The 102,591-nt window shown below is 39.4% G+C and overlaps 1 protein-coding gene across 2 annotated transcripts; it reads left to right on the top strand.

The window, feature by feature from the left end:
* The first annotated feature begins 3,113 nt into the window (after positions 1–3,113).
* Positions 3,114–97,759, top strand: b3glctb (beta 3-glucosyltransferase b). Of its 2 annotated transcripts, XR_011977643.1 has the most exons (16): positions 3,114–3,294; positions 3,541–3,587; positions 3,749–3,788; positions 12,405–12,514; positions 43,133–43,209; positions 43,609–43,720; positions 54,563–54,699; positions 61,415–61,478; positions 64,092–64,223; positions 72,394–72,463; positions 77,468–77,581; positions 86,739–86,838; positions 91,405–91,524; positions 94,685–94,829; positions 94,987–95,940; positions 97,713–97,759. XR_011977643.1 is itself a non-coding variant. In XM_072659381.1 (15 exons), the coding sequence occupies exons 1-15, from the start codon at positions 3,234–3,236 to the stop codon at positions 95,155–95,157; spliced, it is 1,500 nt and encodes a 499-aa protein (XP_072515482.1). In that variant the 5' UTR covers positions 3,114–3,233; the 3' UTR covers positions 95,158–97,235. The 2 variants fall into 2 exon arrangements, 1 of the variants encoding a protein (XP_072515482.1); XM_072659381.1 differs by lacking the exon at positions 97,713–97,759 and having other exon boundaries at positions 94,987–97,235.
* Positions 97,760–102,591: the final 4,832 nt, after the last annotated feature.

The raw sequence follows: 102,591 nt of genomic DNA, 5'->3' as shown, positions 1-102,591 counted from the left end.
GTAAGTTTCTTCTTACAGACCAAAAATGTTTGAAAGCACTGAGTGACTTACTTATGCTGCTTGACTTCACTAAGGGACTCTGTACTCCCTATGTAGTGAACTTTGTAGGTCCTGAACAGTCTCAAAATTCCCAATTCACTCAAGGCCCCAGAACACAACACTGCTTTCAGGGTGGTTTGGCGTGAAATGCTCCCACTCTTTTGTTTACAGTGGTGGTATCAGATGTCTGAAGAGCCTCTCAAAGCCACCTTATAGAAAGTATTACATGAAATTATCATGTTTTCTTATGATGATAGTTTTGAGAAGGGGTTTGGCCTAAAACACATGGTGGAGAGGTACATACAGGGCAAGATCTCCACATTTTTCCCCACAGTACTTGTACTTGGGGGACATCATGATCTCTGGTATCTATCACCACCATTATAAAAACAATTGGGTTGGTAAGTATCTCAACAATGAACCATTTCACACCAGACCACTGTCAAGGACTGTGTTTGTATTGCATTGACAGAAATATATCAAAAGAAAATGCAGTATTTTGTATTATGAAATGCAATAATACATTTTCAAGGGATCGCCTGTTCTCCCTTTCTTCAATTAATGGCATCTTTACCAAAGGATGGGAAGGGAAATGAGAAGTAAAATGAGTAAAGCTACAGAAAGACAGACGACAGACAGTGTATGTAGAACACTGGACACCTATTTTGTTGAATGTCTTAGTGAAAATGCTCTACGGGAAAAAAACGAAAGAAATGTAAGTATGGCATATTCAGATTTAAAGATTTTACAGTGTTTTAAAAACATTATTTGATCAGAGGTGCTCAAACGGCCATAAGACTGTAGAAACACAGTTGAACAAAAAGCACTTGATAGACAGGCTATATTCCCATTCATATTATTCATTTATTTACACAGTGATGGTGTTCTTTGTGTGTCTTTAACATACTGGGGTATAGATATGTGACTTTTCAAACACTTTTATACACTCTTTTAGTCATTTATCAACCTGGAGAAGATCATCTAAAGATGGCATTTACTCTTCAGAATTTGAAAGAGATGTATTCTCTTCCCTGTACTTTGTATTTCATGTTCCTCAGAATTGGCTTCGAGGAAAAAAATCATCCTTTAGTTGAGAGGATCACTGTAGATGCCAAAATGTGGGGTCTTGGGTCTCTTACAGTATATTTATGGCTGCTTTGGGCATTACAGTTATATGGGACTAAGAGCTTTCCCAGCTAGTTTCGGTTAATTTATTTACATCCTCAAAAAATTAATGTCATCATTAAATTCATTACATGACTGCAAACAAGTCTTGCGTAACTTTGTACCTTCCAGATGAAACTGAGTCCTGACCTGAACTGAACTGTAGCAGATGCCATCACGGACATGACTTGGAAGGCATCCCAGAGATCGATTTGATACAGAAAGAGTTGCAGTCATGCAATAAAGAAACTAATCCCTATTGTGAAGTGGAGCGATGGATCTGTGATGTTAAATGGCTATTCTTCTCCCAAAGGAATCTTATGGGTCATGGACTTCATTAAATATTTAAGATTTGATTAAAAACCTCTACCAGGAGGCTAAGACTAGGCTGCGGTTGGATCTGTCAGCAGAATAATGATCTAAACCATGCCTCCAAAATGATTTCTAATAGATAGGCATTTACACACACAGGTTGCATAATCTCCATCAAAAGGAACTGCCAAAAGAATGAGATGCTCTGGAGCAGCTGCACATAAGCTAAATGTCACCATGAGCAATGTCAGATAGAAGAGTCATAAAGCACCCGGCATCCCAAGTTCGAGACGGGGTCCAAACTTGAAGGGGTCTTGCATTGAGGAGTGGTCTTACCGTTAACCCAGCCATGAATGACTGTGGCATCACTGGGGATCCTACCAGCAACCTCCTGATGACAGGACCGACACTTTGAAGAATACATCACTCAGGAACCTGCAAGAACATTTTTTTAAAAAAGAGTGTCCTGTACATTTACACTCATTGGCCACTTTAGCAGAAACATGTACCCTTATAAGTACACAGTTCTTGACTATAGCCCATTTGTTGCTCTACGACTGATCAGCTTCCCTTGGCCCACCACCGACTAGATATGATTTGGTCCCACCATTCCTCTTTACATCTATATATATATATATATATATATATATATATATATATATATGCATATATCGTTTTATATATTATTATTATTACTATTGTTATTATTATGTGACAGTTAATACTCCATATATATATATATATATATATATATATATATGAGGTGGGAATGTGGTGGATGGAGTAGTAACTGTCTTGTCACATAATAATAATATAGATGATAATAATATGGATGATAATACAGATATCTAAATCTAAAAATCTGGACCTAATAAATCAGAGGTCCAGGTTTTGCCAGGCTTAAAACAGCAAATCCAGTATATGCTGTGTTTTGAACACTGGTTTGCTAGTCGTACCAGTGACAGATCTATTTCATTCAAGTGTTGTTGTTATTATTATGGTTCTTTTTGGGGTTTTTTTTTTTTTTTTTTTTTTTTTGCCCCCCTGCTAATTATCAGTTAAATATGAATTAGTCTTCTGGGTTTATTTTAGCTACCGTCCTTGCCTATAAGACCAGGAGTCTTACAGAACTAGCTAGCTAAATACACTGTAGATCAATTAAGCATTAGCGCCAATAAAGTGCATCAACTTTACTTCTTGGACAGACACACAGTAGAATACAAATAAGTTGTATTCTATAAAAAACGATAGGTTGTATTCTAGGTGGGATCAGGCTCTACACCCCACCATGCTGTCCTAATGTCATTGTTCTTCTCAGGTTCAAGTAAATGGCTCTGGTCACGTGACCAATCAGACCCCCCTCCCCACACACACACACACACACAGACATACAAACAAACCTTCAGAAGAAACCCAGACCACCTGTGAGTGACTTCATTTCATAATTCATCTTTAGGCAGGTTTATTAAAAATCCTCGCGCCCCGCTGTGAATCAGTCTCTAATCAATGCAGAGAGAGGACCTGAAGGAGCCTTTGTGTGCTGCTGCGCTGGGTCGCCAGCTCGCCGCCAGGGGCCGCTGCTCGCTCACAGGTCTGCTCAGCATCATGGACGCCTCAGTGATGTTATTTCACAAAGCGCGTCTTTTCGCGGCGGTGTAGACTTACGATAAACCAGAACGACGAGAAGCTGCCTCGTTACAGCAGGTGACACGCGTGCTATGACTAAGCGAGGGGGCTGGAGTGTCACTTTGCTGCCCTGGTTTCTGCTGCTCTCCTGTGGTGAGTAGTAAGTTAGCTAGGCTAGCCTAACTCTAAGCCTATGGCCCAAAACAACGACGACATCTATGGCATCGTTTAGACTGTGCCCTGTCCTGTGCTCTGATTTCTGAGCTGACTTTCATTCATTATTGTGTCCTGAGGTCGTCTGTTATGCTGAGGCTCCAGGGCTGATCATTCATAGTCTCTCTCTCTCTCTCTCTCTCTCTCTCTCTCTCTCTCTCTCTCTCTCTCTCTCTCTCTCCACAGTTCCTCTTCACAGCTCCACCCATGATGTGACAGCAGGTGGCCCTCAAGTGAGAAGAAACTCTTCTGTTCTTTCAGCTGCTTTTCACAGTGATTTTAGACATTAAACACGACTTTATCGTGAATTATCGCTGGTACTATTGCTGTGATTTAAGGGTATAAATGTTTTGACATTAGCAATGCATTTTAATTCTTCATTCTTTTCCCACAGAGAACAGTGGACACACAAGTGTCTGTAAACCAGTTCATCGGTGAGTTAAATGTGCCAAAGAAGGCATTTACTGAGTATTTCATTAGTTTTTAATTTTTTTTTATGTATAAAAGGAGTGTGACTTTGACTGGGGTGAAAAAAGATGCCCAGATGCAACGTTAGAGGCCTACTTACAACCCTGTTACTTTCCCTACGAATGAAACCTGTGATTTTCCTTCTACTGAGGGCTGGTGAGAACAAAACACAAGCAAACAAACAATAACATTACATTTCCACTGAAGTCCACATGCAACATTTAGTAGACGCTCTTATCAGGAGCGACTTACAAAAGTGCAGGCTAGAAAAAGTAAGTGGACTGATATTAATGAAATATTAAAAAAAGTGTTTGTTTGGCATGTTTAAAACTATGCCAAAATATGCTACTTTTAGTGCCGTAAACCAATGAAAGCAGAGCTTATCAGCTTATCGTCGATCTGCACCAAGAGCCCTTCAAGCTGCCCAGGCTTTTTTCTGTCCTGGCACCGAAGTGGTGAAACAAACTTTCCCTGGGAGTCGCTCGCTGACTTCAAACACTAACATGGTGGATCTAAACTCAAAGAACCGTTTAGGTGCGTAAATGTTTTTACATTTATACAAGGAAACCCTTGTATTCTTCTTTATAGAAGCTTTTATGAAATGGTTCTGTATAGCACCAGTAACGGTTCCAGTCTTGCTGTACTGAACACTTTTTATGCAAATATACCAAGGAAAATACAGTTTGACATTCTAGGGCCATTTATTCACTTTAAGACATTTAGCAGGCGTTCTAATGCGGAGCAACTTACAACTTACTGAGAAAATAGCCTTAGTTAGTTTGTACATGACTAGGAGCCAACAGATGCCTCTAAGCTTAGACGCTACTAAATGCAAAAGTCAGTATGGAGACCACAGTACTCACACTACACTTCGCCTAAGTACTGTGTTTGAAGACAGCGAGCGTGTGTGTTTCGGATACTCAGTGGAAGTTCGTTTTAACACTTTGGTGTTAGGACAGAAAAAAACTTGGATGCTTGTCTTCCGTGGATCTTAGAGAATGGCTGGTCAATAAGCTGATAAGCTCTGCTTTTATTGGCTGGTTTACGGCAATAGAATTAACACATTTTAGCATAGTTTTAAACACTACAACAAAAACACAGTAATTATTCCTTATTGTCGCCGGTTAGCTTTTAGCCTTGCCCAAATGCGCTTCCCTGTGATTGGCTTTTTTTTTTAGTCTTACCAGTAAAAATAAGCCACTGTGCTGATACTCAGCAGTACATAGTTCCAGCATGTCTAGATTTCACTCTAGGCCATGCCGGTAGTCTTTTCGGCCCTCTCCATATCAGATTTTTGATTCATAGTAATCTTATAAATACGTCTGTAAAAATGTATCAGATGTCTGTGATTTTGCTGATTTCAAATCAGTATGTAAATAAGGTGTATAAATGAGTACTGGCACTTATTTCCACTTCAAGCACTAGTTTACCTGCAGTTTGGTTCTCAGCTGAGGTAGTCCAGATATCGGTTTACTTGCTGTTCAAGGACGCATCAGTGCTTGAAAATCATTTACACAATACATTATAGAAATGTCTAAATGGTCCAAAATTCCTCCTTAATGTTGTGCCAATCTTACATGCAGGTACAGAAAATGTTTGGAGGTGGAGGTGATTACAGATTATGAATAAATATATTATTATTAGTTGACTTACTCTTTTTAGCCTGCACTTTGAAGATTTACTCAATGTGAACAATCCGGCCACATTTTATTAGTAATCAAGGCAGAAATCCAGGTCATTCCAAAGGGTTCACTTACCTTTTCTTGCAACTGTAGATGCTGCTCACATCACTATTATTGATATTGTTGGACTGGGTGCTTTCCCTCACTGGGTTCAGCTCTACAGTAGCTCTTCTGCTTTTGGTAACTGGAAAACGGGGTCTGTTTAGTGCTTGTAATGAGAGTAGAACCCTTTTTGGTGCTACTTAAAAAGGTTCTTCAAGGGTGCTTTATTAAAAAGTGGTTCTGAATATATAATCTCTCAAAGAGCCGTTAAGACTAGTGACTAGTATCTAGATTTTTGAATGAGTCTTGGAGAGACCGAGGAGTTTACACTGCTACAACGTGAACATGTGGCTCAAATGCATCTCAGACCACCTCACCTCACTAAAGTGGTTTGAGTGGGATTTGTATCTGCTTTAAATGAGCCCTGGGTGTGGCTTTGGCCTTATCCAGATCCAGATATAATCCTGATACTCATGATCCATGAAGTGACCAGGTGTAAACGGGGACTATATCAAGCTATGTGTGGCTCCGCATATATTTGGAGCCATAGATACAGAGAAATTTTAATAGTTGATGTCACGCAAAAACCTTGCTTCTCCAAAGTGGCAAACCTTCAATCATCCGTTTCGACATTTCGACAATATAAAAGACAACTGCCAAATTATGTCAGTTAAATTTGGGACATATTGGGACAATATGTTTTTAGATGTAAAGGACCTCTTGGGCACCTTTAGCATGCTCCCCACAAGGGGGCACTGTTAGTACTCAAATAGCTTTCAGTGGTATGCTTCAGTTGCACTGTAGCTGCATGGGTTCCTAAGCAGTGCTTTATATTCCGACACACTGAGCACAAAATGTAAGTGCAGGGAACTACAGTTGATTAAATGCCCATATTCTGAACATCCTGCAGTATCTTTAAACACGAAGCAACACCTGCTCTTCAGTAGACATGTAATAACTAATGACTAACCTTGCTGTTGTTCAAAACTCCCTACACAGTCTCTAAAGTTCTTCCAACTGAATGTTTTTACTCCCTGTTGTTTAAAACCACCCTTGAAATTGCTGGGAACTACTTTAGCGATTGGACTAGACTTTCTGTGTCCTTGTTACAATACTAATACATATAATTACATTAATTATATTAGTATCCCATTCAGTATATTTTTTTCTCTTTCTTTATATCAGCATGTGTCACAACAGTGCAGCACCAGTGCATATTTTGTCATAACTGAGAAACAATATAACACAACTCTGTGTGAAACAGACCACTGAGGTCATGCGTCATTTTGCAATTTGCACTTTTCTCCCAAATGCCACTGGATCATCTGAGTTAGGATGTCTTTAAGCACTCAAAATATGAATAATACCATACATGCTACAAGCAGGCTAACACTCCTGCACACGGTAGTGATACTGCATTAAAGTAAGTAGACTGATAGACTTTAAAGCTATTGTAGAAGAACTTCTGCTGATCAGACTGTACTCTACTACTGCCAGACGTTTAGCCACCACATTTGACAAATCTTGGTGGTTGGTTTTGGAGTATTTATTTTTTTAGTTTGTCTTACGATATCAGTTCAGTGTGCAGCAGGGTTAGCTCGCCTGTGGCAAAGTTCACATTTTGACTCTTATATAAGGTTCAGTCATAGCGAAATTCAGCTTAGACCCAGAGTTACTCATATGGGTATGATAACTCTGACCACAGAGGAGCCACACAACTTCATTAGTCTGCTTCTAGTAGTCTGCTGTCTAAAATGCTGCAAGAGCTAATGTTAGTTCACATTCATTTTATTTTTCATGTAACATTTATATATAATGGATAGTGGACCAGAAAACACACAAACATACAAGACTAAAAGCTGACCACAACACACACAAATATGCACACACGGTGGTCACTGTGGTTGCATTTGCTTGATGGTACCTGCCAGTGGCCATTTCTGCTGGCCATTGACGCAATCTTACTAAACTAATTATTCACAGACAGTTGTACTGTTCATGTTTTTTATTGAGTGCAGTGTTGTACACAGTGCAGGCTAGAAAAAGTAAGTGAATCTCTATGTTAATGACTTGTCTGGGAGCTGCGAAAGACGTTTAATTAAGGAAACGAGATTAGAAAAAATGTTCTGTGGACAGATGAGATAGAGGTGGAGCATTATGGTTTGGGGCTGCTTTGCTGCTTCAGGGCCTAGATGTCTGAACCTTAAGCTGAAGACATGTTGAGTGATGCAACAGGATAAAAACATGACCCAAAAGTAAAGCATCTAAAGAATGGTTAAAAATGAAAGACTTATGTTTTGGAATGCCTGAGTCAGAGTCCTGACCTTAACCCTATCGAGATGCTGTGGCATGACCTGAAAAGGGTTGTGCACGCAAGGCATTCCAGAAATGTTGATGAACTGAAACACCTTTGCAGGGAGGAATGCTCCAGATTTCCTTCTCAATGTTTTGTAAATCTTTTGGAAATGGTGTAGGTGATTGCTGCTAAAAAGGGATCTACCGGTTATCAATAACAATTTTCTAGCCTGCACTATGGAGATTTATGCAATTTGGACAATTGGAACACATTTTATTAGTAATAGATGCAGAACTCCAAGTAATTCCAAAGGGTTCACTTACTTTTTCTAGCCTGCACTTTGGAGATTTACTCAATGTGGACAATCGGGCCACATTTTATTAGTAATCAGGGCAGAAATCCAGATAATTCCAAAGGGTTCACTTACTTTTTCTAGCCTGCACTTCGGAGGTTTACTCAGTGTGGACAGTCAGACCACATTTTATTAGTAATCGATGCAGAAATCCAGGTCATTCCAGCCGTTTAAATACGTAAGTGTTTTTTTTTGTGCGGCTAAATGGATCTTCATGTACAAGAAAACCCTCTTGTATATTCTTCTTTATAGAAGCTTTTATAAAATGGTTCTGTATAGCTCCAGCAAGGGTTTCACTCTCGTTGCTACTCAAAGAAATCTCTGTTTAGTACTACATAGAACACTTAGTTTAGAGCGTAAAAGAGAAGATAACTAATTTTTTCCACTTTCCCAAAGATATTTGGCTGAGGCATACTGCCAGGCAACATTTATAAATGTACCAACAGCACCAAAAGAGCACTTGGAACACAGTTTGTTGGAACGAGTGGAGGGGAATAATATAAAATCTGAAGTGATTTGCAGTGAGTCAACTGGTGAGCGAAGTTTATGGAAGAGGTGAATATGTTCCTCCAGAGTAGAGTCCAGTCCAGTTTCCCATCAGCTGCTCACAGGTTGCAAAGGTTCTAAATTTTCTTTCACACCAGGCGAATGAGAAGCATTAGAAATGAATTTCGTTACACATGGCGGATACTAAACCATGGAAGGGGATTAAAAATACAAAGATATTATGTTTTTTATATTATGCTTTGTTTAGGACTTTTGATGGTAAAAAACAAGCGATTTTAACCGATTTAACAGTTAACATAACGGTATATTCTTAAAAGGGCTTTTAGTAAAGTCAGTGGTTCCATGTAGAGGAATCAATAAAAGGAACCAATAAAACTACTAATATGTCACTAGGCTTTATAAAGAGAGTGAGCTACAGGAGCAATAGTGTGTGCTTGTGTGTGTTAGAGAGAGATGGGTGAGGAAGGGGTAAGAGAACGAGAGGTAATTATGAATAATCCATATTTCATAAATTCATAAATAAAGTGTAATCTTTACGCTGTGTATACATCGCTCAATAAAAGCGCTAATGCGTTACTAGGCTCTGTAAAGAGAGTGACCTAGGGAGGTAGTTGGGGTCAAATTTGGTTTAAAGATGAATTTGCATTAAAAAGAAATAACACGTTAAAGTGTGTGTTGACATGTTAAATCTTTGGTCCATTAATTGGGAAATTTTGACACAGTGTAAAGTGCTGAGTTCAGATAGTTAAAAAGTAAAAAAAACAGCAAAAATAGACATGCGTTGTCTTTTTTCTTAATATAATATTTTATAAAATGATTTTATATAGCACTGTAAATGGTTCCTCTATCATTATGAGTCAGTACTATATAAAACTCTAGTGCATGTAGAACGCAGTGGGTGGCATTTATCATTTTATGACTGCATTTGGTTCTTATTGTGAACTTAATTTGAAAGGTGTTTGAAATTCCTGCTGAAGGCCCAGCAGATGTTTCTGATCCTCTGAATGTAGGCAAATCTTTAAAACTTTAATTCCCCCTTTTAAAGCCCTGTTGCCTGCGTGTGATCTGTTCTTGGCTGAAACTGGCATGAAGCTGGACATTACTGGACATCCCCTCTTTCTGTATCAAATATGAGTACGTGTATCAAAGTTCCGGTATCACAACAACAATTATATGTGCTGACATTAATGTTTCTGCTAATGTAAGCAGCAATTTAGTACTTTAGAACTTTATTTATCAGCGTAAATATTACAGGAATATTACAGTCTGTCTGTATTTATCTGATAATATCAACATGTCTGTGGTTCACTGCTGAAGACTTGCCATGGACCATGGACCATGGTGGTCCATCCATGTGATATCATTCTTCTGATTAAATAAATTTTACTCAAAGGAGTGAAAAGCAAAGGTGTCAAAAGTATTACCATTACTCTGGTAGAAGTGTAGTAGATACTAGGGTTTAAAAAGGCTTGTATAGAAGTTAAAGTATCAACTTAAGCTTTTTACTCAAGAAAAAGTGTACAAGTACTGGTTTCAAAACTACTTAAGGTAGAAAAGTAATATAAGGAAAACAAATGGCAAAAGCTTAGGCCGAGCCATAGGGGCCTATAGTGCACTATAGTGCAGAATAAAAAAAAATAGAAATGAAATAGGAGTAACGAGGCTATTTTTAAAATGTAAGGAATAGAAAGTACAGATAAAATGTGAGGAGTAGAAGTAAAAAATCTGCTGAAAAATAATTGCTCCTGAATTTTCTATGTAAGGTAAGTAAGGTAACGAAGTAATTGTACTTAGTTACTTGACACCTCTGGTAAAAAGCAAATCTTATACTTCAAGGGTGGCAGTATTGGATATAGTAAAGGTGCACGTATTTGTCACTGTACAGTGTGGACTGTACAGCGAAATGTGTCCTCCGCATTTAACCCATCTGGTAGTGAACACACACTCACACACACATGTGTTAGGGGCAGTGAGCACACACACACACCCAGAGCGGTGGGCAGCCAACTCCAGCGCCCGGGGAGCAGAGAGGGTAAAGGGCCTTGCTCAAGGACCCAACAGTGGCAGCTTGCCGAGCCCGGGAATCGAACCCACAACCCTGTTATCGATATCCCGGCGCTCTAACCGCTGAGCCACCACTGCCCCACACATAGTAGCAAGTATACGCTGCGTTTATATACATATGTAGGGTGTATGACAGTGAAACTTCCTTTGATCAACTTGTGCTGTTTGCAAATAACTTATTTTAATTTGAATCAATGGTTTTAGTTTCCAAATAAAACTATTGACATTAAAAGGTCTTTTTTCCCACAATATTACATGCACAGAATAGAGCTATTGTCCAGTGCTGAAGCATGATGCACACAAAACATCCTGAATCTGTCCTCAGTTGCTGGAAGCAGCATCAGTACTAGACCTGTTTTATCATTAGCTTCATTAATGGGGTGTTACTGGCTGTACAAAAGCCTCACATCACAGCATGCAGTGCCAAGTGTTGGCTGGAGTGGAGTACAACACACCTCCATTGGACTCTGGAGCATCTGAAACACATTCTCTGGAGTAATAGTAATGAATTGCGCTTCACCATCTGGCAATCTGCTGGATAAATGGCTGGCATCACGCAGAGTGATGGACCGTCCTTGTCAACCGGAGAGAGTAGGGCCAGTTATGCTCTCTGGGACTCCTGGCAACGGATGGCTGTGGCATCACCAGCAATCAAACCTGCGATCGCACGATGTTAGCTGTGTCTTAATTGGTAAAGAAAGTGTGCTGTATGACTCTGCATACAGTTTTAAATGAGAGTCTATGCTCTATTTTCTGTGGTGGAGCGATGCGTTAAAATCAGGCTGACCAATCAGTTCTGTATTCATGGTTGCAGAACAAACGAATGAGTGTCAAGACGGCAGCCGAACCGCTAATCTTGTTCGCAGTTGAACAGAAAAGCTTATATGACCAGCAGCAGCATGCTGATTATAAAAATGCAGAGGTTATAGAAAATGTGCGGTGGAGCAGAGCTAAAGCTGACGAGAACTTTATGTGCCACCATCTAGGCCAATTGTGCTCTCTCGGGGCCTCGGATACCGACGATACCGACGGCATTTAGCAGTAGTTTATTAACTTTTTAAAATGGGTCTAGGAGCATCTTAGTCTGTTCAGGGCCACAAAGAACCGTGAACTATAGTTTCCCTCGCTAATTGTGTGGAGGAGAGAAATTAAAGAGAGGACAATCGGACAGGGAGCGAGAAAAATAATGGTTAGGCATTTATGAGAGCTATGAAGTTTCTAGCCTCATTTACAGAGCACAGAAGTCTCTTCTCTCCGGGCCTGGTGTGAATAGGCCTTTAGCCCGGACTGCTTTTGGAATGATGCACGATACAGGACAGCCAATCAGAGCAAAGATCATTTACATGCATCAAGCTTAAAGGTACAGTATTAAAACAACCTGTTCATTTTTAAGGTTGAAAAATGTAATACAGTTGTTTTTGGTTTGTAAACCAATACAAATAGCATAAGTGGACATGAGGGGAAAGAATAATAATAATAATAATAATAATAATAAAAAAGAAAAATAGAGAAAATGTAAGATATGGGCCCTTTAAAATGTCCCCTCCAGTTGCCAAATCACTGCTACATCCTTGAGCGAAAGATCTCTCTCTCTCCCTCCCTCTCTCTCACCCATTCTCTCCCACTTTCTCTCTCTCAGCACTCCGAGAGGTTGTGTTTGTGATTCAGAGCCAGAAGAACTCCTACCACACCCAGAGGGCAGAACAAAGGAGAGCACATCTTTTCCATCAAGCCCAGAGCCTCAAACAGGTACCTGCCCAAGTTGTCATTGCCCTGGTTGCTTCTCCTAAAACTCCACTGTTTGAGCGTTGTTCCTCTGTTAGGAACCCTTTAGCATAAAGGCCTCCTTCATGCTCCGTTTCGGTTCACATCTCGAAGATTTAGATGTAGATTTTCAGCATGAATTTAAAACCGTGCCAATGCAAAACAACTGCTTGCATCACGTCCTGTATTTGTGATCTCCTGTGGAGGCTGTGACAAGAATAAAGCGCTCGCAGCCGTATTTACATACAGGCTCCATCTGCTGTAGTCATGAGAGCAGTCCCTGAACAGAGCGATTGTTTTATTCAAAGCTCTTACTCAAATGCAGCTCGCCGCTGCGTCTCGGATCAGGGACTTTCATGCTTTTGTGTTGTCTGACGCAGAACACAACATTCCCACTAGGGGGCGCACTTACCTTGATTACTCAGCAAGGCCTGTGTGGATGTGTTGAGGAAAAAGTGCAAACAGGTTAGTCACTACTCATGCGGTTCATTCGATCTTCATGCAACACGTGTGTGTGTGTGTGTATACAAATTTTGGAGCCTTCTGCCTTGCTGATTGGAAAGTGATGGACGTCATTGTTGGCTCCTCATTCTTGCTAGGTGTTCCTGATTGCTGAACAAAAAGAGAGTTGACCTCTGTGGAAGTCTTTGTCTTCTTGTTTTCTGTTCCGGCAGTGATTTGCACAGTCTGCCTCTACCTTCAGAAGTTGAAAACAACAGTATCTCCAGCCAGCATATCTTTGCATGTTGATGGTCTGGTAAATTGTGGAAATTATAGACTCTTTATACCCCTCTAGCCCATGCCTGGCATTAGGCATGGTGCCTATATATTCATGTTCATCTGCTCCAGAGAGTCCTGTTCAATTGGCGGTACTTCTCTACAGGGACTAGACAAGCTGTGTGTGTGCGCATTTGCTTGCTTTCTGTGTCCAGAAAAGTTAGCAAAAATGCACATTTGTTTCAGGGCTGATAACCACTTCAAAAAGTGTTTTATTAAAAAAAAAAAAATACATTAAGCATTATTTCTCCATGGCAAACAGAAATACTCCTTTAAATCATCTAAATCATATTTACTGAACAACATCACACAGTTAGCTAGGGCATTGCAATAAAAATATTAATGTTATTTTAATCAGTCCTGAACTCAAGTCCTGAAGTGCAACATTACAACAGCACTGAACACTAGGATGAACAAGGTCATGGAAATGTTGTGGAAATGGCCTCCAAACAACAAGATCCATTTTCATTTATAGTATGAAAAATGCATCCAATAATCCTGGGTAACACTACAGAAGATTACACAAGTCACAGATGTCTTAATAAGGTATGCACTGATCCGATACTAAGTATCGGTGTCCGATATCAGGTATCAGAGTGATTAGGCTGAATCACAGGACCCATCCATTCACTGAACCCTGATTCCCGCACCACCGGTATTCTAGGCATAGAGTAACCTACAGACATGATACACATCATAGCAAACTGCTTGACTTACCCTGTCTAACCAGCACAGTGAACTTGTGACTGGCTCTCAGCGAGTAATCCAGCTTTATTCAAGAACAGTGCAGGGAGGAGAAGCGAGTGGGGAATCTCTTACACACACACACACACACACACACACACACAGTCACACATGCACACACTTTTTCGAGTCCCAAAAGTGTCCAAATTCCATTTATTCCAGATTTCAATCCCCCTGTCGCTGTTTTTGTAAAAGCCACAGCTTTGTTTTTTTGCGCAAAGCCTTGCACCTGTAATGGAGGACAGCCCAGGTCTGGGGCTGCTAGCTCCTTTTTGGTCTTACAGACTTCGAATTTCAGAGGAAAAGTCCTGAACACTGTGCTGGTCCAGCACAATTATTAATATAAGTGATTGAGTATATTTATATCTGTGTTTATTTGTTATAGTTTGTTAGTAATGTTTAAATCAATCCTGATGCCTCAAGTCCCAGAATTGATTAATCCAACAGTTGTATCATAAAAGGAAAAGTTATATCATCATTAGTCTTGACAAACATAAAGGAAAAAACAGCATGGTCTCAACACATGACAATTAACATTTCCTGTAAAAAGGAACAACCCTATTTACTAAGTAAATGTAAACTATATGTCTGAAGTATAATCAGTGCATTCTTAGCAGCGGTTATATACATTTGTAGCAAAGATTGTTAATGTGATGAAAATGGGTTAGAACTAGGGCTGGAGTAGAACATTTTTAATGTCTCTGAAGCAGCAGTCTGTATGTTTTGGGGATTTGGTGATTTAGAGACCTCTCTGGTAAGAATGTGTAATTGCATACGGAAGAGTACTTTTAAAACGTGTGTTGTGGCGCAGTCTCCTTTCAGAGCGGCTACATCTAATGATTGCAAATTTACATTCAGTCAGTCAGTGGAGTAGTTGAGAGTGGAGTATTTAGAGAGAGCTCAGTCAGTACTTGCACTTTTTAGTTGAAGGTTAATGCAAGTAAATGTCAATTAATTGCTACGTGAGTTTAGAGTTTTCTGTAGTCAAAAGGGGGCAAGTAGTTCTCGCTGAAAGGTTTCAGAGGCATTTAGCAGATACTCTTATTCAGAGCGACTTACAAAAGTGCCTCACTGTTTACTTAGAAAATAACCTTAGCTAGTTTGGATCAGCTAGTATTCAAATAATACCTCTATGCCTAGACGTTACTAAATACAAAATCAGTATGGAGGCCACAATACTTGGCACTACACTTCGCCCAAGTACTCTTGGAGGAGGTGGGTCTTCAGTCTGAGTTTAAAGCACCTTACAGGCACCTTTTAAACGTTCGAACACCCAGGGAACGTTCGTTCCACCACTTCGGTGCCAGGACGTAAAAAAGCCTGGATTCTTGTCATCCGTGGATCTTAAAGGATGGCGGGTCAAGCCGAGCCATACTTAGTTCTTGATTTTCCTGCCTGTTAATTTCTTAATTACATTACAAACTAACTGAAAATGCTTTGCTATCTGTTTAGAGCCTTCTCCTGCTTTGTGGGCAAATGATTGTGTGCAGCGCTATGGCTCAACTCCTCCAACAGCTTCTTCCATCTCTGCACAGTACTTTTGGAGCATTTTTAGAGTGGCAATTGGGCTTTTATTTTTTTACCTTCTTGACCAAGGCCTTTTTGCCCGCATGCCCAATTTGGCCAGTCAGTCAGTGCTAGGAAGGTTCAAGGTTGTGCCAGGGTTCTTTCAGTTTCAACATTAATAAGCCCATTGAGGTCCTGGGAACACTCAAAGCCATGGATGTGTGCTCTGCCACAGTCCGTGGAGATCCACAGACAGTTGTTTGGCCGTCATGGCTTCATTTGTTCCTATAACACAGTGTAAATTGTGAACCCAGGTGTGTGCCTTTCCAGTCAATTCTGATTGCAACAGGTGTACTCCAACTGAGTTTAGTCAAATCTCAAGGATAATTAAAGCAAACAGGATGCACCTGACCACAATTTGGTGTGCTACAGCAAAGAGTCTGTTTTTGTTTGTGAATAAGAGTTCAGTTTTTGATATCCAATTAATTTTCCAAACTCTCTAAAAGCATGTTTTCACTTTCACTTGTGTACAAATGGCACGTATTCCATTTCAAATCAAATCCACAGCACATTACAGTAAACAACAAGTAAAGAGGTTTGAATAGTTTCGGAATTCGCTTTGTAGATGTGTGTACATACCTGTCCCATATGTGTTTAAAAAAAACTGATACAGAGCCGAATTTGTAGCTAACGCCTTTTGTTGGTAGCATGCCCTTTAGGTCCTGATGCTGCAAAGAGTCCTTAAACCAACACACACTACCACCACCATGCTTGCACAGTTGGTATGAGATTACTTACTTGGAAAGTATAGCATAGTATTTTTGGGGGATGATTTTATTTTATTTTAATTTTTTCATTTATTATTATTTTTTTCATTTATATTTATATTTATTATTCATTTTTCATTATATAACTTAATTTATATTAAAGAAATATTTTTTTGCTCAAATGTTTTAAGTTTTTGGCCAAAATTAATTTCTCATTCCTGTTTTCAGATTTTATTGTTATTACTCATGTTACTGAAGGCATTGATAATGAAGATCATAATTTACCAGCAAATCAAGTTTTTTAGGCAGTACAGATCATTTATACCCAATAAAACAACCAGACTTACATTTTAGAGACACCGATACACAGTCAATTTCTGAATATGAAGATTGTTGGCCCCTTGACTAAATTTCTGAATTTGTGCACATTTCAAGCACTGACCACGGACTGCGCATCTTAGCCCCTGCTAGACCATTTTAATAAGGTTTAGGACTTTGACTAGGTCATTTATTATTGTCTCATTTTCAGCTGAGGAGGGTTTAGGACATGACTGAAAAAGGTGTGAGATTTCCTTTTGCTGAGATGTAGAAGAGAGCTTGATATTTTTTATCTACATTGGACACTACGACAGGCTACTTTAGTGCACTATAACTAAGCGCTTTAACATCGTCTGTGTATGTTTGTTTTCTGATGGATATTTAATATACGTCTGTAATGTTCACATAGCGTTTATGTTCCTGCTGCTGTAATGACTGTAGTTTCCTTCAAGATCGATATAGTTCTGTCTGTCAGTCCACTTATTATTATGTCATTGGTTGCCATAATAATAGTGCAGATATGTGAATACTGACTAGGGGGGTAGGCTAAATGTTGCTAACTGATGAGCGTAGATCTCAAGGTTTACAATTTCTGCTAGCTAACAGAGCAATCCTACAATATGTTTTGCTATAGATGTTTTATCAACTACAACATGGACAGAACTGGGCTTGTCAGGATAATTGTCATACAATATATGGACATTGTGTTTACTTGCATGTTTGTTTACATACGTCTGAATGTCACCAATATTTTAACCAGCCATGCTGTTCTGTTCCCTCTGTCAGAGACAGGACTAGAGCCTGTGAGCATTGACGTGTATCGTGCAGGAGAAGACCTGTTACTCGAGGCTAAAGGCTGTTTTTTCCAGTTTTGGAAAAGCAAGTCCAGATGCTGATTTCAGAGCAAAAAGCAAACACATCTCCCAAACTATTATTAATTAAAAGTCCATTGCTCGGGCCCCGGGTGGTCCAGCAGACTAAGGCGCTGTCACGATCACGCTGCTAGCCATCATACAGAACATGACTGACCTGGTCAGTAGATAACCTTTAACTAACTGGGTCTTCCAAACTCTTCCAGTAATACACAGCTTTTAAGTTTTGATCTTTATTAAGGCAGATCCTGTAAAACCTTGTCTCTCTCACTTTTTGCTATTGTTTGGATATACCAATTATGCCTTACATTCTGTCCAGAATTCCCAAAGAACATACCAATAGAAATGCTTCAGAATGACTGGGAATACTGACTTCCATTGAACTTGAAGGCTCAGACTAACTTGTTGGGCATTCTGACGTCAAGAACCGCCACATCATGAACGAAGAAAAACACCTGAAATTCCATCTGACTGAGTCTCATGTCCTGTGTACCACTTTGAAACAAAAGAGACTGGAATCCGATTAGATCTGGGAAGCTGTCTGTTTGCCACTCAAACTGCAGAACATCTGTCCTGCTGAAATGGGATGCGCTGGGAAAAAAACAAGGTTAGGGCTGTCCAAACAAAGCCTGAGAACACGAGGAAAGCTCACAGAGGGGAACTAAGACACAATAGAGAAGCCATCAGTGCACTCTCTGAATAGAGAATGCACTGATGAGACACGTTTGCAGGTTCCGGTGGCACTCGGATCCTACCAAGAAAGGCTCTGGAAGATAAATCAGAGAAGAAGATCTGGCGGTCTACAGATTATATCAGTATCAGACATATGCAGTCTGACTCATGAGTAGATATTACAGACCGGTCGGTAAGGAGGAGATCAGTATGAGTGGGAGACACAATAACTTCCAGATACAGGTAAGAAGGTTATGCAGGGATGGGCTGACAGCTCATTATAAGGAGATTTGAGAGGGATGTGATTATAGACTATTCATTAAAGTCTCTGGGGCATCCAGATGATTAATAAGATGAATAATTTTCTCTAAAAGCTCGTTAACCACGTTTGCCGTCTGCCTTTTACACCAGTTTCATGATGAGGGAAGTAGGCAATATAAAAACCCAATGAAGGGATTTGGTACGCCGTACGGATTTCGTCTGATGGAGAGAAAAGGAAGAAAAAACGGCAGCTAATACCACTTCATTTAAGCACTTGAATTTGACCCTAGAGTGCTTCCAGCATCTGATGATCTAAAGGGGGGATACTCCAGTGTTTTTCAACCTGCTACATCTGTAACATATGATTGCCTGTAATTTTCCTGTACATAGAAAAGAACAGAAAGCCTGTTAACTATTAAAAAAAACCCAAAAAACAGGCAAGCCTAGTTTTGCCGGCCCACCATTGGCTACATAAACTTGTCAGTGGGATTTCAACATGATATGACATTTGTTATGTTTCATGGAGCATTTCATGTGACCCTGCCTGGTACAGAATTCAAGCCTGGCCCTCGGAGCCTTAAGATGTAGGCTGCATATTTGCTAGTTTTTAGATGTGAAGGGCCCAGGACCTGATATACTGGCGTGGTAGCAAAGCTAATGCCGCGATAGCAATGTAACCACAGCGGTAGCGATGCTCAGTGAGGCCGACAGGCGCTGCTGTAGTGATACTAATGCTGCGGTAGCGTTGCTGGATGAGGTCGGCGGTCGACGCGGTACCATTAGGTAGGGATGCTCAGAAAAGTTGATGGTTGCCACAGTACCACTTCCCTTTACAGAAGTATTTCAAGCAAGGAGACACAAGTTTAGCTTACCTAAGATTCCATTTCTGGGAAGCACATATACTTGTTAGCTTTTTGGCAAAATGTTCTCTAAACAAACACAAGGCAGTCCTTGGGCATTTCAACAAAGTCTGTCAGTGGGTCAGGAAGCGAAATTGTCTTCTCTAGGCCAGCCCATTGGGCAGCCCTACTTAGTGCTTAGTGCTAGAGCTAGTTTAGTGTTCCTGACTGTGTTTACGAAACGAATAAACTAGTGTTAATCATGTATTATCTAATGATGTTATGCATAAGTGTACATCCAGTGGATATAGGTGTCTCAAATTGAGCGAAATGGCTATGGCTACTTTGATTAGACATGGAGATGGTAATGTGGATTAAATCATCTTTTCTATGCGTTTACAAGCAAACATTGTCTCACAGGTCAGTCTCAGCTGATAAACTCACATATTTAAAAGCTTATTCTTATCTGGTTGGATGGACTCGCGTGATGACCTTTGAACATCACAACTGTCAATGAGGCCAAGAAACTGCCTTTTTAATGGATCCTTTTTCCTTGTTGTTTTTGATTTGTCTTATTGAATATTTTTAATCATCCTTCACCCAAACAGCCAAACAGCGCTTCCTTTTCTTTTAATTAGAATCCTTGACTTTGATTCAAAGTCAATTTTAGACTTTAAACAGGCACTGGTCATTAATATTCATTAGCTTATTAGCATGTTGTTTTCGATTGGCTGTTACTGAGGTCAGAGGAGAAAATACCACAGCATTAAACACTGAGACATTAGACACAGTGACTTTATGAATCAGATTAAAATACTGTGCATTATGAATATTTTATGAATTTAACCTGCTGTGTCCAATAACAAAATGAACACTCATTACACAGAACAGTGAGGCCTTAGGCTGCTACCTAATGTGTATACAGCAGGTGCCAATCCTGAAAATGTCAAGGCAAGAGGGTACTGCAAGAGCAGGGTCATATACGGGGACACCTGCCAGGTACCCAGCTCTCATGAATTGGCTAGCACACGCCCTTGCCGGCTAGTGGATGCCTGTGCTGGCCAGCATCACCCTGAAGTGATATGGGGAAAGCAAGGCCAGTTGTGCTCTCTCAGACTCTGGCTACTGATGGCAGGCAGCATGCCTGAAGAAGTGTCAGGCATGCCAGGCATTAATGTTTAAAATGTAGGGATCTGATCCAGTGGATCGGGGTGGAGCCAGGCATTTTTAATGGGTTAGGTATCGGCTGTTTCTGCCTGATCCAGTTCCCAGCCTTAGTTTTGTCGTAGCAGAGCGACCTTTGGTGTCCTCTAGGTACTATTAGCAGACATGATTCTCAGCTGCCACAGGGATTAACCTTTCAGAAAGTAACCAAACAGTTTAGAGTCGGCAGTGTGGAACGCAATATATGTGGTTCTTTTGCTCTGACTGTGTTTAACAATTGCTTAGGGTCCCTGTGGAATTAAATGCAGCTTTGGTTTTTGTGTCATCCTTGGTTCTGACCTGTCTTTAACCTGCCCAGCTGTGTCTGGTCTGTAGCCCTGCCCTCTCATCAGTACTCCCAGGGGTTGTTTGTTCCCGTTAAGTGTTTCATACCCCTGTGTTTGCCTTTGCTCCCTGCCATGCATCGCCGTTTGTTACCTGTGACCTGTGTTCATGTCTTTTTGTCTTGAACAGAAATAGGCAGTTCCGGCCCTGGATTCCGGGCCCCAGATTCCTGCACAGTTTTGTGCTTTCCCTGCTCAAGCCCACCTGATTCATCTCACCTGTTAATTGCCTGGTTAAACAGGTCTGTTAGAGCAGGGAACTGCAAACTGTGCTGGACTCGGGACCATGTTGCCCACCCTGGTCTTGAAAGTCCTCTGTGTTTGTGTTTTCTAGAGCTAGGCTCTCCTGCGACCCGCCTTAGACCAAATGCTCTCCCTCTTGCTAGTACTGTTTGCCTACCGACTACAGTGAAGTTTACATGGACTCTATTTGCTGCTATTATTATTGCCACCATTAACCATCATCATTACTCTCATAATCTCATTCTATGATTGCATATTTGCTCTATGATATTATGATTATATTAGCACACCTGAGCAGTATATATGTAGTCTTATGTGGTGGTACAGTGAATTGTCATGATTATTTTATTAATAATTCTGACCAGAGGAGTCTTGGTTCCTCCCAGGGTTTCTTCCTCCAGCATTGGAGGGAGGTATTCCTTGCCGCTGTTGCCTTTGGCTTGCTCAGAGGGGGTATTTATGTTTAGGTTTAGTTGATCTCCTGTGCTATTACTGGATTCCTGTAAACTTGCTTTGTGGCAGTGACAGTTGTAGAAGGCGCTATACTAATAAATTTGATTTGATTAGATTAGAAATGTAACAAATGACTCCTAAAAAGATTCAATCATTCGGTTCAAATCATTGATGATTTGAACCGAATGATTGAATCTTTTTAGGAGTCATTTGTTACATTTCTAATCTAATCAAATCAAATTTATTAGAATAGCAAAAGGTTCAAATCATTGCACTGCAGTGACATCTGGTGGACAGTCAGAACAGGTGTAAGTGATATGATATGATCATGGTAGTGATATAAAAAATACTGCTATTTGCAAAACAGTAAGAAAATAGCAATTTTTCATTGTTGGTATTGTTGTCATGAGTCATGTTGACAACAGTCACAGTTCTAGGATCAGAGATAAAATTGTCCAGCTCTCATTTAGAAGCAGTTGAATCGATTCAGGTTCAAATCTTAGTTTCAAGGTTGACATCACTAGTTTGTAGTTCCCCTGTTTGTCTCCTACATCAGCTCCAATACCAGGAGGTATCGCCCTCAACTAGCATTGCTGCGTGCGTTGCGGTGGAAGATGTTGCCCTTCGTGCAGCTAGATTTGCTGCGCCTGACATGCCTCGACGTAAGGCCTGTCCTATCGTGAGGAAAAGCCATAGGAAACGCTGTGGTTGGGCCATTTCCCCTGCTACTGGGGAGGGCAATTCTTCTGCAGGGGAGGAAAACTTTGGTGGGGGGCCATCGGACTCCAGTCCCTGTGTTGTCAATCAGCAGCTGCGGTCTAGAAGTTTCCCAGGCCAGAGGTTTGTTCCCTGCCATGTTCTCTTTTTTTTATATATATACCTGACCTGTGATCCCAGCTTCATGTTTCTTTTGTTTTTGTAAGTCCTCTGTGCTTGCATTTCCTAGAGTTTATTGCTTTCTGGTTTTGCGTAGTTTATTTTGTAGTTATCCTGTTTTCATGGACATCTTAGCTTTGCTGGTTTTGGCAACCCACCCCACGGATTGTGTGTCTGGGTCCCAGTGTAGTTATCATGTCTAAATCCTTATGAATAAGGTGAAAGTTATTGTCTTTGATTGGCGAGAGCTGTGGAGTAGTGAGCCCTGTGATGCCTGCTAATGCTAGCTGTACCTGATGCATCTGCATCTCCCTCTCTCTCTCTTTCGATCTGTTTTAGAACGAAGATGATGATGATGGTGGTGGTGGTGGTGATAGAGATTGCATCACGCTGAACACTCTCCCTGCCGGTTAAGATGACCTCAACACTAAGAAGTTAATGGAAAACTGGTCCCTAATTGGACTGTGTTTGCGCGCATCGCAGATTGAATGCTGGCAGCGTACGCCATTTGGGCGGTGAAGAGCAGCATGTCTGGCAGAGTTCCATGTCGGATTCGTTTGTCTCCGTTTTAATTGGCCAGCCACAGAGGGCTACGCTACAGCCAGTCTGCAGCTTTTGGAAATGAGTTCCCCTGAACCCGCGTCAACTCGAAGATTGTGACGCATGGCCGTAGCTCACAGTGCTCATATCATCAGAGCCTCAGCAGTCCTTTCAGCCACGTTCATACCCTGCATACACACCCTCGTGACATTTCAGATTGTGAGTAGCAGCAATAGCCGGCCCCTTTTGTAATTTGCTACACCTTTTTGTGTTCTGTGTTTTTTGCCAGCTCATCTAATTCATGTCCTGCTTTTTCTCCTTTCACATTTCTCTCCGAGGCTTCTCTTTCTGACTCACCGCCTCCTTTTTGGCACTTCCTCTGTCAGCAGTCTCTATCTGTCCTACATGCTGCTCTTCTTTTCCATTCTTTCCACCCCTTGGTCCCACTGACTCTCTTTCTGTGATTCTTTTTCATTATTTCTTCCTCCCCTGGCCCCATTGTTAGCCCCTTGGCCTCTCTGGCGCAGCCTGGATGCTGTGGGTCCTTTGTATTACAGTATCCCGCCTATCTCTCTCTCTCTCTCTCTCTCTCTCTCTCTCTCTCTCTCTCTGGCAATGTGTCACAGCAATATGGGCTTTCAGTGATTTCTTTCAGTGCTGTTCTTTTCTGGCACAAAAACTTTAATAGAAGAAAAAGCAGGAATTTGGTGTAAAGATATAGCATTTGTGTGTGTGTGTGTGTATATATATATATATATACACACACATACCTTTATTCTACGCACCCTCCACCACACCCAAACGAAAACTTCAACAAAACATAAAAGCCCAATCGGGGCTCTAACAGTCTCTACACACGAGTATTATCCAGCAGCTCAGTCCGTGCTCTCCCCGTGTTTGTCTTCCCTCCCGTGAATGACTGAGCATGCCCTTTTATGCCGTTAACCTGACTATCGTGCACAGCCACAGGTGAACGACACTAGGGCGTCACTCCCGCCTCCTCACCCCCACAATATATGTATGGCCAGAAAATCGATCTTAATGCACAGTTAGTCTGTTGCCAAGCTGTGCAAAGGCTCAAATTTATTTTGACAAGGTCTCAGACCTTAATTGCCGGCTGCCAAAAACCTGCATTGAAAGTTTAGCTGAGTAAAGAGGGGGGTGCATCATTCCAATGACTAGTGTTTCTTGCACAGACAACGGAAAAGTCATGAGAAAAAAAACCTTACCTGTGACTTCATCAGCAAAGTCTACATTTGAAGTATGCTACAGAACATTTAGGGAAATTTAGGCCAGATGAGGTCTGATGAAGTCAAAACACAACTTTTTAGCAGCAGTCTGCAAAAGGAACTGCCTTTCCCGAAAAGAACACTTTGCCAACTGTGAAACATGGGGTGGATCTATCGTGTTGTCAGGCTGTGTTGCTGCCAGGGGTGTTGGCAATATTGCAGAATTGCAGGGAAGAATGTACAGGGCCTTTAAAATGTGTTCACACCTTGAATGTTTCCCCTTTACTTCTTTTATAAATGGAATGAAAGTTAATATAATTTGGCTTTACTTAGAATTTGCAAAAACATTTAATGTCAAAGTGAAAATAGATTTCAACCAAGTAAAAGTTCAACCAGGTAGAGGGTGCTACAAGTCTCAGAATTATTGAAATGGAGATAACCTGAGTGCAGTAAATGTGTCTCAAGTGATTGTAGTGTGTATAGAAACCTGTCTGGAAGGCCCAGTAACTGGTCCATCAATATTCCTAGCTACGAATAAAATAGCTTATTAAAGAATCCAAGTTGCTGAACATCCCCTGGAGTTCAGTTAAGTCCATCATTAAGAAATAGAAGAAATATTGCACATGTTCCAAACTGAGTGACCGGGCAAGAAGGAGACTGGTAAGCGAGGCCACAGAGACGGGCACTGTAAGCAATGTATCTTAAAACCCTCCAGGGACTGCTTGAAAAGACACATAGAGTAGCTTTTGGAATGGCAGTCACAGAACTAAATATCATAGAACATTTGTGGATCAATATAATATATAATATATAATGTCCATGCAGACTCTGTGAGGTAAATCCATATACAGTGGCATGTAAAATATGGGCACCCCCCAGTGTCATTTTGAGGGGCCATGCATATCAGATTGCTTTACAATAGGGTAATTTAACTAAAAATCCATTTTAAATTTATAAATGCTTCTAAATTTGAAAGATTAATGACATTTAAACACACCCTCCCAGCTGCACTGCATTTTGTGTTAATAACTCATTACTGTTTTTTCTTTTTGAGTTTAATACTACCATCTGTCAATTTTACTGTGAAAGACGTGTACCTGTATTAAGGAAGCACTCTGAGAAATCAAAACAAACAAACAAACAAAAAAAACATATTCTATCTTCAAACAAGAATGGCCCTATTTCAGCAATCTTTTGGCAAGCCGCCAACTGTGCACCGAGCAGCTAGATTTAGGGCGTGTCGGTGGGTCTTTGCTATTGTAACTATGGGAAAAGTGTGCCTTGCGTGTTTCGAGTTATCCAAGGCATGTACTCAGTATACTGGGTGTGTTTTGGGCATGGCATGCAATAAACCAATCAGCGGGTCACTTACCATTCCCTTTAAGAGCCAGGTGCGGTCTGATTTTGGCGTATTGCTATATCAGTAGGTGTACGCGCGTTGGGCACGTGCCTGTGTTGACAATTCGCTGCCAAGATAGCAATGAACGTCTGACTGTTGACGTCTGCCTAGGTTGTTTTCAGTCAGTGGTGCACCTGTGTTTTCTGTTGTCAAACCAGCAATACGCCAGACATTTACCTGAACACACCTCATTTCGAGACCACCATGCCCCTCAGCGTAGATATATTCACAAGCACCGCTGCTATGTAAACGATACTTGGATGTTGGCGGGGTGTAAGATAGCAATGAGCATTGCAATGCACGTTTTGAATTGCATTATTAGAATGAGAATTAAGAATGTTATTGTCCACAACATTTTGGTTGGATCATGGTTGGATTACTATTTAAAACAATGAGTACCCTAATTATAGTCTTTCTGGTTCAACAATCATGTTGATTGTCCAGCTGAAATGTCAACATTCACCTCTTGCTGCCAAAAATGCAGTGACAACACTACACACTAATGTAGCCAGCTGAATTTTTATAAATTCATAGTTTTCATAGATTTATTTTCATAAATGAATTATGTAGGAAATGGTTGTTTGATTCCTATCAGTCATCTGCCGGCCTGTCGGTTGTGTGAGTCCAGTTTCACAAATTTGTGCTCCCCTTAGCCGCCTCCCTCACCTCTTTCTCTCCCTCTGTTGAAGTCTCTTCTTTTTAAAAGACATTGCATGTTCTCCTTTTTTCTTTTAACACTGCTGAGCCAGCCCTCCTGCAGGTCAAACTGTCAGAACTGTCAGTTCCAGATCCCATCCGCTGACCAACAGAAGGCAGCAGGTGCGGTAAGGAAAGCACATGTCAGACATCCGGACCCTCAGTACTGGAGCTACCACATGGCTGTGTACTCCTCACACCTTCTCTTCGGTCCTTACACCAATGACTGCATCTCCAAGGACCTATCTGTGAAGATCCTGAAGTTTGCGGACGACAGCACCATGGTGGGCTGGATCACCATAAGCACCCATGAGCACCTGGTGTCCCGGTGTAGCGTCAGCCACCTTCTGCTGAATGCACAATAGACTGTAGAGAGTGCTGAAGGACTTCAGATGCATCCCCTCCTTTTCTACCTCCCTTCCTCAACATTCATGGCTCTGTGGTTTCAGTTGTGGAATCACACTAGTTCCTGAGTACAGCATATCCAGAGACCTGAAGTGGGAGGGGAACACAGCCTCCATAACCAAGCCACCACAGAGGCAGCTTAAGAAATTCAACCTGCCACAGGCCCTGATGATCCAGCCCTACACAGTGGTCATCTTGTCCATCCTCACATCATCCATAATCACAGCAGACAGTATTGTTGCCAGCGCTTTAGGACATTTACAACAGCCGGGTCATGAAACACGCTGTCAAGATTACAGCTGACCTCTCACCCTGGACATCGTCTCCTCCAACCACTTCCATCTGGTAAAAGACTCTGGGGCTTTCAAAGCCAGCACAACTAGGCATGCTAACAGATTGTTCCCCAGAGCTGTGGCACATTGTACTTTAAGCAGAACTGCACCTACAGTCTGTACATAAACCCATTTCGACTTTATTTTTAACTTCTTTGAATCCTCCAATTCGAATACTTCAGAGTTTGTGTTTACTGCTTCTACTGGTGTAACATGTCATACCTGTGTGCCCTCACTATGACAAATATGCCTGTATCTGTAACATACATGAGGAAAAAGTAACTGTTCTGATTCTGATTACCCAAAATTTTAATTACATTAAACAAACCCAACATGCTTTACATTTTACCCAATCTGAACATTAAAGTTGCCGTGTCTTATCTACCCACATCTGATGTTCACAAGCTTCACAGCCAGAATCGAGTGTGTTCAAGAACATAGCTGTCCATTAATTTCCTCTAAAGAGATAGCAGCCCATGTCACAAGCTAGAAAGAAGCAAACGCCCATTTTAGCTTATTTCATATTGCAAGTTTTATTAGGGTTTTTTTTTAAGTGATATCTCAGAGGTTTTGTGGATTTAGAGAGTTTTTACTTTTTGATTTTTTAAAATATGTCAGCTCCATTTTGCTGTAAAAAGTTAAAACGTTCAACAGACTTTTTTACATTGACTTCCATTGAAAGTGAGACCTTTTTCTTCTGTTGTAAACATCTTGGAGAGACCAAGTTTTGCATGGCAACTACAATATTTGGAGGTTTTCATTCACAGAGATTTCCATTGGTTATACCCAGTGACGTCAGTAACACGTTTTCCCAATATTTCAATATTTTCAATTCAGTAATCAATTATTTATTTATTTATTTATTGCTTTCTTAATGCATCTCATGGAGTGACTTAAAGGTAAAGGTGCATGTATTTGTCACTGTACAGTGTACAGCAAAATGTGTCCTCCACATTTAACCCATCTGTGGTAGTGAACACACACACACACACACACTAGTGAACTAGGGACAGTGAGTACACACACACCCAGAGCGGTGGGCAGCCAACTCCAGCGCCCAGGGAGCCCGGGAATCGGTCACGTTTTCAGCATGAGGGCAACTTGTGTGTAATATCATGCAGCGACACAAGCAGAAACAATGAAGGCAGGAGAGAGATGCACGTTTTCTAGCTGAAAATACAGGCACTGTATTGAGTTTGTGTCAGCTAAAGATGACAATATCAAGGTTCGTTGTGCACTCTGTGCTGAAGACAAAGTGCTCTATAGCTTGGTGCTATCGAGGTTTGGTGCTCACGCCAAGAAAAAATAGACTTTCTGAGAAGAGGTTTGAGAAGCTTCTGTTAATGAGGTTCAACCACTGGTTTACTCGTCCCACTCCACCGTTTCACTCATAATATGCTATTGCAACATAAGATTTGGCCAAAGTAACAAAAGTAGACTTGATGTGGACATGTGGTGACGTTTTGTAACAACAGGTTCAGTGTTCAATGATGTCTAATGACATCAACACCCTATATAAGGTGTGCTTAATTATTAGGCAACTTCCTTTCCTTTGGCAAAATGGGTCAGAAGAGAGATTTGACGGACTCTGAAAAGTCAAAAATTGTGAGATGTCTTGCAGAGGGATGCAGCAGTCTTGAAATTGCCAAACTTTTGAAGCGTGATCACCGAACAATCAAGCGTTTCATGGCAAATAGCCAACAGGGTCGCAAGAAACGTGTTGGAAAAAAAAGGCGCAAAATAACTGCCCATAAATTGAGGAAAATCAAGCGTGAAGCTGCCAAGATGTCGTTTGCCACCAGTTTTGCCATATTTCAGAGCTGCAACGTTACTGGAGTATCAAAAAGCACAAGGTGTGCGATACTCAGGGACATGGCCAAGGTAAGGAAGGCTGAAAAACAACCACCTTTGAACAAGAAACATAAGATAAAACGTCAAGACTGATTTTTCTAAGGTTTTATGGACTGATGATTTTATGCTCCACTCCGACTCAGACGCCAGCAAGGTGGAGGTGGGGTACTGGTATGGGCTGGTATCATCAAAGATGAACTTGTGGGACCTTTTTGGATTGAGGATGGAGTGAAGCTCAACTCCCAGACCTACTGCCAGTTTCTGGAAGACATCTTCTTCAAGCAGTGGTACAGAAAGAAGTCGGTATCGTTCAAGAAAAACATGATTTTCATGCAGGACAATGCTCCATCACATGCATCCAAATACTCCACAGCGTGGCTGGCCAGTAAGGGTCTAAAAGAAGAAAAAATGATGACATGGCCCCCTTGTTCACCTGATCTGAACCCCATAGAGAACCTGTGGTCCCTCATGAAATGTGAGATCTACAGGGAGGGAGAACAGTACACCTCTCTGAACAGTGTCTGGGAGGCTGTGGTGTCTGCTGCACGCAATGATGCAACGATGATCGTAAACAGATCAAGCAACTGACAGAATCTATGGATGGAAGGCTTTTGAGTGACATGGTAAAGAAAGGTGGCTCTATTGGTCACTGATTTGTTTTTGGTTTTGTTTTTGAATGTCAGAAATGTTTATTTCTAAATGTTGTGTTGTTATATTGGTTTAGCTGGTGAAAATAAACAAGTGAGATGGGTATATATTTGTTTTTTATTAAGTTGCCTAATAATTCTGCACAGTAATAGTTACCTGCACAAACAGATATCCTCCTAAGATAGCCAAATCTAAAAAAACCCACTCCAACTTCCAAAAATATTAAGCTTTGATATTTATGAGTCTTTTGGGTTGATTGAGAACATAGTTGTTGTTCAATAATAAAAAGAATCCTCTCAAATACAACTTGCCTAATAATTCTGCACACAGTATTTTATATTTTTTAATATAAACAATTATTCATGTTAAGTTAATTCAGGAGAAACTGTCTTTATTTTATTTTTTATAAAAACATGGATTTTTTCAGGAAATTGTTTTTAAGTTTAACTTTAAATGTCAGGAGATACATGGTGCTGTTAAAAATGCACTTCCACTAAAGTGAATATTGGCAAAACTGGTTGACATTGTTCAGGCGATGTGACGTGTTGTCGGCAGCTGCTGAATGTAACTAATAAAGTAACTCGTAATCTAAATAATTTTCTTGATACGAAGAAAATCGATTACTTTTTTAAGGTAACTATGCCCTTGCTGGTCATACCATATGTTGTTAAAATCATACGTTTCCACAATTTCAGCATTTCTAATGCACTATTATTGTTTTGTACAATGTTAGAGTGAAAAAAGGAAAACAGCAGTCTGGTAGACCACGAATACCGCTTGTCGGAAGGCAGATCAAAATCCCTGTTTGACTGCAACTAGGCTTCAGGTAGATTTAGCAGACTCTGGTGTGGTGGTGCACTGATCAACTGTACGTTGAGACACCTACACAATATGACCTTAATGAAAAAGGAAGGCTTTTACTGCAGGATCATAATCTTAATAGCACCGCAATGTTCACAATGGATTTTCTCTTTTCAAGGGGCGTAAGTTGAAGGTCTTTGCCATGGCCTTCACAGTCCCTTAACCTATAATAGACCTCAGAAGAGCAGGATAGTGAGGCAGCCCAAGAATCTTAAAGAGCTAGAAGCCTTTTGCCAGATACCATGTTTTGCTTCTACAATATAACTACAATATTTGGCGATTTTTAATTACTGAGATTTCCCATTTATACCATTTGTCGTTAAAAGCTACCACAATTTCAGCATTTTTAATATATTATTATTGTTTTGAACAATTTTAGAGTGGGGAAAAAAGGAAAAGAGTACCACACCAGTTTGTACATCCCAAGATATTTGAGCTTTACCAAGATCTTACACCTTAATTTTCTTGTCATGACTGTGGCTTGTTCACGGTAAAGCAAATTTCAAAGCATTATAAATACAAAGAACATCCCTAAATAGGAATTACTCACCATGCATGGTTCCAAGACCTTTGCTTTTGGTCCTTTTTTGTTATTCTGAAACTGTAAAAGATGGTAAAAACATAAAATGTAATATATGTGTGTTGTTATGCTTTTTGGAAATCTTAGCTATTCCCAATACCTGATATTTTAATCAGGGGTGACCATACTTTTGCATGCCACTGTATCTACCCAGTGTCTTACAGCCCACCTCCTCTCTTTCTCTGCCTCCTCAATGTCTCTGTTTCACTTAATCTCATTTTCCTCACTTCCTCACCTCCCCCTCTTTCTTCGCTCACGTCTTCACTATCTTTAATTGTCTGTTTCTAAACTAACCTCTGTTTTTATTCACACCAACGCTAAGCAGCCTCGAGCTTCAGTGTTTTTTATTCATCACTAAAGAAATGTAAGATAAAGGGTTCTTTAAACCTCCCACAAAAACACGAGAACAATCTAGAGTCCCCAAAGGCATCTCCAAAGCGAAGTAACTGTGCAGTGTTCTCCTATGCCTGGCTGCGAGTTCCTGTGTTACGTTTGGGTGAGCCCCAGTTTCTCAGCAGGGAGGAGAGAGTGTTTAGTGGACATTTAGAATTATGTTCGATCGCTTCGGCTCCCTGAGGCAACATTATTAGAAGAATAAGGAGTCTCCAGGCATCATTTACAACACACACACGCACACACTCCATTTTTATTTTTTATCAGCTAGATCTGATGCTGGAAAGGCCAGTTTGTTGGGTAAAGTCTCCTAGATAATGAGGATGGACTGCTTTGACTCATTTTAGGTGTAAGAAAATAGTTGGAAAAGTTTAGTTTTTAGTTTTGCACTAATTTGGAAGCACATGGACAGAGTTTGGGACAGAGTCTGGTAACACTTGACTGTTGGGCAGCATTCTTAAAGCTATAATGTTAGCCACCAACAACAAGCTACAATTTTTGTCTGAAACCGATGTCGAATATGTTGATTGGGTTTGGACTGACATAAGCACTATCCGAGTTGAGCGTCCGTTTTCACATTACAGTTCATGTGGCAATCTTTGGGGTCCAAGCACAGCACAACATTATGGTAGGCCATGTTTTTAGAGTGGTCTCAAAAATTAGTTATATATGCAGGGGCTCAAAGAGATTTATAGACTTACCTTGAATTTACGTGCTTGTACAGTTTAAATCATTAAAATCATTTCACAAAAACTTTTTATTTCTTTTATTTCAGCCTCAGAGACCACCAGAATTTTAATGTGAGAATTACAAAATTGTTCTCCTAATAACAATACTGCCAGACACCATTACAGGGGTTCGAATTCTGAATATGACACTTTTTTCACTGCCCAGTTTTTAGGTCTGCTAATTTTCTCTCTAATTTAGTAAAGGGATTATTGGAGTCTTGTAAGTTTATTTTTTAACTTAATATTTAGTTGGCTTTTGCTTTTAAATAACAGATACATTTAATGTTACAGGGAGGGGGGGTACATACAGTTGGTTCCTTGGTTTCTAATATTCACATATTACATATTCAAACAGTCCCTTCATAAAGAAAAGTCTGTGTGCCTTTTCCTTTTGAACTTTAAAAAATTATAGTCATATGTTCCATTTGTTGGATTTCCTTAACCGTGTCTATCCAGTGAGTTATAGTTGCTGGAACACTCTAAGGTCATTTCCTTTTTTTTTACTGGCAGCTAACCGGATACTCAATACTCTGATCACTTCTCAGGAATGTGTCATAATTAATGTAATAAATTAAAGTGATAAAAAGGTTTTACAAATCCAAAGATTATAAAAGGTGCTTCTAACTTCTTTTCACGAATGAAGGCAGAACCAGAAGACGTGAATGATCAGCTATACTTTCACCAAGCTTTATCCAGCAAGGTTTGGATTACCTTCAATGCTTGTTTGCTGAAATAACAGACCTAGACAGTGTAGTTTTGGTTCTGGGCTTTATAGTAATTTAATGTATCTCACATTCAAATTCAATATCATTCAGATTATTTTAATCCATAATATCTATCCAGGTTCTGAAAGAGATATGGGCCCACTGACTCTACTGATATTATTTTTCAGACTACTCAAAACTGATCAGTGATTATTTTCCGAAATCTTCACATTTAGCCTAAAGGTTAGGGCTGGGCCTAAGTTGAGCTTTAATATTTAATACTTTAAATATTTCTTAAAAATTGACAGCTCCATTCCTCCTTTTGTTTGACAGATGGATTTTGGCATATTTGACCCTTGGCCTTTCAGCATTCAAGATAAATCTGGAATTGTCTAATTTCTCAACTGAGTTTCAGGCATTTGAACGGGAAGAGATTAAAATAATTAAAACATATTTAATATTTAATCATTAGTCTTGGTAAAACATATATTTTGCTGACTTCTGTTCTATTATAGCAAAGTCCAGGAGAAAAAAAACAAAACAAAACATCTGTTCAAGTTTAAGCAGAGACCTTCTATTAACATCCTGCTTGGTTTTCATATTAATTGTGAACAATTACAATTACACTTGTGGTTTGTGTGTGTGTTGAAAGTGTAACCAGAATAAGATTTAAATTACTCAGTAAAGCAGCAACTCAGTAAGGTTTGGTACACTCGTTTCTTGATCTTCTAAAAAATAAACATAAAAATGATCAGTGTTCTTTTCCTCCTAGGCATTGACCCTTATACCAGTGGGCTGCTATATCGCATGCGCCAGTGGTTCGGTATATGAGGCGCATAGTGTGAGAGACAAGACACAACCTTGTCTCGTGCCCTCTTTCCAATGTGACACCATCTGGCAAGTGACAATTTATCTTACTTGTTGCTGTTGGTAAGGAATGTAAAGCTTTGATGAATCGTCCACGTGTCATTAAATTCAAATCTCTCCCATGCCAGGTACAGATTTTCCCATTTTATGGAATCGAAAGCCTATTCAGCAATTTTAGGGCATGGATGAGAAAACATCTTCTTGACTTTCTTTTTTTATGGGGAGGCCTTTGGGGGGGGTGGGGGGGGGATGGTGCTGGATGGTTTATCGTATCGTATTTTTCTTTTATCATATTTTTTGTTTTTAAGGTATTTTCTTTAAATACTTCTAGCAATATTTAGATTAGACCTTCAGATTAGGCATTTGATTATTGGGATGTGGTAATTCTCGTTCACCTTGTTTTATGTATAAATCGATGTTTCCTATATACACCTTCTTTAGGTATTACAGATATTATTGCATCCTTCCACTAAGATGGGGTTTTCCTTTTATATGTTGTTGAAGCACTGAAGGAGTGAAGTAATATTTTTTTTTTATAATTCTGAGAAACAGCTTTCTGTACCTGGTGGAAAATGTTGCCTCGTAGATTGCTTACTGCCATGTTAACTTACTCTACAGTCATATTTAATTATATTTAAGGAACAAAATTTGATGGGAGGTCTAGTTTTGCTTTTAATGCCTCCCCTTCTCAGGATGAGTATACAGTTTTTAAAAATATTGTCATATTTTTTTATAAAAATATGTTATAGTATATATATATATATATATATATATATATATATATATCGTCATTGTCCAGTGAAAAACATGTATTTCCCAAATGGTGACTCTACAGGAAAAAACAAAAATGCTCCTTACTGGAAGTCAATGTAAAATTGTAGTTTATTCCCAATAATTTAGAGCATTTCTATTGGTCCATACATCCAGAATTATTTACACAGTAAACAGAGCTGTTACTGGGTTCAAACCATGGTGAAAGCGAAAAACAGACCCAAATGGAGATTTTTATTGGTTAGCAGCTTTTAATTATTATTTTTTTAATAACACAGCACCAGCACCAGCACCTCCCCTCATCAGTGAACTATTAAGTCTTTATTTATTTCTGAAGGCATCTCAACATGTTTCCAGCAACAAGCGGTACCATAGGACCCGGGGAGTGGTGAGGGCAAAAGAATAGGAGTGAAGACGGTCACAGCATGACAAAATGAAATCAGTAAGAACAAACATATTAGAACACAAACAATCAGACAAACAAACCCAAAAGCTTTTATTAGTCTTGCTTACATATATGATTTTCCATCGTTGGATTTTTATTATTATTTTAATTAATTAATTATTATTATTATTATTATTTTATTAAAATTGTATTTGTGTATGTGTGTGTATATGTGAATGCAGTGGCATGGTGGATTTGCTATGAAAGGTTATGTCTTGTGCTCAATTCTGATTCTTTCATCTTTAATTAGAGTTGCCCAAACAAGGTCTGAGGTAGTGTTCTTGTTTTTAAGGGGTCCTGAAAGTGTTTCCATTGAGATGTAGTCTGTTAGTAGATTTTTATACTGAGTGATGCTAATGTTATTTCTTGATTTCCAGTCCATGAGAATGTTTTTTTTGGGCAAGGATTAGCGCTATGAAAACTATTGTTATTTTCTTTTGTCACTGTGGTTGCTGAAATGTCTCATAGTAGGCAGAGTGATGGGTGGATAGGACTGGCGAGGGCGTGAGATAGGAGGGTGGTAATGTCTTGCCAAAATGCCTGCCACATAGCATGGTAGCATAGTAGTTTATAGTTTTTTGGGTGCAGTGTGTACAAATTACTGAACTTGTGAATCCCATTGTACGCATCCTGTGTGTGGTGTAGTTCACTGTATGGATGATTTTATACTGAATGACTTGTGGATTAGTACAGCTAGTCATGTGGTGATTGTTCTAATCTGGATCGGCCTCCCATTTTCTACATGGCGAGGGAATGATGAGGTTGACTATTGATTTATATATTAAAAATAACTGTTTAGCTGGTCGTGTTACAAGAACCGAGTGCTCCTATTGGCATATTTCTGCGTGAGTTGTGGAAGTGACGTAAGGGTGGTGTTATGTAATATGTGATTAAGATGTTGACGCCTTTTTCAATCCAACATGGAAAGTTTAATGCTTTTTTAAGTTGACGATAAAGTCTGGGTTTGTCCAAATGGGAGTGTGCATCGTTGGTGTGAGTATAGAGTGAGTTGTGAAATGTCTTTGAGATCTCGTCTGCCTGTTGCTGATGTCATTAAATCTATTGTTAACCTTTAATTTTCTGTATTTGTTCTCTTAAGTCAGATAAAAAAATTGGGGTCCTTCTTTATACTCTGCCTTTAACGCTACATTCAAGCAGCAGGTCAAAGTGGCCCAGATCCAATCTTTTGTCTATGTGGCCGTGTGAGCGGCAAAACCCACACGGAATCTGCCAGTTTCAATTCCAGTTTGGCCCACTTTCATATGTGGTACGCAGCATTGCAATTTAGTCTGAACAGCTAGATCAGAATTCATCCAACTCCACATTCACTGAAGAGATGAGAAAATGGACGACAGCAGTGAGGGAGGTTCTTTTTTTTAGTGGTGAGGTAGCGAGGTAACAGACTATTTGGGCTGATGTCTCTGTTCAAACCCAATTGGACAAACTGAAGAAATGGCCAAAAGTGGACAGAGAAGGGGGCAACAAGCCCAGCTGTCAGCCACTGGAACTTGATAGCCTGAAGATGAAGCCACAACCTCACGTGAAGCATTGCTCTTTTGCTCATGCCCATGGGTTTAGGAGCGTGAACTGTTTAGACATATGTAGAAAATAGGTCACATTAAAGAGTGCAAACAGCCTCTTTTAGTGAGAAAACTGGATTTGGGCCACTTTACCGGCTGTGTGAACGGTAAAGCTCTTCTTATGCTTTAAGTTTTTGCATTCCCAAGACATTCTTGAGGTAATTTTCCCTTAAAGCACAGCCTCTGCAGCATCCCAGACTACTGATGGGGACACCTTGTTATTGTAATACTGCTCTAGATATGTTCTCGACTCACCTGTCGTTAAGTGAGCCAGTTCTAAAACTTTGAAACGTTATACACTCGTACTTTTACACAAAATGATCGCTTCACAAACACCAGCCTAGACATTTGAAGTCAGAGCGCAGGGTCAGCCTCGCTGCCGGAGTGCCCCTGGACCTGGCAGTATTAAGTGCCTCGCTCGAAGGTCCAGCGGTTAGCAGACCTAATATTGAACTCACACGCCTGTGATCCATAACGCAGCACTCTAACCAAGAGGTCACAGTAGAGGATCCTCTGGGGGTAGGGTCGAAAAAAAAGTCAAAGTAAATGTGCTGGCCGTTGTAGCAGACCGGCTTCTTCCAGGCAGCCCTCAGTCCTTTTTCCTTTAACGAAGACTAAAGGAATCCCTCTACTATAGATCTCAGATGTGTGCCTGGAGGTGGCTTCAGAGCTAAAGCTTGATGAGCTTTAAGATTACCGAGGGAATGCTGTCCTCCTCGAGTGGTGGCTTCATGAGTTCCTTGAAATTCCGGACTGAAGTCCCCTCAGGCCCCTCCAGAACTTTGCAAATCCCAATGTTATTTCTTCGTGAGAAAACCTTCCAGTTCTGTCAGCTGTTTTGCAGGGTTCTCTGTTCTTTAAAAAAATGTGCACCAGGGCTTCCGCGTGGTTCAATTATTTAGACTCAACAATTTGTTGTTCTGCCTGAGAGACCTGACGCTCTTCAGTAGTTCCTTTCAATTTCTGACTGATTTTTTAAATTTTTCTTTATCTTAGATGGTTCAGCACAAGCATCTTGTTTGAGCTTGTCCCACAAATGTAGAGGGCTGTGCAAAGTTTGATGCTTATCTCCTCCTTTATCTGACTCATTTGTTAGTTGCACTAGGCTAGTCCCTATTCCCATGCTAGCAGGAGCGTCCAAGGGGTGGGAGTGGAGGTTTGAGACGATTCTAAGGGCCTGTGACCGACAGGGGCCCTATAAATGTTATTAATATTTTGGTAGAATGTGTAATATCTTTTCATGGGGCCCAACCTTCCTGGCAGCACCCCTGAATGCTAGCATCAGCCTGTCTGTCACCCTCTTCATTTGTTGCTTTTAGCCTTTCATTCCCTTCTCAGCTGATCGGCTACATTGTCTAAATTTGCTTCTTCGCCTGACTAATGATTTCATGAAGTTCTTATTTCACTGTATAATTTACATTTTATACAGAGAAATAAAGCAAAGACTGGTTCTTGGATGTGGTACGCTGCAGTTTGACACTGGTGGGCTGTGGGTTCTGTTCTGTTTTATTGTGTATTGGGGCCTATAATTCATAAGGCTGCCTCTCTGTGCAGATGTGGTTTCATTATATTCTTCTTTGCTCTCTTTGCTTTGCTGCTTGAGTGTCTGTTTGAATCCAGTGTCTGGTGAATGTCAATGACTGTGGTTCAGTTGAGGTGGACTTGTGCCAGTGAGCATTCTGAGCACATGGATTACAGTGTTAAAAGCTCAGAACGTCACAGGTTTGAGCTGTGTGAGCCGTGTCTGGGTGTGGTTCTGATCACAGCTGTTATGAACCAGAAGTGTTTGATTTCTTTCAGTGTTTGAGAGAGAAGCTTGCCCAGAGTGGTGGGGCACAGTTAATGTTCATTAATATGTTTTTCTCATGAATTAGGGTAATCCTGCTCTTGTGGGCACAAAGTATGCCCTATAAATAATGTTCCAATTACCAGTAAATCGCCAATATGCATTTTCTTGTGCCTCTAAAATTTCGTTTTCAGAGATTCGTCTTTAATCACACAACACACATGCACTACAAATTCCACCTGGTATAGCGGGGATGGTTGGCCAAAGCAGGCCTCAAACATCTGTGTCAAAGGGCTTTGATGGTCTTAGCATTTTACTAAGACCATGAAAATTAACAAAATGAAAAATCTGCTCCTAACTATTTGCTTCTGTGAGAATTGTCCATTTACAGATTTACACCATTAACGCATCTGTAAAGTTGCTAATTCCGCATCCAACTCCCAGTGCAGTCTTTTGGGAGATTCTCTCCATTTTGGAAAAGCACTGGCCAGCTTCAGCTGAGTCATTTAACCAAACAGGCGGAGATGGTGTGAAGTAACGGGGCGCTGAAGAGTGTTTCATACAGACTAAGGTGTAGAGGTAGTGGTGTAACAGACAATGGATAACAATTAATCCATACGGATCGCCACCCACAGTTTAGGATGAACATGAACCGTGGATTAATATCAGAGTTCTATTAGTGTGAGGCTTGGGAGTCTCATGTGGACCCAGGTTGGGGGTAAGTGTCAGTGTGTCTTTGCTATCGTAGCGACGGGAAACAGATGATGGCTCAATATGCACAAAAGGCATGTGCTAAGTCTTTTAATTAATCATGGGTGTGCATCATGACGCGCCTTGCGCAGGGTGTAAGAAAGGGCCCAGGATAAAATAATAGTGTGCAGGAGGTAAGAAAGTAGAAGAGAGGCAAAATAAAAGTCAGTAAGTACTGTCTCACGTTTCTCTTCCTTTTTTCCGTTTTTGCTGATATGAGAAATGATCCGATCCATGAGTCAAAAACCATGATCTGACCCGAACGTAGAGTTTTGTGATCGTCACACCACTACTGACTACTGAAATCGGTGTAAACATAGACATGGCTCTGGTCCTGTTTTTTTATTTTTTATGCAGGTTTTACTGACACTAAGCGATCTGTACCATGCCTGAGCATGTTTCCCCAGCAAAGCCTGGTTCGTTTGAATAGTATGATTGCTTTGAACCGTGCTGGAGAATGGTACAGGGAACCATGCCCTGGCCCGCTCGAAGAAGTGGAAGCAATACATCTATAAGGCATGTGAGAGGGCAGAGGATCAGCGCAACCAAAACCACTCCAAATAAACCACTCAGTAAATACGATCTGGACTGCGCCTGGGAATTCACTCTTTTTTGTAATAAACTCCAGAAAAGAGAGAAAAACAATAAGTAAGTATGGAATGCAGGGAGAATTCCAGGATTGGGAATCTTGATGTTTTAATACACAGTACAGAGCTTTGCAAATACTTTGTGGTGTTTGTCCATTAATACTTTAACCCGGGTTAATGAATTAGGGAATATCTATTATTATTATTAATAATAATAATAATAATTATTATTATTGTATATATTTATTATTTATTATAATTAATATGCTTTTTGGAAAATGCTGTATCTGTTTAAAATTGTTGTTTTAGCAGTTGTTTTTATTCTTGGAAAAAGAAATTAATTAAATAAATCATTCAGTATACATAATCATAATTTAATTAAATCATTCAGTTTACATTATCAGATATTTTCAGGCAATGCAGATCGGATACTGACAGGGAATATCTGTTATTTTGAATATAATAATAATAATAATATAATAATAATAAAAATATGCTTTTTGGAAAAGGCTGTATCTGTTTAAAATTGTGATTGTTGTTTTAGCAGCGTTTTTATTCTTGGAAAAATAAATAAATTAAACATGAAATCTGTCATCATTCAGGATACATTAACTTTGCATATCGGTTGATACCCAATACCAGTCCTATACCATTGCTGAATTAATAAACCGTACACCTCACCATGTGGGAGAGACTTAAGGCATCAGTATTGACTTAAACATTACTTTATATAATATAACATTCACACACAGATATAAATGTACTAAATTGCCATTTGCCATTTATTTATTTATAAGTCTCAGGTTCCATGGATCGGCCTAATTATCCGATACCCGATCCAGCTAATTTTGTTAATACCGAGACTGATACCCGCTCCTAATATCGATTCGGTGCATCCCTACTCGCTAGATAATTTAAAATCCTGTATCAGCAGTGGGACCCGAGGTACAGAGGTCTTCTTCACTAGGGAAGTGTGTCTCCTTCCTTCAAACAATACAGTATGCATCCTGATGGAGTTTACACTAAATAAACTATACAGTTAAAGAATTGATCTATATGATAAACAGTATTTTCAGCTACTACTTATCCAATGTGATTTGGTTTAGCTTCAACACAATTATTTTCGGGAATGCTCTGGTTTTTCATGCTTCCCACATTATGCCGTATACTACAGTTCTCAAAATTGGCCAATACAGAATAGGCTAGATACCAGAATTTGAAGATCTTGATCCAGTGTGCATTTTTATACGGTCAAAATCTATTCTCCATAAGATTTTACATATTACTGTTAACTGTTAATAGTCAACTGGTGCAAAATACTACTATGGGTTTAACTATGCCAGTGGATGCTGTAGTTCTGATATAAATGTACACATATGTATACATTTACTATATATCCATACTTTGACCTTCAGCTTTCAAGCTTTTCAAGGAGTTTAATACAAAAAAATGCTGCATTAAACGTTTATGAATTACAGCCATTTTTAACAGAGTCCCTCCATTTTCACAGGCTCAAAAGTAATAGTACAATTAAGTGATAAGCAGTTTCATAGCCAGGTGTGGTCTGTTCCCTCATTATCTCATGACAAATTAAGAAGATAAGCGGTCCGGAGTTGATTGAAGTGTTGAATTTGCATTTGGTAGCCATTCATGAAAACTTATTATGCGGACCAGAGTGGTGCCGATGCAAGTGAAGGAGGCTCGTTAGGTCTTTAGGCTGATAAAAACAAAAACAAAAAATCAGAGCGATAGAGTGGCCAAATCAGCAATTTCAAATCAAATCAAATAAAATTTTATTTGTGACATACATAGTCATACACAGTATAACTTGCAGTGAAATGCTTTTTTGACAGTCTGCTCACATCAAGCTATACAATAAAAATCTACATTTAAACTTAACTAAACCTTAACTTAATGAAGTAAAGTGCAAAAGAAAAATAAAATAAAAATGAAGAAAATAAAAATAGAAAAAGTTACATTTAAGTTAAAGAATAGAATATAAAAAGGAAAATATAGAAATATAAGCAAAAAAAAGTACAGAATACAAATATACAAATATATATACAGAGATGAAATAGTGCATGTCTGTGTGTGTGTGTGTGTGTGTATATACATACATATACATATATACATATGTACATATTTATCTGTATGTGAGTGTATGTGTGAGTTAAAAGAAATATTTTCATTGTTGTCCGTAGTGTGTTTTCTGTGAGCTATGGTTGTGTATTGTAGTGAGTGAGGGTCCAGTTTGTGTATGTAGATACAATTTGGTGCATTTTCAGAAAGAATGATTGCACAGGTGAGCTCAGCAGCACCAACAACCCTGTATGTCCATGGTAGACAACTGTAGTGAATGATCACAGAATTCTTGAATCATAGAACATCACAGTCGAGGTAAGGATAATATTAGCAAAGTCCATCATCAAGACCATAATTTGTGAATGTAAATATAGAGTTTACTTCAAGATGCCACTGGGAACACTCATGAGCAGAAAGAAGAAATTGTATCACTATGATTGGAGGAGTAAAGGAAGACCATACTACGTCATCTGCCAAACATGTTGGATGCACTGTTATGACATGGGCATGTATGACTACCAGTGGAACTGGGTTACTGGTGTTTACTGATTATATGACTGCTGATAGAAATTGCAGGATGATTTCTGAACTGTATAGCTGGGCGATATGACAATTTTTGATCGTATCGTGATGAATTTTGATTTCGTGATACACAGTATACTTTTCTTATTATACCGAGGATATTGTTGGTGCTTAATGAACACTGATCAGCTGCACGTTTCACTACGAATAGTGCAATTAGACTGGTTTAATTAGATGAAGTGCAGCAGATGTTGAATAAAAAGCATGGTATTCAGTACAGGAAAGTATTTAACGAAGTAGTTCCTGTTGCTACTGATGTGTTTTGTTCGTGATTATGTGTAACGTGATAAATATTGTGAAATATTTTTACCATATTGTTCAGCCCTACTTCACAGTGTATATGGATAATGACACAAAGCATACCATGAATGCCACAAATGTTCTTATAAGGCCTTATCACCTTATCTCAGCTTGGTTGACCATACTTTTACTTTTCACTTCCTTACTAATACCTGATTAATGGAACTTAGGGACTGTAAAAGGCAGCGATACAATTTTTTCCCTCTGGTTCCTTCTTGAAAAGGTTATTTTACACGAATGTAAATTAAATTCCTTCATAAAAATGTAGCGTTACTATTTTGCGAGAAACTGAATAGTGTATATATCGAGCATTGTGGTGTATATATCCAGCATTTTGCGAGATTACAAATTCCTCAAGTCTGTTTTGCAAAAGAATGCAAACTCCTTCAGACTATGCAACTACCTGACTCTCAGAGGGTCTTGTAGTATAATAACTTGCCCTTTTATCATCATCGATGGTGGGTGTTTGTCAGAAAACCTGCACATTACTTGTGTGAAAACTGGAGGAATGGTAAATGCTTGTAAAATGCCTGTCGTCCAGGGAAATCAAAGGCTTCAGCAGGTCTCTCTTTCTCTCTCTATGTGTGTGTGTGTGTGTGTGGTGTCTCGCAGGGCTCACCAGATGTCGTGTTCCTCCACGAGCTGTCAGAATACGGCGGGAACTGGGGGATTCTTCCAGCACTGCCTCGGTAAGCTCAGCTTTTTATTAAGTTAAGAGGCCTACACATACAAATGCTCAACACGCACCAGGCATTTTCATAAACAGAGCTGTGTCTTAACCCAGATGACAAACTCTGGGCCCAGAACAAGAAGTACTACATGATTATTCTTGCAGACTTGTGGATCTTTCATAGAAAGCCTTTCACCAGAAATGCAGTTTATTTGTCTAGATAAATTCATGTACAAAAGCTGACAGACACAGGCGTGCCCGTTGTGTTGGTGAAAACAATTTGTTTTTGATTACTGGAAAGATTGATTTATTTGTCTTGTCAGTTCTATCTCTGGAAATTCTGGAGAACTAGGCACTAAACACGGTAAGTTAGGGTTTATTTAACCGGCATAAAAAGGGCTGTGTAATTGTTTTTCAGTCTGGCCGAAGGCTACTGCCGGAGTTCTTCATGGATCTTCTTCTTGGAGGAAGAGACTATTGTGGATTTGGCCAGACTCCTGCAGGTGCTCAGCAGATTCACCTCAGGGAGGGTGAGTTTAGAGCTCGCACCGATCTCTTATCTCACTTGTGCATTTGACAATTTGGGCTTGGGCCCCATAGCTAAACCAAACAGTCCCTCACAGCCACCCCCCCCCCTCCTATATCCCAAATCCAGCCTTACAGATTTCACAGCATTGCGCACTTGAGTGACATTTGTGCCCCAGCGCAGGTGGCTCAGTACCTGAAGGATTTAATGATTAGCAGATTAGATTAATCTAATGTGTTAGGGGAAAGAAAGCACTGGTATGTGACTCTTCATGCCTCCACAGCTATGCCTCTCAAACGATTAATAGAATATAGGTTTCAGTTTTATTTCTCCAAGTATATTGCACATATGGCATAAATGTCTTATGTGTTTAAGGTATACTAAATACACTAGGGCACATGTACTATACAGATATTCCAAATTGCACAATTCAATTAAAAAAGCCCAGTTTCTTTATATTTGATCAATTGATCAATTGATAAAATAATGAGAATTGTAAATGTGGAATGAAAAAGTCTCCTATTAGGTCTTAATCAATTTTGGTAGGCAAAGAATTGTAGTTAGGAGCCACTAATGCAAATTCCTGTGTGTAGTAAATTCTCTGACTTTTCAGAGAACGTTGTGTTAACACTCAGGAACCATTCACTTTTTTCTGCAGCTGGCTCGAAATCTAAAATAAATTAAGCTAATTGATGCCTACAAAACAAGGAAGGCCTTAACACCCTTATAGAAAACCCCTAAATGACAGCAGAAGACCAGTTTAGTTTAGGCAAGAGTGATGCTGCACCGTTCTGCTGTGCAGCAATGTGACACAGATATGAAAGCCTGGAAGAGTCTGAGAGTTAGTGTACCAGGGGGTCCAGGATCCTTTTTTTTTTTAAACATTCTGGTGTCCTTAAAAATATACTTTAAATACACTTCAAATATGGTATGAAGTTAGATATTCATCTATTTATCTGACAGACTCATGAAGTCAGAAATTATAATTATAGCTCTAGGCTGTTCTATCCTGCAAATGGTGCATTTTTGTCTTCAGGGTGGTGCTGCAGTGAGTCACCCAGTTAAACGCTGGCTTTGTAATCGTCGCTTAAACTGTAACTTGAGATTAAACTGTGTAGCAGATTGCATTACCCATCTCAGTTCATGAGACTGAGAAGCACCATGTAAAGACATACTGACATTTCACTCAATTCTAACCATTATGTTCCCCCTTTGGTGATTACTGTGAATGTTCTGTGGCCATTTGTTTGTGTTTTGCTTGGGTATTGTGACTATTTTGTGCCTGAACAATCATTTTTCTGATGCTCTGATATTAAGAATAAACAGATGAGTTGGAGATAGCTGTTCAAATAGCTGCCTCACTGTAAATCGAGAGAGGGGTTAAGTGTATACAGGAACTGTGACATTTTGTGTCTCAATGACGTGAATAGATATGCGCTGTCTTTGTGCTTTAGCGAGAAACTGAGAATTGTGGCACAGTCAGTTTATACAGTTTGCTAGTTATCTTAGACATTATAGACATTATAGACTAGACTAGACATTATCCTCAAAATACATATAATCAGACATTTCCATGACATTTCCATGAGATTATTTTTTCCTTTGTCCTTTTAGTGCTGTTATAGCAGCTCTTTAGCTCATCGATAAACCCTGATACACTTCTTGTGAATTTCTGTAAAATCAGCATCAAGAAACCAGCCTGTCACTTATCGTACAATATATGGATATGACCTCGATAATTTTTACTGACCTCAATATTGCCCATAGCGTGTACTTAAATTTTAGCAGAGACGTTGATTTTAGCCAGTCGCACAGTTCTGTTCTTCTGCCTGCTCTCTGTCGGAGGAAATAATGAGTTTGTGAGCAGACAGTGCCATCTATCATGTAGGCAAAGAGTGCAGTGCCCGCAATGACCAATGCAGGAATAAAGGCATTGCCCTGTAGGACAAGCGTAGGGGAGGCATCCGGAGGCTTCATGTGTAAAATGTTTAAAGACTTTTAACACCACTTACCTGATACACACTGTTAGAACCTCACTCAGCCCAGTGTAGTGAGGATCAGAGCACAGCAGAACTAGCAAACACCACTTAAGACCCGGTCACACTGCATTTTGGGTGTGGCCAGAAATCAGCGATGTAAACAGTCTTCCAGCTTGGTTCAGCAGTTTCACAAACCTGCTGACACGCTGTAAAACTACTAAAAAGAAAGAAACTACCCCAAAAGAAAAAGATAATTCCCACCTAATCACACCTCCTGACTGACTGTGTACCATGCCGCCTCTCGCTTGTGGTGTTTTCCGTAATCTGCATCTCCTGTTTGTTCCTCCATGTTGGCTCAGACCAGGCCAGAGCAGCAGCGCTATTGGGCAGGGATTCACCAAATTATGATTATGGCACAAATTCATAGTTCACGGGCTATATTTATACACCCGGAAATCCTGTATGCGAAATTGGCCTGCCGCTGTGAATCTCATGGAAATACATGGAAACACATGCAAATCACTTTTTGCCTCGGACAACTGTCGTTGACCCCTTTTTGGGGAAAAGTTTTGTAGCCAGTCCTGCATTGTACTGAGCCTGGTTGGAAAAGTCTGCATGGTAAACACACACATACAGGTTTTTGACTACTGCAATGCAAAAAAATCTTTATTCACTCAGCTCTTCTGTCATCTGAGGCTGGAGGGGGAGATGCTAGCAGATCCTGTGCTTTTTTAAAAAATGGCACCTTGAAGATACTCAGATGGCAGGTAATATAATTCTAAAGTGCCTGTGTGTAACGTAGGAATGAGATCCAAAACTTACTGGGTTGTCCTATTTCACAGTCTGTTGGCTGGTAGGCACTCCAGATACTCAAGCACACACACAAAAAAAAAAGTGAGTGTGTCATTATGCCCCCTTTAACCGAATGTTTTGGGAATGTTGAGACTGTCTGCACCATTTGGGCAGCCAGCCAACACAAGTACAGGGACTCTGCGATTGCCACAGGGTATTTCGCACACTGATTAGAAAGGAACCTTGCAGTCTCCTATTGTGTTTCGGGTCAAAATTGCCCCTTTTCAGCTTTTAGACTCTCTAAAATACTGTGATACTTTATCCTTTTTATGAAACTTGAATACTTGAATCTTAAATTCTCAACAGTGATTCTCAACAGTGATGAGAATATGCTGGTTTAGGCTTTTGTGGTGCTGATTGACCAGTAAAAAAGATTAACAATTTACAAATAAGGATTTTGCACATTTTGCCTCTAATCTCATTCATTTTGGACTTGCTCCAGATTGGGCTCCAGCATCTAGACATAGTCTAGGAAGTCCTTATCAAATGTTAATCCTCCACACTACATGTTCTCTGGGGCAACCGTGTGTGATTCAGTTTTTTGCTCACCCTGAGGACCCCCTGCCACACATACTTGTCACACATACTACATACAGATATGTACATGAAATACAGAAAGAAAGAATCAATTTAAAGCTGCATTATGGAATATTGGAATTTCTTGCTCGTGGGCTCCCTCTATAGTTGGGGAAGTGTAGTTCACACTTTGAACCACTACTAAAGGACACACTTTACACATGGAGGCTGATAGATGCACAACCGGCATCTGAAGTGTAGGAAGCATGTTGACAGAAGCAGTACTATTAATATTACAGGATTTGACATAAACATGTTTCCGGTTACACAGCGTTACCAGGTCTTGCTGGTGTTTTTCCTGCCCGCTTCACCGAAGTCACATAGTGCAGTTTCTGACGTGTCAAGCCAGGAGTAGCAATGATCGAGGTGCTACTCTCATTATCACAGGTCAGCGGAGCATCAGCATGATTCTAAAGCTGTTTTCATTTTTACTTAAACAGTTGGAAAGGTGGATTTCGGAAACAAAATAAAAGGGAAATGGGAGAGAAAGATGAGCGAGGAAGGAGCAGGCAGCAGTTACCCATCATCACTGGCTTTCTCAGTGCCTTTGTAGAAAGCAGATCCACTGGTGGGAACATGGCTGGAGGGGCTGGGGAGGCCCTGACCCATAAGAGCCAGACTGATCTTGGCCCAGAGAACGAGGACATGAGCCAGGCGGTGGGTAAGAGTCAGGGCAAGTGTCCAGAAGAACAGAGCCAAGGGCAGTGCCAGGTTGTGCAGGAAAGTATGAAGGAGACAAATGTAAGCTGAGGTCCTTCACAGCTACCACATCTACCTCATCTAAGACCATGCAGACCCGCATCTCTGTTGATAAAACACCTAACGTAAACTTTTTTGGCACATTATTCTGGACACACACACACACACACACACACACACACACTTACATTATATGTCCAGACAAAATGTTTGTGGACAGCCCTGCTAATGAATGCTTTCAGAACTTGCACTCATTGATGACAGAGATTTGCAAATGCACACACACAGCTTGTGTAGTCCCTGTAGAGAAGCATTGGCAATAAAATATGACTCTCTGGAGCACATAAACATGAACCTGTTGGCACCATGTCTTAATGCCACAGAGGGGTATAAAGCCCCCCAGCATTGAGCTGTGGACCAGTGGAGCAGGTGCTCCATATGATTCTTTTGGGATAAGTTGGGGAGTTGGGGATGAGGTTGGGGTGGTGATTATCCAACATCCCGACCTCATTATCACTCTTGTTGCTGAGTGCAATCAAATCCTCACAGCAATTCTCTGAAGTTGAAAGATTTCCCTGTATTCCCAGTTATTCCAACAAAAACAGCATAAACTTGTAAAATATTCTTGATTTTGGAAGAAACAATGAATGAGCAGGTGTCCCAAAACTGTTGTCCATATAGTGTCTGGATTTTCTAAGGACTATATATTGGTCATCAGCTTCATTTCATTTTTTTGTGAAGGAGATTTATGGGGCAGTGGTGGCTCAGCGGTTAGAGCGCCAGGCTATTGATAACAAGGTTGTGGGTTCAATTCCTGTGCTTGGCAAGCTGCCACTGCGGGGCCCTTGAGCAAGGACCTTTACCCTCTCTGCTCCCCGGGCGCTGGAGTTGGCTGCCCACCTGTGTGTGTGTGTGTGTGTGTGTGTGTGTGTGTGTGTGTGTTCACTACCATAGATGGGTTAAATGCAGAGGACACATTTTGCTGTACAGTGTACACTTTACAGTGACAAATATATGCACCTTTACCTTTTATTGCTCGTTTGTCCTTTATGGATCTTCAACCTGGTGGACATTTGGTCCGTGGACTTGTTGGATACATATTTCAGTTCCCCTGCCATACATGTACATGGTGTACATGCATAACATAGTGCAGGTGACCAGGCTGTAAGGAGGGCCTTGCAGTGTTTACATTACATTAACATTAGCGGGTGCTCGTAAGCTAGTAAGTGTATGATGGGGGGATATAATTCATGTCATGATGAGAATCATCCTTATTCATTGGGATAAAACAAATTATATGGCACATTTATTGTAATCACACTGATGATAAATGAGTGTTTTGGTGCCACCAGAGCGTTTAAACCATTTCCATTGTAATTTTCCATAAATATGACCTGAAATATAATCACATCTTCACACAATTTTTAACAGAAGATGAAGATGAATTATCCAGCATTATATATCTTGGTCAGATGTTATGTCAAAAGAATGGCAATCAGATGTTTAGAGCATTTTTAGCATGCCCTCCCATGTTTTAAGGACATAAACTTGGGTTAAAATCAGGTTTTCACCACTTAGTTGTGGGAAAATATGCCATGCTTTGATCAAACTCTTGAGAGCCTCAGAAAGAAAGTTACAGAGAGTTACTGAAGCTCACCAGGCTGGAGAAGATTACAAACCCATTTCTAAAGAGTTTAGCTTCCATCAATCTACTGTGAGGCAGATGACATAAAAATGGAGAAAATTGAGCACCACTGTTACTCTCCGTAGGATTGATCGCCTAGCAAAAATCCCTCCAAGGGCATGGTGAGAAATAGTATAGGAAGGCACAAAGAACCCCAGGGTATCTTCTGAGGGGGGTTCCAGTCCTCACTTGCATTTAGTAATGTCATTGTTCATTTACGGCATTTAGCAGTTTGCCCACCATCAAGCAAACACTGAACAAGAATGGAGGCTGGACAGAAAGGGCCAAGACGATACTCAAAAGTTTGCTAAAGACCACATGGATAAGCCAGAAGCCCTTTCAAATTATGTTATGTGGGCAGATTCATCTAAAATAGGAACCTCATCTCAACTATTAAGTTTTTGAATAGGGCCTTAAATTTTTTATTAGACCAATGAATTCTGAAGCTTAACCCTACACTGACCAGCCATACTGAGTAGGTTTCCCTTGTGCTGCCTTAGCAGATCTGACAACTTAAGGCATGGACTCCCAAAAGACCCTCCACAAAGTGCCCTGTGGTATCTGGCGTCACAATGATCTGTCCTGTAGGTTGTGAGGACCTCTGTGGATTGCATCAATGGGCTTTGGACACTGTCGCCGATTCACCTGTTGTCTTTTTCTTTTGGACCATAGGTACTGACCACTGCATTCCAGAAAAGAAAAAAAAACACTTCACAAGGCTGTCTGATGGTTTGGAGCTGTTCTGACCCAGTTGTCTAGTCATCACAGTTTGGCCCTCCCCATGCTTCTCATTTGGCCATTTTTCATACTGACTGCTTACTTGCTGCCTTAACAGATGCCACTGTAGATAGATAATCATCATGATAGATAATCATCATGGTGTTAATGTTATGGCTGATTGGTGTAAGAGGGTCATGTAGCTAATCAACTACCCTGAGCATACCTGTAACAGAGCAGAAAAGAGCAGTTAATGCAAAGAAGCTCCAGTTGAATTCTTTGTAAGGTTGAATGGGCCAAAATTCCTCCAACCCGCTGTGCAGAATTGATCACTATTTGCCAGAAACGTTTGGTTGAAGTCATTACTGCTCAAGGTCACACCAGTTATTGAAAGCATTCCTACATTTTTCCACAATGCAGATGAATGCCAAATGAAGCCATTTTTTGCATCATTTGTTTAATTGGCTTCTCTTTATTTCGTTTTAGGACTTGTGATGAAGATCTAATCATCAAACATCATTATTACAAGGAAAAAGACCATTGTGAACAGTTCATGACCTTTCTAGCAGCACTGCATATAAATAAGCAATAAGAAGTGGTTCCAAGTATGAGATTTTAGTTTTGCCTTCGTGTCAGCTTCTGCCACAAGTTGCCAGGGATCTGCACCCTCAGTGCAGGAGTAGGAAGCAAAGGACTCCCTCATACAAACTGCCTCCTATGACAAGTTGTTGCTGCATCACTCAGGACAACAACTGTACCCTCACTGACTGGTGATGTGGGTTTCCTCCTTGTTCTTGCAGACCGGTAATTATGGTTGGCACTGGTTTTCATGTTGACAGGGCTGATTCCACTGACGCATCGATACATGCACCACTGAGCTGTGAGAATACCAAAGGTATTCTCCACACTTAGCCTTTCTTGTTAAAGCCTGTAATTAACGACCATGTGCCTGCTGAAGAGCAATGGGATCCTGGGCAAGAGCCTCATAAGGTTTCTGTGCAAAGGAAAGGCTTTCTCGCTCACAAAGACATGTGGTTGAGGTCCCAGACCGGTATCTTAGAGCGTCTCTTAGGAGCATGACCAAAATCTCTCAGAATCAGAATCTCTCCATCGCTGGTTCCAATGAAACCACCAACCTCTACCACTTACTGAAACTACCAGCAGTACTGAAAAAAGTGCCCTTGTAGTTGTGGAAAACCATCACCACATGTTTCCCGTCAATGGAGATCCCACACAGTTAGAGAAAGTTCTACAATGGTAGAAGTCTGCTGCGATGGCTCACCAGTCATCTGCAATGGGTACTGGTATGCTGACATAGATCAGAGAGGAGTCTAGTCTGGAGGAGGATGGTAGAGGGAACAGAACAAAGGACTGCAGTGCTACAGTGAAAGCAAGCAAGGCCAACACTGTAGGCTAGCGGATATCGTCGCTGTTGGCCAAATGCTTTGTATCTTTTTATCCAATTATGTAATTTGTTTTTACATATTTAGAGTGTGACATTGACATTTTGGAGATACAAGGTTTTGTGTGACAGCAAGGATATTTTTCTCTCTACAGCATACAGGAACCAAAAAAACAATTTACTGCCTTACTACCATTGGTTTCAGGCTTATATGCTGCTATGTAAAAAAATGGCCATCATTACAGATTGTGTCTGGAATAGATGGAGGAGGAGTGGTGAGAGGTGTTTTGTCCCAGAGCTTATCATCAAAACGTAATTGCAAATCAGATTTCAAATGTTGTTTGATTGGAAGAAGAGGGCATCTAGAGATATTAGACCACTGTAAACACTCTTAAAAAATAATGGTGCTGCAAAGAATTCTTTGGGCCGAAGGCATGAAAGAGCTCATTTTGGTTCCCTAAAAAACTGTGAGAGATCTGTTTGTGTTAGAAGCCTTAAACTGGTGAAGAACTTTTACATTTGGAGTTTTTTAAACCTTTAAAAAATGTTAAAAACTCAAAAGACAATGTTCTTAGGGGCTTAAAAGTGGTTGGCGCTGCTTAAAGCACCCTTTGTAGCACCTTTTGTTTGTAAGTGTGGCTTACTAACTGCTCATGTCTCGTTAATGTTGACCTCGAACAGGTCATCCATGATCCATAAGGATCTTGGAGGAATGCTGATAATAATACGGCAGTTGTAAATTGTCGCTGTCCAGAGAAAAACATGTATCTCAGAAATGATGACTTTACAGGAAAAGGCAAAAACATGCTTAACTTTGAATGGAAGTCAATGTAAAATAAGAGCAATTTAGAGCACTTCTATTGGTCTATTGAGTCAAAACTATTTACACATTATACAGAGCAAACAGGCAAAAATGGAGATACATTGTTTTCATTGGACATCAGCAAAATAGAACCTTATTTGTTGGGGGCAGAGGGGGGGGGGGGTTGTCTGACGAGACCTTGCATACCTCTCCAACAAGAATGCCGTTTTTTTGGAGGCCAGAACTTTATTTAAGAATCAAATGCTACAGTATTGTCTGGCTTTCATTAACTTCCATAGAACTTTCATTAACAATTTAAAACTAGGCTTTTATAGTCGTTAATTGAAGTTTCCTAAGCATTTTAACCACAAAACTAACAATTAAAGAATAATGATCCCAGTCTAAAGTGAGAACCATCAGCCCCCAGCAATCCATGTTAGATGTATGGCTCTATGCATTTTTAGGCTAATATTTAGTGTTCCTATCACTGGGTCTTGGTAAATGCTTCCAGTGTTAGTAAAGCTAACTAGTAAACTGGGTGACACCCTTGTTCCATCCATTGCTCCCCAGAATTTAGGGCTCACATTGTGGTTTAATCCATTCTTAAAATCCATTGCGTTGCAATAACAAAGACATATTTTGTAAGTTTTATTTGCTTACTTAGCAAATGTTGCCACATAAGGTGGATTGTGAATGGGTTTAATAGATGATGTGATCTACCACACTGTTTAATCTCTGTTGTTTAGATGCATAAAAGAGGCCATTCACCATTTCAAGAGAAACCTTGAAATACAACACCATAACGGCAACATTTTCCTTTGTTTTAGAGTGTCTATTAAATGGAGAACTATATACATATAGTGTCATTGCATGTTTATAAAGTTCATTTTTGGGACATGTAATGTTTTGATGTTTTCAGAGGGATCCTGAGGATTAATTGAGTAGTATAGGAACCTCTGTATTTCAGAACTTTATTAATTGTTAAATAATTTCTTGAGTGTCAACATTAGCAAAAAATTTTTCTAATTATTTCATATATATTTTTGTGCAGAATCAGCACAATTAGACTTCCTCATTCAGCACTTTAGACTTCCTATCATTATTGCTGTAAACCTTATAGAACTTATAGAATTTTACATGAGCACAAATAAAAAAAAAAAAAACAAGCAGATGATTTCCTCCGAGAATATTATATTTTATGGAGTGTTATTGAGTGTATTTAGTGTAATATAAATGCTTTTCTGACTGTAAAAATCGCTGAAACTGTGCTGGCTCTATGCCTCAAAGAAATGGTTTGTTGAACAAATACATATACAAATGTTCAGTTTACCTAAAACACAGTTACAGATATACTGTATGTCCAGGTGTTTGTGGACACTCCTTCTAATGAATGTGTTTAACTTGTACCCATTGCTGACACAGAGCTTGTCTACTCCTTGTAGAGAAGTACTGTAAATGGAATAGGACTCTCTGGAGCATAAACATGAAGCTTTTGGCACCATGCCTAATTTCATGGGTGGCTAGAGGGCTATAAATCCCCCCAACATTGAGCTGTGCAGCAGTGGAACTGTGTTCTTGGGAATGATGATGCTCCATCCAACATCCTGGCCACACTAACGCTCTTGTTGCATTTAAATCCTCACAGCAGTGCTCCAGATTCTAGTGGGAAACCTTCCCTGGACAATAGAGACGAGACCTCTAACAAAAGCAGGATAAACTCTTTTTTTTTAATACCCTTGATTTTGAAAGAAACATTGAAAAAGCAGGTGTCCCAGTACTTTTGTCCTTATAGTGTATGTTTGGTGTCAATATAATGTATGTTTACTACTTCAGTTGCACTGGAGCTGCAAAGCTAATGTCGCTAAAAAGTAGTAGAAGTCGGTTCAGTTCAGCGTTCAGTTACATTAGCTTTTTGCCTCCAGTGCAAAACCAACGAAGCAAAGTTCAGACTCTAAAAGTCTTCTTGGCTGACTGCCTATGTTTAGGACAAAAACAAGGAGTGTAAAATGTGTTTTTTTTCATTGAACTATTCTCTTTGAAACCTCGCTCAGTGGACACAAATCTAAGGTCCACTGTGTGCTGATTCAGGTCAGTGCAAAATGCTAGTTTTTAACTCATGTGTCCTCTCCTGGCAGGAGTGGTTTCTGGGAAAGGCCCTGAATGATAAAGTCGCAACAATCATTCACCACTACGCTTTTTCAGAAGAGCCGACTGGCTTTGGCTACCCCGACTTTGCTGCTGGCTGGGCCCTCAGCTGCCCGCTGGTCAAGAGGTGAGATTGGTCATCATTACATGTCCTTATCATACAGTGGCTTGGCGATTAGCTGTAAGGGTCATCAATGGCCAATAAAAAACATGTATTGCCAAAATGGGAACTTTACAGGAGAAGTCAAAGCAGTTCAAAACTTTGAATGGAAGTAAAAGAAAAATAGGATACTTTTAATACACAGTGTACAGAGCAGCTACAGGACTCAAACAATGGAGAGAACTAAAAAACAGAAAACAGTGTTTTTTATTGGACGGTGGCAATATACACTATGATGCGTTTATATTTTGACCAGTATTATAATTGGTTATTATTTTAAATCCAAGCCACCAAATGTGTGTATATATATATATACGCTCTGTTCAACTGCTTTACTACTAATCTGTTTAACTCAGCAATATTTTTGGATAATTACTGCAGAATGGATGTTCTGGAATGGATTATAATGACTGTATTCATAGATTTCACACTTTATATTATAGTGTTGTTACAAATTAATTATCAGTGCATCTGCTGGTATTGGCATCCCTGGTACAGATAGATTACAGTAGTACATCTTTTGGAAGCTGGTAACATAGATATAAGGACATAAAAAAGATGATTAAATATACCATCTAAATATTACTGAAATGTATTAAGAAATATGTGATTGTTCTCTTGTTTTATTGCAATTAAGTACTTAAGTAATTAAGTAAAAACTGTAACTGTGAATTTTATCAGCCTATTTTTCTTCAATTTAAGTTGTTCCCATATACAATATTTGTACGATATCTCGGAACTCCACTGATGCTTAAAAATCCATATTTTCCAGTTAAAATTAAGTCAGGTTCAACTTTATTATCCGCATAGAAAATTTAGTTAGCATGAATAAATAAATACACAATCACACCAACAACCAAAATAGTTCAAACTACACACAACCGTACCTTCATGCACACATAAAAATCCCCCCAAAAAATGAAATGTCAAATTTTCAGTTTTAATCTCAACTGTGTAACTTTTCGAATTTGAACATTACGTCAGTCTGCAACATCCCACTTCTTTTCTGAAGGTGAGGAAGTTTAGAATCTCTAATGATAATCTGAGCTCAGTATATAGAGCTGAGTAAGTGGCAGCTGCTGCTGCTCAATCTGTACATTTTGTGAGTGTTTGTCATCAATCTCTATTCCGAGATATTTGCGCTGAGGCTCTCTCTATTGATCTACCATCAGTCTCTGTGAAGGGGACTTTAGTCTCGGTTTGTTTACAATCGATTTCTTTTGTTTCCTTTACATTTACATAAAGGTAATTATCTCTAAACCACTGAAGGAAACTAAAGATCTCTTTCAAAACACTGTGAAGAGTCAGCGTTTGATTTAAAAACCCCACTAGTGCTGTGTTATCTGCATATATTAAAACAAGGGTTAGCTGAGAAGCCTCACATTAGTTTTCTACAAAATATTTCTACAAAATATATATTGTAATCTGGAGGGCATTGTTTACTCTTCAGGCTTTTCTGTATACGCAGACTTAAAAGGGTCAGGTTTAAGGAGATATATGGGAAATAGGGAAACATGGGGATGTTTACGACAGGAGGCGAAATCCTCCAACTCTTTTCGTCTACTAGAACAGATGTTGGAGAGGGGCGGTGAGATGATCAGTACATCTTTTCAAAGCTAATCCCATCAGGGCCTCTAGATATCACTATCTTGATCGAACCATTGGGACCTGAAAAAAAACCTCCATCAGTTCATCAGTTGGTTTTCCTCTAAACTATTATTTATTGGATTATTGGAGTCAATACCTCGAACCATCCATAAAAAGCATGCAGTTCATTAAAAAATAGAAGTTGATCTTTGACATTTAAAACTTGTCATGGCCTTTTACCCCATTTAAAGCTGCAAGACCTGCCAAAGTCTTGATGTTCTTCCAAAAAACTGCTTCTCCTTCCCTGCTCTTATATTAAAAAGACACATTCATATTTGAAATAGTGCTGAGTTACCCAAGGTTGTGGTTTCGATAACCCTTTACCTATGCCCTTTTGGCTATAAACATGTCCTCACAGAAAAAATATGTAGCTTGAAATAATCTCAGTGGCCTCATTAATGTCCTCTGTACTGTCCATAATACACTCCAGTCTGTGCACTCCACTAACAGGCCTCCAGGGTCTCTGTTGCCTCTGCTCTCCATCGTTTAACCTCTGCCTTCTGTGCCTTTTCACATCAAAGCTTTGGTTGCAGGTAATAATACTTCATCAAGCTATGGTCTGAGCCACCAGGACAAGTAGTGCTCTTAAATAATAAGCATTCTGGATGTTACCATTGTCCAAGCAAGCTTCATCTTAGGTTGAGCAAGTAGCATACTGATGATAAGCTGGCAAATACTCAAGCCTACAAAGATTAAGATCCTCCCCTTTGAAATAAGCTGCTTCTGAGGCAGACTTTTAACCAGGCTATGCATCTGTTCCAGATGTTCATAAATGATGTTGATCCTAAACAGGAGTGCATCTTTTACCCCTCTAGCTATGGGGTCTATAGTCTTTTCTCATTCTTGTTGTAGGATTGGAAGGGCATTGCCCCTGCAACTTTAGTTTGGTCCCCTTTGTAGGTGTATATGAGCAGTAAGTACATCGAAACAGCTTTTGATGTTTGATGTTTGTGGACACCCCTTCCAATGAAAGCATTTAGGTACTTCACGTTGCACCTATTGCCCACAGAGAGAGGCAAATGTACACACACAGCTTGTCTAGTCCCTGTAGAGACGTACTGCCAATACACTAGAACTCTCTGGAGCAGATCAACATGAATCTATTGGTGCAGTGAAAGTGTGTTCCCTGGAATGGTGGTGCTCCATCAAATCCCTTTTGGATAAGTTGCAGAGTTGGGTATGAGGTGGGCCTCACTAATGCTCTTGTCGCTGAATGCAATCAGATTCTTACAGCAGTGCTCCAAAATCTAGTAGAACGTCTTTCCTGGACAGTAAAGGCTAACGCAAAACAAACGCAAGATAACCTCATTAATACCCTTGATTTCGGAGGAAACAACAAATCACTGAAGAGAAACATGACAATCACAAAGCTACACCCTAGTAGCCGCTAGAGATTCCAAGGCAACCATCAGTCATCCACTAGGAAGATCATTGTAACTGCCTAGCAACCACCTAGGATACCTTAGCAACTGCTTGACAACACTTTAAAACACCCTACCGATCACAAGAGATCCCATAGCAACTACCTATTAACCACTAGAAACCACTATGCAAATACATGTAAATACAGTTTTTTTAATACCCTTGATTTTAGAAGAAACAATGAATAAACCCAATACGTTTTTCCATATAGTGGATCAGGGAGGTAAATGAAATGATATTGAAAGATATTACACACACTATAAAATGTTTATTAAAAAAATAGGCAGAAAGACAAAACCATATATCACAGTGGGCTCTATCATACACCCTGCGCAAGGCTCATTGTGATACACCCTGCTTTTTTCAAACCATCTGCATCGTTTTGTGCCGATGGGCATGGTGGTCTCAAAATGAGGTGTGTTCAGGTAAAAACACAGGTGTGCCACTTACTGAAAACAACCTAGACAGACGTCAGTAGTCAGACATTCCTTGCTATCTTGGTAGTGAATTGCCAACAGAGGTGCATGCCCAACGTGCTTACACCCATGATTAATTAAGTACTTAGGATTTAGTACATGCCTTTTGCGTGTTTCAAGCCTTGACTTAAACATATCTGCATGTTAGGGTTGCGTTTATGTCCACATATAGTACTGAGCAAGAATTTTAGGCTCCTGTCAAAATTAAAATGAAAAGGCATTGGAGGCAGCTGGAGGCATCCAGGAAAAATCTAGAAACTCTAGTTCTTCAAACTAGTCTAGTCAAGTCAAGTCAAATGTATATGTCACAAAGCAGCTTTGCACAGTCAGTAATTAGTAAAAGAAAAAGAAATAACATAAAAAGACATGAAAAATCTAAGACCCCCAGTGAGCAAGCCAACGGCGACATTGGCAAGGAAACTCCCTCAAAGCTGGAGGAAGAAACCTTAGGAGGAGCCAAGACTGACAAGGGGTGGACCCATCCTCCTCTGGTCAGAACTATTTATAAATTATTGATAAAAGTTACCAAACCATCTATACTGTTGAACTGCCCTGATCATAATCATAATATAATAATCATGGTATAGTAGAACTTAATATAGTCATGGCAGTGATGGTCAGAGTAATGGGAGTAATGATAGTTAATAGTGGTGATATTAATAGTGGTAGATAGTTAAGAGTCCATTTAGGTTTGAACATGGTCATTAGGCAGGTAGCAGTGGTAGGAGGGTGTACCGCTGGTCTGGCATGGATGATAGAGGGGAACCCAGCGTTCAGTCTTTCAACAGGTCAGGCTGGATGAGTAGGTGACCAATTACTCTGAGAAGGTAAAGAGACAGGGTAAGTTCTGAATGGATTTATAGAGAGCAGAGAATGTTGAGCAGTATCAGAGTGTGTCTGACGACTCCGGCAGGTCTGACTACAACAGCATAATTAAAAGGAGAGAGTCAGAAGGTAACACAGACATATACATATAATACATTGAATTAAAATAATATAAAATTAGATTTTTAAATAAAATGTTGACTTAAAATTAGACTGAGCCTAACGAAAGCAGTTCAGTTTTAATAGTGTTTAAGAATCAATTACTGTACACAGCACTGTCTCATTTCACAAGTTAAAGACTGTCAGTATGTTATATATAGCAGGTTATGTTTAATAGTGCACCATTGATAAGACCATGAATCCCATCTGTAAAGACTGAGCTTTTTTGTTTTGAATGGTAAGTGGCAGGTTCTCCTTGAGGAAAAGAAGCACCTCTGCATGTTAAACTGTGAGCCTGTTTATGCTCTCAGTAAGAACGTGAGTCACTGAGCTAAAAAGCTTTCGCTTTCCACGCTTCTGCATGGAGCTGACAGGTATCTTCGTGACATTTTGTCCGGAGTGAGAAATCACACTTTATTAACTGCCCAGCAGTGGAGTTTTTCTGGTTTCTCTGAACGTGGCCTCCCCAAGGTTTGATTTCAACTCTGACAGCAGGCAATGCAGCACTGTTCAGTGATGCAGAGGCATGCCCGTGAGTGACATTGCTGCATAACTAGTCCCTCCTTGACCTTTTGACAGGTGGTTCATCATGCTGCTGTCGTTGGTTTCTCTGTTAGACGTTTCCTGCCGCTGTCATTCTCTGCAGTGTTAGAGATCTGATTCTCGTTTCTACACAGAAAACTTTTTTTGTTTTTGCTGATGTTAATTCTCAGCTTTGTGTCCAGGCAAAAAACATTTGTTCACCAGTGTGGGCAGATAACCAACATTCCAGAATCAGAATTGAAAAAGAAAAAAAGTCATATTGTGAAGTCTCTACTTCTGTTGGGCATAAGGAAATGCGGATGGTAAGTTTGATTTGCAGCAATACAGGCAGAACTAATAAATTAAACACAAAACAGACAACAAAAGCCTTTGAAAAGCATCCACCATTAGCATGAGCATGACATATTGTAACTTTACAACAATGTTCTTAGATGAGATTTGGATAAAACCTAGGAGCTAATTAACTAACTATAACTATATAATTAACTATGCAACTATAAACTACAGTCTTTAAAAAATGATGTGCTAGAAATGGTTTGAATGATGCCATAAAAAACCCTATTGGTTCCATATATATATATATATATATATATATATATATATATATATATATATATATATATATATATAAAGCTGGTAATGGAAATGTATGAGAACCAGGCTTGTAATGTCTGAAAAACCTAGTTTTTGGCATGTAGAGCCTTTAACTTAATGTAAAGGATCTTTACCAGTTTAAATGTTCTTGGCACTCGTGTTTTTACAAGCAGTTCTGCCTGAGAGTTTTCTAGGTCTTTTATTTCTTAATAACATTCCATTTTTGTTCCATAAAGAACCAGGCTTGTAATGGCTTTTAAAGGCTTAAAGTAAGGCTGCCTTGATAAAGGGAGGATCTCCAAAAAATGTATCATACCACTCTGTACTTAATGTAATAATATTGTTGGTTTTCTTTACTGTTGGAGTTTCTGGTAAACCTGTATGTAGACCAGTCGACCTATCGACCTTTCCGTGATCAAAATGCTGCAGTAAAAACTCTGTTTGACCTTACTGCCCTTATTGAATAGGAATTGAATGTGTAATGGGTGGCAAAAAAAGAATATCATTTAAAAAGAACAAGCTCTAAGTGTACTTGCATAAAGCAGCTCTTTAAAAAAGTAACTTCAAGCTACACAGAAAGTTGCCGTGGGTAAAAAACAAAAAAACTAATCACTGACCTTAACAACTGAATTTTTGTTGAATAGCACCCAGTTATGATAAACTAGGTAAACTTAATAGGTAAGTAGCTATAAACATTACATTTTACTCCAATACGTTCCTGGGGCTGTAATCGAAGAGATTGACATATTCATAATTAATTCTGTAAACTTTCTAGTTTTTTTTCCTTTCTTTTTGATGACAGTGACTGTTCTGTAGTACTTAGTTCAGGCCTAGAATTACCCGAGCTTGCATATCTGCTTCCTGCTGCTAAACAAAAAAAAAAATTCTGTAGATCCAGGAACACAATTTTATACATATATATTACATATATATTTTTTCGCAAATGTGTTTATTTGGTAATTAATCTAAACATTATGTATCAACATACAGCTTTTTTGGTCTATTGTTTCTTTCAGACTTGCTGACTACGTGAAGTATGAGCCACCCAAGTCGGATTTCACTATTGACCTTAAACATGAGGTACGTAGATCTTAAAATTCAGATTTGTATATGCTGTATACGGTATAAACTAAATCTTCTATGAGCTAGTGCAAAATGTTATGCGGCAGCTGCAAATGTAAAAGTGATGGCAGCCTATCAAAGTAAGTAAACCTCTAATTGTGTTTTTTTACACTTAGAAAATCAAAAATACACTTAATTTGACCAGGGGTGCCCAGTTTGCAGTTTGCTGAGTTTTTCCCCACTCTTCTGTGTAATAGGCCTTCAGCCCTGAGTTACTCTTTGCTTGTCTTGCATGCACAGCTTATTCAGTGTCTGTTCATAAATTCTTTATGATATTTAAACACTTGAACTTCATTTTCTCAGTATTAACAGATGGATATAATGTAACTAAACAAATACAATTGAAGAAATGTCTTTTATCATTTAAAAAAAAAATGGAAATTAATGGAAATGTAAACTTTATGTTCGCTCTTAATTGTTGAAGTGAGTGCTGTCACCATGACGAGATCCCAAAAGCTCTCTGAGGCCAGAAAGAAGGTTATAGGTAGATGTGTATTTCTAGAAACTGATTTTAAAAAAACTATAGCTAATTCAGCCCAAGAGTGGACCACAAGATGCGTAGAGTGGTCTCCAACAATCCTAAAATATCGTTATGGGTCCTACAGGTAGCTCTTGTCACAGTAGATGTCAAAGTACAGCGTCCACCATCAGAGACTGACTGGACATGTTTGATTTTGGGAGCAAGAAAACACCCATCCGGACAAGACTCAAGACTTGAGTCCCACATTGTTCCAGAAGTCCTGATCAAGGTCCAGGCCTTTTTTGGCATACTTTAGTCCTGCCTTGATGTTGTGACGTGGGCCCTTTAAGACGCTAATATTTCATTCGCTTAAACTTTAAAGATCTAAAGGAAAACTCTTGTGTTTGTGTATCTGCAGCACCTGCAGCATAGTCAATTACCACAGACCGTCTATTTAATGACTTGCACTGAACAATGAACAGAAAAGCCAGTAACTCAGAACTCTTCCTGTTCCTTTAAGTACAGTGAAATGATCATACTGTATATACGACAGATATGGTAGAAAGAGCCAGAGATCCACGTTCCTGCTTCTGTCAGGATGTTTTTCACCGAAAAAAAAGCTCTCTCCTCCCTTTTACCATCCTCATCCCATGCTTTCAGAATGACCCAGCTGCTGATAATGGCCCTTTCTCCTCAGTTCCTCTCTTCCCTTTCTCCTCAGCACCTTTATTCTCCTTCTCCTTAGCGCCTTAGCTATTTTTCTCCTTTATTACCCACCTTCCCCATTTTACCTTCTGCTGCACACTTGCATACAGTTATCTACACTGACACTGATATGAGAAAATGTCACCAGTGGGGAGTCTGCTAGTGATCAGGGACATTGCTGTCTGTTCCTCTCTCTCCCTCTCTCTCAAGAAGAATAAGATTATCTGTTCCTAAGAGGGTAGTCAGTGTGCTTCACTCCTTCTCATGTTCGTTTGCTCTATTGATGCTGAGGTTGTTCAAAACTCCCTGGTCCAGGGGTGGCGCTACACCTACAGAAATAATATGAAGAAAATTTGATAAAAAAAACCTTTCTGGGTTAAACTAACCTCTCTGGGTTAGTTTCTCCTCGTTCGTTTTGGCGAGATGTACTGTCTTGATAAAAACTGTAGCCCCTGAACGTCTAGACCAAGGTCCCAACCAAGGTTCATGCATTTGTTGTGTACATTGTGAAGATTTGATCTGATTAGTTTTGGTATCACACTGAATTTTAGCAAGCACACTAGAGAGCTTTTTTTATTAAGGCATTAGCGTTGCTCTCTCCGGGTGGGTAGATGGCTCTCTCGCTCTCTTTCTATCCCTGCATGACTTCAGTGTGATGCTGGCTGGCATAGGCATCTGCTAGCTGATGCACTAGAGCTGGTTACCTTTCCTCTGAGTGTGTTGGTTGGCCGATGACATTGCAAAAATGTAAAAATAGTAAATCTAAAATGGGAGGGGAAAAAAACACCTTATTAATTACATATGTCCTGTTATCATCAGCGCTTCTGCTGTTGGCATTCCTTTTATTTCTTTTTATAAAGAAGGCTTAATCTGCAGTTGGATACACTGTGGCTTTGTTACGCAAAAGAAACTGCTTTAGGGCAGCCTATAGACAGTGGAGCTGAGACATTCAACTTTATTAAAGATTATTATTATTACTGTGGGTGTATTTTATAACAGAAAAACAAGATTTTTATTTTTCCCATCACTTGAAAATAGTCCAGGTCTGAAAGTGTTAAGGACCTGGGGGAGTCTCTTACATGCAGGTTTCGCTGTTTAAGAAATGTCCTGCCCCAAGTGAAATAAAAAGTTTGAGTATTTCTGCATATTTGATCACCTGCTACATGCAGTTTAAAGAGAGTAGGATCTTTACCCAGTGTAAATGTCTTGTACCCAGTTAAAAGTGGTGTGGCACTGCCTTAATACTTTGAATAATAAGGGTCAAATGCCTGGCTCTCCCTCTGTGTGTTCTTTCAGATATATGCTCTGTTAACCAATGCATTCTTCTTTGCCAAGCACCTCACCGTGGGCCTTTTATTGATGGTTTTTATTGATCTAACCACAGGCCTCTCTGATTGTTCCTATAGATTGCTCTGTATATATGGGAAGAAGGAAGAGGTCCAGCTTTGACTGATGTCCGTGAGTTTTGCTCAAAACTGCACGGCTCTCCCAACACCAACCACTGCGCTTCCACTGTCAACACTTACTTCCCCAGCTGTGTAGGTACCGCTAATCCCCTGAGTGTGCACTTCACAGGCAGATCTGTCAAGCTTCTTACTATAGCTGATGTTGAAGAGCTTAAAAGCTGACATTAGTATTTAAATCTGAATTATATATATATTGGGATTATACTCACAAGACATTTAATTATATTTTTTGATAGTGTATTTTATAAGTCTGTGTTTTTAACAATGGCATTTCCATTCACTTCAATTTGCTGTTCAAACATTCTGCTTTTTAATATTACTGTCAGACACACACCCCTGGCCTCTGGTATGGTCCTGCGCTTTGTTTGCCAGTCTACTGATTGCTGGTCTTACCATGCTCTACCTGAACCCAAGTTTGAGCAGTCTCTGTTGTTTTAATTGTTTAATTGTGTCTCATGTAGGATCTCATTTAAATGTGACAATCCGTTGCTGTTGAACATAAACCTTGTGTCTTTAAAATGACAGTTACCTTATATATAAATAAACCTTCTTAACTTTCAATGGAAGTCAGTGAAAAAAGATTTTATTCCAAGTAGTTGGGATCATAATGGAAGCATGTTAATTGGTCCATTCATCAGGAAATGTTTAAATGGAAAGATCAATTGCCAGATTCAATACAGTGCAATTCAATTCAGTCCAACTTTGTTGTCATTATACTAATAAATGCTTGTACAGCTTGTAAGTCTCCAGTGCAGAATAGGTAAGGGCATGGTACAATAGTGTAAGGACAATAGACAAAACACGAGACAGAATGCATAGACAATAAATACAAAAATATACAAATATTTGCATGTGCAAATGTATGCGTAAAGGCTGGGTGATTAAGGTCCAAACTAATTTACTACACTAACAGTAAAAAAAATATATAAATGTAAAAAAAATAATAAAAATGTAGAACAGTGATGTATTGTGCGTGTAGAAGAGTAAAACGTGGAGTTTAGAAGTGTTTGCTGAGGTAGATTAATTATGTTAAAAAAAAGCAAAAAAGCAAAAAAAAATGGGGATTTAGCAAGACAGCAGCAAAGTATTTAAAAATTCATTCAGTTTTTTAAAATTCTTACCCATAGGTATACATCTATTCACAATTTACGCCAAAGGTAAGCTGCTTCACACACATTCAAGACCACAAATGAACTATAATCAGATGAGCACATCAATCATTTTTTATTATTTACATGGACAGCTGGTTATGTACAGTGGTTATGTACAGTGTTTGTAATAGGCACGTAAGAAAAACGTATCGCAAAATTATGTTTTTGTGGCAGACAGTGAAACATTCTATGTTTAACCTCACTTAAAATCCCACTGTTCTGATTACATAAAAAGTAAATTGTATACATATGATGTGACAGTTTCGCTAAAATGTTTGCAATATATCGCCCAAAAAAACGCAATATATCGTCATGTTTACTGTACCATAGTATATCACAATATATTGAACCGTAATCCTTGTATCGTGAGACGTATCATATTGCTAGGTTCTTGCCAATACACAGCCATAGTTAGTTAATGGTGTGATAAGTGGTCAGAGTGCATCACATAATGCACATTTTACACCAGAATGATGTTAGCTCTCTGGCACTGGTCTTCTCAGGGTTCTTTTTACCTACAAGCTACAGGTATCTTTGTACATGTTAAACATGTCCTAGTCATGTTGGTTGGGTGTTTGTATTTCCAACAAAATCTTACTGAGTTAGTCAGTTATTTAAACACAGACCAACTGATTTAACACGCAGAATCAAGTCTTTCTGCTAGATTGGAATGAAAAACTACAACCATTTTTGGATCCTGTGCTTTGTATGTCTTCCATTGTTTGCTGTCTCTCTTTCACACACCTAACCCTGCACATGAGGAACTAAATTAATTATGCTAGCTAAGAGACATCAAATGTGTGTAGGCTCTGTAGGACCTAGTCCTTTCAGAAGATCTTGCAATATTGTTTATTAAATAGGGCAGTGGTTTGCAATTCCAGCCTTGTGGATGCACTGCTCTGCAGAGAGCAAAATTTCTCCCAGTTCTCCTTCAAGTATTCCCAACACACCTAATCCACCTTCATGCAGGACAGTGGCCCCGGGGACTGGACCTTAAACCTGAGCAATCTGAATATACCAATCAGGTAATTGTGAGGTAAGCCGGTCAGTCTTATTCAGGACAGTGGCAGTTCTGTTATTGGTTATACGGCAGGTTTTCCAGACCTAGGGATTGAGCCTCATCTTGGACTAGACAGTATTCTGAATGGAGAATGAAGATTCTTCAATGAAAGTTAGATGTAGTTCACACCTAGCTGTCTGGGAAACTGGTCTATAGTGTAGTAGGGTAATCCTTTGTCGAGTTCTTGTGCTGGATGTTGTTTCAGATTCGAAACTGTTCAACTGGTCAAACTTGCATAGCTAGGCGTTGCAAGGTTGACACCTATGCAGATCTTTGCATGCTTTTTAATGGCCAAGCTTTCTAATTGTGCCTGTTGTCTCCAAACGTTTTAGCAAGGGACAGAGGAAAATATGATTTTACGACACTTTATTGTGAATATATCTCTGGCGATGGGCGTGGTGGTCTCGAAATCTGGTGTGTTCTGGTAAATTTCTGGCATATTGCTGTCTTGGCAACAGAAAACACAGGAGCGCCGCTGACTATCTTGGCAGGGACTTGTCAAAACAGGCATGTGCCCAACGCACGTACACCCCTACGCTTTGCACTATTGAAATCCGACAAAGTCAGACAGGGCCTAGTTTCCCAACAGCATTTTAGTGTTGAGATCATCTTTACTGTTTCTCTACCTCAATCCTAACAATTCTAATGTTTAGTGTGGTGCTCGCTTGACCATTTAAGAATCATCTTTGTGCTCAGATGCTTTTGGGGAAACCCAGCCCAGTTAAAAAACAGCCCTTCATGTTTTACCTCTTACCTCACCAATTGGTTCGGCCTCCTAAAGAAAGCAGCAGCCGTCTCTCGTTTGATTCATTTCCATTAACCGTTTGCAACAGTTCTGATCACAGACTACTTTCCATGTTTTATTACAGAAATGAATTTCAAAAAAATGCATTTCATAACCTCATAATAACAAAGATACCTCATAGCATATAACAAAGAAAATGATTGGAAAATATCAGGGGAAAGTTTATTTTATTACATTTATTACTACTGAAAATTAACCTTATGCCTAAAATGTATTCCATTACAATCAGGTGCAGCACATCATCTGCAGATAATTAGAGTATGGTTAGAGGGGATTGTGGAGGAACCTGTCGGTTTATACCTAAGAGCAAACCAAACTAAATGCCTGGATTGTTGAAGTAAGTGGTATCACCTCTGAGACCTTCTGATCTCAGTACAATTAGAATTCAGCTGTTCCACTGTCCACAAAATAACAAAAGTTGAGGTCACACCATCCTAGCAAGTTCAACCCATTAATCTTCCAGTCGTTTACAGTTTTAAAATAACAAAATAGGAAAATGGCCTGAGCTTTTAACATTAATTATTAATGATACTTTCTAAGCAATGCAAAATGGTTACACTGATGGCTTACCTTTACCAGCACCATGCATAAAGCACTAATTAGGGACATTATATAATCTTTGGATCTACTTACCAGATTCAGGTGCATGTCCTCTGTTTAATCAGACATACACATTGTGGTCACAGACTTGAAGATGTATGAAGTGGCTCAAAAACTGGTTTAATCAGTCAGTGTTCACTTTTCTGTAATAGATGTTTTACCTTGGGCCTAAATTGCATGGAATCGGAATTTGTGAGGGATTTGTACTTGTGAGTCAGAATTTTTTAAACCTAAAAGGTACTTTTTAAATAATTAATTTTATAATTTTATAATAATATTTCACCCCCTAGCAAATTCAAAACAACCAAAAAATTACTGTTTTGGAATAAATTACATCACATTAGTATAATTTGAACTTTGAATATGATCAAATGTATGTAGAGCGTCAGCTTTATTTCTTAGACATGAAAGATGTCACAGTTTTGTGCTGAGGATACACATGCAACTAATAATCTTTACACTTATGGCACACACTACAGGATTGTGCAAATGTCTTAGACCTCATTCTAAAGACAGAAAGGCAGGACACTAACTACCACTTCTTGAAATCTTGGGGGGGGGGGGGGGGGGGGGTCATTTGGAGGACTAGGAGAAGCACTAAGGGATTAAGGGTACATGTATGTGTACTGAACAGTCACAGAACGGATGTCAAAGTTTGGTGCACACAGTCTCACATAGAATACACAGTACGCAGTATTAGGGTAAACTCCAATGTCAAGTGCGCCGTTGTCCTTCTCTCTTTCTCTAATGGCCTCATTTACAGGCAGTGACTCATATGTTCGACCTTACCAATGGAAAATTTCCAGTAGTCTAAACTTTTCTTTTTTTGTAATGCTGGATATCTGATCCCACTTTCATCTGCACAGTCAAAGAGATTAATTCATTTTTTTTAAATGAATTTTTATTGTTATTCGACTGGGTGACATGCCTGGTGGTCAGTCATTTTAATTGTGATTGTGCAGCCTGTTCACATGCTAGCATTAAAACTGTTTGCGTGACAGCAAAGCATTTTCTTTTAAGACATGTTTTGTTTGTTTTTTTGTTTTTTTGTTTGTTTTTACAATAATTTAATTCTATTCTGGGATAGTTTAGCCTGTCAGGGCCTGATGCATTAGCTAATCCTTATCAAACAACAGGCAAAAACAAGCTTAACATCATAAAATTTTTGCGAGAGAACTCAGTCAACGTGGTCAAGTGATGTCTCTTCCTTTAAGCCATAAACCCTAAATGCATACTGCACACTTTTTTTAGGTAGTATTTTAAGTAATGGTTTTACAGGACCTGACAAAAACATTGGGACAGCTATAAAATGCTGTTTATTTGTAGAATTAATGTAAAATGTCATGTTTATTATGAATTTATGTGAATTATAAATTATTAGATTTTTGTTTCCCCTAAAAAAGAGTTTTTATCAAAACTATCAGTTTTTAACAGTGTTTTCAAATGTGTTTTAAAGGGATAAGAACATCTGAGAGCCTAATGAATGACAGCGCTTTACAGAACAAATCACAGAAATAATTCTAAGTTTTTAAGTTTTATTCCCTGTAAAAAAAAAAAAAAAAGTCCAGGTCAGATAATATACAGATAATGTTCCATATATATAGCCAGAGCTAATGAGCTTTATTAGACAGCTGAGCCTCTTAATTAATGTCAGATAAGAGGCAGAGCCTAGTTGGGCTTGACAGTGACATGACATGTGCACAGGCAATGACAGTGCAGCAGCGCTCGGTCCCAAGATGAGTTATGTAGACAGCAGAAGCGCAGCTAAAAGATGCGTAGAGAGGGCACTTAAGAGAAAAGGACTCTCTAAACCATGGCACTCTATAAACACACTATAAATAAAAATGTCTTTATTGGATTGACATGTCCAGGTTTTTGGTTGCTTTCAAAGTATGTTTGGGTCATTATTTATCTGCACTGTTAAGCACCTTCCTATCTATTTCAAAGCATTTGACTGAATCTGAGCACAAACTATAACTCTACATACATACACTTCAGCATGCACCCTACTTTTAGCATTACATTAAAAGCGCCTACAACCAAGTTCCATTGGTTTCCTAAATGTCCAGTCCTTAACAGTGCCTCCACCATGTTTGACAGATGATGGGGTGTGCTTCTGGGACAAGTAAGTCTGTCTAACTAATCTTGTTCCCTAAACCAGACGGGCATTTTTATATTATAGAGGTTTTCCAGCAAAGTCTAATCTGGCCTTCCTGTTCTTAAGTGTTACCAGTGGTTTGCAGTGGTCTTGTAGTAAACCCTCTGTATTTGCATTCATGAAGGCGTCTCCTGATTGTAGAATTTGACAATAATATTCCTACCTTGGTGTGGTCTTCTACACAATTTAATGTTGGTGGGCTTGCCAGTGCGTTCCTTCTTTTAAGGAATGTACCACATTGCTACTTTGTCTACACCATGTTTTTGCTATCTCTCTGAAAGGTGACATTTCACCTATTGATGGAGTACTTCACTTGCAACACCTGTTTGGACTGCATATTAAGAGTTCTCATGAACAGCTACCAAATGCAAATTCACCAGGGAAACCACATGTGAAGGCCACACCTGTTTGTGAAAATGCTTATCAATTGATTGTCCAATAACCGTTGAACTTGGAAAAATGGGGGGAATATGAAGAAAAAGCTAAAAATAAAATAATAATAATCCTCAAAGGTCAATGCATTCATTTTGTTAAACCCCTTGAATTGAAACTAATGTTAGTCACCAACTAAAGTCACTTCAATGACATCTTGATTGCCTCATTTCACATCCACTGCGGCAAGGTCACTGTCTTCATAGACTACATAGTTTTAAAGTTTTACCACAGAAGTGCCACGTTTCATATTTCATCTAGGATACTTTATATCTGAACTGTTCGGGCCAGATTGTCTATTTGTCTAGAATTTCATCTTCATGTCTACTCACAGGATGATGTCTATGCACCATTAACCTACATTAATAATGCATTGTACATACCAAATATGCAAAGCATATGCCAAAGCAGTAACATTCGTTGAAAACGGCATTAAAAATGGCTGTTCATATCTAGGAGATCCCATCTAATCTCATTTCATCCCGTCTCACCTCATCAATTGTGCTCCACACACAACCGCTATTTATGCGAAGAGTCAAATTGCTGAACATTAGCAGTCGGCAGTATTAGCAGTATTGGCCAAAATTGGCTTCCTTTGTTAAGAGTCCTGTCTGATCCAGTCTGTACATAATGACACTGCAATCTGCAGTCTCCTAACGACAGGCAGTGTAGAGCAAAACTTGGGCACAGTGTTTTTGTACAGGATTCTCTACTGTATCTCTTGTAAACATGTCTGCTTAAATCAGTCACCACTGCCCCAGTAGTCTCTAGAGCAGGAGTTTCTGGTTTAATGCAAAAAAAAAAAAATCAAAATGCTGACTATAGTGGGAGAAACCTTGAACCCTGTTTAATTTCCAGCCCTTTTGCTAGTTGCCTAATGGCGCTTGTCTAATGCAGAAGGAAGCCAGAGAGGTAACATTACTAATTGGAGAGCAAGGTTTTATTGTTACCATATAACTCATCATTATTGATATTTGAAGACTATGATGGAATATGGATTACTTAGCAACAGAAATGACAGTACAGTGCCTTCAGACTTTTTGATTTACCCTCCACCCCCAACCCTTTTGTGAGTTGGCTAATGTCTAATGGCACTTGTCTAATCCAGAAGGAAGCCAGAGAGTTAACATTACTGAATAGAAAGTAAATTTCTTATTGTAACCACATAAATTGGCTAACTGTCTTCAAACCATCATTATTATTGATTCGAGGACAGTTGGAGTATGGATTACTTAGCAACAGAAATGACTCAGCAGATAAGGTGGGCAGCAAGCATGGTAAAATTATCCTGCTCCCTTAGCTCGGTTTGCCTCCTTTTTTCTCTGTCTGAAAAGGCACAAAATCTAATAAAGCTGAATAAAGCTGCCTTAGCTGTTATTTTATGATTTGCTTTGATGGATAACCCAGTCAGGTCTCCCTAGTAGACCTCAGGTTTGAAGTACTGGCTGTACACAGAATACAGATAATCTGGTTTTCTGGCAGCAAATTAACATTCAGGGCAGACTGTGCAAATAACTCTTTTGTATGTTTAGCAGACACTCTTTTAAGGTAGAGAAGAACAAAAGAAGTGTGTGGTGTTAAACTCTTTGCTAGAAACTCTTGAACTCTCCTTGGATTCAAACCCCTGTCTTCTGTGTGGGGGGTAGTGGCAAAGCCCTTGAGCGTTAGCATTTCCCTCTTTATATTTTGCGGGCATATTTCAACTGAATTGTGTTTTTCATAAAGAATAAAAGTTACCCTGTCTAAGAACAGATTGAGGTAAGTGCTATGCTACAAATACTAGCTATCGCAGCATTTTATGTATTAGCCTATAGATCAGTGGCTAGGCTTTTCAGCCTAGTGAGAACTGTTTAAGCACTGCAGGGATTAAGGATTCCCATTTGCCGACGAGGCTTAGAAATACAGTGATGTACAACATGACACATATCATATTAAATGCTGGTTTTATGTCACCATGCCCCCGTTAAATGAAGACCACAGATACAACAGCTGCCGTTGTCCTGCTGGAGCTTTTCTACCTGTGTTTCTCTACATAGGGGAACCCAGTGGAGAAAGAAGACATCTTTGTTGCAGTGAAGACCTGTCAGAAATTCCACCAGGATAGAGGTGAGTCAGCTCACAGCTGCCAGGCTCCCTCCCTAACAAGAATTGCAGATTTTCTTGAGATGGAGCATTTATATTGTGACCTTCTTGTCCTTTTCCACTGTTGGAGATCAGTTATCCATCCTGCATGCCATATTTTAGTCAGTGGTAATTACGGAGTAATACGACATGATGGATCTTACGTGGTTGTTTTTTTTTCCAGATTTGGTGAATTGTTCATTATAAGGGACATAGAGAGACTGCAAATTTGCAGCGATGCCAGATAAAGTGAAATCACTGGTAATCCAGTGAATTACTGCTTTGATAAAACAGTCACAAGGTTTGCATAAACTGCATTAAAATGTGATATAATGCGTGTTCGCTCATATCTGTGAATATGGAATATAATATAACGGATTTGAACATTTGTCAAACACTTCCAGATTTCAAAACATCAGCAGCCAGAGTCAGAGAGAGCACAATTGGCCTTGCTCTCTCAGGGATGGCTTGATGGCACACCACTCCCAGTGTGATGTTGGTCAGCACAGGTGTATGCTCTCTGTTGTATCAGTAGCTAGTGTGCTGGCTACCTAATGATGCTGCATTATCAGCAGTTCGAAAAGAGGTGACTTCACATGTGTCGGAGGAGACATGTGCTAGTCTTCACCCTCCTAGTGTTGGGGGCATTGCTAGTGATAGCAGGCGTTTACTTAAACAGGGACTGGGTAATTGGCCTTTCAGAATGGGTCAGTAACCAGACAATTCCTATATAAATCATTGTAAAATGAAGAGTAACTTTTCTGACTAAAATTACACATGTCAACATAATTTTATTATGTTTATTATTATGTTAATTCAGCTTTTTTCATGAATATTTTATTGAACATTTCAAAAATAAAATACAAACCTTATCGACCATCTTGAGAAAAGCATCTGTATTTACACTCATTAAGGCATCTCTTCATGATAGCCATTAACTGTCATACCACTACAAACTACTCAAGGATGTTCTTGACTTGTAGGAGGAGGAATAATAATAACAGTAGTAGTTGTTGTTGTATGATGAGGAATAGTAATAACAGTAGTAGTTGTAGTAGTAGTTGTTGTAGGAGGAGGAATAGTAATAACAGTAGTAGTAGTAGTTGTTGTAGGAGGAGGAATAGTAATAACAGTAGTAGTTGTAGGAGGAGGAATAGTAATAACAGTAGTAGTAGTTGTTGTAGTGGGAGGAGGAATAGTAATAACAGTAGTAGTTGTAGGAGGAGGAATAGTAATAACAGTAGTAGTAGTTGTTGTAGTAGGAGGAGGTATAGTAATAACAGTAGTAGTTGTTGTTGTAGTAGGAGGAGGAATAGTAATAACAGTAGTAGTTGTAGTGGGAGGAGGAATAGTAATAACAGTAGTAGTAGTAGTAGTAGTTGTTGTAGGAGGAGGAATAGTAATAACAGTAGTAGTAGTAGTTGTTGTTGTAGGAGGAGGAATAGTAATAACAGTAGTAGTAGTAATTGTTGTTGTAGGAGGAGGAATAGTAATAACAGTAGTAGTTGTAGGAGGAGGAATAGTAATAACAGTAATAGTTGTTGTTGTAGTAGGAGGAGGAATAGTAATAACAGTAGTAGTAGTTGTTGTAGTGGGAGGAGGAATAGTAATAACAGTAGTAGTAGTTGTTGTAGTAGGAGGAGGAATAGTAATAACAGTAATAGTTGTTGTTGTAGTAGGAGGAGGAATAGTAATAACAGTAGTAGTTGTAGTGGGAGGAGGAATAGAAATACAAACCTTATCAACCATCTTGAGAAAAGCATCTGTATTTACACTCATTAAGGCATCTCTTCGTGATAGCCATTAACTGTCATACCACTACAAACTACTCAAGGATGTTCTTGACTTGTAGGAGGAGGAATAATAATAACAGTAGTAGTTGTTGTTGTATGAGGAGGAATAGTAATAACAGTAGTAGTAGTAGTAGTTGTTGTTGTAGGAGGAGGAATAGTAATAACAGTAGTAGTAGTAGTTGTTGTAGGAGGAGGAATAGTAATAACAGTAGTAGTAGTAGTAGTAGTAGTTGTAGGAGGAGGAATAGTAATAACAGTAGTAATAGTAGTTGTAGTAGGAGGAGGAATAGTAATAACAGTAGTTGTTGTTGTAGCAGGAAGAATAGTAATAACAGTAGTTCTTGTAGGAGGAGGAATAGTAATAACGGTAGTAGTTGTAGGAGGAGGAATAGTAATAACAGTAGTAGTTGTTGTTGTAGGAGGAGGAATAGTAATAACAGTAGTAGTTATTGTAGGAGGAGGAATAGTAATAACAGTAGTAGTTGTAGGAGGAGGAATAGTAATAACAGTAGTAGTAGTTGTTGTAGTAGGAGGAGGTATAGTAATAACAGTAGTAGTTGTTGTTGTAGTAGGAGGAGGAATAGTAATAACAGTAGTAGTTGTAGTGGGAGGAGGAATAGTAATAACAGTAGTAGTAGTAGTAGTAGTTGTTGTAGGAGGAGGAATAGTAATAACAGTAGTAGTAGTAGTTGTTGTTGTAGGAGGAGGAATAGTAATAACAGTAGTAGTAGTAATTGTTGTTGTAGGAGGAGGAATAGTAATAACAGTAGTAGTTGTAGGAGGAGGAATAGTAATAACAGTAATAGTTGTTGTTGTAGTAGGAGGAGGAATAGTAATAACAGTAGTAGTAGTTGTTGTAGTGGGAGGAGGAATAGTAATAACAGTAGTAGTAGTTGTTGTAGTAGGAGGAGGAATAGTAATAACAGTAATAGTTGTTGTTGTAGTAGGAGGAGGAATAGTAATAACAGTAGTAGTTGTAGTGGGAGGAGGAATAGAAATACAAACCTTATCAACCATCTTGAGAAAAGCATCTGTATTTACACTCATTAAGGCATCTCTTCGTGATAGCCATTAACTGTCATACCACTACAAACTACTCAAGGATGTTCTTGACTTGTAGGAGGAGGAATAATAATAACAGTAGTAGTTGTTGTTGTATGAGGAGGAATAGTAATAACAGTAGTAGTAGTAGTAGTTGTTGTTGTAGGAGGAGGAATAGTAATAACAGTAGTAGTAGTAGTTGTTGTAGGAGGAGGAATAGTAATAACAGTAGTAGTAGTAGTAGTAGTAGTTGTAGGAGGAGGAATAGTAATAACAGTAGTAATAGTAGTTGTAGTAGGAGGAGGAATAGTAATAACAGTAGTTGTTGTTGTAGCAGGAAGAATAGTAATAACAGTAGTTCTTGTAGGAGGAGGAATAGTAATAACGGTAGTAGTTGTAGGAGGAGGAATAGTAATAACAGTAGTAGTTGTTGTTGTAGGAGGAGGAATAGTAATAACAGTAGTAGTTATTGTAGGAGGAGGAATAGTAATAACAGTAGTAGTTGTAGGAGGAGGAATAGTAATAACAGTAGTAGTTGTTGTAGGAGGAGGTAACAGTTCCCCACTGTGGGACTAATAAAGGATTATCTTATTTTATCTTAGTTCTTGTAGGAGGAGGAATAGTAATAGCAGTAGTAGAAATAATAGTCATTGGAGGAGAAGCAATAGTAGTAATAGCAATAGAAATAGTAGCAGTATATCAACTGTAGTAGTAGTAGCAGTAGTAGTAGTAATAGGAATAGTAGCAGCAGTAGTATTAATAGGAAGAGTTGCAGTAGTAGTAAGACTAGTAGTAGTTGTAGTAGTAAGGAATAGGAATAATAGCAGTACTACTAAACATAGTAGGATAATAGTAGTAATAGTAATAATTATAGTAGTAGCTGCAGAAGAAATAGTTGCAATAGAAATACATATAATAGTAGTGGAAATAGTACCTGCAGTTATAGTAATAGTTGTAGAAACAGTAAGAGAAGACATAATAGTAGTAATAGTAATAGTAATAGTTATAGTAGTAGTAGTAGAAGTAGTAGTAGGAATTGTAGTTGTACGAGGAGGAATAATAGGAGTAGTAGTAATAGTAGCTGTAGTAGTAGTAGCTTAAATAGTTGTAAAAGTAGAAATAGTACCTGTATGTGTAGTAATAGGTGTAGAAACAGTAAGAGAAGCCGTAGTAGTAGTAGCAGTAGTAGTAATTGTAATAACAGTAGTAGGAATAGTAGTTGTAGGAGGAGGAATAATATGAGTAATAGTAATAGTACCTGTAGTAGTAGTAGTAGCTGCAATAGAAATAGTCGTAATAGTAGTAGAAATAGTACCTGTAGGTGTAGTAATAGTTGTAGAAATAAGTAATTGTATATAGCAGTAATAGAAATAGTAGTTGTAGGAGGAAGAATAATAGGAGTGGTAGTAGTAGTAGTAGTAGCAGTAGTAGTAGTATCTGTAATAGTAGTAGTACAAATATGACTGAAAATGCCCATAGAGGCAACACAATTTCTTTTTTTTTTTTTAAAGGTGTGACACAAATGTCATGCAGTCAGTTTAGGTTTCAGACTTGCGTAGTCATGCTTTAAGTCTGTTCACAAATGTTCCTCTCCACGGTGAGGCTGCTGCAAGGCGACGTACTTAGACAAATAAAGCAGCCTCTCTCTCTCTCTCTGCAGAACGAAAGAGGCATAAGCAGTGTCTAATTAGGCAAGCTATCCTGCAAATCAGCAAATGCAATGGCCAGGCCTAATTGCATCGATTTGCATGATTATCTTTGGAGTTTGTTTTTAGTAACTGGGTTAAAAGGTACCAGTGTACCAGAAGCTACATTTCAAATATGAACTAAACTCATATTCCAGAGCAGCACCGCACAGAATGCAGTTTAACAACAGGAAGGGTCATTTGTCCTTGGGTTGTGGTATTGGTGCCTTTTTTATCCTTATGCTGGTGTGTGTGAATGCTTTATTAGAACCTTGCATTTCTTTGCCATTAGCCAGTTGTCAGCTGAATTTGGCATGATGTGTTTGTGAGTTTGGCTTGCATATGCATTTGAATTGATTATCACATTGCAAAGCTGTCTTAATTCTACTGTAGAGCCTCTAATTCTACCTTAATCCCATTTTCACATTAATGCATAATCATTGGCCTTCTGTCTGTTGCACTTTTTTCAGTGCCAGTTGTAAAGAAGACATGGGCGAAGGACGCTGCCCTGCTGGAGTATTACAGTGACATCGCTGACTCAGCAGTCCCCACCGTTGACCTGAGAGTGCCCAACACTGAGAGAGGTCAGTTACATGCTCTTGTATTTATTTTAGTCACTCCAGCGACACAACACACTTTCTTTGAGTTAGCCTTGCTATCTAATCTCTAAAGCCCCAACTAACCTAAGCCAGTGATTGCTTTCTAATTATGGAAATACTGAAAGTTTCCCAGAGTCTTCCAACATCAATCTTCGGTCTTCTGTGAATCTGATTGATTATTATTTCATTATTTTATTTATTTACTTAGTCACTAATCAGGGACTCCTGTGTGTTACTGTTTTGCTATCCGATGTTTCCCAGAGGAGCATAGGTTATCCTTCTAACTGTTGGTCCCGTCTTGCTTTTTCCTTAAAGAGTTCTTTATTCTTGGCTTGCTCCTTTGGAGCTTATAGCCAAGGCTTTGTGACAATGGCAGTAGTAAAGGCACTTTGTAAGTATAAAGCAGGCTCTGTGAATATGTGTGTATATACAGTGCTGTATGAAAGATGACTGATTAGGAGAAAATGTGACTCCTTACAACCATTGCAAGACCTGGGAGACCACCAAAACTACCTCATCTGTACTCTCGCTTCACATCTGAAAGAATCCACAGGTGTTTCGGTCCGTTTTTTCCCTGGAAGATAACATTTCAACACTGTGGGTCTAAACGAATGGGGATCTAAACAAGGAGCTCCTGCTGGGTGAAAGCAAACAAAGCCTCACAGTCCACACCTCAACTTTCATTTGGGATTATTTTGGTGGTGAGAAGTAGAAAATGCTCCAGCATCCCAGACTAAACCTTGGAGGTGTGGAAAATCTCCTTGCGGATATCAGTAAAATGGACATGCAAAGAATGGAGGCTGTAACAGGGTGGACACACTGAATACTGAAACATCTGATATTGTAGTGAGTTGTTGAGACCATGGACATTTGTTAAATGTTCATTAAAACCTTAAAACCACTGACAGGTGAAGTGAATAACACTGATTATCTGTTCACAGTGGCACATGTTAAGGGGTGGGATATATTATGCAAGTGAACAGTCTGTTCTTGAAGGTGATGTGTTGGCAGCAGGAAAAATGGGCAAGCGTGAGGATGTGAGGAACTTTCACAAGAGCCAAATTGTGATGGCTAAACAACTGGGTCAGAACATCTCTAAAACATCAAGCAGGTCTTGTGGGGTGTTCTCAGTATACTGTCATCATTACCTACCAAAAGTTTTCCAAAAATGGACAATCGGTGAATTGACAACACAGTCCATGGAGGTCCCACCTCTCCACATACAGGTCTGCTGGGTCTTGGCTCCAGATACCTCTGGACACCTTGCCTCGACAGGTCTCTTTTTTGGTGGGACAAGGGAAACCTAGACAGTATTAGGCATGTGGGTTTATTGTTATGGCTGATCGGTGTATGTTGTGCTTGTACCTTATGTCTGTTTTAACTGGAAATTAAATGCATGATGGGTACTGTTCTCCAGCAGAGGTTCCCCCCATTCAATTTAAATTGGACAGTCCTAAAATTTGCCAAAGCTTGCATAAAGCTTGCCTAGGCTTGCATAGGCTTGCATAAGCTTGAACCTCCCCATTCCCAAGGCTGATGTCACTTGTAGGGCTGATGTCATACAGATAGGGTAGTCGTAGGGTTCTGATTGAGTGCTATAGCAGGCTAGTTAAGAGTGCCATTAGAAAATTCAGACCACACCCACACAGTTCTCATAAACTTTTCTGGATGTGTAAAATACCACCCAGTTCTTCTATAATACCAACAAAAATATTTTACAGCGATTTTTGTAGGACATTGTATTGCCTTGCTTCAGTAGAAGAATAGCTGATGTCATTCATATGCATACAACTGTCCGAGATCAGTATCACCTTTTTGTGGGGGCAGCCCTTGGCATATGTGTGCATCTGATTTGCTTATCCTCTTTGAAAGGGAAACATTTGAATGACTCCAATATTGGCTTTTGTCTTTGCCAGGTCTGCTGTGCCACTCAATGTTTTTTATGCAGCCCAGAGTCACATCGAGCTGTCTAAAAGCTTGAAGAGTGGTTCTGATCACTATGTGCACTGTGTGATTACCGTGTACTTGGTAGAGAGTGCTTAATTTGTAAATAATCTACCAGCAGGTAGAGACACGTGTTTATGCATTCCACGTCCCACCAGTGTTTACACATGCCAGTGACAGACGGGCCGCTGTGTTTCAATTGATTGCTTTCGAGTGTAGCCATAACTTTATAAATGAGCCCTTTTTTTGTTGTTAATGTGAAACTGACGCCTGCCCACTACGATGGTCCACTTGTCTTGATAGAGAGAATTAAATAAATGAGTGAGTTTTAAATACAAAAAAATAAATCAAAGACAAAAGCTACCCTGTCCTCCAGCCTGGGAAAATCCTTCTTCCTCAGCCGTCAGAGCTCAGTGTGGGCTGACAGCTGAGTCAGGCCCGGATAAGCTAAAGGCCTGAAGGTTGGATCTTCTCTGTGAAGACAAGGGCCTCTGTGGAGAGCCCTGAATTTACTTGCTATACTCTCTGTCTGCCTCTCTGTCTGTCTGCCTGTCTGTCTCTCTTTCTCTTTGTTTGTTATGTATCTCTTTAAATCTCTTTCTTTCGATCAGTGTTTTTCCACTCTCATTCTTTAACATATTTAAACATATGGACATTTGATTTTGAAGTGAGAGATGAGGGTGATATAACTAAACACATACTGAAAAACTGAAGAAATGTAATCAGTGTAAAGTGTAATTAATAGAAATGGAATTTTCTTCTGGGAAAGTTTTAACCCCCTACTTAAAATGCCCAAAATTAGAATCAGGTGCACCACATAAGCTGCAGATAATTAGAACATCATTAGAGGGGATTATGGTCAAGACGGTCTTTTTTTTAAACTCAGACAGTTTTGTTTAGTTTGCTCTTGATTGGTAAAGTAAGTGTTATTACCATGGCATGATCCAAAGAACTTTATGGGGCCTTCTGAAAGAAGGTTATAGATGCATTAGAGTCTGGGAAGGGATGTTAAAATATCTCAGAATAATGAGCCGTTCCACTGCAACAACTGCCAAGATGGCTAGGTCAGACCATCCGAGTATCTAACAATCCTAAAAGTCCTCTTTACAGGACCTACAGGTAGCTCTTGCCGCAGTTGATGTAAAAGTATGGCGTCTACGATCAGAAGGAGACACGTTTCATTTTCTTGGGAGGTGTCCAAGGAGGTAGCCTCTGTTGTAAAAGCTAGGAAATACCAGATAAAGGGTGTCCATCTCTCAGTGTAGCTATAATGAAGACTAAATGGCCATACATTAAAATGTGTATATGATCACATGATCACAAGAGAGTGTATTTCTTTGCCCTATGGTGTATGTGTATGTATGAATGTGTTCATGCCTGACTGTAATTGTGAACTATAAAATATGAAATTTCAAAAACTTTTGATTGATGAGTATGTGTATTTGTGTTATACTGAAAAACTGATTCATTTATTTGAATGAAAAATGCTAAAGAGAAATGTGACTCTGGGAGTGTTAGTAATATTTCAATGAGCATGTTTGATTGACAGCTCTGATTGACAAACGTAACTAGCGAGTAAAGAGGACAGGCCAGAAATTGGGCACATGTTCCCACATGTACCTGTGAGGCTGTACACCCTGCTGTAGCCATCATTCACTAAAACATTATCCTGCTTTTATGCAGGATATTTTTTCTTTTATGGCCTTAATGTTGGGGGGGGGGTCATAACAAGCGCACAGAGGCAAGACTTAGTGAGAAGCCAGCCGGGTAGAAAGAAGCCAGTCAGAGAATATTCATACATTTGCACATCACCGCTGCCACCTGTGGGAGCATAAACATTTGGATGGTCACTGCCCACCGCTACATAATAGACCTCTGACATTATGGCATTATTCTTTTTTCAGCGCTGTGCGGTTATGCCCATATTTAGAACAAAAAAAAATGGATGGCATGTACAGAAATTGCTGCTGTTGCAAATTCTGGTAATCAAAAATGTTCCCGAAGCTGATGAGTCATGTCAATGTTTTGTAGATTATTACAAAATTCCTTTGAATTATGAGACTGTTAAAGAGTTGAAATATGAATATTGCTACATGTAAGCAAATTTGCTGCGCACTACATTGCCAACATTAGACTGACAGCCTCTTAAAAACATGCACGGTAGTCAAGTGGAATTAGCAAGTTCAATTTGAGTAGCAGTTGTTGACCACACTGGTCCATCAAAATAACCAGCATGACCGAACTAGTCAACCAACTTGGTAAGGCTGGTCATACTGATACAAATTCTAATGAAAACATATGCTGTGCTGGTCAAGAGCTAAGCTGCTTAACCAGCAGGTTTCCCAGCTTAAGGTGTGTTTTCACTTGGATGACCAGCTTTTCAACCACCTTGGCCATCAAGGAACAATCAAGATCATCTGAAACCAGCTACCAGCAGAAGCTGACGTTGAGCTGGATTTTTCAGCAGGAAAGTAATGTTGGCAACGATGCAGTTATCTGTTCTTCGTCTGATACTCACTGAAACACCATAGAACTCTCCCATTTTAGCTTGCTTTGACAACCCTACAAGTTGACCTGCGCTCAGGCTAGGGCTGGGTTGTTGACATGGACGTAATCCTGCCCATGTCAATTATTTTGTTTTTAATATATTTTGTATTATGTTAATATAGAAATCCAATTCCAAAAAAGTTGGGACGCGGTGTAAAATTTTAATAAATATAAACAGAATGCAATGATTTGCAGATCTCGTACACACATATTTTATTCACAACAGAACACATATCAGATGTTGAATTTGAGACATTTTCACATTCAAAAAATTAACTAATTTAGAACTTGATGACAGCAATGCATCTCAAAAGAGTTGGGACAGGGCCATGTCTATTGTGTAGCATCTATAAACCGGATTCCAAAAAAGTTGGGACACTAAACAAATTGTGAATAAAAACTGAATGCAATGATGTGGAGATGGCAAATGTCAATATTGTATTCATAATAGAACATAGATGACAGATCAAAAGTTTAATCTGAGTAAATGTAACATTTTAAAGGAGAAATATGTTGATTCAAAATTTCATGACGTCAACAAATCCCAAAAAAGTTGGGACAAGGCCATTTTTACCACTGTGTGGCATCCCCCCTTCTTCTTACAACACTCAACAGACGTCTGGGTACAGAGGAGACCAGTTTCTCAAGTTTAGAAATAGGAATGCTCTCCCATTCATTTCTAATACAGGCCTCTAACTGTTCAATTGTCTTGGGCCTTCTTTGTCGCACCTTCCTCTTTATGATGCGCCAAATGTTCTCTATAGGTGAAAGATCTGGACTACAGGCTGGCCATTTCAGTACCCGGATCCTTCTCCTACGTAGCCATGATGTTGTGATTGCTGCAGAATGTGGTCTGGCATTATCTTGTTGAAATACAGGGTCTTACCATCCACTCTTCTTTTAACAACAGCCTGTAAACATCTGGAAAGACCAATTGCTGGAGTTTTGGGAGAGTTGTCCTATTCTTGTCTGGTGTATGATTCTAGTTGCTCAACAGTCCTGGGTCTTCTTTGCTGGATTTTTTGTTTCATAAAGCACCAACCAATTTCTGTTGGTGAAAATTCTGGTCTGCAGGCAGGCCAGTTTAGGACCTGGACTCTGAAAGAGAGCATATTGCTGCTGTCCAATGAAGATGTATAATTTTTGTCAGTTTTCAGTGTTCTCCATGTTTTGAGCCCTGTAGCTGCTCTGTGCACTGTGTTTACATTGACTTCCAGTCAAAGTGTAGATCATTTTGGCTTTCTCCTGTAAAGTCGCCATTTTGGAGATTCTCATTGGACTGTGTTGATATGTCATTCTAAAATCTCTGTATACTGCTCAGCATACTGCCTGTCCAGATGTGTAAGCCACCCACACCATAGGCACTACTGCAACCCCATATCATCAGAGATGCAGGCTTTTGAACTGTGAGCTGATAACAAGCTGGATTGTCCCCTCTCCTCTTCAGTCCGCAAGACACGGCGTCCGTGGCCCAAAAAGAATTTCACAATTTGATTCATCTGACTACAGAACAGATTTTTCCAATTTGCCTCAGTCCATTTTAAATGAGCTTTGGCCCAGAGAAGACGGTGGTGTTTCTGGATCATGTTGACATATGGCTTCTTCTATGCATGATGCAGCCAAGTTCATAGACAATGATTTCTGGAAGCCCATGCAGTGACTTCCGGTATAGAATAATTTTTTGAATGGAGTGTCGCCTGAGGGCCCGAAGATTATGAGAATCCAGTATTGACCGTCTGCCTTGTCCTGCCTTGTTACGTACAGAGATTTCTGTAGATTCTCTAGATCTTTTGATGATATTATGTACTGTAGATGGTGGGATATCCAAAGGCTTCACAATTTTACAGAGGATCATTTTTCTGTATTTGTTCCACAATTGTTAGATGCATTTTTTCTTTGCTTCTGAGAAACTGTCTAAAATGCTCTTTTTATACCCAGTCATATGAGGTACTTGCAAATTGCTCCTCCAGCTGTTTTTTTATTACTATCACTTTCTTTTCCAGGCTTTTGTTGCCCCTGTCCCAACTTTTTGGAGAGGCACCGCTGCCATCAAGTTCTAAATGAGTTATTATTTTTCCTGAATTGTAAAATGTCTCACTTTCAACATCTCATATGTGTTTGGGTTTGGGCATTTGGGTTGTAATTCTGTTAATACTTTCCCTGCTGTGTCCCTGCCGTAATGTCCCTTTAACCCTCTGGAGTCTAGGAACTCACCGATGGGTCAAATCCAAATTTCCGCAGTTAAGAGGCTATAAAGATGGGTCAAGATACTCATCTCTTCCTCTCACTATGTCTAACTGGTGGGTTAGTGTGTTCGTTATCTGCCTCTCATCTGTAATTGCTGTAATTGAATCCGTCTGTTTTGTGTGAAACTGACCAATTGGAAACTCTTCTTTTGCCTCTCACTGTTTAAACACTAAATTATTTCTAACCTTCAGGTAAACCCTTTTTAAGGTTTAGGTCAGGTTATCGCTTCACAATGTGCTCTAAGTCAATGGGGTCTCATTGTAGAAAGAGTTAGGATTGTTCTGAACATTTTGATAAAAGACAGGTGGGTATTATCTAGTGCTAGTGCCTGAAAGTGGGTTTCACCTCTTTTTATATTTTTGAGTTCATTCTTAAAGAACAATGACAAACCACAAAGTGACACGACTGCTATAGCCCACTGCACTTTAGTGTAGCTTTCTGACATTTAACTAGTGCTCCGTACTTGATGGCAATAAGCTCCCTTTGAGCTTCAAGTGCAGCTCAGCTTGACCCACCATCCTTTAAGATTCACATACGACAAGCATAAAGGCTTTTTTCTGTCCTGGCACTGAAGGGGTGGAACGAACTTCCCCTGGGTGTCCACACTCGCTGTCAAACGCAGACTGAAGACCCACGTCTTCCAAGATTATTTAGGCAAAGTGTAGTGCATGTTGAGTATCATGATCTCTATACTGATTTTTGTATGTAGAAGTGTCTTTGGATCCTAGTCTATACAAAGGCTAAGGGTATTTTCTGAGTAAACGGTGAAGCGCTTTTGTAAATCGCTCTGGATAAGAGTGTCTGCTAAATGCCTTTAATGCATATGATGCTTGTATGTAGCCAATATTAGTATTAGAAAGAGGAATAATGTACACAGAACAAAACCTATAGGGCTATTAACATATTTATTTTATGTACCATAGAGCGTGATAGAGGTGATTTTTTGAAAACCCCATTAATTTCTGCCATTGTCAGTCCAACTTAGACCCAGAGTGCAAATTATAGGCATAACACGGATGGAAATGGAAAATCCTCATCCGTCATAAATCGAGGCAAAGTTACAGACGCAGAAGAACTGAATGTTTAACCACATGGGGGTGCACAAGCCAGATTTGGACAAGCAAAATTGTTATTTATCTGCATCAACACAAACAAGTTGTTCAGTTTACTCACTTGTTGCATAAGATAAAGCTTACTTTGCATGCAGGGAACACATGAAAGGCTATGACAGACCTTTAAAGAGACTCTGCGAGCCAAAACAAACCACTTCAGCCTCATGGCAGAGACTCACAGCAGTAAAATGTCCTAAATACTGTTGATTTTGTTGTAAAGCTTGCTAGCATTCATAGCTGTGGAAACCACATTATGCAAGAACTGGACAGGGAGCATAACTGACTTTCACTGCACTGCCGTGAATACAAATCACACTGTGATCCCCCCCTGATGCTCAGCTGTAAAAGTGCATTTGTTGACAAGCTAAGCGATACAGAACCACAGCTGAAGTCTTTCTTGATTTTGTGAGAGGTCTTGTGCATCTCCACTGAAGTTACATCGAGCAATAGCAGTGTTTCCGGCCCGAAGTAGCAATGACAGACACACTATTCTCCCTGTTACAGTCAGAGGAGCATCATTATAGACATACCTATTTGTCTGTGTAATAATCTTCACACTTATGAAATGCTGACTTTATAAAACATGTGTTTTTATACACGTTGGCCTTTTATGAGCTTTCTCCAATGCTGATAATCTATCTATATAAAAATAAAAACAACCCTAGTGTGTCTGTGTGTGCGTGTGTGTGTGTGTGTGTATTTGCATGGTAAAGGAAAGCAGAGTGCTGAAGAGAGCTAGACACACTGACTCTGTGTTGTGTGAGCAACCATTTTAGCATTCCCTCCCCACCCAAAAAGAACAGCTTTAGAAAATGACTGACAAGCTACCAAACCCCATCACTGCTTCACCCAGACCCCACACTGAAACTGGATTCCTCATTGAGTTCTCTTCCTTTTACCAGTCTTCCTTTCTTTTTTAGAGCACTCCACCTTTAATAATAACAGTGTTGTTAGTGAAATGCTTTCCATCCTCACAGCATGACCTTTTTGCAAAATTAACAAAATTAACACTAGTGGGAGCCAGTATGCCAGTACAAACAGTATTTACTGAATTCTGGATCATCATTAGAAAACCTCTAAAGCCGATGTATCTGCTCCCCTATTAATTAACCTAGCACTTTTGTCACTTTCGATGGCCTTTTACTGTGCCTGCCTTTTACCCCGAGCTATTTCCCTCCCACAGCATTATAATTCATGCTGTTGATATTTCGTTGTCTCCTCATTTGGTACCCAGATGGGACGCCTTAAGTAAAAATTCCAGCTTAGCCTGTGCTTTTTGTTTGGGTCCTCAGGGCACTGCGCAAAGACGTTCGCCATCTTGAGAAGGTTTGCCAGCGGAGGAGTGACCCGGGCGCCGTGGCTGCTCTTAGTGGACGACGACACGTTGATCAGGTACCGCATGATGCTCCAGCAGGTGTAGCAGAAAGAGAAGGCACACATTGTTCAGTGCTCCCCTGAATTCCACAGCATCTATTAACCGAAGCTGGCTTTATGTGAACTTGAAAATCTAGCCCGCCCGCAGAACAGCACTTGCATTGTGTGGAAAGGACAGTCTTTAAACAGTATTGTTATCCGATGTGCAGGCGTCCCTTGGCCGTTCACAGTTTGACGCAATGCATTCCATAGTGGACTGACCTGCGTTTAGTCTGAGACACTGCTGTCTTTTTCGAAATCATGAGTATTGGTTGCTCCCTAACAGCTAACCAGTATAAAAAAGGCTTCAAGGCCTCAGTTGAGCTATTCTTGTCACTTTCCTAGCACTGATCTCTTTAAACTCTACAGGCCTGTAATTGGACTCATCGTTTTTGGCATTGAACAGTCACTGTTCAATAACTTGCAGTTACTGAATAACTGGTTTTAAAACTCAGCAAAAGAGAGGAGCACAAGGGGTCCAGATACAAAAATATCATTACCAAATAAATAATCCCCCTACATGAAGAAATATACACAGGCATGCAAAGGTTTGGGTGCTGCAGGTCATTTTCTGTTGCAACATTCCTTTAAGTAATGGTCGACCAAAGTACAACAAATCTAAAGCTATTTTAAAGCAAGGTTACTTTTTTATTTTCTTTTTTTCCAGAATAAATAAAAAGGCACATTTTTGTGCACCCTGCATGGTCAGAACCTTTGACAGGTATAAACACTCTTGTAAACATTCTTTCTGGCCAGTTAAGAGTCTTCCAGTTCTTGTTTAAGGTTTTTTTTAGCCCATTCGTCCTTGCAAAAGGCTTCTAGTTCTGTTAGATTCTTGGGCCACCTTGCATGCCCTGCTCTTTTGAGGTCTATTCACAGATGTTGTGAAGGTCAGGGGACTGTGATGGTCTTGGCAAACCATTCAGCTTGCACTTCTCAGGACCATTATGGATTTTGAGGTGAAAAGGTGAGGTGTGTTTAGGGTATTTATCCTGTTTTGGAAGCTCTCCTCGCTTCATCTTCAGCTTGTGACGCTTGCTTCTGAAATTTAATTGAAATTGCTGGTATTCAATTGAAAGGCTGAAATCACAAGCCCAAAGCAAAGCAAAGATTCATCCACCTTCTGTTCTGTTTTTAGTTCTTTTCATTACATTCTGCTATTGAATTCATCTGTCCACAGAACTTGTTATTTAAATGCATCAGTCTTATGTAGATGTTTCTTCGAAACTTTCTAATGCTGACTTTTGTAGTAAGGATGCAGGAAAGTGTTTGTAAAAGTAATGACCAATTAACCCCCTTAACGCAGAAAGGCTTATTACACACTAAGCATAATTACAGGGACTTCTGTACAAACTGGTAGGGCTATGCTTTGGTTATAGAAGTTTGTAATAGCAGGGGTTACATTTAGGTTAAATAGGTTAAATATAGTGAATACATAGCAAATACATGTGCATTGTACAATATGCAAAATGTGTTTCCTGCAATAAGTGAATTTATTCACTTATTTTCACTTGGAAAATGAACAAAATATGTCATTTGACTGTGGCTGCTTAAACATTTGCATAAGACTGTATTTGTCCCTCAAGTTGAGTTACACAAAAACATTTATCCACTTAAACTTAAAAAAAAGCCAAACAAATATGCAAATGTGCACATTCAAACTATTTACAGTAAAGCAATCGTCATTCTAGTGTAGCTGCCTTGTTCTTATGTTAATCTAAGGCTACATATGGTTACTGATGATCATGTGATCTTGTAATCATACTCATCTGTTACTCATGTTGAGCTGCAAGCAACACTTGTTACAGTTAGAGTTGAATCACACCGTGTTCATTCTTTCCCCCTTCAGTAAACAATCCAGCATTTTCTGCTTCTACTGGCTCCTTACCAGTGCTAGCTATTGGATTTTTTCCAGTCTCATAAAAGAGCCACAGGTTTTAATTCATTGATTGGAGCGGCAGCTGAGCCTCTTTTGTGCATGTTCATTCTGACCTTGGCCACTGCATTGCTAAACTTTCCACTGGGCATATTTTTTTTTTAGATTTTATGTCATAGAAAAGCAAACAAAAAAGAGCCACCTGGAGGATTTGAACAGTCTTTGTCCAAACAGTGAATTGTTTAAACAATGTCTTCCAATTCACTGCTTATCTCTGGTGCCACCCTTTACCTTTGCTGTTCAAGAAATATCAGTTGGGGCTTTTTTCAGGCAAAACGTTAAGATTGCTTTTGTTCCATGAAAGGAAATTCTTTTATCCTAAATATTAGTCTAGCTCATCAAGTTGTAAAGACTCATATCATATATAGACTCATATATAATTCATATCTTATTATGCAAACAACTAGGTAACACTGATCAACCTGGATCAGCCTGGACTTTTGCACATTGTAATGCATGATTATGATTTGTTTGCTTAATTTTACATACATTATACATTTATATTCATAAACATAAAATGTAGCATGTGCAAAGGTTGTGGGCACATTTGTATTTTTTTTATTAATTAATTAATTAATTTATTTATTTTATGTGGGGAATTTCCCCTGATTTTCCCTGATATTAAGTAATTTAGAAGTATTTCTGTTGGTCCATTCATCATGCATTTTGTCACACAGTGTAAAGAACAACTGCCAGATTCACATTAAGTCAAAAAGTCAAAAATGGAGATACAAGGTTTTTGCTCGACAGTGACGATAAGCCTTCTCCAATACACATGAAGCCAACCAATCATTAAAGAGCTGAATGCACTTGGTTCTGCTACATAAGCTATAACAGATGGTGGCTGGGGCCATCCTACACACCCACAGGCCAGTTATGCATAATAGGACTACATGGCCATTCATTTTATTTGGGTTTTTCTTCCAATGTCTGTAAATAAATGGTCCCTGTGGATAATTTGAAGGCTTTTCTTTAACTTACAATCAACAAATATATTATAAAATATTATGTATTTGTAGGTATTTATGCTGGAAAGCTTGCTTTGCATCAATTCACCAGATGTTTCAATGTTACACATGTTTTACAGCTCATTCCTCTGTCTTTTCACTTTGCTAAATTGTTCACTGCATGTATTTGAAACTAGAAGTCTGTGCAGCCAATTGTTTGTAGTCCCACGCTCACATGATTTCACCTCACTCCTGCAAAATATCGGCAGCATTGTCCCACTCCTGCCCTGAGCTTAAACGCTTTGGCCTGCTTCTGCACACACAGTCCGGTAGAGCCTAACTGACATCTATAATGTGCAGTAATATGGCAGCAGTGGTCATCAAGCCTGCTTACATTTATTTTGAAATCAGTGGAGTGTGTTTATTTATTATTTATTTTTGGCTGGCCACACACAGTTGAGGCCATTTGATGGCCGTCTGTTTCGCTGCTGTTCCACAAACAGACTCTACAAGAATGCAGATCACTCATTTGAGGAATTTCTCCATGCATACAGTACTGTCAAATAAGAAAAATAGATCATTTTATACCACTGATAGAATAGCAATACAATGAAACACTTGTAATAAACTTTTAAGTATTAAGAATTAGAATATAATGTTTAAATATCCCAAAAAAACATTAATAAAAAAAAAATACACAATAAAATAGACTCTCGGGCTCTGTTGATAAAAAGTGGCAAAGTAAAAGTAGATGTCATTTCAGTTTTAGTCTTTCAGTCGTTGGACAAAATATTGCTGACATTCATTCTTATGTGAATAAGCACACCAGCAAACACAATGGGCAATAACAAGGTCAGCAAAAATGATTGAGGTCATGTTTATATGACCAGTGGTTTGAACCCTGTAGCTGCTCTGTACACTGCATGAATAATTCTGGATGAACAGACCAATAGAAATGACTTAGAATAAACCCTTATGTTATATTAACTTTCATTTAAGTACATTTTTGCCTTCTCCTGTACAGTCACCGTTTTGTTTTTCATAGGACAGTGGCGATATATATATAGTACGTCTATAACGTAACAGGCCTAAGATGTAGTATTATTTACCATTCAGTGCTATTTATCATTTAGTTTGGTTAATCAGTGATGTTATATCAGGTGACCTGGTGGAATTGAACAAATCCACACTGGCCTTTGTTCTTCAAACTAGCTCACAAGATCACCTAAACTACCTTCTTCAAAATTAAAATTTTATATTCTGTATAAATATATATTACATTAATGTTTATTTAAATCTGTTCTACTATGATTTTTTTCCCCCAAGCAAAAACACTCTTTCTGCTGAGATAAATAATATGCTTAGCTGTACATGGTTAATTTCCTGGGCACAGAAAATTAGCTCTGTACCGCAGGATATTGTGCTAAGTGCCAGCCTCCATTTAAAACATTTTCGCTTCACATGTGTAGGTTACTACCTTATTTTTTTTTCTTACCCAAAACCGCATCTTTTTCTAGTCACCTTCTTTTTTCACTCTCTTCTTGGTGTTCTCTGAAAGCTGCGCCACTGGGAGATAAAAAAAAAGACGTCTGACCTGCCTGTTCTTTGGACAGTGATGTAGGGTCATGCTCTGTTTTTGACGGTTCTGTGATTGATTTCCAGCTTAACCAGACTGCGGAGGCTCCTGCGTTGCTACAATCCCACTGAGGCTGTCTGTGTCGGGGAGCGCTATGGCTACGGCCTTAGCCAGGGTGGCTACAGCTACATCACCGGCGGAGGAGGGTGAGCCTTAAAAAATTCAACACTTCCCCCACACAAATAATATCTCAATACAATAAAGAATTCCTAATGGACTCAGAAAAGCAGCCCCAAACCATGACATTTCCACCTCCATGCTTCATAGCTGATCTGGGTTCTTGTGCTCAAATGCTGTGTCTGGTTTACGCCAAACATGTCCTCTGTTACTGTGTCCACATAATTTAACTTTAGATTCATCTGTTCAGAGCACACTGTCCCAGATGTCCTAGTCTTGCTCTGATGGTTTTTGTGACAGCAAGGGTTTCTTCATTGCACACCTCCCATGAAAATCAGTGGGTGGTCTCTTTCTGATGGTAGATACTGTACTTTTAGCTGTGGCATAAGCTACCTGTAGATCTTGATGGTGATGATATTTTAGGATTGTTGGAGTCTGCTGTTGGACTGAACTTGCTAGGACAGTCAATCCTGGCCATGTTGGCAATTGTTGCACTTGCACATTATATTGCAGACAGTGAAACTGATGATTTTTAAGTGGTCTGAGATCTTTTAAAATCCCTTCCCAGACTCATCAGCATCTACAACCTAATTTCTGAAGGCATCAGAGAGTTCTTTGGATCTCACCGTGGTGATAACACTTACTTTACAGATCAATATCAAACCAAAATAAATATCTGAGGTTTAAATCTGCAAATCATCTGCAGCGAATGTCCTGCACCTGATTATAATTTTAGGCATTTTCAGTAGTAATAAATGTGGGGATGTCCTAACTTTTCAGTCACATGAAAATACAGTGAGGTCAAAAATTACATAAACAAAAATTACAAGTAGGAGAACTTGCACAATCAGTGGCTGACTAAATACTTTTTGGCCCCACTGTAGTATTTTTTTATTTATTTTTTGCTAAATAATGTGTTAGTGTTATGTGTGGGTTATATTACTCCCATCTCCCAATATAGTGAAGATCAAATGTCCATATGTTATGTTAAAAAAGACTTAAGGGATGTCCTAATGTTTTCACGTGCCTTTAGTGACATGACATTGATATACTTGGGCATAAACAAAGAGTAGTGCAACTAATATAATAATATAATCTAATAATAAATAAATGGTTTTGAGAGCATGGTTCAAGCCCCCCTGTGTTCCCATTCCAACCTGTTTGTGATACCCTAGTAGCTGGTAGCTTCTCTGTGCTCACATAAAAAAAGGTTCTTATGGTCATGAACAACTCAAGAATCACTAAGGCACAGACCTGCCATGAACTGGTGTTGTATATTTTAGTAGAAGTTTAACTAGTTTTAGCTAGTTTAAGTTGCACTGTGCTGTGTTCTCTGGAATGATGGTGCTCCATCCACTACCTTTGGAATGAGTTGGGGAATTGAGGATGATGGTGGGGTGGTGATCAACCAAACTCGACATTGACTACTGCTCTTGTTGCTGAATGCAGTCAAATCCTCACAGCAATGCTTGAAAACATGTAGAAATCCTTCCCTGCACAGTAGAATTTTTTGTAATACCCTTGATTTAGTAAGAAACAATGAATAAGCAGGTGTCCCAATACATTTGTCCCTTCAGTTACAAGTTACGTCAAGTTACTCTGCCCCAAAAAAAGAACAGCTCAAAGAAACTGAAAGCCCAGTATTGCCAGGACTTGAAATTGCGTTGTCCAGTCCATGCAGAAACAGGTATTTAATTCAAGCAGTCTGAAGGGCTCTTGTGAAGTGTGACTTCTCATGTAATACCACCTGTCTAAGGGCACAGGGCACTGCCCAAGAGTCTAAGAATCATACCAAATGTCTTCTAAGCCAATTTTAACAGTGCATTTATTTCTGATAGAAGTTTCTGATTTCCCATGGGTCCTCCCCGACTGGGTTTTGGTCCCCCCATGCCACCTCATTTAAAAAATCCTGGAATCGCCCCTGCTCCCAAGATCAAGAAACACTTGATCCTTATTCTTTATTCTCTGGATCAGAGCCGTGGAAAAGATACAGAGAAAGGTGAGAAGAGGCAAGAACACAAAAAATGTAGAAAAAAGGAGTTCTTCATGGCATGGATTCCACAAGATGTTGGAAGCATTCCTTTGAGATTCTGGTCCATGTTGACATGATTGCATAATGTAGTTCCTGCAGATTTTTCAGGAACAGGGTTGTGGGTTCGATACCCAGGCTCGGCAAGCTGCCACTGTTGGGCCCTTGAGCAAGGCCCTTCACCCTCTCTGCTCCCCGGGCGCCATAGCAATGTCTGCCCACCACTCCGCGCACATGTGCTCACAGTCACTGTGTGTGTTTAATCACTAGCGTGTACGTGTGTGTTCATTGCACGGATGTGTTCATCTGTGTCTGACTGTGTCCGACTGGCCATGTGAATGTAGTGGGCTAGTCTTACGTGAATTTTCTTACGTGGTTTATTTTTTATTACATACTGTTATGTAGCAGCGAACTGTGACAGTAAGAGCTACTACAGGCCATAAATTGTCAAAACTCAGTCAAGAAGTGAGGAGTGCCTCTATGATATTCTAGTAGCATGTTAATGCTAAGCTAACAGCTTAGCCGTTTTATTTAAACACACTTTTAAAACTTGCAGAAAAAAACATTAAGATGTGTTTAGTTGGCTGTATCTATCCAGATACCATGGGAAACAAAATTACAAATTGTCAGATTATCAGGACAAAAATTTTACTTTTCTGTTGCCAAACAGACCTTAGCAATGCAGTCAGACTGGTGATGTAAAACTTCTAGTTTAAATACAAGCATCATTCTATTGAATTAAATTTAACTAAAAATGACAGACATGTCTTTTGTACTTCCCAGGAATCAATAGGTCTTCAGTAAAGCCCTAAAAGGCTCTTAGGTTTCCACCACTGTGTCCAAATAAGCAGGTACATCTGAAATTACTTGTTAACATGGATTGAAGCAAGCGTGTAATGATTTAGACACAAGGTTTGCACCTTGCTAAAAGGAGGGCATAAGCTTATGTTATTTGCAGGTCCAGCACAAAACTACAGAGGGAATCTTTGGTGTTCACATGCCTGGGCTGATTTGACTTTTCGCTTTAATCAAGTGTGAAATAAACTGCGCTTTATTAGATTCCCAGACTGTAGCTTAATTGTTCAATCTTGTTTTGATGAGCATTCTTGGTATCTCTTGGTATCTCTGCCTCTTGGCTAACCACATGGTTTGTCTGGCAGTATGGTATTCAGCAGAGAGGCCGTGCTGAGAATCCTCTTCAGCGGCTGTGGCTGTTATAGTCCAGATGCTCCAGATGACATGGTGCTGGGGATGTGCCTGAACACACTGGGAATACCAGTCACGCACAGCCCACATTTTCACCAGGTAACACACACACATACACACCATTCATTTTATTGCACATTAATTATCATCAGATATCCTTGAATGCTTGACGTTTTTCTGGAGCTGATTTCAAAACAAAGTAGCTTTATTAGAGAGGCAGCATTACACTTTCTGCTCTGTGCCGTTATAATTCTAGGCCCGTCCGGATGATTACCCCAAAGAGCTGCTGGTTCGCCAGAGACCCATCTCCTTCCACAAGCACTGGAACATTAACCCCGTGGCTGTGTACCAGCAGTGGCTGATGGACACTGAGGAGCCATTTCAGCGCCTCTTAGGAAGAGGAAGAGAGAACAAGCAGGAACTCTAAGTTCACTGGTATTAGTTGTGAGTGGACATTGGTGAAAAAAAAAGGTTTTCTATTTTTAATTTAGGTTTATTATATCTGCCTTTTTTTTTTTGTATTAATCTTGCATTTACTTCATTAGAAACTCCAACCTTCTCCTTCACCTCACTGTCTACCTAATGGATTCAGAATACAGATGTACGATTACAGGCTGTAGCTTGTAGTCTGTTTTCATGCATAGTTAGGCACCGTTTAGAGAACACCTTTTCTCTTGTCTCTTAAGCAGTCTTCTTTTCATCATTATCTCTGGATTAGCAGATACTGCAACAAAAAAAAAGACCTCCTCTAGCCTGCGTGACGCACTTTATGTTTTATAACGTGCCCCACATACAAAAACTGATCAGATTTGCACACCTCGTAATGTAATCCTGTCAGTAATCCCCCCTTTTGATAGTGTGCCTGCAGTCTTTTGTACCCTGATTAGTTACATTATGTATTCTGTCACATCCCAACTTTGCCTCCAAATGTAGTCAATCAGCCAAGATATGGTTGTCCTCTAGAGTTTACTTCCTTAATATTGCGGTTAGCTACACTGTTGATGCTGTCATGGTTTGTAACACTAATCATGTGTCATTATCACATATTGTCATTTATTAAAACTGGCTTCTACTCCATTCAGTTATACTACACAGATGGGTCCATTCTCCCCTAATGCCCATCTTGCACCAACAGCGGCATGGTATGCGTGGCACCCCCGAACCCTTCCGTGACATTATTTCACACCAGATGCAACACACGTGTCAGCAGGTGAAATCGGCCAGATGTCTTTTATTGATCATGTATTGCTTTGATTTCCTTAATGAACTTTTTTTAGATTAGATGATTACAGACCACTACATGTAACTGTTTTCTTTACAGTATCCAGATACAGTATTTAGGTTGTTGTGGAACTTAAATAAATACTTATTTTTTGCTCCAAAGTAGCTGTAGTCAGATGTTTCTTGGCCTCAGTTGTTCATTTAGCCACTGCAATACTGCACTTTGTACTGTTTCTGCCTAGAAACTGCAAGAAATCCATTCCCGGCCTGTCTCAAAAGTAGACCCAATGTATATTTTTGAGCTTGGCTTGTGTTAAAAGGCTACATAGGTTAATATAGGAGTGCACTGCTCACAGCATGTTCGCCACGTCTAGTCTACAGCTGTACCTCATTAAGTGTTGGTCATGTTCGGATCACGGAACTGCAGTTAATTAAATTTTACTTGGGTGATCTACCTAGAACTGCTGTGACCGTCAAATAATGACACCCAAATTCTTTTTACCGCTGCAGTCAACAGTGCTGTTAGGTGAGGTTGAAGTAGGACCATCAAACAAATACACCCACCAAGCACTTTATTAGGAACCTCGTAGTAGAATCTCTTTTTGCTTTGATTTTTCGTGGCATGGATTCAACAAGATGTTGGAAATGCTCCTTTAAGATGTTGATTGCATCACGACGTGGTCTTCTGCTGGTGTAGCCCATCTACTATCAAGGTTGGACATGTTGTGCAGTGACAGATGCTTTTCTGCTCACAGTTGAGTGGTTATCTGAGTTACTGACGCCTTTCTGTCAGCTCTGACCAGTCTGGACATTCTTTGTTGACCTCTCTCGTCAACAAGACGTTTACGTCTGCTAAGCTAAGCTCTTTATTCCACCAGTCTGAGGGAACTCTAGACTGTTGTGCTGACAATCTCAGGAAATCTGCAGTTCCAGAAAAACTGAAAAGAGCCCATCTGGCACCAACAATCATGCCACGTTAAAAATATTCTGAGATCTTATTTTCTCTCCATTCTGATGGTTGATGTGAAATCACCTGGAGCTCCTGGCCTGTATTTGTATGATTTTATCCAGTGCTCTGCCACACAATTAGATTAGATCACATCTGATTAGATTATTGCAGGAATGAGTAGGTGTGCATTTGTTTCTAATAAAATGCTTGGTGAGTGTATCTTTCCAGTTAAGAGCAGTTCTTTGGTCAGAAACTGACAGGCGGTTTGGTAATGCTTAACACACAATTCTGCATCAACAGATGGGCTAACTATACACCACATGAGTCTGAGACCAGCAAGGTGAACATACTAATAATATGGTTGGGGGCTGTAAATGATTTCTTTTAATTTTTTTTTTTTTAACCCCTCCATAGTGGCTCTAAAGTAGTCCTACCTAGTGTTTTATTACATTACTAGGCTTTTTTTTATGAGCTATTTGTGCTCCAGGTCTTTATTTAGAGACAGCATTATTTCGTGCAGTGCAAAGGTAGTCTATAAAAAGGCAATTTTAATTAAGTCATTGAAGAATTCGCCTCTAAACTCAGTTGATACCCATCTCTCCTACTCCGGTTTGAGTGTTTGACAGACTGAAAGGTCAGGCTTGACGTTTATATTGATATCTAGTGTCTCAACCAGAAGCTCAGACTCCTATTCCCTGGTGTGGCAGCAGCTGACAGCGTGCTAATGTAGTATTTAACTCTTTATACATACCATAATGCAAACAGATTGAGATACATCATTTTTATTAGTTTTTTTCTTCTTCTTCTCAAAGGCACCATAAAGAACATCTGTTACAAGGAGCTTTATGATGAGTGATGGGCTGCAATACCTTTGGGGAGATTTGTCCCTGAGCAATAACAATAAAGGTTTCTTTTTCCATTAAGAAGTCCTTTTTGTGGTTGTTGGATCTTTTATAAAGTTTGTTGAACTAAAGACGTGCATGCTGTCTTTTTTATGATGATGCTTTATATTCCATGCTACCTTCAGTCCAGGCCTTGTGCATCAATATATAAATCCATTAAAAACAAAGAAAAAAGCATGCCATCGTTTAATTTCGCTGCAGTCATGTCAGAGCTTTGGCTCTTTCAGTTTAGATAACTTCAGCTTGAGAAATGTAAGGGATATGTTTTCAGTGAACACCAGTGTGTAACATCTTGCTGTAAAAGAGAGAAGCACAACCGTTCACAGAGGTGCCCTCCAGGATTATTTTGACCCTGACTAATGGATCATGGGGTCTAATGGAGTATCTGTAGTCAAGCTTTTACTTCAAGAAGCTTAAATTCAGACCATTTATTTGAAACTTATTGGATTTTTTCCTGGCCATTCATACTCCACATGACTCGAACGGATATCAGTACACTGGAATTTTCTAATTATTGTTCTGAAAAATGATAAAACGGAGAAATTCAGTGTAGCAGTGAACAGAAATCCTTCTTGAAGGTTAGTTCAGTTTTAGTAACTGTGGATACCCCTGATAGCTTTAGAAATGTCTTATTAAATGTCTTAATGTCTTATTAAAGTTGTGGGCTATTAGTACAGTATATCATTCACATTCATTCATTCATATGTTCATTTTTACAAATTATTTGTATATTTTAATGAAGACATTAAAAACATTGGGCCCTGACACTGTCACTATGACCAGAGGATTGCTAATTCGAATCCCGGTCCTGCTTCTAGCCATCGGCAGCCAGGGCCCAGAGAGAGCGCAGTTGGCCTTGCTCTCTCCAGGGTGGGTAGATGGCACGTTCTCCCTGCTTCACTCCAATGCAATGCCCGCCAGCACTGGCGTCTGCTGGCTAATGTGTCAGAGTCGGGTATGCAGTGATTTCCTCTGAGCATGTTTGTTGCCCGGTGACGTTGCTGTCTATTTACCAATCCTGTTCTTTCAACATTCAATGACTTCACATGTTAATCACCAATGCCAAGCACTTGTTTGGGTGCTTGATCTTCACTAGAATGGAGTGAAGATCTCAGAATTAGAGCCACAAATTCTAATATAAGAAGGAGAAGTACTGTTTGGTAGCAACAAGCAAACAATTCCTTTCTAGAAAAAGTCATTTTCATTTCTCTTAAACCCCACTTTAGTTTAGCAGTTTTCTCAAAGATTCTGATTTTCACTGTTTTCTTAAAAATATAAGATATATAATATATAATATAACTTCTTAAGAAGATATTGGTGAATGACCCCAATTGACTTAAATGCCTCTTTTAAATCATATTTCTTCAATCTGTATTTGTTTGGTCTGATTGGATGAACCATACTATAAATTCTACACTTAGATAATGTTCGTAAGTCCATAATGTTGAGGAAAGGAGCATCCACATATAACTCAAACAATAAAGCACACTGGTAATCCTTGTTTATGACTGAGGAAATGTGTTAGCGTACCGCTATTTGCCCTTAACGTCATGGTAAATCTGGCAATTCATTTTTATGGCCCAATCTGATAGTGTTATTGTTTGGGAAAAGTAGCGTTAAGAGCTTTCCTCCCCCCTCAATAAAGTCCATCTCAGGGCTCTCTCTGAGGAATGCAATAATGGTTTGGTTTAACAATATGTATGACAGAAATGATATAATTATGGAGTCTTCCTTATTTCTTCCTACAAGAGGAACATCATGTAGTGTTTTTTTTTTTGTTGTTGTTGTTGTTTTCTTAAAGGTTTTAGAGAGGCTTGTTATTTGGATGGGTTTTTTTCTTTTGAGCCCTAAATTCTGTCAGTGTTTCTTCTTTGTGCTCTTTCTCTTGCCCCTGGTGCTCTCTGCTCCATTAGGGCTCTGGACCTGGATGTCTGCAAAGCTGCTCTGGGACAATGTCTGCTGCCAAACGTGCTGCACATATACAACAGGGTAGAAATTCAGAGTAAGTGCCTCCTCCCTTCCTCTTTTGTTCATTTATAGTTCCATGTATGCAATCCTAGAGGTGTACATAAAGTTGTAAGGACAGGACGGGCCCAAAATGAAGACAAAACAGCAGTTCTACCTAAATCATGGATCCATTTGTGGATATGACCCTACTTGACATAGGACACCAGTCACAAAATGTCCTGGCTGGACCTGGAAATGATATTAATGGGTTATTGATCTCCAAGCCCAGAAAAGATATACTCTATAAATCATGACTTTGACTGCAGATGTATGGCACAACATCCTGTGACCTAATCCTTTGGCCCTAAGGCAACATTTCTGCATCCTGGTCCTGAAGTAATTACCGCTACTTTGGTATTTTTCTGCTCCACGTGCCGTCACTTATTTAAACATTTTTTACTAAATTTGTTTTGATGTTGTTGTTTTTAATAGAACCAAAAATTGTTCTTCTGTGGCATGACTCAAAGACTGGCCACTGCTTTAAATTGGAATGGGAGTTCTCATAACACTCAACATGACCTATGTTTACAGATATCAAGTCCCACCCTTCAACAAGCCAATGCACTTGCTGGTTGCACTGTAAGTGGAGGGTTGACGTGCTAGTGGGGAAAGCCCCCCCTAGATGTGGAGAAAGCAGATGCATGAGTTAAAACAAAGCAAAGAATCATGTTTTCTGTGTGTTATTGAGCCGAATGCCACAAACTTGTTATAGGTTTTGTCAGATTTGATCATAGATTTAAAAACTGTAATCTGACCTTTAGTTTCTAGTGTTTAAAGCGTGTTTTCCCCCCTACTGATATCTTTTCTTTTTTTTTTGCATGTTTGTTGCACTTAAATGTTTCAGATCATCAAACAAATTGAAATATTATACAAGGATAACACAAAATACAGTTTTTAAGTGTTTACCTGTTCTCAAGTAATTCCAGGTACAAAGTAATTGAGATCTGTTAGTCTGGAAACAGTTATAAAACCATTTCTAAAGCTTTGGAATAACAGTTAAAAGTCATTATCCACAAAAGGTGAAAACATAGAACAGTGGGGAACCTTCCCAGGAGTGGCCGGTCGACCAAAATTGCCCCAAGAGTGCAGTGACTGCTTATTCACAGCATAACACAGCATTTCAGAAAAGGAACTTCATGCCAGCAGTAAAACATGGTGGTGGTAGTGTGATGGTCTGGTGATGTTTTGCTGTTTCAGGACCTGGAAGACTTCCTGTGGTAAATGGAACCATGAATCCAACCAGTTATTAGGTTTAGATGGTAATCACTTTTTCACACAGGTCCATGTAGGTTTGGATTGTTGTTTTCCCTTAATAATAAAAACTTTCATTTAAAAATTGTATTTTGTGTTATCTTTGTGTTATATTTAAATTAGTTTGATGATCTGAAACATTTAAGTGTGACAAACATATATATATATATATGTATATATATATATATATAGCAAAATTATATCAAAGGGAGGGGGGTCACTTTTTCACACCACTGTATGTCTCTCCTCATTTACAGAGAAAGAAGTCTGGTGTCGCATAACTGGAAGTAACTGCCCGGTGGCGTTGCAAAGAGAACAGGCTTGCCTGTAAGGACTTTTATTTTTCAGAGTGTATAGCAGGGTAGATACTAAACTGCGCATGGCTGAGTTACTACAGGACTGAGCTGACTTTGACCCCAAGGTTATTCTTATTTTGATAAAAGGCAGCTCCTCTTTATTGTAATGTATAAAAATAATAGTACATTTCAAACAGCTTTCTTAGACACTGTGCCAAGACTATTACTACATCACATATTAAAAATAAAAAACTCAAAGAAAGGGGAAAAATCCAAACAGTGCTGGATTTTAATTAACCAGAGTTAGCCTGCATCAAATGAAATCTTTAAAGTTTACAACTAAAGGCATTAACATCATCTAGCACTGAGGTTTTGCCTCTGATGTTTTCACAGTCTGCCGATGGCTTAATCACTACCAGAGTGTAACTTAGTGTGAGGAACAATGAGGAAATATATATGAGTGCAGTAGTGTCTCAGATATGGAGCTTGGAGATGGAGGCAGACAGCAATGCAGGTACTTTAATTATCGCAAAACAGGATACTAAGAAACACAAGCTGGAGAACAAAACAAACAATGGGGAAACTAGCAAGTTAAATAAACAGCCAGTGACAGGCTAAAAAACATGAACAGCCATGAACAAGACCAGACAAAGAAACACTTAAAGGGACTATTTAAGAACCAACAAGCATCACCGGAGACTAACATAAGGGCAGGGCTACAAAGGAGGCACAGGTGGGAACACTAATGACAAGGCGGGGCTAGGGCGGAGACAAGAAACAGACATAAACAGAGCCATGTGCTACATCTGAGCATAAAAACAGACTCATGTGGTGGTACAGTGATGTTTTATCCATAATATAATACATTGTCCTGACCAGAGGAGGATGGGTCCCCCTGTGAGTCTTAGTTTCTCTCAAGGATTCTCCTTATGTTATATGTGTTGTCTGAGAATTAAGAGAAATACCAGTGACTCCCACGCATTTCTCTAGACAGTTAGTAAATATATAATGCCAGACTATAGTATGTAAAATGCTGCAGGTAGATCCAACAGGAGATTTACCCTACATCAAATACCAGGAGCAGGTTATTAACAGGGTTGAGACGAGAAGTGTTGGAAATACACTATGTCTTCCGAACACAGAAAAGAAGTATCTATATTCATTCAGAGTTACAAATTTAGCAGCATTCAGAAAACAGTTGCTCACCAAAAATATATACATTTTTTTAAAGAAAC

This window comes from Salminus brasiliensis, chromosome 16 (assembly GCF_030463535.1).
Source record: "Salminus brasiliensis chromosome 16, fSalBra1.hap2, whole genome shotgun sequence".
Lineage (NCBI taxonomy): Eukaryota > Metazoa > Chordata > Actinopteri > Characiformes > Bryconidae > Salminus > Salminus brasiliensis.
This window is presented reverse-complemented; position numbering and strand designations above follow the sequence as displayed.

Coding starts and splice junctions, on each gene's coding strand:
- b3glctb (XM_072659381.1), top strand. CDS start 3,234: ATGACTAAGCGAGGGGGCTGGAGTGTCACTTTGCTGCCCTGGTTTCTG. Junction 77,582..86,738: donor AGTGCCCAACACTGAGAGAG/GTCAGTTACATG, acceptor TTGGGTCCTCAG/GGCACTGCGCAAAGACGTTC. Junction 86,839..91,404: donor GACGACGACACGTTGATCAG/GTACCGCATGAT, acceptor ATTGATTTCCAG/CTTAACCAGACTGCGGAGGC.